This window comes from Poecilia mexicana, unplaced genomic scaffold (assembly GCF_051168715.1).
Source record: "Poecilia mexicana isolate PSO_F unplaced genomic scaffold, ASM5116871v1 scaffold_9, whole genome shotgun sequence".
NCBI classification, from domain to species: domain Eukaryota; kingdom Metazoa; phylum Chordata; class Actinopteri; order Cyprinodontiformes; family Poeciliidae; genus Poecilia; species Poecilia mexicana.
In genome coordinates, this window is record NW_028263378.1 from 5,485,634 (window position 1) to 5,604,500 (window position 118,867).

Consider the following 118,867-nt stretch of genomic DNA (forward strand, 5'->3'; position numbering starts at 1 on the left):
GAGAGCATGAAACATTCGTAGGCTTTCATTTACGCAACACAAACCTAATCGATGAGATAATGCATGTTGTGGACTGGCCTCAACAGGTTCATGCATAATTCATGGTGAAGGATGGCATGTTTACTGTTGCATTCATTTAAATTTCATTGCCTGTGATGAGTTTACGATCTAGTGTGTGAATCTTATTAGCAAGGTGTCTGGAAAGGGGCTCTCACTGTTTTACAGCTCGCTATCTTTTTCATGCAGTATTCATGATGTGCTGGTAAAAGTTTGAATTTATTGCTGTGATATTGAGCGGTGGGATCTTTTCAAATAAGCAGCATCTCAACCAGACTTTGCGTTCTGCCATTGCTGATGAAGTCCTTCCTATCAGAAAGCCTTTTGAGGCTTTGGATTAATACGCCGTCTGAAATGCCTCCTCTCAGCAGGTTCAAACTGAAGAGGAAGAGCAGGTTCAGAGTGGCTTTCAGACTCAATAACCATCATTCAGCCTGTGAGAATATTTTCTCCTAGGAAATTAGCTTAATCCAATAAACAGCTCTTATTGACTGGACAAGAACATTATTATCTAGAGAAGGACAGCCGGACCAAGACTACACTGTGGTGCTAAAGGTGTTCTAATATACCTGGATGGGCAGTGATGGGTCGGTTTAAAGTCCATCTCTGTTCCCTAATGTTACCAATTAGGATGTAATAGTTTATCAATAGTTCTCCACAACTAAATAATCAATAAGCCTAGGGTCAGATAGAGGGCAAAAGCTGTTTTGTGCATTACAAAGCGTTTAATTATTAGTTGTTGTAAGATATTATTAGATGCAGTCTAATAGTGATTGCACATCATCATGTGAAATAGTTAAGAGCTCTTCCTGATGTTTCCCTGAAGTCCAAGTTTTTAACAGAATTAATTTATTTCAATACTAAACTACTTACTCTAAAGTATTTAAATATTCATTGTAATACACAAACAGGCTGAATTCTTTTCTCATGGTGAAACAAAACATTACAAATTTTAACTTTGTGATTAAGATTATATTTTTTACCGACAAAGTGAACCAGAAAACCTGGAAAAGTTTGTATTCAGATACCTTTTGTCCAGACGTTCTGATTTTGACTTCTTTATGTAACGGTATGCACCTAAAAACCTTCAGGTATGAACTCCATATAAACTTCAACTTTTTCTCACCTTATAATTAAAAGCTTGTGGTGCACCGACTACTTGTCATGGTTGCTTTGAAAAACTATTGAAGAAAAGCAGGCCTTGATTCATTCCTCCCACATAATTAAATATCTCAAAGTAAGCTTTAATTTCTGACAAGCAGAGACTTCAAAAAAGTCATGTGTGTAGACATGGGCGTAGGAAGCGGGGGGGACGCAGGGGACATGTCCCCCCCAATATTGGAGAGAGCCACATTCGTCCCCCCCAATAATTTCACTGCAGTTGCGAAGAATTTTAAAATCTTCCACTCGCGTGCTTTTATTTTGAAGGCGCATAACAGCGCATTCAGCAGAGCGCTTCCTCCCCCTCCCCCCTCTGAACGGCTCAGAGTAAAGGCAGCAGCAAACAGAGAAGGAGGTAAACGATCTGTCAGGAATTTTGCTATGAATATCGCTCGTTTATAACATCTTGTTGTCAGTTTACTTTCATATATAGAACTAAATCTTTTTGGTTTAGCTGTTTAAATTCTGGAATAGTCACATGTCCAAAATTTTACTGCTAACTTTAACAGTTAGCTAGTCTAGTCACAATGATTTAGACTGAAACAGCAGCAAACTGAGCAACACCTGATCATACTCGACCACTTAACATGTGTTTATATTATATTATATTATATTATATTATATATTTAGGAGAACAGCAGTGCTAGAATGATGTTGAAGAAAGGTGAAGAAGCTCTGGTGAGGTCTTCATTTAGTTTATTGAAATATGTATTAACTGTTTTTAATTTTTAAATAAACTAAACTATTTTATTATGAGAGGAGCAGGTCAGGGAAGACATAGGAGAGCCAGTTGGCATTTCAGGGTGTGAAGATATAAAAATTATATTAATTATGATAGAACCAGAAAGGAGAACAGGAGGAGACTGATGTCAGGTTGATTTCTTTCAACGTTTCAATATTGTTTCATTATTTCCACACCATAAGGTTAATGGTTAGAAGACAATAAAAAAAGTGCTTGAGGAGAGGTTTAAAAATAAATTAGTGAAAATTTTTGCTACACAGTAAATAGAGTTGAGATGTATAATAATGTATACATCTGAAAATTAAGTTTAAATTCTCATTCTGTATGATAAAAACATTTTTTATATATTTAGTTCACATTCTGACACTGTACATTACTAAAGTGTCTATTGTAAATACATGAATCCATGCAGGAACATCAGGCTGCAGAGAGTCAGAGGGAGGCAGAGACAGAAACACATATCCGTAGATATTTTAGTTAAATGTTTGTGGCTGAAAATGACAGGAGAAAAAAAACATTTAGTCTTTTTGCCTCAGTGTTTTTCATGGATCTTTGGTAAGTTACTGAATGCAGGGCTGGAAAGTGAGACTGAGTTAACAGTGAGGAGCTAAGGTGTCTGTTAGACGTGAAAAGTATATTTTTTATTTATTTTGTAGATCAAACTGTTGCACTGATTGTTGTTAAAGAACATCAAAACTTGTTTTTTTAGATTTTATTTTTGTTGGTCAAACTGGTGTATTGAGTTTAAAACTGTTGTGTCTTATTTTATGAGCTGTTTTCTACTTTGGTTTTAGAAATAAGTAGAACCTGTTCAATTGCCAGTCAATTTATATCAATGCATTTTGACCAATAAGATACATCAGAATCTGGTCGGCTCTGTGCTACCAGAGCATGTAGCTTGCTAGTTGTGAGGCAAATGCTAAAGTGAGTGTTCATCCTGGAATGACAGTCATTATGCTGCATAACTTTAATCTGATTATTGGATTGTAAATAGTAACATGTTAGAATACTTGTTACTGAAATAAGGGTCAGATTAGAGTAACACATTACTGATGTGTTGATGGCATAATTGTTTGACATTTCTGCTCAAGCTATTTACTGATCTGTCAGGTTTCCGATATGCGTCCCCCCCAATGACAGACTCGTTCCTACACCCTTGTGTGTAGACATGATGACCAGCCATCAAACCAGAAAAAACATATAAATTAAACACACAATATTGTATAGTTTTAGAAATGAGAAGGTGGTTTCTGCCTTTATATGTTCCTGAAAAATCCTCATCAGTATTTAAGCTCCATGATTTTTCTGGACTCCCAACACAAAATGTTAATGTTTCTCTGAAAAGTAAAAGTATATCTAAAAATAAAAATTATATATAAATATAATAATTACTTTTTTAGGCAGTAATTTACTAATAATAGCACACTTTCAACCATTATTTTTTGTTCTTATGATGCATCTTGCTGTCTGACTGCAGAACCAAAGAGAAATCGCCTCATCAGTGAATCCATAAAGTACTAACTAAATAATTAAGAAAAGAAAAGTCCTGGGTCAAGCCAAGGGCCACTTTTGCCCCTGCTGCTGCAAAATAAAACTTTTCCTAGAGCCACAAAAAACAATTTACTAAATATGTACTGCATCAAATGTTAATGAAAGCTGACACAGTTAAGCTAAAATGTATTCCTATTTTCAGATTTTTGAACAAAATGAATCTTCATTACATGAATGAATGAGGTAACCATTTTTAATAAACATGGAAAATTAAGAAGGACGAGCAAAGCCACTTACGTTTAAGAACCTGTTGTAGATACTTACAGAAAACTACTGAAATGGCCATTTCTTATTGTGTTTAAAAAGATTCCTTTTGGTTTTGTAAGAGCCACATGTGGCGCTGGAGACGCCAGAAACCTTTCAAAGATTTGTTAATAGTGAGGAGTGGGACAAAATGTCTCCAGGTTGATGTCTCAAGTGTCTCAAAAAAGTTATTTCAATCAAAGGGCTTAAGAGCAACTATTATGGCTAAGGGTGTTCTAACCCTTTCTGAGTTAAAATACATGTTTTTCTAAAATCCTTTATTTATTGTGCTGCTTGAGTCACAGAAGACAACTCAAAATAGGTGCAGGGCTTCCTACAACACATTCATAATTTGAAATATCAATAAGGGAAAGACAAGAAGAACACTTGATTACCATAACCATAATAAACAATCAGGCAGTTGATGTTCAGGAACATTGATCCTTAATTCCCAGGACTGGATTGCTGAGAGTGGAGCGAGACAACACGCAGGTAAACAACCACTCCCTGGTTATTATGACAGAATCAATCCATGTTTTACTCCAGAGCACTGAACTGCAGCGCAGTAGTGTAGCTGTTAAAACCTGTACTCTAAAGATAACATGTCCCTCCATAAACTCTTACACGGTTTTCACATAAGAACGCGTTTCTAAAAAGATCCCTCAAGCTAATGCTGCACATATGGCGTATCGGAGAAGCTAAAATAGTGATATACAACCAGATAGCAGCTGCAGCAGTAGGATAGCTTATATTTATGGATGGTGAAATACATTTTCATACTTTATTTTTTTTCCCTACATAGATACCTTTTGTTATTTTGATGGTCAGGCTTGCAGCTCTGTGAAAGTTGTCCATGAGAGCTGGAGGCTGTGCTATGTCCCACTGACACAACGTCGTGTTTTCTTCCATTAAACATAAAGACTTATTCCATAGTAACTTTATATGAAACATTTCTGATCAGAAAATGTTATTTTTGTGAGCTACAGAAAAGTTACTCATATTCACTTTCAAAAACCTCACCAAGTTTTCCTGCATAGCTGGACTCCTCAAGAAACCATGGCTGCTTTTCAGCTGTTTTCCATGACTACACACTTAGATGGCATGTTACGGTTAGAAATGTCTGAATTGTCAACATTGCAGTTTCTTTTCTGTAATTTCAAATAATAAAATACCGCCATTAACAACCACAGTCCCTGAAGCTACATAATTATATATATATAATTATGTAGCTTCATATATGCCATCGCCTAGTGCAGAGAAAATTTGGATTTAGAAGCTCTTCTTTCTGACAAAAGAAGAGCTTTCTCACAAAAGAAAGCTCTTTTACTTCGTTAAATATGAAAAGTCCAGATTGCTTTGAAAATTTGTAGGTGGCTGTGCCCCTGAAAAATGATAAGGTATGGATTTTAATTTAAAATTTTACAAGAGAAGAAAAAAATGTAAGTTTCAAAAGCAATCAAAGAAGTTTTTAATTAAAAACACCATGTTTCAGACTGGATTATAACTGAAAATCATGCTTTGTTGTTTTGTCCTGCCAAGCTGCAGCAGACATAATTTGGAATAGAGGAGAACCACTGATATTTCATGCCATAAACACAAGGTAGGTGTCTCTGCTGCATATAAATAGCAACACTGCATGCCAGCCATCATTACACAGCAGCGTCATTAAATATTGCCTCAGTCAATCAGACCTCCAGAAAGAGCCTCTGGGAAACATTTGTAATGCCAGAGTGGTTATAAAGTCGAACCTGCAGCTGTCTGGGATCTGATGTTGGGTGCTTTTTATTTGCAGATATTAGTTATATACAGTTATAGACACAGCTAGGTGCTATTTATTTTTGTGCTTTCGAGTACAAGGTGTGTAATTGCAAAAAAAAAGTTAGTGTAAAAACAGTTTAACCTTGGCAAGTCAAGGACATAGCAATGTTTTTTGAATTTTCTTTTTTGTTTTTTTGATAATAAAAGCTTTGCAGCATTGCTGATACTTTCTGTTCAGCACCATCTTTCTCAGTTGTAGAGTCCTTTTGACAAGACACTTCACCTGCCATGCCTGCTGGTGGTGGTCAGATGGACCGGTGGTGCCAATTGTATGGTAGTCTTTCTTCTGAGTGAATATATTGTATAAAACATTTTGGAGTCCTGTGCACTAAAGAGCCCCTTGTTCTACGCTTTGCTTCGTATAGTGTCTTTACTCACGGCTATTGAGAAACAATTTCTTGTTAGAAGAATGGACTCCGATTTAAACGATTGGTTCTGATTTTACCCAATCTCTAATGTTTAGCTGTGATGTATGTAATGCACCAACTTGATAGCGAAGGAAGCTACGCTATGAAGCTTACCGTAAAGTGTGTGCATTGTAAATAACCATCCCTCACTGCCAAGAGAGAAATCCTGAGCCGAATGAGATGCTTGTTAACGAAAGACAAGAATCAAGCAGAATTTGCAAAGACATTTTGGAAAAAAAGTCTCTTGTTCACAGATTTTATCAAAAATAACTGAAGTGAAATGCATCCCGGTAAGCTACAATGCAGAAGCACAATGCTAGGTGACACGCTATTGGCTGGGGTTTGCAAAGCAGCCAGTTTAGAAGCAACATTTATTTTCCTTGGCACTCATTGGCTGCAGCCCAAAGAGTGGAGAGCAGAGTTGTCTGATAAAAATTGTGGACATTAGCTTCTGCTTTAGTGCAATTAGTGTTGATGCAATTTAAGGCATATTTGGTGTCTGTAAACTTTAGACTAAAGGAGATTAAGGACAGCAGTGATCCCAAATCACCAGAAATACTCAGAAATATTCATCAATAGTCCTGTTCCATTTTTGTGTTTCTGGTGATATTTGCATCAAATATCTGCTGGGGCTTTAAAATGTCGATCACTAAAATTTTTATTTATTAAATTAAGGAAGGAAAGATGGAGAGACCTAAGGGAGCAAAAAAGGACAGACACAGGAGAAAGGACTCAAGGAAGAAAAGAAAGATCATACACTTCTTTTTCCTCACTTATCCAGAAAGTATTGCAATAAATTCTATATACTTTTTTTATCCTGAATTAAAAAATACTTGACTACAATATTTGACTGTTGGTGGTCATTTCTGCTAATTTGCAAAAGGTTTCTGACTAAATTGACAGCACTGCTCTTTCCAATTCCACACAAACTGACAGCAAAACTCTGTTCCAGGAAAGATTTTATAAAACGTAATTCCTCCCTCAATAACATTTCCCGCTTAAAGGGATTTGGGGGAGTTTTATTTCCTCTGATTTTCTGTATGAGTTACATACAGACTCCTGTAGAGAATAAACTCTCTTTATAAAGAAAACTCGGCGTTGTTGGAGCCGCTGTACTGCAATCTCCAGAAATATCTCAGTTTGAGCACTGCGCCTCTGTTGAGAGAAATTTTGTGATTGCATTTCACTCTCCAATGAATTGGACATTTTGCTTCACTATTACTCAGACTGTGGCAAATGGAGGTGAAGACATCAGCATGCAACACCTGTAAGACCTGAGCTTGGTTTATGTATTCTGCGATGGGATGCTGCAATAATCGGACCTAATGGAAACAGATGCGGTATTCCATGGGACATGGCATCTCCAGCAAGGCATGCTGACTGCCTGGTGTTCGCCTCAAAAAGTCCTTGTGCTTCTTTTTATTTCCAAATCTCTTGTGGAAAGATTATGGCAGCGTTATTTATGACAATTATTCTTTATATTGAAATAATAAAATACGAATAAAAAGGTATCCTTACTGTAGGTACAAACAAATCCACATAGTCTTCATGGAGGTTTTTTTTGTGTGCTCTGAACATGCAAGGCTACAGACAGAAGAGACAAATTGCCTTTCTTGATAGCACAGACATTGCAGCACACAAAATTACCTCTGAAAGGCCATGGGAGAGGGAAAACAATTTCCTGACAAGTGCAAAAAAATAAAGTGAAACTCAAGAGGCAAAGACTATTACTATGCAGAGCCAGTATGTTGTCTAGGAAACTAATTGGAAGTCATTTTACACTCATCCCTAATAAAGCTAATGGAAGAAGAGGTATCATATCATACTCTGGCAAATTTCTCTCCTTATTAGCTTAAATCTCTGGCAGCAGTATATGTCTTTTGTTGCCTATTTGCAAGACTTTGCTGTCAGCAAATGTGCTTGCAAAGCTGCAGTAGGAATTCAGGACTGAGGAGAAATTCGCAACAAAGCGACAACGGCGCAATCAAAGTGATGACATCCCAGCTCTGTCACAAACCGCTAAAAGAAGAGGCAGGAACGACAAGATGGAATCCATTATCCCCTCCTCTCCACTCCAAATGAGGCATTGGCGAGCACTCAGAGCTCCCCTCAATGCCTTGTGAAGACATCTCACAATCAATGGGCTTTAATCACATCCATTTCCCCTCCTTTTTTCCCCACTTTCATAGAAAAGAAGACGAAGAAAAAAACTTCCAAGCTCGATTAGAGCTAATAACGCTGAAATGGAGCAAGATGTTCATCCGGGTGGGTGGAAGGCATTAGTGGAAGGAAAGGGTCAAAAGTTCACAGTGCCACCGCTATCTATGCTAGCATTATTAGAAGAAGATAGTGAGAAGCTGACCATTCATTTGTAGCTGTGCTCCAGGTAAGCCGGTGAATGCCGGACAGCATGCATGCACTATACAGGTCGGTTTTGAAACCTATTTAAATAAACAGTTCCTAAAGTAACTAAGGAGTGTGAAAACTGCAGTACTAACAGCTGTGGTGATGCCTTTTCATGTTAAAACCAGACCCTGCTACAGTGAGAGAAGAAAGGGGGAACATTGGGGATGACGCCATGATCGCAACAGGATTGTGCAGAAGTTCTTTTTGCACATTGATGAGCTACATTCTGTTCAGTTAGGACAACTTCACAGACACCCTGTATCTGCTGGATGTGTGATTATGTGTCACAGTGCAAACTGAACTTTGACCAGTGCATATGGCTCTCCGCTCCATGGTGCTTCACTTGTCGCAGTGCATGTCGAATGTCTAACGAATCAATCAGTTTTAGAGCACAGCACCAATTATTCTGCTTTTTAGGTGAAAGTTGTTATGCTCGATTCTAATCGAAGGGAAAATTAGAAAAAAGAAAGTTCTTAAGTTGCTGTTTAACTTTCCTACAATTGTTGCTCAACAGTTTAAGTTTACTTGGCGGCAGGTAGGTGCCTAAAAATATTCAATTGACTATATTTTAGGGTAAAAATACTTTTTATTCATTGTAATAGGGACAGATCAGAGATTTTCAAAAAAACAGCCTTGAACAAAACATGATTCAAGAAAAATCTGGTATTCTGCAACATTACAAAACAAATAAATTCTGTTTTTCTGCATAAACAAAACAATTCAAATTCAATGACGTATGTATAAGTTTTTTTTTCTAAACTTCCTTTACTTACTGAATTTTATTTCATGCTATTGAAGTAAGTTTGCGAAACTGTCAAGATTTTGTTGAGGTAAAGTGTTCTCATTAAAACAAGACAACTACAGGCTGCTGGTGTTTACAACCAACCACATTATATTATTAGTGGTCCACCAGATTTCTCATCTAGCCTTTGGCAAACAAGTTAAGCAATGTACCTGTCAAACATGTGAGCACATCAACATTTACCTGCCCACATTCATGAAGCTCAGGAGACAGAGAAGACATGTATTCTGTTCTTTAAAGGTTGCGGTGATAAAATAAAGGACCGCTTGAAGGGGACATAAATTGTTTGTATGCACCGTCCTCTATATGCTTGCCTGGCTCTCACAAGGCAAGACATAATTTGTCTTTTCAAGGTAGGAACCTCTCTTTAGGTGACGGAGCACCTTGAGGAGTCCTGTGAATGCAGAAATTGTGTGATAAACTTGTTATATACAGTTGCTTCCAGTTGATTTCTGCAAAGAATACTGTTGTTGTTGTTGTTGCTCCTATTTAATTAACGCCTTCTCAAAATTATATGCAGGATGGTGTTTCAGTATGGACAGCTAAGTGGGGATTTATGCTTGTTTGTTTTTATTATTTTCATTACTGACACAGCACCTGAACAACTAAGTATATGAGAGGGTTGCTAAGAACCGTGAGACTCCTGAAATGGCCAGATTGAAATAATGTTTATTTTCATAAAAAAGTTTCACTTTTATATTGTCAACAAAAATGTTTTCCTTGAATTTTAACAGTCATTTCTAGGTATTTTTTGTCAACTGTGTTTGCAGGGATATGCCAGGATCAGTAATTGCTCTACTGTTGGTAAGTGATGATCAGCTGAATCAGGACTCGGGGTTCTCATTGGAAGGTTTGGTTTGATAATGCGGCCATCTTTAAAACCATGTAGAGAAGGCTTTTCAGACGCCTTTTCAGCTAAAACTGATCAGCAAACAGGAGCTTAAAATGATACCATCATCATTAGCCAATTCTCTTTGAGTTAACAAAAAGCTGTGGGGAAATAAAACAGGAAAGTTAATGTGCACAATGCCAACCTCAAACATACTGAAACTTTTTTCACAACTTCACAGTTATTGTTAAAGCTCCTCCAACTGAAGTTGAAATCAGTTCTTTTAAGTTTGTTTCTTTGTTTTGTTTTGAAAAGTGGAGGATCAAACTGGAAGCAGAGCAGTTTTTGGGGCAAATCCAGCAAAAACTTCTTAAAATACTTCTTATTCTCATCAGCAGCTCCCTTGGCAGTTTCCAAAATGGATTATTTAACTCTGATGCACACTTTGTTGCACAACATCAAAAGACAAAAAACAAATACTTTATGAGCGTATGAAGAATTTATTCATTGACCTGAATTTGAAATGAGCAGAAGCTTCTTGACAACTTTATGTTTGAAATGATCACAACATTGTGATGGGATTAGATCAGCTAGAAGAAGATGGAGTTTACTTTCGAAAAGAAAAAATGGGAACAGGTCTAAAAAACAGAAGTCGTACAATGTTGGGTGTTTAAAACCAAATTAGCGTTAACCCCCAGATGGAAAATGTAGTACTGGCAGGAGATTGATCTTTCCACAGATTGTCTCATATTACACTGTCACAACATAGTTACAATTTTAACAAATATGTAAGAGAAACAATTTTTAACTGCTGCTACTTTACTCTATCAATTTAACTTCAGGATTCCAGATGAAAAAACGTAAATATATTCTAGAAAGTTCCTGCTGGAGTATGAAAATCCAGTAGCTACATTCACCAGACGACAAGGTGAAAACAATTCTGGCCACAGTTACCAAATGACTCAGTGTGGCTTCGGCTCGCCTCCGTAACCTCAGGTCAAATATCAACACTCAGATGAGGATCTCGCATTCTAAATGAATTCCTCTCCCACTGCAGACCTGCAGGAGGTTGATAAACTGGGCGAACAGGAACTTGCATGCGTACACAAATGCTCAAAGAACTCCCAAGGACCAACATGGCATCAATTTAATTCTGCCCACCGGAGGCAAATCAAAATCTGCCTGGGTCCAACTCGTTTTCCAGCAGATAATACGGGGGGAGATGCAGCTCTCCTTCCTGCAGCCGTGTATCACTGTGCTAACATGCAGTGCACCGAATGCTCAAAACAGGAGGAAAGAGATGAAAGAGGGAGTTAGCTACTGGAGCTGGAGTCGGTGGGAGACTTTGAGGAGGATTTTTCTATTGATGCCCCTGGTGACTTTTTACAGCACACAAGCAACAGCCGGCTAAGAGTAACAGCTCCTGTGAGGCTTACCAACACACCTGAAACCACAGCTGAGGCTTTGTAATGACTTCTCATCACTGAGGACCGGAGAAATCCCTTCTTTTGTTTTGCACATGGCAAGTGTCAGCTGGAGTTTTACACACTCAGGTGAACAGATAGTGTGCGAGAGAAAAATGGATTCATCACCAGAGGACCGCCTACATGCTTAACTGCTCCTCCCGTCTCCCCTGCTTACTCAGCATATTGATTCTAGCAGCATATACACCTACCTGAAGTAAACGTGTGGGTGTTATACACTCCCAGAGAGCAAGAGACGGCTCATTTAAAAGGCGTGGATTTGGACAGGAGCGTCAGTGCTGCAGTTTATTAAGTGTGACCATAATAAGACAGCAGAATTGGTCAAGTTGGACAACTCTGGGTAAACCTTATCTTACCATCGGCTCATAAGCTTTATGGTAAAGATACAGATAATTTTGCAACTGAGCCTCAGTAATAGCATTATGTAGTTTCATGGTTCCTTCATGTAACTTTTAGTATTTAACTGCTTCTGCTGTTTAAAAGCATTTTTTATTACTTTCTTCAAATTCTTAAGTTTATATCCACTAAAATTCCTGTTTAAGTTATTTTTAAAGGCCTGTATGAAAAAGTCATGGCATTATACTCCTTAATTCACAACATTTGAGAAGAATAGATGCACCTGTTGTGAAGGCCACACCTTAAAAGTGGCAGTATTATACATTTTCCAGGCATATAGTGCCGATTTATAGCACAATCAAGTAACTATGATAATTCCAGTTGTTATAAAATGTTATTTAAATCAAATATGACTCAAAAGATATTTGACTTTGTAATTTAATGCATTCTTTAAGAAACTCTTGCTCTTTCTGAAACTCTGCCTTCAGGAAATTGTCACATGGCTCCTCTATTAAACCTTTAACAACGTTTTCACCAGAATTGCACGGAGAAGCAGCTTGTATAATGAGCTCAGCAGACGCACAGTTCCACCAGGTGTTTGCTAATTGCTGGCAACTAGTCTCAAGGAGCTGAGTAAGAGAATCATTTCTTGGCACAGAAAGGTAATTGTTTCTATACTACAAAACATTTAAAGAATAACAACAATTCAATATTTAAACATCAAAATATTTTGCTCAAAAATTGGAAATAAACATTGAGTCTGAAATGAGGAAGTCATATTGTGTCTCCACTATGTCACAGCTCCTAATGCTAAATCTATTGAAACGTACTGCCTAAAATGACTAAAAACAACATCCAGGCCCCAACATACGTCACATTATTCGTACCAGTGAATTTTACTGTGCCCTTAACCAAGGGTGAGGCAGGTGATGCAATAAAGAAAGCAGACAGGCATCACATTGACTATCAGCTCATTTCATATCATCACCAAAGACTGAGCAATCACACCCTGCGGCTTCCAGACAGCGAGCCTTTTCACGTGAGCCTCGCATTTTGTGCGGTGTGGAAAATAATTGCCCTTCTTGCCAGGCGGCAGCGTCATTAAGTCAGAGGAAAAGTGAGACATGCCATCCGGTTAAAATGATAGGACACACAGGAAGGAAATGGCAGGCTGTTCAGCTGGCAAAGACCTGCGCTGAATGCCAAACATTTCAGCTGTTTACCAAGTGGAGAGATGGCTGAGAGAGGCTGTATGACTGGACAGGAGCTGTGAGCTGACTGGGTCACATTGATTATATGGAGACGCTGTCAAGTCCACGTGATGTCCAATAAAATATTCTCTCTCTACTGAGCTAGAAGGATATATTCAAATGCTTGTCCTTGACACAAAAAAATGATCTTTTCTAGATGCTATGTAATATTTGAGGACAGGAAAGGGATCATCAGACCAAAGAACCTGTTTAAAATATTCACAGCGCTTCACTTTTTCCTCATTTTGCTATTCTAATTACAAACTGTATTAAATTAACCCCTTTCCTACAAATTCTATACACAAAAATCCTAATACGACAATGAGGAAATAATGCTTTTGAGATTTTTGCAAATTAAAAACAAATATCAATTTTTCGTATAAAAAATAGAAAACCAAGAAATCTGCAATAAAGCTCAAAATTGAGCTGTTTCTACTTCTAATTCTTTAACAGTTTCAATAGTTTAAATTGAGTCCACCTGTGGTAAATTTAATTGATTGTAAAAACAGTCCTCCGTTACACAGCCAAGGTTTGTGATGAGTTTAGTTTGACATTCTGACCCCACCACATAACATGTGTGATGAATTTAATTAAGCTGTTCAATGATTATAAGACTAACTGTAGAGGATTTAGAATTACGTCTTCAGTGTTTCACCCGTCACCTCCGTACATCCAGAACAGTTTATTGATGATAAAGTGATCAACTGAACACATTCCTGAGATTAATTTATCAATTATTTTAACAAAACCAAGCTTACCTTATAATGAGGTCAGTCAACAGCTACGTTTGCACTTTGCTAAACTTTGCCAATATTCTACAAACGTCAAAAAAGGGAAACAATTAAAATCACATAGGAATAAGCGTGTTCCTGCAACATTAAAAATATGCTGCGCCATGATCCTCCAACTTCCTGTCGTCTTCTTCGTGGTTTGCGCCAGTGGCAACATCCGGATGTTGGTCATGTGATTTGTGTGACGCTGATAAAGTGTTGCAGTTTTGATAAGTCCAAAAAAACCACCTCATCCTAGTGCCAAAACGAGTTTTTTTTTTAAATGGTGTGTTTCTTAATCAAATTTATTTTCAAAATGTCAATTTACTTAGTTATATAATTGAAACACATCTCCAATCATTAAACAGTAACTAAAACTGCTTAAGGCGTGTCGTTTAGTCTTGGCACAAAATACTTCACTTCAAGAATTACACCATCATTAAATCAGAGACCCTTCTTAAAATTATTAAAAAGCTAAATTATTTTAATGAAACAAAAATAAGTGAATCACCTGAAATCCACATGCCAACACAGCTGAGTTATTCCAAACTGTTTACATACGGAGAATGTAACATGAAATGACAAAATACATTTTTACATGAGACAAAAAACAGGTTCAGTATAAGTGGCAATCCATCCATCATCTTCTCCTTATCCGGTGTTGGGTCGAGGAGGCAGCAGCCTAAACAGAGAGGCCCAGATTTCCTTCTTCTCATCCACTTGGAAATGTAACAAGTTACTTATACTGTAGGCATCTGTACAACAAGCAGTTTTTGTTTACCATTCCAACAGGGATATTCTTGAAAACGACTAGTTCAGGTGGGCGGGTCATACCTAACAAGCAATAATTCTTCACAACCTTCTCTGTTAAAATTGACACAGCAGATTCAGTTGGCAAACAGTTGCTCATTTTGGAAAATGTGTTTTACCTATTTAGTATAAAAAGCAAAGACAAAGTCAAAGTGGTTCCAAAAACATGGTACATAGTCACAAAAATACTGGAAACCAGTAAGCGCCTTAAAAGACAAAAACAAGAGCTCTGAAACTCTGCATTCATGTTTTATTAAGAAAATTGGGGTAGTGTGTATGAAAATATTAGGTACAAATAAAAGCCACATGGTAAAACTGAAAATGCACCAACAAGGGAGAGAGTGGATGATTGAGTGAGTTGGTGGTTAAACGGCAGGACAGATAAATGAACAGATGGGGTTGGGTGGGGCGGAGCCGGGGAACATTTCACGCAGCAGACCGTCGACGGATGACAAATGTTCCTCTCTGCAGCTGTCCTAGGTAGATCCTCATCTTTGTACTGTCGCTCGTCTTCCTCACCCAAATCTGGACAGCAAACACAGAAGGAGAGGAAGACCTGTCATTTATCAATGTCATGAAAGGATGTAGTGAATATCTGCACATCATGTTTAGTTCAGGCATACAACTACAAATAAGTTACATTTCCTAGTCTTAGTGTTACAGTGCTGGTTAGTGGTCAAGGTAAAGCAGGACTAAACCACGGTCCAGTTGGGTTTTATATCATATAATAAAATAAAAATAGTCTGGTCTCGATTCAAGATTCAACCTCAAGATTACAAAAACTGAAAATTGTATTAGTTCCTAAATATATCACAAAGCTAAAATAAAAATTATTTGTTAATTTTGTTGCTTCCCTAGAATTGAAGAGAAAAGATATTGGCCGGATGCTGATCATCAAATGCCACAGTTTTATCAATCATCTCTGAGAGAAACCACAACTGTAAAAGCATCTGATTTAGCTGTGTGTTGGTATGTAGAATACAGCTGTGGGTTTAAAAAAGAAGACCTCAGAAAAGGTAGTTGCCAATCCTCCCAGGAGCGGAGGATCTGGCAAATCCTTCTCAAGGTCAGAGTGCACGGTTCAGAGAAATTGCCAAAGAAGAAGAAGGTTAGCATGTTCAATGTTAACGCTTATGTTAATAATAAAGACTCAACAAGCTTGACTTAAAAAGCCAGTCCTTTTCAAGTAGGATTTGATAGCCTGACATTAATTTGCAAATAGAGAGGAGAAACCATAATAAAGTATCTTGACTGTAAGACACAGAGCGACACAGCAAGCACTGTGTTGGAGGGGTGATGATTTCAATTATAAAATACTTTAATGATCCCAATTGGAAATTAAACGTTGTTGTAACTCATTAAGTGAAGATTCTTCAAAAGAAAAGCCAAGTAGAATGGCCAGAGCAAGAGGAGAGACTGATGCTGCTAAAGGTGCTTCAACAAGCTGAGTCACGGTGAGCAAACAAAGCCTTTCCTTTATGGATTCATCTTAGTCATTTCTGGTGGGTATTTGTATTCACTTGACAGTAGCCTGAAATCATTTTCATAGTATATGAACTACATTAATTTACTATGTTACTTTATGTAAAAATCATACAAATTGATATGGGTATAATGTAGGTGATGATGAATAAAATGCATAAACTTAGGCTCATTTCTAATTTATGAACTTATTGGAAAGTACATTTTTGTAGCAAATTGTCTTCACACAAAAAAAAATACTTTTAGTAAACACATAACACAACAGTGGAACAGAGTTACTTTTTAACTACCGACACCTGCAAGTTTAAAGGATGCAACCAATTCAGCTAATCAGCCAAGAAATTAAGTAAATTACAATCCAACCACCGTCGACAACGCTTTACATCTCAGCTATAAAGGCTGCCCTAGATTTGAATTTTCCTTGTTCATTTAAAACCCATAGCTTCAGTTAGTCATAAAGAACAGAACATTTCATCAGCTGTTAAAGACAAAGGAGCTGCCAAATGACAAGATTAGAAATTTGCATTAGCATTTGACCTAAATTACAACTAAACCACTGAGTGAGCAGGGCTAATCACGTAGATCGTACTGACTGGTACGCGCTGGTACACTAAAGTCGATTAGTCATTCTTGTACTAAAAAAGGTTTTAAAGATCACAAAGCAAATGTAACTTAAAGAATTAAGTGTAGTAATAACATGAATAAATTAAACTTACCTCATTGGTCCCAACTGAGCTGATGACACAGCTAATCTTTGTGTTATCCTTTGATTCCAGGTAAATGGCTTGACTCTTATGGTACCTGTCCCAGTACAAAAAAAAAAAAAAAAACATCAATTTGACTCAGTCGTAGTCAAGGAAGGAGACAGCAAAACGTTGCAAAAGTAGCTTCATCAACCTAAACAAACCACATTTATCCTGAGAAAGCACCAAATAAATAATTGGATTAAAACATCCAAACAAAAAGTCTGGATATTTTTCCAAAAGGCTCCAAACTGTCAACGGACAAAGCGGAGCAAGAGAAACAGATTGGTGCTGAAAATATTTGATCATTAAGAGCCTACTGAAGAATAATGATGCATGCATCTCCCTGTGGCGCTTTGAGACAGCTTTCTGTCGTCGACGTCTTCTTCAGCCGCGAATAAATGAGACTTCGCCTTCAAAGGGATACAGCTCGCACCTCACAACTTGCTCCTCTCAACTTTCCGTGGCTACGGCAGCAGCTAATAGGGCAGAATTCTATTATCTTCTTCGCCTTTGAAAGGAATAGATGTTCTGACATTTCTGATTCAGACCTCCACTCTCAAACAGAAGGGTGTCAGGGCTGAGTCTGGTCAAGGATTCTTATTATCTTTGCATATAAATCAAAGGAGAGTGCAACACTGGTTGCTATGCAGACACATTACCCAAGAGGAGGTTTTCATGTTTATGTTTGATTCAAGCATTGGTATACATTCAGCAAAAACTGATGCAGTTTTCAGTAGCCTGAAAAACGTTGAAGACCAAACACGTAGCAATGGGGCCATCTAGTGGTGGCAGATGTAACACGGGAGCAACTTAAATTACATCCTAGCAAACAAAGAGTCATGCTTTCTCTGATAACAGAGATAAAATCTCACCATCTTTTATCATAGTAAAGTTTCCCTTCCTCAATGCGGGCCTCGTAACGCTGGGAGGGGTTCTCCATGGGAGCGGAGGGGACGTGCTCAGGAGACGAAGGAGACACTGGACATGGTGACACAACCAGAAACATTACAAACACGCAGAAAAATCAGTTATATAAACAGCAGGTTTGTGTATCTGGTTTTGTTGAGGGGCCTCAGTTTCTTAACTGGATGTGAAGCCAGTTAAGAAAAGCCATAACAATTTCTCTTTTTGATTGTTCCAAATTGAATAAATTTTAGTCAGGCCAACAATGAAATAGATTTAATCAAGAGTATGCTTTGCTTGACCCTTAATATGCTATTATGGGAATAAAAATCCTCATTTTGTACCAATGTCTTGCACATTTACTCCTTCCATTTCATACGTTGGAATACATAAAACCCAACCAGGTAGAAAGCCTCTCCTTCTCCCCCCAGACATTGCCAGTATTTGCTGCATAATGAAGGTTTTTCCAGTTGGGTTTACAGTTGAAACCCAAAATAAGCTATTATTGACATGGAGGGACATGATTTTAAACGTAATCCATATTAATCATTGAAATTCAAATGTGACTGAACTAAAACAATTCTGCAATTGATAATAAAAGAACATTTAAAAACTTAATTTTGTCTTTATTCAGGTTTAACTTGTTTGAATTTAAAAAAATGTTCGCATGGAAATGTGACAAGAAAGGAAAATCAGAAGAAATCTAGATGGAAAATGTTTTGCACTACAATGAATATCAAGCAGTTCCCTTAAAATAAAGCTTTTAAAAATAATATTAGCCATTGAAGATGAGTTCTGACGTACCTGGTCGTTTCGGTGACTTTAGCTGTAAAACAAAAAAGAAGTGATGAAATTATTTGAAATCAATTTTGCGAACACATAAAATTTATGTTAGAACTTCTGTGAAAACAGGACAAACCTTATTAAGTGTTCTTAGGTCTTCCATTATCTGATCATCTGTTAATAAATAATTTAGCTGAGGTTTGAAGAGTCAAGGTCGACACGTCTTGCATTTTAATACATGGACCTATATTCTTATGTAGCTAATTGTACAGAGTTGATGGGAAGGATATCTGGTGCTGGTTTCCTTCGCTTGTCAGGGATTGGGACTGGATCATTGGGCCGCCTCCTCAGCTTCCTCGTCATAATGGGTTTCACCTCCATCGAGTCTGTTAATGACAGAAAACAGGATAATAATATTATCATTATACATTTTCAACCATAACTTGTTATAAACTATGCCAGCTCTGACTGCATTCCTCTGACTTCCTTAATGCTCTTTAGAGATTTGAGTTCCTATCATAGTAATGTATTCTGGATTATATGGAACCATCTCATTTAAGTCAATATGTCATGAAAGGGGATAAAAAATGCTGAATGTGATGCTATCAGAAACTCATCCTGCTGCTGCTGTACTCTGAGGTAACCAGTGGTATTCTAACGTACAAGCTGTCAAGTTCCATAGAAATGGTCGAAGTGAAGAAAAGTGAAATACGCCTCCTGCAAAACCAAATTACAAGCTGCAATGTCAAAACCAGGAAAAGGAACATCAAAAGTCAGATTTACAGAGGTGCAGAAGAAAAAGAAAAACTGCTGTCAGTTCCTGAAAATTACTTTCTTCAAGCAGTATTAACAATGACCTAGCATCTTATTTTTTTTACAGTAAAATGATTTTAATGTACAAAAAAGATCACTTCTTGTTTCAATTACTTGAAAATCCTAACACATTAGTTTAAAAACAATCAGTTCTTCTAGCTATCTTTTCATTTAGCGCAGAAGATTAAAGTTTTAATGCAAGAAAAATGCTGACATTGAAAAGTATTTGAGAAAACTAAACAAAACAGAAATCTGGATTTTCCATGTTTGTTACTTTTGCCTGACAACTGGATATTATAGTCCAAACTCACTCAAAATATGCATTTTATTTACCAGTATTTCAATCCTTAATTAGCAAACGTATTCATGTTTCCTTACCACCTGTTAGCTCCATTGTTAACTTCTCATTCTCAATCATCTTTTTCTTTTCCTCCAGCTCTGCGATTAGGTTTTCTTTCAGTTCAACTTTTTTATCATCAAACTCCTTCACCGCTGCCTTCTTTTCTTTTATGTAGTTCCTCTCCACCTGTTCTGTCTGCAGAAATTAAGCAGACAGTAACCACGCCTGCCTTTTAACTGAAGGGAAAAATAAAAATACTGAACCTTTTTTTTTTCATCAAATCTACTTACCTCAAGGTGAAGAAACAACTCTATAAAGAAAAAAAGAAAAAAAAGATCACAATTTCAATCTACAGTATGTGATCAAGCTCAAAGCTCTATGGATCGACATAGTTAGTTTTCTTGTTGTGTTGTGAAATATTAATCACGTTTCCATCAAAGAAAATATTGAATATTTTGGATCAAAAGCAATTCATGAACTAAAAACTACTGAGAACCAAAATGAATTTCTGTTGCTGTAGGATGCCGATTGCATCAACCTGCCGCCTCTGATGGAGTAGATCAGCTGATCTTGATTCTTCTGGGATAGGTCACACATTTTTAATATTTTATATTGCATATTTACTGTCATATGAAAAGTTCTCCACATGTGAACTACTACTGACAATAATAATTTCCTGATGAACTATATTCTCCAGGCAGGACATATAATGTTCTTGTCTAACAGCAAGATCATAAAAATGCTAAATCACATCTGAGCTAGTATGCATTTTACATGACCAATTAATAAACTTAGATTGCTGTGACTGGAAAACATTTTTCACACCTTTTAAGAGAAAAACTCATCCTACATTACTTCAACATGATCTGGTTCATCTCCTGGTGGACATTCAGATAAAACACCCACTAAAGTACAGATTACTCCAAAACATAACCCGCTCTGAATATGGATGCATCAACATCAAAACGTGTCGTGTTCTTGCCTGCATTTCTTAGTCTCTCTTTGTACTGCTGGTCCAACTTCTTCATCCTTTTCTGATATTCCTGCAGAGTACCTGCAAGGACAAAAAATAAAAAATAAATCAGAACTCTGTCTTTCTGTGTTATCCCTCATCTTACTAGCTGTTTTAATTCATTCTGTGGAAGACTGAACCTTGGACTTTTGTAGCTTTGAAAGAATAAACTCTACATTTCAAAAAGCGACAAAAACAGCACAACACATTCAACAATAGTTTCAGTCTGAACTCAAAGGACTCTGTGGGAGCAGCTGGTGTGGCTACACAACTGCAAACAGCACAGTCAGCAGCTCAGACACAGTGAGCATTCATAAACAAAAGGCAGACTAGATTATTATTTCTCATATTTAGCTGTTTGTTTCTTTTTCAGTTTTTGACCAAGAAGGCGTACTTATTTGAAGCTTTCTTTTGGTCGACATTGTGTCTAGGTTATTGTAATTATCATGTAACTAAATGTAGATAAAATGCACTCGTTTTCTGACATTCACTGAAAATAAAAACTTTATTTGCTACTACCTTCCTGCAGCTGCTGCAGCTGTCTTTTTAATGAGGCCAGCTTATCCTGGTACATTCTGCAAAGAAATGAACGACACAGATCATAATCAGAAACCTTTAATCTAAATTTATAGCAAGAAAGGATCATTCTCTTACTGTTCCTTGATTTCCACATAGTCCTCCTCATCATGTTTGGCAAGATCTGTCTCACTTGCATCTTCTGTGTCTGGAAGCAAGAATGACAGGAACTGAATTAAAATACTGAACTCTAAATTAAACTAACACACATATTTCAGGAGTTTTGTCAGCATGTTCGCAATGATTATCTCAGGCAGATTAAAGAACGTGCGTGACTCTAGTGAGGTAATGGTGAACATCCTTTCTTAGGATGCCCTCGGATGTGTTTGAATGGGAGATCACGTCCACATTTGTGAAACAACACGAGAAAAAGTTCGGCTAATGTAAATGTGGATAAAACCAGAAGTGCATTTCAGTGAGATTAATCAACCGACATTATCAATAACATTCCATGTCATTTCAAACTTTTAGCATTTGCCGCATCGGATGATTATCAGCTCATTTTAGTGGTGGTGCTGTCAGTCCACCGGTAACTTAAAAAAAAAAAAAGACGCTAACGCTTTTCACCGATGCTAAACGTCGTGTCAAACTCAGAAGCAAAGTTTACAGACAAGAGGCGAACTGAATCGGTTAGTTTTTATCTCAAAAGACAGAGAGAAAAGAAAGAAAAAAGGCCAAGTTAAGCTGACACAGCAAGTTTCATTTTCAGTTAGCATTTGTGTGCTAGCTGAAGTTAGCTCCGTCTGCTGTTAGAAGAGTAACCCGGCTGTAGCTCACAAGGACATCAGAAACACACCAGAAGGAGCAAAACTACATAAAATAAACCAAGCTGTTCGTCTGGAAGTCAGCGTCAGAAGACTAGCGAACCTTGTAGTGTTGTCATCGCCTCGTTTTGTTTCTTGCCTTGCTTTAATAGAGATTCACCGCAATCCGTCTGGTCTGAGTGAGGAGTGTGAAAAGGGCACAGCAGTGGACACAGCAGGCAGGGCCAACCTGTCAGCGCTCACAGCTAACGTCACCGAGCTCAGTGGCTGCCTAATTATCAGTGCTTATCATGAGCAAAAACTACTGGAGAGGGGACAAATAAATGATCACTAATATGGCAATGAATGAAAAAAGTTATCCCGTAATATTCCCCATCTTGAATACTGCTTCTTATTACATATATTGATAAATAAGTTTCATACGGGGTGATACAGTAGTTACAACGCATTAACAAATGGTACGTTAGAATACCCTAAAGTTATTTTTTATTTTCCTATGAATACATTAAAATTACGCTAATCGTTCAGCACAAAATCGGAAAGTATTTTTTTCATTAATATGCTCTGAATGCTGTACAATAGCTTTATCCTATTGATTAAACGCAACAAAACTAGCAACTCCCAACATTTTCAGTTCATAAACCAACAGCATCTAATTCCACCTACACACCTGTTTAACTCAAAATCAGCTACACTAGTAGCTGATTTTGAGTTAAACAAAAATCAGGACACATGCCTCTATAAAAACGTTGAAGTACATTTTCTCTCATTTGTCCTCTTATGTACTACAGCTCTTTAGGGAGGAAAAAAACAACACAATCCATCAGAATCAGCAACTCGAGACCTCAAAATCAGTCGGGGGGAAAAAAAAAGCTTGCATATCTAATAAATACCTATTATGAATTAAACACTAACCTAACTGAGATTGACTAGCTGAGGTTAATCTCTCAGTGATCACCAGATCAAACACTGAAGGACACGTTTTTTCTCATCTTTATTAAAATGCAACAAGACTGAAAAGTCAAGTTTCTGATCCGTAAGCATTCATCATATTTTCTGATCAGTATTTATTGGATTTAAGTCTTTACTATACGGAAATTTCACATTATTCTAACGAAAATAAATACATATTTTTCCTGATATTTTATGTTTAAATATTTTCAGTCCAATCTCTTAACAGTGAAATAAATTCCCGCTAAACCTGTCTTTACTATAAATAACCTTAATAAACTTACACACTATCTAAATGCTCACCGTCTAAATTGCCTGAATGGGTTTTCCGTTCTCACTGTCGAGTATAAAACATGCGGCTGAAGGAAAATTGTCTAAAACATGAAAACCACCCACTTTTTTGTTGCAAATAATCATCTGGGTGGAGTCTATAGTTTGAAAGGGCACGTTAGCGAGTTACTGTACAAACAAATCGTTGTTGATATTACTAGCTATGGGAAGTAAAGGCAAAATTTACCCTAAACCAAATCACACATTGCAATTTAAAACACCTATTAGCAAAAGTAGTATTTTGAAACGCCTGGTTTGAGATGCGTATTGCTACATTTCTGCAAGAACCGCTCATTTCCGTTTCTTTTCCAAAGATTAGACGGAGCCCGACAGTTAATGTGTTGCTGAGGATTCCTTTAAACGTTACCTTCTTCTGAGTCTCTTCCCCTGAAACTTCGGTCATCATCGTCATCCACGCTATCGAGTTCCTCTTCGTCGTTGTAATAATCCACCATAGGAGAAATCAAAGTGGAAGCCATTTATCCGTGTGGATGTAAACAAACATGAAATAAACAATCGATTTGTGTTTTGCAGGCTTCTTGAAACTGCGCCTACAACTGACAGGACCTCTGTATACCAAGCTGTCCACGTATATGCCTGTACACAATTTATGTAAAAAAAATAAAATAATATAGGGTTACGCTGACTGTATTGAATAATTTAATTTAAGATAAGACAAACTGTGTTTCATAACAACGTACGCTTGACAAAAATAATATATTTATTAATTGTTTCAAGAGCGCTGGAATCTATGTAAACGACCAGAATGCCGATTAGAAGATGGGAACTCCGTTTCATTTTTGAGATCCAAATAGTTTGGCTCAGCTACCAACAGGAACTAACTGTGTCGGTTCTCAAATGATTCATTATCTCATATTGCTACTAGTTTTGATTATGAAGGTCATGTTTCTGTATTTAATTGTACAAGGGACACATCACAACTGTTACCATGTGTGGCACATCTTTACAGAATTTACCTACATTTGTTAACGAAAAATAATGCTTTCAGGTGAAAAACTGGGTCACATCGTTCATTCAAAGAACTGGCAAACTCACATGGCTCGGTTACTATCAGCACATTTTTAATAAACTTAATTTGGCTTGATCAAGTTTGGTGTGATTAAAAAAAAGACACATCACCAGCTTCAAACTTCAGATTGAGCCTGGATGTTATTTTGACTCTCCTTATTTTAAGCTGTTATAGTTAATAGTAATTTTTTTAAATACAGTTCTTTTTCTTCCTTTTTTAAATTGCAACCTTTAAAATACAAATATGCAGAAAACGTAATGGTTTTGTTAATCTGAATACAGGTTTTTAAAATTTTAATACAAATTAAGTGGCCTTTTTTTACTCTTACTTGAGTTATTTCATGGATAACTATATTTACTTGAAGTTCCTCGTTATGACAAAAAAAACTTAACTTACAACAGCAGATGGCAGCATTGCATCGAGTATATTTTATTTCTTTCCTGGACTTGCAACAGAATCGGGTATGACTCAGGTCATACATCTTTAATGATTTGCAAAGAAAATAAGGTGCAAGCTTTCTGATCATTTATTTTTATGGGAGGGATAGCTTTGTTTTCGTTAAAGCAACTTTACTCTGACGCTAAATATGTGCATTTGATCTTGTTAAACGAGCACAGACCATCTCAATAATGTATGAATATATTAGAAAAAAAAAACTTAAGAAAGAAACCCAAAGCCTGTAACGCGCACATCCTCCAGCGGTCCCCTCAGCAGGCAACTTTATTTCCGCCTGCCTGTCAAAGTAACTGTCAAACACGAGCGAGGGGTTGTTCTGCTCTCCCGCGGCTCCGTCATTCAGGAAGTCTAGACCAACTGACAGCACTTCGCGAAGTCGCACCGACATCTTCAAAGTCGGACTAAACACTTTCTGAAGTACGCATTATCTTTTTCTTTTCTTTTTTAACCTGGACGACTTTCACAAAAGGTGAGCGGCTTTCCCCCCTTTGATGTTGCCACCGTTTGTCAGTTAACAGCTTGCGCTAAAGCCTCGCGCTCTCAAACTGAACTGACACTTCCTCTCGTGTCTGCGGCTAAGCTACTGTAGCTAAATGTCAGAGGGTAAAAAAAAAAAAAGTGGGTTCTATTGAGTACATTGAAGTTGGAGATGGTCACCGTCGTTTTGGTTTTGCTTCGGCTTGTTGTCTGAACGCCAGTCCACTCAGAGGTGGTGAGTAGGTAACACACAGACACCAGCATCGCTGGGTTTAAAGTGCGTAGGTTTGTCTTTTTAATGGTCATAACGAAGTGTTCATTCTCGCTTCTCTGCACCTGCTCATAAATATATTTATGTTTATATAAGGAAAAAAGCTACGCCGAAATGTGCATGTTTTACACCTGGAACTGACGAGGGAATACGCTTTGGTGTTTGGTTTGCTCCTTTTGGAGGGGGTGAGTACGCTGAGCCAACGGGTGACAGGTTGTAGTGGAAGTGTAAAGCTGAGGGGGGGTTGTAAGACGACAATGCGACTGGATGTTGTGGGAACTTGTCCTGTGTGTAATTTTAGCACTGTCATGCAGTGCATTTCGGTGTGTAACATCAGAAATGACTGTGGTACCTTCCATTGTAGCCTGCCTTGTTGTGAGTGAGATTTTACTATCAGTGCGTAGTCACAATGGATATTGAGACAGCAACGTCCGCCACAACATGACCCCGAACCTCATTTTGGTTCATATGTCTGCGCTCGTTTATCAGTGTTTATCATAGTATTTTTATGCACTTAATTTTAGGTCAATGTTTCATTCGTTGTCTGCGACAATAATAATAAAAAAAAACGCACGTCATTTATTTCGTACTTGAAATAATTTTCTCATGTCGTCACTTGCAGACAGACTTATGCTTGCTTAAATTTACAGCTTTGACAAAACGTTAGGCATGCTCGACGCTGTGGAAATGGCAGATGTAGATGGCAAGCTGAGCACTAAAACCCAATCTGACCCAACATGATGTCATCTCTTGTGTGAGTGAGCGGGAGGCAGCAGGAGCCGCGTTACAGAGCTAAACTGTGTCATTTGTAAAGATTTATTTTAAGAAGCCTGCCCACGGAGTTAAAGACAGGAATCAACAGAAAGAGCTGTAATCCTTCACTATGACATTGAAACTGCATGTCATTCAGATTGATTTACGGTATTTTTAGACATTTTGTTTCCACTTTGTAGCTTAACAGGATTGCAGTAGTTGAAAACAAATGTAAACTCAATTTACTTCCTTTGCATAATAGGCTGGTGCACGGTTGGCTGGAAAGGATGCTGCTCTACCTAAACACATACAGGAAATTGTATGTTTTTTTTTCTTCTTCCTCTTGAGGTTTATGATTTTCCTAGTAGGTTTCAAAGCACAGTTATGTGGGTCCTTTCATATCTCCTAGTTACCTTTTAACCATGCCCTCATAGTCGGAACAGAAAGTGACACACTTCCTTGTGATATGCAGGGCAATTCATTGTTTATGATCCTAACTTGACCGTGTAATTTGCAAATAAATGTTGCTCTGTCTTATTCTGATTTTTGTCAGTGTACTGGGGTACATATTATATAGTGTAGAACAGCAAATATAGAGATTCTGTGCCTGATTTTTCTATCACCGATTTAGTAAGGGTATTGATTCAGATTTTGAATGATAAATGTCAATCTTTTATTTTACTTCGTTGCAAAATTGTGTGTGTCTTCTCAGAATAGGTATAGTAGAACAAAAAGATGATTTCTATTAAAATGTCCAAACATAAAAAAAAATATTTCTGCATACCTGAGTATCTACAAATACTGTTTTGTACATTATCCTACAAGATTATGTAAAACAAAGTTTTATATTCTTATCCATTTTAATGTTAATTTCATGTGTTGCCTCTACACATGAACCTTTGTGTTGTGATCAGTCATTTTTTTATATTACGACCAGAGGCAACATCACGCTGTTTGTGTGAGAGAGCAAGATTTACACAGTAACAGAATTTTACTACTTTAAGACAAAGACTTGATTATTGAGTTGATATTTCAAAGCATCTTTGCCCCCAGATATTAGCGAAGTTAGTGTTACTAAAAGCAACTGCTATGTGTATTTCCTGTAGAAAAGTTTAAACTTTCATGAGATTTCTTAATCCAGACAGAATTTGCTTAACAGGGGAAGCCAGAGCAACGTTGTTGTCATATGTTCACCTTTCTGTTATCTGATGATCTACTGTAGCTGTCTGAATGAACAGCCAACATGCCTTTATTGAAAATATTCTTCCTTTCTAAAAGATTTTTAACATCTTTTGTCCACACATCTGCACTGCATTTTAACATACCTTTGCTAGCTAGCTAGCTTTATGCATCCATCATGGATTAGTGTAAATTTATTTCTTGTTAGCTGAACAAAGTTTGTACATTTCTGTGGAGATATGGACCTTAAATTGTATTCATAGTGGTCTTAAAAAGGTCTTGTAACATCTTAAATTTGAGTTGATTTCTCAGTATTTTAGTCACCAGATTTAGGGTTAAATAGTCTTTTAATTTCATTAGCATTTTCTTGCCACATGATTTTCCCTATCTGCCAAAAGTATGAATAATTTTGGGCTTCCATATATAATTCCACAAACTCCATGATCTTGTTTAAACCAAGCCACCAAATTATTTGTACTTGCAGTCATGTTGTTATTGTGTCCCAGGATATTAAGTAGCAACCGGAATGCTTTTGCTTTGATGAGCTGTGATGAGAACACAGTTACTAAGCAATATGGTGTTATTGCTACTTTGTTACTGTTTGATGCCAAGTTTTAAAAAAAACCTTGTTTGCATCTATCACTTCCTAATAACAGGAAGCTACAACAAGAACAGACTCTTTTATAACACACTTTGAAGACAGAAATTTGTCCTGAAGTAGGTGGCTCAGTTGATGTGAAGGAAGGAGTGAGGCATCATGGGAGGTTCAAATTGAGCCACCTCGGAGCTATCAATGGAGGGTGCCAGAGAGCCCCTTTTGTGAATAGGGTCAAAGCTGGGGTGTCCCAGGCAGCACCCCCACTACTACCCTCATTGTTAGCATCTTATGCACAGCCTCTGTGTTTCAGGTGTTGCTTATCTAAGCTCATGTTGTGAGACGGTTGACTGTCGAGTTTGAGTTGCCTTTGCAGCGATATCACAGTATCTTTTAATAAAAAAAAAAATGTAATGTTTCCCTACTGGCTAATACAAAATTAAGCAAGCCTAAAAACAAAATTGCTCATGTAAGGTTACTGCAGCCTGTGGCATTGACATTATTACTTTGCATAGACAGACACCACAAATGGATGAGTAACAAGATAAAAAGCATGTTTTTTGTGCAATGGTGGTATTCAGTAAAAACAATTTCAGCTCTTGAAGTCTAGAGGTTTTTATAATAATTTTCTTAAAGCTTAGGGACACTGCAAAGCTTCATGTAACTTAAGCAAAAAAGGATGTGGAAAGATGGGATATCATTAGATTACTTAAAATTGTTCATCCTATGCTATTTTGAGACAAGTCAGATCTAGTTTGGATCTGGGATGGATGGAAACCAATAGGATTTGATCATTATTGTCCTTGGTCACCAGGGTAAATACTATTAGCAGAATAAGCTGATGAAATGTTTTTCTCTGTTGTAAGCATTTAAAACGTAGAGGAACATACTGAAAATCAAAGCTTGTAGAGTTATGTGTGAACCATGGGTTTAATAGTATACAAACAGATGGCATGTCAAATCTGAATTCTTGGTCAAAATTTCACTGCTTCAGAAGATATATTCAAATTGATTTTTTTTTTTTTAATTTTAGAAATTCGTTGTTAACTGCAATTATTAGCAATCTTTGGTGTTTTATTTTTTATTGGTCAAAGTGGGAAATTATGGAAGTTTTTAAATATTACAATAACTTTAAAGGAAATATTTTCTTTCTTTTTTTCTACCTAATAACATCCTTCCTAACACATCTGATACAAATTTTAATTAACTTTCTAAATATAAACAATAGGAAAGCATCATGCCACTGCAATGTTTTTCACCTGAACTGAAAACAATGTACAGTGGGGAGAACAAGTATTTGATACACTGTTGATTTTTCAGGTTTTCCCACTTGCAAAGCTTGTAGATGACTGTAATTTTTATCATAGGTACTCTTCAACTGTGAGTGATGGAATCTAAAACAAAAATCCAGAAAAATACAATGTATGATTTTTAAATAATTAATTTCCATTTTATTGTGTGAAATAAGTATTTGATACACCAGAAAAATGAAACTTAATATTTGGTACAGAAACCTTTGTTTGCAATTACAGAGATCAGACGTTTCCTGTAGTTCTTGACCAGGTTTGCACACACTGCAGCAGGGATTTTGGCCCACTCCTCCATACAGATCTCCTCCAGAGCCTTCAGGTTTCGGGGCTGTCGCTGGGCCACATGGACTTTATGCTCCCTCCAAAGATTTTCTATTGGATTCAGGTCTGGAGACTGGCTAGACCACTCCAGGACCTTAAGATGTTTCCTACGGAGCCACTCTTTAGTTGCCCTGGCTGTGTGTTTTGGGTCGTTATCATGCTGGAAGACCCGGCCATGACCCATCTTCAGTGCTCTTACTGAGGGAAGGTGGTTGTTGGCCAAAATCTCACGATACATGGCCCCATCCATCCTTCCCACAATATGGTGCAGTCGTCCTGTCCCCTTTGCAGAAAAGCATCCCCAAAGAATGATGTTTCCACCGCCATGCTTCACGGTTGGGATGGTGTTCTTGGGGTTGTACTCATCATTCTTCTTCCTCCAAACATGACGAGTGGAGTTTAAACCAAAAAGTTCTATTTTTGTCTCATCAGACCACATGACCTTCTCCCATTCCTCCTCTGGATCATTCAGATGGTCATTTGCAAACATCAGACGGGCTTTGACATGCGTTGGCTTGAGGAAGGGCACCTTGCGTGCACTGCAGGATTTTAATCCTTGACGGCGTAGAGTGTTACTGATTGTTTTCTTTGAGACTGTGGTCCCAGCTCTATTCAGGTCATTGACCAGGTCCTGCCGTGTAGTTCTGGGCTCATTCCTCACCTTCCTCAAGATCAATGATGCTCCACGAGGTGAGATCTTGCATGGCGCCCCAGACCGAGGGAGATTTTCCGTTATTTTGTATTTCTTCCATTTTCTAATAATTCCACCAACTGTTGTTGCCTTCTCACCAAGCTGCTTGCCTATTGTCCTGTAGCCCATCCCAGCCTTGTGCAGGTCTACAATTTTATCCCTAATGTCCTTACACAGCTCTCTGGTCTTGGGCATTGTGGAGATGCTGGAGTCTGATTGATTGAGTGTGTGGACAGGTGTCTTTTATACAGGTAACGAGTTCAAACAGGTACAGTTAGTACAGGTAATGAGTGGAGAACAGGAGGGCTTCTTAAAGAAGAACTAACATGTCTGTGAGAGCCAAAATTCTTACTGGTTGATAGATGATCAAATACTTATTTCACACAATAAAATGGAAATTAATTATTTAAAAATCATACATTGTATTTTTCTGGATTTTTGTTTTAGATTCCATCACTCACAGTTGAAGAGTACCTATGATAAAAATTACAGTCATCTACAAGCTTTGCAAGTGGGAAAAACTGAAAAATCAGCAGTGTATCAAATACTTGTTTTCCCCACTGTACTTGTTTCTTTCCACATTTCTAGGGGCTAAAAACAATTTGTTCCATTTTTCAAAGTTAGTATTAGTAGTGTTGGTTATCTATGCTATAGGACCAGAGCCTATCAATATTAAAGTGATGCTTCCAGGCTTAATGTTCTGCAGTGATATGATAACATAGGCATGCTGCCTTAGATGACAAGGAAAATGTTGCTCTCCCTACCCCCAATTTCTCTTGCACTTGCAGATGTGCTCATGCGTACTGCTTTTAATGATGATTTCAAAAGACAGCAAAACTCTGCACTGCTACAAGATGTTGGTCTTGTGAAGTCAGCAGGAGGAGAACCAGCGTATATATTTGGTAACTGGATTAATCAACAGCTATAATGGCACCTTTTGTTGTAATAGGAATTTTAAGAGCAATATTAAGCCATCCTAAAGATGGCTGTAATTGATTTGATTGATCATCTCGTAGTTTTAAGGTCTTTTATTCATTCTACAATCAATTCATTCATTGTTTCATGTCTGCAAATGCTCTTGAGTTTAAAGGAGCAGTATTATGTAAAATTTACTTTTGAGCTTTACATCTTGTTATAATGTTATTCTTTCATCAAAAATAAACCTGGAGTGTTGCCTTGATTCTTTCATGTATGTTTGAGAAGTCCTTTAATGTCCTGTGGCAACCATTCAGTTGTGCAAAACACCTGGATGGGACAGAGCATCGCCTTCGAAGACGAAGCTCCTTTTCGGAACTGCAGTTTTCAGGTTTCCGAGCTTCAGCACTACAGACCACCTCTTTCCCGTGTTTCCTCACTCAGCTCCTTCAGACTAGCCAGCAGAAGTTAGCCAATTCCTGGTTGAACTGTGCATCACCTCAGCACATCAACTGAGCTCAGCTGAGCTTCTCGGTGCAACGCTGGTAAAAACATTAAAGGGTTAATAGAGGAGAGATGTGATGACTTCTTGAGGGTGGAGTTGCAAAAAGAGCAAGAGTTTCTTAAAGAGACAGAGGCCCAGTTTCACAGGATTACATCACAAAGTCAAATCTCTTAAGTTATATTTTATATATATATATATAGCATTTTTATAACAACTGTAGGTAAAATATTTGATTGTGCTATAAAATGGCACCACATACCTGGAAAACACATAACACTGCTGCTTTAATGAATAATTAGAGACAATTTCTTCTGCTTGGTATTCCTAGATTTAATGGAGACAGTGCATTCGCACCACTGAATGTAATCCCACTCATCGGAAAAATGTAGAATGGGTCCAGTCATGACTCCAGCAGCTGATGACCTGAGTCACAGTCTTGGTTCTCTACATGTTGTCTCAGAGGGAAAGAAACTGTGTTGCAGCATAAGCACACTGATCAAATACCTTTAAAGTGACCGTTCCACCTCTGCTGTTCACTCAACACCTTGTAATGATGACAAACCGTCTTGGTCTGAGCAGTTGCTTTAGATCTTTGGTCACCTGGAAGATCAAGCTGTCATCCTTTGAAGTTTATTCTAATGAAAATGTTGTGCACATGAAAAGGAATTCATTGCAGTTTATTTCATGAAAACCCATTTGGGGGCACATGATCACCTGTAGGGACCCTCTGTTTTTTTTGTTTGTTTTTTTACAAGCGCTCCTCTGGCACATCTGGCTTTAACACACAATTTATTGTCATTTTATACCATATAAAATAAGAAATATCGCCCTGGTAAACACACCTCTCGAGCACTACATATTCTGTTTTCCATTGTTTTTTCTTTCTTCAGAATTTGTTATAAAAGAGGCATTTTGGAAAGTTGGTTGCAGTGGGTGTGGAAAGTTGGGATGAGTGACTTCATTACAGCCCTCTATTACAAGAATGTCTCGAATCCTCTGGGCCAAGTTGCAGCTGTGGCCATGAGTTGCCCCCCCGCGCCTCTTTCCTCTCCAATGTTGTCTCTTTTGAAACCTCATCATGTTTGGATGCATTTGCCTCCTCTCCAGCGCTGTTGTGAAATCTCTAAGCCTTTATCTTTTCCTTCATGACTAGGCTAGCTCAACATGCTGAGGAATTATGAGCAGCTATTCCCATCAGCCAAACGTACATCACCATTGGCGACTGTTGATTTGTGTTATATCTGCCCTCCACCACTCCTCCGGATCTAGGGCTTATTTTAGCTCGGCAGAGAGAAGGAAAAGGCTCAGACGCGAGTATTTTTGGAAATACTTGGTAATAGGGCTCTTTTAAAAAAAACATTCAAAGTGTCATGTCATAGCCCTACAATTTGTTTGTTCTGCTGACTTTCCATTGCATCCTTCAGGGATTCCAGTGTGCAACACTAGCTTAGCAGAGCTGGGCATGTCAGCAAGGCTTAGGATGCATGCTTATGATGGACACGTCTGCTGATGTGAGTGGGGATGAGGTAATGTGCTGTACCACACTGCTCTAATTTGGGAGCAACCTTTGACTAACACACATGCTTCTTTGTCTCATAGCTATAAAAAAGTCAGTTTTACTCTGCAACCTTGAAGGTACAAAGTAAAAAAAAAGATTGTTCATTGGCCAACTGAATTTTCAGGTTTGTTGAGGCCGTTATTTTTTTCAGTGGGAGCATTATCCAATGACTGTTGATCATTTACAAATGATTCTGGGTTTTGAGGATGATTCTTTTGTTTGTTTGTTTTTGGCGCTATCGGCCAACTCTGTAGCAAAGGCTTGAAAACTCCTCGTCTGTCAGGCTACCACAGTGTGCGCCAAACCCACCCCCATCCCCCCAGTCCCAAGAGAATGTAGGCCTCAGCCCAAGCTCTGTGCGGCTCTAATGCTGTAACTGGACAGCCTTCATTGGGTCAAGTGGAGATTTGCTTCGGAATCTAGGGGAGATTTTGTAATGCTCTCACCAACCACCAGTGTGTCAGGATAAATACAAGTTTGAATAATTGGGGAAAAAATGATTCTGTCTTTGGCACAAGATCACAGATTTTAAACAAAATGCAACAACATGAAGGCAAGAAGTTGAATGTCAGGAACATGTCTGGTCTTAGTTCTGTTCTTTGCTGGAAATCAGAGATTTGTGGCCAATTCCTGATCTATCTTTTTTTTTTTTTTAAGTTTTGTCCTTCCTATACAGATATTAATCCATTTGTAAGTTTTCTTGTCATAAAGCTTCAGTAATCATTCAGTACATTGGAAGCAAATGCAGATAGTGCAAAAAGTGAGGGAGCACACATTGTATTCGAGAATTTAAAGTGAAGAGAATTTGGAGTTCAGTTTGTAAACTAAATGTAACATTTTATATTAAATTTATTAGGGAAGTTAGCATTATTAAAATTGACATTTTGTCCCTGTAGAACACAGGTGTCAAACTCCAGTCCTCGAGGGCCGGTGTCCTGCAACTTTTAGATGTGCCTCTGCTGCACCACACCTGAATAGAATAATTAGGTCATTAGCAGGACTCTGGTGAACTTACCTACACAAGGAGGAGGTAATTAAGCCATTTTATTCCAGTGTTTTGTACCTGTGGTACATCTAAAAACTGCAGGACACCGGCCCTCGAGGACTGGAGTTTGACACCCCTGCTGTAGAACATAGTCGTTTTGGCCCATTTTCCGCCAGTTTCCGAGTAGTGCCACTATATTTTATTTTTTGCATTATGCTTATGCATAGTGTTGTATTAAAGTAATTCACACCTCATGACAAGCTCCTGATCAGTACTGTGATGGACTGGCGACCTGTCCAGGGTGTACCCCATCTCTCGCCTGAAACGTTAGCTAGACATAGGCTAGAGATAGGCACCAGCATCCCAAGGGTGTAAGAAAATGGATGGATGGAGAACAGCAAGTAACGCAAAGGAAGCGTGTTTGTTTTTGTTGAGCATTTTTGGTGAGTGTCTCCTCACTTTCATTTTTTCTTCTTCTCTGTAAATCACTGAACTTTGCGATGTAGTCGTAAAGATAGAGCTGGAGCTGAATGCAACTGAAAATATCGTGCAGTGTTTGCCAAGCTTTATTTGACCTTTGAGATTTCCAGAAGACTGCCAACATTTCCAAATTCAGCATGTTCCATGATGGGCAAAGGTCGAAAGCACAAAATCAATAAAATAGAGAAACTGTGGTGAGATCTCACATCTCTCTGCTTTCTCTGATTTCATTTGTAATCACCTTAATGGCTCTGAAAATATCAAACCTTGAGATTTTTTTTCTTGCAGACCACAGAGTGTTGTTACCCTGATCTGGTAGCACTACGGTTTGTTTAATTTACTCATGAGGAGAGAGAAGAGTAAAATTTTGCAACAAAGAATGTACATTTTCTCCTGTGTGTTTTATTTATTGGCAACAGAGAATATACAATAGGAGATTGGCTTAAGGGAAATAAACTGTAGAACAATCCAGAGTGAGGACTTTTACCACTCCACTTAGAAGTGCATTGTAGAACAGTTTTGCATGGCTTTCCCATCCTAAAAAGCCTGAAGTTAAACTAAGCAATTGTCCAATTAAACTATGACTTGGAGGAAGCTCTGCCAGTCAAATCATCCAACCCCACTGCACTGTGTCCCTCACTCTTTCTTGTGTCCTCTCTCACCAACAAACATAAAAGTGTTCATCATACGGAAACACACATGTGCCAGAAGGCCTCAAACCTTAGAATAATTGCAGTTCTGCCAACATCCCAAAAGGCTTATAATGAAGTAGTGAAATTATCAAGCCATCAAAGTATCAAAGAGACCAATGCATGCAGACACCATCACTGTGTTTATAGACAATGACCTTCCTGCCCCATATCCAGCTATTGTTTCCTGGTAGGACTCTGGGCCTCCGTCAGATAGGCCGTAGAGTCTCCTGCAAATGCTTAGCAGAGCAAAAGAACATGATTCAGTTGGTGATGCTGCTATTTTAAAACTTTAGATGCTTATTCAGAATATAATCATAAAACAGCTAATAATTGTATGGTATATGGCTGACTCTTTGTCAGTGTCAAAAATGAAATTACATAACATTTCTCAACCCAGATTCTGTGTGGGTAACATCCAGAAGCATGCAGCTGCAGCTCCTGTATAGTCAAGCATCGCAATATATTATTTCTAAGTGCTTCTTATTCATACTCAAGATAATATTGGCATTTAAAACTTGTTAACTTGACTCTAAAAGCCCAAAGACTAAATTTTCATGATAGTTGGCTTTTTCATATCGAACATAATGACCTTTTTTATCCACATCTCTAAAACCAAATGCAACGTTCAAGCAAACATTTGGAACGAGAGCAGCACAGGTGCAAAAATAATGACCAGGAATAAAACATGACATTGCAATACTTTGTTGGACTTAGTTAAGCTTTGGTTTGTTGCTAAAATGTTTCTCTCAGATTTCATAGTTTTAAACAAAGACCCAGTTACTGTGCATAACATAACATTTGCCAAGTAGCAGTTGTAGGTTTCAAATTCTCCAGCCTTTGTGTAGTAATTGATCAATAACATGACTAATTTAATTAGTAGCAATACAATTAGAAGATCTAAAACAACTTGATTGCTTATATATATATAAAAAAATTCCCCTCTCACCCTCCGTGGGTGGTCTCTCTCATCCTCTGAGCTCGGGTCCTCTACCAGAGGCCTGGGAGCTTGAGGGTTCTGCGCAGTATCTTGGCTGTGCCTAGAACTGCACATTTCTGGACTGAGATGTCTGATGTTGTTCCTGGGATCTGTTTGAGCCACTGCTCCAGTTTGGGGGTGACTGCCCCGAGGGCCCCGATGACCACAGGCACCACTGTGGTCTTCACCTTCCAGGCCTTCTCCAGTTCCTCTCTGAGGCCCTGGTATTTCTCCAGTTTCTCATGCTCCTTTTTCCTGATGTTGTGGTCACTTGGTATTGCTACATCCACCACAACGGCTTTCCTCTGTTCTTTATCCACCACCACAATGTCCGGTTGGTTCGACATTACCATCTTGTCTGTCTGGATCTGGAAGTCCCACAGGATCTTAGCTCGGTCATTCTCCACCACCTTTGGGGGTGTCCCCCATTTTGACCTCGGGGCTTCCAGTCCATATTCTGCACAGATGTTCCTGTACACTATGCCCGCCACTTGGTTATGTCGTTCCATGTACGCTTTCCCTGCCAGCATCTTGCACCCTGCTGTTATGTGCTGGACTGTCTCAGAGGCCTCCTTGCACAACCTACACCTTGGGTCTTGTCTGGTGTGGTAGATCTGAGCTTCTATTGCTCTGGTGTTTAGGGCCTGTTCCTGGGCGGCCAGGATGAGGGCCTCCGTGCTGTCCTTGAGTCCAGCTTTCTCCAGCCATTGGTAGGATTTCCTGATATCAGCCACTTCAGTTATTTGTCGGTGGTACATCCCATGTAGGGGCTTGTCTTCCCATGATGGTTCCTCCAGCACCTCGTCCTCTGTTCCCCATTGCCTGAGACATTCGCTGAGCACATCGTCCGTTGAGGCTTTGTCCTTGATGTATTTATGGATCTTAGATGTTTCATCCTGGACAGTGGCTCTCACACTCACTAGTCCTCTGCCTCCTTCCTTACGGCTCGTGTACAGATTTGGGGTGGAACCCTCCATGCATGGTTAGTAGCTTCCGAGTCTTAACATCCGTGGCCTTCATCTCTTCCATTGGCCAGCTAATTATTCCGGCAGGGTATCTGATTACTGGTAAGGCATAGCTGTTTATTGCACGGATCTTGTTCTTGCCATTGAGCTGGCTTCTCAGGACTTGCCTTATTCGTTGGAGGTATTTGGCTGTGGCTCCTTTCCTTGTGACCTCATCGAGGTTGCCATTTGCTTGTGGTATTCCCAGGTACTTGTAGCTGGGAATACCAGCTACAAGTACCTTGTACTTGTACAAGGTACTTGTTGTACTTGTTGTACTTGTACTTGTACTACAAGTACCTTGTACTTGTAGTTCGTTCATTACTGGGGCTGCATACCCAGTCTCGGGGTGGGGAGTAGTTAACTCCCCCCTGACCTTACCTTTGGGCTCCTCCCTTATGCCGTAGCATTTGTGTTGTACCTCGTCAATCTCAAGTTGTGATAGCAGTTGCCGTTTGCGGATGTTGGAGCACTGAGCTACTAGTTGTTTGGCAGTCATTGTAGACTGTGGGTGTCGAAGTAACCATTCCACCCTCAGTCTTTGCATGTAACCCCTCTGACTAGGGTTACTTGAGTAGTAGCATTCCAACAGATCCATGTTTTCGTCTCTCGCCCATTTCCGTCTTGTTCCAGTAGCCCATTTTTCATCAAGGTGCTCTGGTTCCCCAGCACCTGACGCAGACCTTGTTTGGCCGGGCGACGTCTGAGCCGGCATGTCATGCTTATCAGTGTCTCTCATTGTATGAGGTAGGCTATATAGCTCCAAGGGTCTTGCCTAGGGACCCACACTGCATAGCTCAATTGCACTGTTGTAACTTGCCCCAACCTGGATTCGAACCCCGGTCTCCCAGGTGGTAGACTGGTGTCTTACCCACTGAGCTATACAGTCAGCTATAAGGACCGCTTTCCTTATGTTTACCTTTTTAGCCAGACCTGGTATGTATGGCAGGATTTCTTGAAAGTTTTGTTTCCCATTTTGATTTGAGTAATTCTCAGCTCAGCTCACCAATCTGCAATTCTTCTTAATTGACACCTCACTGATCTAATGCAGTCATACATTTTTGGACATGACTCATTCCAGGGAAAAATTAAACAGCATCTCTCAAACTTTGTGAGAAAGTGTCCACCACAGGGGGTATTTTATATATATTTCTTTTAGGGTTTTTTTCTTTAGAGAATTAAACAGATTTGATGAATCCTTGAGATCTAAAAGAAGAAGAGGGTGGCTAAGTTCTAACACTAAATGAATTCCCAAGCTAATGGCTGGCTGACTACATAAAACTGAAATCCTGAAGCTAACAACCCATGGGCCCTCTGCTACACTGTGTAAACCCTAATGATGATGGTATACATAATTTATATCTATATAAAAAAAAGACTAAGTGACAAAACACACGGGAAATGACTCAGTGGACCAGATGTGCATTTCTTTTTTGGGGGTTTCCTCTCTTACATTTCCCCTCTCTGTGTCTTTTATCTTTCAGTTTGTATGATCATTCTGTCTTCAGTTGACAAAGAAAGAAAATGTGAAGATAGGATACTGCTTAGCATGCTTTGGCTTCTCTCATTGTGCTGTATCTTTTGAAGTCAAGCAGGTAAATAAATGATCAGCAGCTGCATTACTTCATTTACTTTGAAGCAACCAGCCACAATCAAAGATCAGATTTAAATGGTTTCGTTCATTGTAGCATACTGTGCATACTTTGTGAAACTTTCCGTAGACCTATTTTGTTTTTTTATTTTTATGGTCAAATTACACTAAAGGTGCATTCAGACACCTTCACTCATGCTTAATTTGGGTACATTTGCTAACAGTATTAAAAATATAACAGCATAACATTTTATTTTGTAATATTCTACTCTGCAATTGCACTTTTGCTTTGTTCCCAAACTCAACGAGTAATCACATAAAATGATCTCAGTCAGGTCTACAACATCAGGAAATTATTATAATTGGGATATTAATGTTGAATATTGTGATGACAATTGAGCTAAATTTTCCTCACTCCTCTGCAAGCTGTTCCCTGAGTTGAGAGGCTAAGCTCATGTTCATTCTTTTAGCTTCATGCAGAGTGGTTCTAAAATTTTTCTGACTTCATCAAACCTTGGTTAGCATGCAAAGATAAAGGTCAGAGAAAAAGCAATGACCTTCTTTCTAAATCAGTTGCATCAGATCATGGAATGTTAAAAAGCCTTGATCATCCACCATGTGAGAGAAAGATGGACACGTGTAAGGCTTAGTAGTTACTCAACTCTGCCATTTATGGCAGTGAAGCGCCCGTCTGTACTACCTAATGGTTGCTCAACTTCTCCATTAAATTTGTGTCTTTTAAATATTTTATTGTGAATAAAACTCTGCAAGAAGCAGTAGCGTGTTATAGTCTGTAATCATTTTCCTTCTTCCCTGCTGTCATTATGTAGCCATGAAGTAGGCCTCTGTTAATCTTTCTGCTGCTTTGAATTGAAAAACCCTGTTGGGCTTTAGAGAACTACACTCAGCTCTCTGGTGCCCAAATGTTGAAAAGCACACACAAGCTTGGAGTTAAAACTACATCAGCTGGTTGGTGCTTCCACACAGGTTAAAGGTTCTGCTGTTAGATGTTGTACACATTGCTTAAAACATATTAAAACTAAACTGTACTATAAATTTTAAATGTCCCTAGAGGAAAAAATAAAGCCATTGTGGACAAATGGGGTTAAATATCAATCAGGATTGCTATCTGAGGTCCTGACCTTTGGGGGTCACATTGTTAAGTTTGACTTCTTCTGGAGCTAAACTGGTATGAAAGCAAAATACAGGCCCTTCGATTAGTGTTGGTGTCACCATCAGTGTGTGTAACATGACTGAGCTCAGCTGGAACTGAGGTCATATTGATTGGGCAACAACCCCGGGCTGTCTTATGATACTATCAATTCTCCATTGTATCAATTATAATTGTGGCTGAAAATATTCCAAAGGTAAAGACAGCTCTCAGGATTGGGGTACAAACACTGGGAGAGTATACCAGATCATATGATGATGATAATTCGGGAATAACACAAAAGTCTCTGAAAAGATGAACATGTCACTTTCCGGTGTCCAGAAATTTCACATGAAACATAAAGCAGACTTGTTCAGGTCCACAATCCTCTTCCTGGTATCTTGCCAATTTTATTTGATGTTTCCGTGATGTCGCCCAACAATCCAGTCTGTTTGGGGTGTTGGATAAGAAAAACAGAAATTACAGGTCATCCACAGATGGGTTTCCAGTTGTATCAAATGATATGGATTGCCCTAGAAGAGGCTTTCAAAGTCATCACTACCCAAATTGTCCAATTTGTTTAAATTTTTTGGTGTAAAGTTGGTCAGTGTAAATCTGAGTTGAAACCAGGTCAAAAAGTCTTTCTCCCTTTTTCTACTAAGAAGTCATTGTGACTGGAAAAATACTTCTCTATGCCATTTGAAATGTATTCAACTGTAAAATTCTCACTCTGTTTCTTGTGTATTAGTTCCCCCAATGTAACTTATCTTGTAGGTTTTCATTATTACTATCAAAATATGTATTTTTTAAAATGCATTTTGACATGCAGTCAGAAGTCAACCAAACAAAACTGTTTTAATCACAATAGGAAGACGAGTCCCACAGTATCTTTAGGGTCTTGGGTTGTCACAAGTCTTCTGTGGTCGGTAACTAACGTGAGTCTGTTGGAGCGCTCTCTGCCAGTCTCTTCACATTACTTGATGGGTCTTTCTAACACAATTTGCATCATAACCAACATGTGCATGTTGGAGTTTGTTCAATGAGTCAGCTTAGAGGAGGTGGCACTGATGGAGTCGTGATTTCAAAATAATGAATTGGGACGCTGCATGTGATACATGAGTTTCAGAACAAAATGGCCAAAATGATTACCCATGAGAGAAGATGTTACATAAACCTCAAACTCCCACATTTTCATGTTTTACAGCATTTACAGACTGTGATGGAAATAAAGATTACAATTTGAAATGTTCTCAGCTAGAAATAGTATTTTATAATACTATTTCTTAAACATTTAAGGTTTAAGACTTCAGCCAGCTATAAAGCGAAAGTGAACTGCAGGGAGGAAGTCACATGTGATTTTCCAAGCAGTTCTTTGGTCTGTTTGTGTAACCACAGCGGTACTTCAGTCTCTCGCTCTCTGCCATCTTTTTTGCTGCTACTGCGTCTGTCCCTTGCATGAAAGGCAATGTGGTGGATAGCTCACTGCCTTCCTGCTGCTCATAATAGCCAGTGTGTTGTGATACTGCCCCTAACAAGCAGTTGTTGCAACTAATGTTATCCAGCCCATTCAGTCCATTTCTAAAAGTCCAGGGGGAAAGTGAACCAAACCAAGTGAAGGTGACATTTTTTGGCAGTCCCCTGCACAGTAAACAGTCCTTGGTACTATTCTGATTTGAAAAGCAATAAGATTAGGCCACTTTATACATCAGAAACTCAAACTTGAAGTATTTGATTCCAGATCAAAGTTCAGTAAGCTAACTGGGCCTTAAGTGCTTTGGGTTGTTTGTCAGGTATGCCAGATGGGGTTTTTTATGATGATGTGTACTGTTTCTTTTAATCTTTAATCTTCATTATAAGTTATTCTTTACTCAGAGCTGCTTTGTTTTTTGAAATGCTGGGTAAATATAAGCACACAACCTAATCACGACAGTTTTGCAGGAAAATTGTTTAACTTGTAGGTTAAAAGCTTTTACAACCTCTGGTGTTCATGCAAATAAATATACTGACTTAGTGGAAGGCAGATGTTACTTAAAAAAGATTAAAAACTACATTGTAAAAGCAGCCAATGTAGAACAAAAACATCTTCAAGAGCAGTTCATATTTCTAAACATGTTATACATTTTGCATAATTGAGTGAATGTTGGGATGCAGTCTGTTGCCAAAAACACTTTGAAACTTGGTTATTAATTATTCCACATTGTAATTAACATTAAACTCAAACAATAGCGAATGTATACTAACAGTTGGTGTAAAACGAAAAAAAAAAATCATCTCTTCCTCACCTCAAAGAATTAGTATTTTTATCTCTTGGTTTAATTGTATTGAACGTGAATAGGACACAATGGTAGCTATTCGCGGTCATAGTGGTAGCCATGAAAAGCCTCCACTTCATCCCGTACTTTCTCTGATGTGTAAAATTCTAAGAGGAACTACTGAATAATGTAAGAGCCTCTTGCTCTGCCACACCGTGTGCTTTATTTGTCTAGCTTGTGTTATGGGTTGGAGGTATCTGGGAAGAATAGAAATTGATTATGCGTGTTTGACGAAAACACTGCAGGACTTGGTAAAAGCAAAACAGCACACCACGCATACTATTGACCTGGTTGGATGGGGAAATAAGTCTCAGAGACACAAACCCTGATTGTTGCCAAAGAGGATAAATGGCTTTAATAGAGAAAACTCCAGGCTTTATTCCAGAGGGATAGGCATTGGACGTACATAACGACTCATCTGGATTCAAGGGATTTCTCCGTGGGGGGGAACTTTCAACCCAAATAAAGAGTCAGCTTTGTTTAGCACAAAGTATGTAGTTAGTAATCTGAATGTGTGAATATGTCTGCATCTTCCCACCCCTTTTCAGGCTTATAGGGTGTCTCCGATGAGTACATACAGAAGTCATTTTTTGTTGTTCACGCTCATTATGAATGATTTGGGAAATAATTCACTGAACATTAGCATTCATCTAACTGTGTTGTGGTATTGTTGTTTTTGTGCAACTTAACGATGTACACCAAACCAAAAATGTTTTATTTAAGAGTTAAATTTGCAAGCTTTTTTTCTTAAAAGTTCACATAGTGACAGACCTGACCCCTTAAATGGTCTTTCCTTTCATAACTTCTGGATATTTGCAAACACACCGTCCAAAGCTAGCTTAATACTGCTGTAGTCTGAGATCCTTTATATGGACACATGTGAAAGTAAGACGGTGGTATAAAAATCCTTCTCACGTGCAAAGGCTTTTCTGTGCAGAGAGTATGCTTATTCTGTTATGTTATATAACACCTCACAAGTCTGTATCATTGCAAATAGCTTTTTTTACATTAAGGGGATTAGGATTGATATTCAACTTGGCTGTAAGAGGGAAAAAATGGGTCTCCGCTCAGTCACAAGTCAGGAAGATGAAGCTCAGCAGTATGGAGAGCTTATCTACTTTAATGGACATGTCTGCAGCAGAGAAGGCTGCAGCACCATCCATGTTTTCCTGCTTGTTCATATTGGTAGCACTACAGTATGAAACATTTTCGGTAACACTTTATTTGAAGGGGGGTGAATAAGACTGACATGACACTGTCATTAACATGACATAACACCTGTCATGAACATGAATAAGCCTTCATGAATATTTATGACTGTTGTCATAAAGTGTCATTTGGTAAATTATGACACTTTTAATACAAAGTTGACATTATTCAAAATGTCTTTGTTATGACAACTTGACATTAACCAGGAAATCATTACTGATATAAATTTGTTATAAAAGTATTACTGATTGCACTTTAAAAATTAGGTAACTTTGTTATTAAAGGTAAAGTTTAAACAGTAATGATTTCCTGGTTAATGTCAAGTTGTCATAACAAAGACATTTTGAATAATGTCAACTTTGTATTAAAAGTGTCATAAGTTACCGAATGACACTTTATGACAACAGTCATGAATATTCATGAAGGCTTATTCATGTTCATGACAGGTGTTATGTCATGTTAATGACAGTGTCATGTCAGTCTTATTCACCCCCCTTCAAATAAATTACTACATTTTCCAACCTTGTTAGAATAATAGAAATTGAGAACAGTTTGGAAAAAACGTTCAGCAATCCTTTAAGTTTTTGCTGCAACTGAAGACAGGCAAACTTTGGCTTATTAGCATAAATCATCATAGAAAATCCATCATATCTAAGCTTTACTTTCTGTTGTTTTGAAGGACATGCCATGTATTCAGATGAAAACAGAGTCTGTAGGAATGAAGCATTTCTGCAATCAGAATGACTTCACTTTATTTAAAGGCTGCCCCACTAATTATGAATTTAATGTGTTCTTTTTTGTTGTGGACAAATATGTTTGTCAGATTGCTATATAGTGGGACAAATGGGACAACATTTTGCTTCTTAAATGAGAAGATTTTTTGTATTTAATAACTTAATGTCTTTACTTTGAAGTTAAACCACACTAGGAATTAAAGATGTATTTCTGGATGGCCCACCTAGTACTTTACTTTTCACCATTCAGTCCACCAGTGACCACAGTTATCTTATATATGTCTTTAATCTAAACAGTAAACCTTTTATGTATGTGTTTTGTTTGCATATTTGAATGCATGGAAGAATCGCATACGTTTTATCAGAGTTCATAAACCTGTGAGATTAGACTAGACCCCAGAGTGTAAAAATCCTGTTTGATGTAAACTGCAGCTCACTCTGTGTAAATGAGTCACTGCTATAAAAATCCACACCATGCCGCCCTGGTAGGATAATCAGGACATAATGTTTCACTTCATTGTATCAGAAAATATCTTTTTTTTTTTACATCCAGGGGGAATTTATATATTGTAAACAGATTATTCTGCTTTTGTTTTATATTAAGCAATATTTAACTTTGATGTGCAAGTCCACCTGCCTCAAGTATGAGTCATCAGGGTCCCATGTCGGTCATCAAAGGATCTGCTGGGAGTTAAACATTTGGATACGGAGTCTGAAGTACCGAATAAAATCAGACACCTCACTTCTCAAATTCTAATTAAAATAGATAAAACAATTTGGAGCACCATTGTTTTTTAACGTTTGTCATTTTCACTGTCATTAAACGATTCCCAAGGTTTCTTTCCAAGCAGCCATGAACACTGCGTGCATCATGTGGAGCCATGTTTTAAAAAACTTTAATAAGAGAACAAGATGAATCTGGAACCAGAAGAGCTCTAAACTTGGCTGGAGTCTGTTTTCTATCCAACATCAGCTCATTTTCCTCATCCTAAAAGCTGTAAGATATTTTGCCCTTGAACACAAATACAATTCAGGGCAATAATTATTATTTAAAATCTAAAAAACTAATAGTCATCCAGATTAAAATTAAATAACGTTCCCTTTTTCTTTTCAGTAGATTTTGCTTGGCTGTTTTTAAGTAGTCTGGACTGCAATCAAATTGTGATTATCATCATTAATTTTGGAACTGTAAAGTAAGAAACCTATAACTTTTTGAAGCTGAATTAAAAAAAAAAACATTTCTCAATGGATAGTCCACATATTTCCATAACTGACTGGTCATAAATGCCAAGTGGGGAGGAGCGTGTGAGGGGGAGGAGAAGTGCAGCCTCAACTTTCCCAGAGGCTCATGCAAGCGTCAGTTTGTGTTATAAATCATTCAGAGACTCTCAGAAGGGGCACAATACATTTTTATCCCTGCTCTCTCATCCCTCCATCCTATCGCCCTGTTTTATTATTGAATACAGTTCCTTTGAGCACACAGTCTGCCACACGGCTCCGTCAGAATCAACGAGCGGGCAAGAGGTTGGAGGTTTAACTAAGAGCTCAAAAGAAAAGGGTGACAATTTAGGCAAAAAGGAGGAGAAAAAACATCTAATTTATTCAGAGTTCAAAGAAAAGTCACAGGGTCATTACAGAGCTGAATAATGAATACGCTTCAAGACTGTAGGGCTACTTGTAGGGAGTTTGTTTCTGTTTTTAGGCCAGTCTGTGTTGCGGAAAGGTCAGCTCGTGTTCGCTGGTAACACTGAATGCTTCGCCACCTGCTTGTCGGGACAAAAACGGCGCAGTAGCTGACAGCGCTCTTCTGTCAGGACAACTCGCTCAGATTTGATACGTCTGTGTGGGTGAAGGAGAAATACTGTTTGTGCTTGCTGGTGGGTGAACAACCGAAAGGTTGTGTTTGTCCAGATTGTTGTGATCTGTCATTGAACATTAATAGGAGGTTCATGAAGAACTTGTTCAGCAGCACACAGAGGTCAAATCCCCTCCATCCCTCCGCTGTGTAAAATGGTTTTAGGTGGAAGCTCTGATCTTCATGATCCACAGCATAAACAGGTAGAAAAAAACCCCAGATAAAATATAACACCTGAAGTTTTATTATAAAAGCTGATAGAGTAACTGGCAGATACTGAAGGGATAATAACCACTGACAAATACCAAGGAGATTTTTAATGCCAGTTGAGTCATTTCACAGTATGCTCATCCTGTAGTTATATGGAAGCTCTGCATGTGTTTGCACAAGGCGAGTATCACTTTTATCACTCTTATCTCTTGTTTTATTAGCCATTCAACATAAGGAACGTTTTACACAAAAAGCTAAAATGCAGCTCTGATAAGAGTGAATAGAAAGCAAACATCATTTTGGTGTGTGGCGTATTTGCCGAACATTTCCATGAGCTCATAGAATCTCTTGGCAGTCTCACTGGATGAACTATAGAGCAAGGCTGCCACTAAAAACCCTTTTTTCCCCTATCAACTGTTTTTTTTATTAATTAGTCTAAGAAATAAGTCACAAGTAATGTTAGTTATATTTATCATTTACTTCACTCAGCAAAAAAGTGACTCCTCCAATAAAAACTTAACACAGTGTTGTTTAAGTTAAAGACTCAGAATATTCAGTATGTTGTGAACACCAAAAGAAAATATATGGTATATAATTTAACTGGAGAAATATAGTGTCCCAAGGAAATGTTTCTGTAAAGAAACTGTTTGCAAAATCCTAAAAGATTTTTACATAAAATCACCAACATTTCTAATGTCGATACATACTTATGAGAAAAAAGTTATTATGCGTAACTCTCTACAGGTGTCTTGGATCTTGTGCCAATTTGTTTTCCTGGTTAATGTTGGTTTGACAAATATTTAAAGTCCACATTCAACATTTTCTTTCCTGTACGTAATAAAGAGCCATCTAACAAGCTCCTTTCTTCCTTCCCTTCTTCCCCATTAAACCTCAGGAACAGTGTTATTCCAGTCATGAGGGAAGCTGACAAAACTGCAGTTCTGGGTTTATTCTGAGGAGAGTGGAAAGAAGAGGGAGACTGAGGATAGGCTAACACATCCTGTCACACGTTTCTTACCGGTAAGTCGTCGTCACACATCTCATTCTCTGTTGCTTTTGCTCTCATTTTCTTTGTTATACTCATCCTGTCACTTACTTTTCACCACTGTAAGCAAACATTTTACCAACCAAGGTTTTTGTACCGGTGCATGCTCACACAGAAATGCTCTTCTTTGCACAGTTACATAAACAAACAGGACAGCTATGAGCCACCCTTATACTGGGTCCTGGTTTGCCTTGTGTTGAAAGCTCAATGCAAACACACAACAGGGTTAATCTTTTCTTCTGGCTTTTGCAGCACACTTTCTTAATTGTGTCCCAAATTTCTATTTTGCAAAACCACATCACTCATTTCTATTTGTCAGATAAATGTAGTCTATTTAGTTTATTGAGTATAATAGTTGTGTGATCTTAAAAGACTTTTGGTGATATTTTAAAGTCAGAATTCGATACTTTGTTTTTCTTTAGGTGTAGTTTTGCTAAATAAACTCCATATTGTATCAAGTGATGAAAGCCTGAGGTTGATCTGTTGTTTTTGAGATCTTTTTGATTAGAGCAATAACATAAATCTGTCTTTGCTGCACACAGAACCTTCAGCGATCGTTATAATTTGACCAAAAGTCAAGTGTGCATGTGTTTGCGTGTGTGTGCAAGGCTGTTGGCAACCCTTCCTGCTCTGCTGAATCACATGCTGGTTGGTAAATAAAGATTAGAGAGATAGACTGTAGTTTGACGAGTAACTTGACTCTGCAGGCATAAAAGTTTGTTTTCAGGTGTATTGTTTTTTCTTAGCAGATGGCCTGCTAGTTCAAAGTCAGATAGTAGAGTTGAATAATTATCCTCTGAAAATGTTGGTGATATAACAAAGGCATTGCAATCAGGGCTGTATATGAACCAAAACATGCATCGCTTTTTAAATGGATGTATATCTGACTCATCATACAGCTGCAGTCAAACTGCAGTGAAACTCTCTTGTTCCTGCTGATGCTCCTTGTGTCAAACTTTAAGTTAGTGCTGTGCTAACACTAGCATGTCTCCTTTTTGGTTCAATATGATTTTATTAAACTTACAACATATCACATTTGATGTGAGGAAAAAAGTCCTTGCTGTTATCCTAATTTGGGAGGGTATAACCAAAGATAAATCATTAAAATACCAGCAGAAATGTTTATAAAGCTGGACAACAATTTTTAAGAAGTGCTTCGATGCCCTAGTGCTAATTAAAACTATTCTACTGATTTATATTTCCACATTTTATGGGTATACATAGTTTTCTGTCTACATTTTTTTAGGTACTATCTAAAACTCAGATTTTAAAATTTTTTAAATTCTTTTTACACCAATGAAACTCCTTTTGTACACACTGAAACTGTAACAATGATTGTGATTTTGATTATATTGTGCACCATGAGAAAGAAAGATAACCGAGTTTCTGCCACCGCAGTAGAGCAATGACATTTGAATAAAATGACTGTGCCATTCCACACGTTCAGATAGTTTGTATTTGTGTTAATTCTCAGAATAAACCAACTTCACAATTCATACTGAAACAGCTGTTTCACATGTACTGCGTTTAAATTTCCTCCTCGTTAGCAAGCTGGTATTGTGCTTAAAATAAACTTTTTTTATTATTCATACAGTAACGAGGCTGACCCACTTATTGTAACGCAGAAGGCACACATATTCATACACAAGCATACGTCTCACACACACACACACGCACACACGCGCGCACACACACACACACACACACACACACACATGCAGTGTGCTCTGAGGACTTTGATTTCTTCTGAGATGAGAGGCTCTGTCTGCTCACAGTATGTTTTATCTGTATTTATGATACAGAATTATTAAAGTGCACATTATTATTATTATTATTATTATTATTATTATTATTATTATCCAACCACTCACTGAGAAACGCACAGAGAAAACTTAAAGTCCTAAGCCTGCTCTTTAGAATGCCATGGTAGGAGTTAAGGGAGCTGGATTATTACGTAATTCTTATGCTTTCACTTTGACACACATAAGTCTCATAAACTTCATCAGCACAGTTCTTTTCCCCCACCATTACTGATTAGGTCTGGCAATTTGAATCCCAGTAAGAATTCCCACAGTCTGTCTAATTCCTGTTTGTGTCTAAAGCTGGGAGGGGGTTGGCCTAAGCTGATAAACCCCCTGGCCATCAAACCCACACACACACACACACACACACACCCACGCATGCAGACGCACATATGTACGCTTGTGTGTTCTCTCTACACATCTCAGCTGTATCTGTGCTAATGTATTTCTTTCCACTCTGTACATTGAAATGTGTTAATATTAATGTTCATGCTTCTATGTGATCACACACACTCACTGTCAAACAGAACCTCAGAAGGAGGAATGGATTAAATGAATGATGAAGGAAGAAAAACATTTTCTTTATCTTTCTTTTTCTTGTTTAAGAAAAAGGAAGATTAAAGGGGAAATCTTAGCAAAGAGACATGAAAGAACTGATGAAGCCCTGAGACCAGCGGGATAAGATGGAGTTTTAAAGAAGCCTTTTACGCATCCAAGTTATCAATGTATTCAAATGCACACATTGTCATCAGATAGTTTCCTCCTTTTTGTTTCGCTATGTGATTGTGTTACTAATTATGAACTTGTTTGTGCTTTACTTGCAATGAAAGGCATTTTAAAACAAAAATAAAAGCTTCTGGTTATTAGTTAAATTCTAAATTTGGCAGCAATAGATCAAAGTTTACAAAATTCAATATGGAATTTTTTGCAATAAAAAAGTTTTTTTTATCTTTTAACTTACTATTTACTCTTAATCAAATCCTTCATTTATTCATTCATTGTATTGTAGTTCTTTCTGAAAACTACAAAACCCTTGATGTAGGGCAGTACGCAGCCCTGTTGAGAGGAATTTAAAGCTTTTTTATTTCTGTGGGAAATAAAATGTTATTGTTGGTTATTTTCAATCAACAGCTTCATCATAAAAAAAGTTTATGTTAAAAAAGTTTTGATTTCATCAGTTGACCTAAACCCATTAATAACTTTTGTGAAACTTACTTTATACTATATTTGAAGCAATGTAGCCGAATGCTGTAAATGTAAAGGATTTGCATGCCAGGGCTAAACACAGAAACTTCAGTGGAAAAGATGATGAACTAAAATTAAAGGTAAATTCAAACTGTCATGAAGATAACTCACCGTACTACTTTGAATAATTTAAATAAACCTAAATTTTTATTCATAATTGTCTTAAAGGTCTTGCATTTAAATCATTTTACTTATACAGAGAAATATTTTCTCTGCATAATTAGCAAAGATAAAACAATATAATGTCTAAATAATCAGGCTTATTAATCCGTGCCCACAATAAACCTGGTCTTTTAATTACAATCTGGCATATTAATTAGTATAGCACAAGAGGCTTAGAAAGGAGGAAGTATCTGTATATTTGTTCATGTTTATGCATTTCTTATGTGAGCATATTGACCCACATTTAACACATGGATGCTTTCATGTACATGCATACATGTATAATTACTGGGATGAGGCTGAAGTTAATCTTTGGCCCTTTTATTTTGTGTGTGCATCTAACGTAACGGTCGAAAATGATTTTTTTCAGTTTGAGAGGAGCATCAAGTTCATGAATTATTTTTGAGTTGCATCATAAAAAATACAGTTTTGGATGTGTGTTTGATATATGCAAAATATCAGGCCATTTTGGCATAAATTCTCTAATCTCCTCTTTACAGATTAAAGTTTATATACTGCATCGTCTGTAATGGATCATTGCAGAGACTGCAGTAATCATGCACAGACAAACCAAATGAAGATGAGTAATGTGGACTTAACTTTTATTGATGTTTTTTGTTTTTCTTTTTTTGTTAAAGTATTTATTCCACAAATCCACAGTTTCTGGCTACACATCTGTCACTACACTCTAGAGCAGGGGTGTCCAAATTGCGCCCGGGCACAAATTTTGTGAGGCCCCTGAGAGCAATTTAAGAACGGTGGATGACGCAGACGGAGTCTGTTTATTTTTAGTTTTCTGGCACAGTTATTGCCAACAAGTTAAAATCTTGTTACACTGGAAAGTGTTAGGTACAACACAAAGCTTTCATCTTTTAATAACCACACTTTTTACATTCTCTTTAACTTATAGTGGAAATGACTACATTTGTTGTAACCAAAACTATTTTTGATTAATGTATTAAGTTTTTATAAAACTTGATTTTAAGCAATCTAAAAAGATTGACTCAAGTCTTGTTCTCATTGCTGAGAATAAGCTAAAATTCTTTATATTTATTTCAGTCAAGCCCAAAATATTTTTTTCTTCTTTTTATTTATGGCAGACGTACAAAACCCCACACATCCCTAAGTATCCCTAAGTATTTCATTCTTAGTTTGATGTTGGGCAGCTTAAAAAATCGTCATATAATTGTTTAATTTTAAATTTTCATTATTTTTATTTTTTTTTCCAAATTCCTTTGCTTTGACTAGATTATTTTGACCCATGTGACAAAAAGACACCACTGCTATAGAGTCACCAACATAATAAACTGTTAGAAAATGTTACTTCCCCTTTGACACTGAATAAAACAATAAAATAGAGTCCCCACAACACTATCATTTTTAGGGGGTTGCCATTGTCATAGCACGATTTTGATCATGGGAAATCTTTATCCTGACAATAGAGATAATACAATAATGCCTATCCCCACTGATATTTTGTGGGCAGCTGGTACAGTTGTGTAGTAGTACACATGTAGTAAATAAATCACACAGCACAGATTTAATCTGCCTAAGCTATTTGCCTAATCAGCTCTTTTAGAACAATACTCTTCATAGATTCAGACACGTGCACACACAAAGCGGCATTCTTTACTGGACTGGTAAGAGCTTTACCCTGTGTTACAACCTGTTGTTGCCAAGTTGCATCACTTATCAGAGGAAAGGAGAGGAGGACAGTAGAATGGAGCATTAGCAGGTGGGATGACGCGTCTAATGATCACATAATTTGATGAAGCTGCTTCTGTGTTGTGTCTGTCTTTAGCAAACTTTGCTTTTTTTTTTCTTTCATTTTATTGTTTCCTCACATTTTGACATTCTGTGTCAAGAAATCTGAACAAAAACTTAACACAAATAATAATTTCACAAATAGTGAAATTACTATTTGTGTGTATTCATGTGTTCAGTTGTGCAGTGGGTGTGTGTTTCATGAGGAGAGAGTTGAAATTGATGTTGAGCCAGTTACTATCTGGAGAACTCAAAAAGGAGAGATGGGAGGAAGAGGGGCTGATGCAACCAGAAGACAGACAAATACAGAGTAACACAAACGGACACACTGCTTCGTTCCTCAGGTCAGCAAATAGACAATACATTTGTACACATTGTGAAATAAATACCATTCAGAAAAAGATGCAAGCATTAGAAATAAAAGTGTGGTTCTTTTTTGCTTGAAAGTATGTCCACGTTTGTGGTTTTCGCATTTCTTCAGTCCCTGTTTTACCAGCTTTAAGCAGCTTTTTTTCTCTCTCTTTTTGGATTTTTTAAAAATAATTCACTGAGGACACAGCACAGCTCTTTTGGGTGATTTACAACTTTCTTGTCTGCTACATAAGATTTCTTAAGTCCCTCAATCACACAAACCTTTAAAAATGCTTGATAGGCCTTTTTAAAAAAATTTTTAATCAAGTATCTTGATTGTATAAAGTTTTTTTTATTATTTACCAAACTTTCACCCTAGGCTTAGTCTGATGCTAGTGAGACAAAAATAAAATCTATATTTGTCTTTAATGTTGGTAACATGTAAACTTGCCAATAGGATTTTCACATCATCTAAATGGGAAGGATGAAATGGAATCTGTTTTCATAAGGTTCGCAGCATCTTGTGTATGATTAAAAAAGAAGAATCATCCCAGTATGATTTTTTTAATGATACAGTATTTTAAAAAAGTTCCAATTGTAAATATTGAAACTAAATGATGGTATCATTCTTTGATATCTTTACAACTTTACTATTTTACTCTAATTTGTCACTTAAGAGGTCCTGGCACCAGCAGGACCTCTGACCACCACCCAAGGTCAATTAAATTAATTGTGATTAATGAATCGTCTGATGACCTGAATTCTCAGATTGTATACTTGATTATATACCAGCCCTGATCAGTATGCTAAAGAATGTTTACATGTCAGATCTATCATTTTGAAATAACAAAAGCCTGTTTAACTGTTTAACTGTGTAACTCCATCTGCTCTCTTTCACAAACACACACACACACAAATTTAATACCAGCAACTGACATTACATTTTTTGAGAACTCTTGTTTAGTGATGTTAAGCAAATTAATGACATTAAATTGAAGCTTCTTTAATATTAAGTAGGGCATTAATGTTACCCATAACCTGTCTTGTAAAGGAATGAAAGAGATGTGCTGTAATTCTTTTAGATGTGTTTTATTTGTAAAGGTTCCATAACTGAATGATTCCAAAAAAGTTTTATTCATTTCTTTTTTGTCATTTTCATTGACATAAAGAGACGGCTCTCTAACTTTGGGCTGTGTTTGAGAAGATCATTGTTTTATTTTACCATGGGTATTTAATTCAACAGCAAGTTGAACATTTTTTGTTTATTATAGAAATGAGCTAAGATTAGTATCAGCAGGTCGAGCTGCACAAAAACGGCGATAGGAAATTGGCCACAAAATCAGATTAAAAGAAACTTTTTCCCAATCAGAACCTCAGGACGGTCATCTTTGTGCATCTGGTGCCACTGAGGCAGACTGCACCAAACCTTGCCTTTAAGACTGATATTTCTGGGGTGAGTGTGATGGCTTTTATCCCTTTAAGGCCAGAGGATTAGTATGATGCTGATGCTTAGTGTCTTGGTCTGTGTGTCTTGTCAGCTTCCTCTGTGTGGGGCCATCCTTTGGAGCCAGATTTGCTTGCTGCATCTGGCTGATGTGCAGAGAGATTTCATGGTAGACAGAAAAAGAACGAGAGAGACTGAAATCAGAGAGATGCCGTGCGACGGCGCACATGTGTGTGTTGCATGTGCAGTGGAGCTAACTGGAGCAGTTTGTCCAGGACCATACACGCTTGACGGCCTGGCTGCAGCCTTGTAAAACGCAACACTCTGTGTTGCTGTAAGCGAATGCATGCACATGTACAACTGTTACACACTGTGCATGTGCGGAAGTGATGAATCCATGACTCAACTTCAGCTGTCAAGCTTGTGCGCGTTTGTGTGTATGTCTGCGCAGCACGACATGACTGTCTCTTTTTTTTTTTTTTAAATCACCTACCAACTGCCTGGACTCACTTATAAAAACACTTAATAATGTACAGACACATACAGACATATTTTTAAAGAAACCAAGACATCTGTTGAGTTTAACATTGAGTTTCCCCCCAAAACTTGCATGGAATAATGAAAACCTGAAAAGTTGATGAGGTTGTTTTGAACTGTGTTCCCAGGTCTAGCTGGCCAATGCCGGGCCCGTCGTGGATATCTGGTGGCGGTAGCGGTATGCGATAGCGGTCACCGGCGCCTAGCCCATGTCCAGCCCATGATGCCGTCATCCACACGGAAAGGAGTGACGAAGGATCCCGAGCTGGCTGACCTCTTCTTCAAAGATGACCCGGAGGAGGTCTTCTGTGACCTACATGAAATCGGGCATGGCAGCTTCGGAGCCGTCTACTTTGTGAGTGCTGTCCTAAAAGTTTATCATTGAAAACAAGGAGTTCAGCATTTGTTTAAGTTCTTAACTGATCAATGTTGCTTCTTAATGTTATTTCTGATTTAATCCCTATTTTCCATCTATAAAACCTTGAGAGTTTTGTAGCTTAAAGTTTTGGCAATAATGCAGTTTAAAAATTATTGGCTGCTGATATAACTTTTTAAAGCTTAGTGTAATATACAGCTGGGTTTAAACTCTTTACAACATGACGGAGCATTAATTCACAGATATACCATTAAAAAACCTAGTTGTTTTACACAACCATTTTTTATTGTTAATATATGGATTTAATTAATCTGTAATGACGCTTCAGTTGTAAAATCATCCCCTCTCAGCACATTCTATGCTGCCTTTAATTTTAATCTTCACTAATTACTCATCAGGCCTTTGATTTTAAAGCTGCATGGAGGCGAGATGAGAGAATGTTGCATCTCCGCTCTTTCTTGTCCTCTTTTTCTCCACCCCATCCCACACTTCAACCTCAGATGTAGAGCTGGGGCGATCAGCCCCCCTGCATGGTAAACAGCTGCCCTCTTTACATGGAATAAGTGAAGTCGATGAAGGGGCTGCATTTTCTCTACTGCTATGGCTTTGCCATCTTGTTTTTCCACCGTCAGTCGCAAACATGTACAAATAACCACAATACATCAAATGTTAGACAAATAATGTCCAGTGCTGTGTTCACTTTAACTTTCTTCTAGCTTAAAAAAAGTTGGTAATCACAATTATCACAGATCAGTAAACAATAGTAAAAAGCAACAAAAGCAGTTAGTAATGGGAAACAAATACTAAGCAAAATTACATTCTTACAGCTCTCCAGATTGACTTTAAATAAAACATTGATTTTCTATATATTTTTTTAAATTATTATTTTATTTCTAAGTGTGTGACTCTTGTTACAAATCCTGATAACCTTCTTTCAAAAGAAAGGGTATGTCTGTAATTTATAGACAGAAATGTGCAGTTATTTGCAGCCACTCATTAACCTTAATAGAGATAATTATAATGAGCATATCTGTATTTTAGACAGATCAGAACTTCTCTCATTAATATTTTAGCATCTGCATAGTCATAGGACAAAGAGATTTTAATATGAAAATCAAAGTCAGTCTCTAAAATAAATCTCCTGTGGAAATAATGTCCTTGCTGAAAATCCACTGCTGAATAAAATGCAGGCCATCTGCAAACATGGGAGCCGTGTGGCAGCTGCAAAACCTGAAGCACTAATAATGTGCTGGGATTACTGTAGGTTAGTGACAGTGGAGAAGCACAAGTTCCTGTATGTATGTGCATTTTCTCTGTTTTTAGGAAAATTCATCCACTATAACGGATGTCTATATTTTCTGTGCATAGAATCAAAGATAAACTCTTTTATTGAGGAAAACGGTTTTATATCCAGACCACTTGGGTGTACAGTGAGGAGATTAAATAGTTATTAATGACTAACTCAACCCCACATCTTCTCCCTACATGCTGGGATAACAGCCTTTATGAAAACATTAAGTTTCATTTCAGTTTCACATCATTTTACACACACACACACACACACACACGCACACACACACACACATGTTTGTGTTGCTATCTTTGTGGGGACTTTCCATTGACTTCCATTCATTTCTACAGCCTAAACCTCACCTTTACCCTTTTCCTAACCCTAACCATCACATACCTAACCCTAACCAAAACTCAATTCATATCTTAGCCCTAACTCTGACCCCTGACCCAAAAACGTTGTGGGGAGCAATTGGTCCCCACAACGTAGTATATGTCAGGAAAATCGTCCCCACAAGGTATTACAAACACACACACACACACACACACACACACACACACACACACACACACACACACACACACACACTCTCGCACAAATAGACTTAAGTTCCTTCCTGGAAGACCTGTATCATGCCTGTATCACTTACAGCGTAAGTGATACAGGCACATCATAAACATAAACTGACGGTCAATCGTAGGGATGACATTTAAAAAACCCCATAAAAACAGCTGTATCTGTTTTCCGCTGTCATTTGAATCAGAAGAAAATACTGATTTATTTGTTAGTGAGCTGAAGCTGAGCTGGGGATTCAGACTCTCCCTTGGGCCAGATGCTTCCAAGGTTAACACCACAGGGTTAAGGTGGTCATGTTGATCTGGGCTGACAGCTCACACACTTTACAGTAGCTACAGAGAAACCATGTGGCATGCACCTGCAGGTTTCCCCTATTTACAAAGTAGGATGCTGTTGTCAGGTGGAAATTTGTTTACTTTCAAATGAGATGCTCTGCTGATTCATTTTGTGGGAGAAAATTGATATTGTGTATGCTGTGTGATCCTTTTTATGGAGGAAATTTATCTGGTCATCCTATGTAACTCCACACAGCAAATCACAAAGTTAATGTTCAGGGAATACTCTAATCTTAATCTAATGCTTATGTATATCCAGCTGTCTACAGTTGATGTTTCCATTAATATGATTGATTTAAAATTTCACCTGTGTTCTTCAGTCTTTAAAAAAAATCTTACATTTCTTATTCTCAATATTAGACTTCAAAATCTCTTGAATATAACCAAATTATTCATACTAGCTTAGATTTAGCTGCCTTTTTTCTATTTTTTCTGCTATTGCTTCCTCCTTTGCATCATAAAATGACTCCTTCACGTCATTATATGCTATAATATGTTTATTGTAAGCTTTTACAATTAAAATATTGTTATATTATCCATAACAAGCTCATAAGAAGCAGTAAATTTGACAAAACAGGGATTTTAATAGTTGGCTAAAACCTATCATAAGTAACAATGTTTTTTGTTTTCCATTTATTTTCCTTTGCAATTTTTCAAAAATAATTTACTTAGTATTCAATGGTTTCATGGTCATGAAATGGCATGACAAGGTAATGGTTGGATATGAACTGGTCAAGGACTTACTTGACCACACCCGACAGAAATCACTTTACTTCCTAAAACAGCATGTTGCAACTTTGCGTTGTTCTTCCTGGTTTTCTCCCTTCCCAAGTCGTTGGCAAAACTTCTTATGACCAAGGCGTCCGAAAAAAGAAATCCCAGAATTCAATTCCACTTAGATTATTTATTTGGTGTTAGTTTATAGCATCACAAGCCACTCTCCAAAACAAACACATTACATACCCAGATGTATATTATCAACCAGACCAATCATATGTATAGATTCAAATTGAGTTACGTACATTCCAGTCATACTTAGTCTATAAAGCTGGATGTTACAAAATTATGTATCTTAGGAAGCCTCACTGATTGTATTAAGTTATTGATCCACTATGGCCAGCATGTGGCCATAGTGGAAAGGAAAAAATCCCTGTTTATCAGGAAATAACAGACTTAGTGTGAGCATCAATCTGCTGGGGCTTTGAGAAAATACAGCAGATCCACAAAACCACAACAAAACTAGTCCAGCAACGCTATGTTCAGTTAGTGGCATCATCTAGGAAGAAAGAGATTTGCTAAAAAGAATAGATATAACTATTTACAGCTGTAGCCATGGCTTTTTCCATGGCAAACTCTAGGGTCTTCACAGAAAGTTAAGTAGTTCAACACAAATGCAAAGACTAGCAAAAAAAAAAAATCAAGAGGTCCTCTGATATCTTGCTGCCTACCCCTTTGTTTTCTCTCAAATCTGTAATCTTCCCGTTTTTTCTTTCAGGCCCGTAACTCCTACTCCAATGAAGTGGTGGCCATCAAAAAGATGTCCTATAATGGAAAACAGACCACTGAAGTAAGAAAATATTCACAAAGTCAAAACATGTAACTTTCGAATGCTCTGCTGCAGTTTAGTGGTTTTATTCTTCCAACATGTTGCAGAAACCTGAAGTTTGAAGAGGAAATTTTATGACAAATATGAGCTAACCTTTCTTTGCGACTTAGAGTTTGGAGTTGCATAAGATTCCCAATCTGCAATCTGTTTGAACATAGCACGATAAATTGTCTGCTACAAAATACCTCCTGCTTCAGTTAGTTACTTTGAAAGAACTAAATAAAGTGAAAGTGTTTATTCTCCAAAGTTTAGGATGAGCTGTTGTCTGCTTTTTCTTTCCATGTTCTGTTTAGGAACCTGTATTTACAGCCTGTGATGACGGCCTGCACTGTAGTTGAACTCAAGCCCTTATTCAGTGGTTTTGGAAACGTTCTTATTTTCTAAATGTATGACAATGATGGGATTGTTTCAGGGCTGTTGCCTGATGTTTTCAGAAGCTTTTCAAACCCAGCCCAAGCTTTATTCTGTATTTTTTGTTTGTCCTGGTGCAACACAATCAATTTATAGGAAATGTACCTTATTGTTTGTGTGAATTAACTTTTTTTTTTTTTTTTTTTGCAGAAGTGGCAGGACATCATTAAAGAAGTTAAGTTTTTGGGACAGCTGCGACACCCAAACACCATTGAGTACAAAGGCTGCTACTTGAAAGACAACACTGCCTGGGTTTGTGGGCCCTTCTTCAAGCACTCCTTTGTTGTGTCTCTGTTGTTTTTGACTTTATTTATCCAGACGTCCTTCAGATTACTCTTTATCTGCATGTAGTGTTAATAATACACATGTTCAGCCTATGATAGGTTTGCAACACCAGTTTAAACAAATTTGACCAGATGCTCTGTATCCTAGGTGGCAAAACCATGTGAGCTGTTTGTTTATTTTTCTGTTTCAGCTGGTGATGGAGTATTGCCTGGGCTCCGCATCAGATTTATTAGAGGGTGAGCATATGAAGCTGCATACCTTTTCATGCAGTGTCTCCTTATTGAAGTGGGTGATTGTGGCTTTGAATGGATCTTCTGCTGATCCAGAAGGCGACATTGATATTTCAGAACTAAAATGAAAGCTGGTGCGGTGGAGTAAACAATGCTGTTGTCTGTTCAGCTGAATTTCAAATACAAGCTTGATGTGTGTAAAAAAGCACTCTTGTTGTGCAATGTTTCTGCTTAGTCTTTATAAATTAATGAAGGGTTGACTGTTTGTCCCACTATGAGAGAAAAACATTTGGGTTTGTTTTCCATGCACTAAATACATCTACATCCCAAAAGAGTTTTCTTTAAAAAAAATGTATGTTTGTTACTGTGATTCTGAGATTAACTCTCATTATTATAGATTTAAACATAAACTATACTTATGATAACAAGCTGATGAATGTTTTTTAGTCAGGCTATCTGCTCTTGTAGTCAGCCTGCTTTTAGTTTCCTAACAGACACTGATCATAGTGTGCTGACTATAGTAACACTGCTCATTTCCACTAACCGCTATGGTTCGTTTCCACATGATGACAGTATGTGTTTTTTGCAACTGCCTTTTTTCCAAACACTTGAATTTGTCATGTAAAAGACTGAAAGATTTATGAGCATGCAGAGCACAGTAATAGGAAGAGCAGCACTGTGTTACTATAAGGTTCATGCAACCAGTAAAACCTCTGGTCACCAAGATTTTAGGCCCTAAACATGGGGTAAATTTAAGGTTTAGTGGATTTGAAGACATAACTTTTAAGAAACTTTGGCTTACCTTCATGCTGGTAACTGTCCCAAGCCTGGGTTCAAGAACAGAGGGTTCAAACAGGAGGATTTTGTTGTTTTTTTGTGCTTTTGATCTTTGTTCCCTTGCAAATCAAACCATCTCCAAACAAGTAAAGATTTGGTCTCCCTTAGAGTAGTCTTTAGCCATCATGAAACTTCTCAATCAAAATTAAATGAATTTTTTACATTGGCACCTAATCTTGCTGTTTTTACTAACCACCCATAAGGAACATTTTCTCTGTGTGACGTCATTAGATTTGTTTAACTTTAATTTCTGTATTTTCTCTGAAGTTCATAAGAAACCACTGCAAGAGATGGAAATTGCTGCCATTACCCACGGTGCCTTGCTAGGACTGGCTTACCTACATTCCCATAATATGATTCACAGGTGAGTCAGTTAACTTGCTTGCTTAAAACATTTTCCATTAGGAATCTTCAGTGAATAAGTCCAATAATGTAAGGTTAGTAATGACACTCCTATTTTTCCACACAAGCTGAAGGTTTGTTATCAAGCTGTAAAACACTCATGTCTGCAATCATTCTCAAAAAAAGTACAGGGATAATTAAAGTAAATCTTTTCTTTTACTAGTCAGATGATATCAGACTGAGATGAATATTGTATCTGTAAGTGAGCATGTCAGGAACAAGTGCAATAAGGATGTTTATCTTTACTGACTCACCTTTGTGGAAATATAAAGCTGTCACCCCAGCTAAACAAAATACAACTGTATCACTTTATAATGTGAAAACTTTTTCCATGTTTGTACAAATATGGGTTCTTGTTATTCTCTGTACTTACAATAAATAAGTATTACATTATACCAGATATCTTTTCGTGTTCTCTAAAGAAAATCTATTTTTTATGAACAGGTTAATTCATGGTGCAATCTTCAAAGATATTGTCAGATAACTTTCATATATATATATATATATTTTTTTTTTTTTTCCCCCTGAAAGGTATCAATAAATTTGTACCTGGAACTGGTTTGTTTTGTTTGTTTGTTTGCTCTTTTTGATTAACCCACATAATGTCACCTTTTCTCTCTTCCCTCATGCCATGTCCTCACCCAGAGATGTGAAAGCTGGTAATATCCTGCTGACTGAGCTGGGTCAAGTCAAACTGGCTGACTTTGGCTCTGCCTCCATTGCCTCACCTGCCAACTCCTTTGTTGGAACACCTTACTGGTCAGTATACAGGGTAAAAAACCCAACAAAATGTAATTTTCTAAGAAGTCAAATAAACTTTACGAGCATACGTTTTCCTGGAAAAGCTCTTTTAACCACGGACACAAATACAACATTTGAAAGAGAAAAACGCAACATAGACAATATAACATGATTCTATTTAAAAAGGACTTTAATTTTATAAGACTAACAATAACTTTTTTGGTTGTTTTCCAATGAAGATAATGGATACAATCTTTCTCTTTTTTCATTTTAATTTCTTATGAGTTGGAATGTCGCAATTACATTTCAAAAAATAGTTTTTAATATTAAAAACAGATTTAAAATTTAATATACAATTCCAGGTGCTGAAACTGCTTAGTAAATATATCTATGTATATATTTTTGTCATGATCATGAAAAATTGTCTGACATTCTTGTCGCCATGGATCCAGCTTGTAAAGAAACAAATCCGTAAATTGAGGCCACATTATCGGTTTTTGTCATTTTTAATCTCTAGATGGGATTTCAAGTTATTAATCACAGAATCTTTTTTACATGTAATAATAACTGTAAACTAAAATATGTTAATCTATTCCCCACATTAAAATGAAAAAAGAAAATCACACATTGTTCATATTTGATTGTAAGTGAAATCAGCTTTGAAACAGCTGGACAAGTTGTCTTATGCACAAAAACTGTGACACACTCGTTTATAGGAACACACTCCAAAAACCGAGCTGCTATCACAGCACACCAGAGTCTTAAAAAGCTTTGAGAAGCTTAGCAGATTATAACATTTTCATGGATTTTTCTCCCCCTCGTACTTAATAGAGTATCTGTGTGTATCTGTGGGGGTGTTTGCATGTGCCTATCTCTGTCCACAGGATGGCCCCAGAAGTGATTTTAGCCATGGATGAGGGTCAATATGAAGGTAAAGTGGACATCTGGTCGCTGGGGATCACCTGCATTGAACTGGGTAAGCAAATACCTTCCAAGTGGTTTAAATAAAAGCTTTGACTAGATTATTATAAATTATTATGCAAAACAATTAGTGGGAATCTGCATTTGTTTTTCAGTCTTTGTGATCCTGATAGGTTCTTTTTAAAACTTTGACACAAGAATAAAACCACGTGTCTTTCACTCTCCCATCTGTTCCTGTTTTAGCGGAGCGTAAACCTCCCTTGTTCAACATGAATGCCATGAGTGCCTTATATCACATCGCACAGAACGACTCTCCCACGCTGCAGTCAAATGAGTGGTGAGTTTTAGTAATTCCCTCATATTCCAACACAAACATATTTTCTGTTTGGACTGGGTTTGCTGTGTCTATCACATGGCATGTGGTCAGATGGTGAACTGAGCAGTTCTCATGTAAAATGACAAAAAAGGGAAGGCTTATCATCTAGATTTTTGTCTATGAAGGAAAAAAACAATATTTTCAAATGTCTCTATTCCACCACCAATTATCTCATTTTACCAGCTGAAACGGAAACATAAAGCAAAAGTGAAAAACAGTTTTTGCACTTCACAGTCAAACTAAAACTCCCCTGTGGCTTTAGAGCCCTGTGACAACCCTTGTGCAAAGTCACTCTCCGAGTTATTTTGAATGCAAGGAGGAGGTCCTGACCAATAAAATTCAGTTTATTTACATCCTGACCACGGGGCTATAATAAAAGGCAACATCATTACAAAGCAGGCTGGATTATTCAAAGATATTCCTGTGGTTTAAATGAACTTCTTTTCTCTTGTCTGGTTTAAATACAGTGTGCATCCAGGCACACATTAGTTGCTGTTTTACTGAGTAAAATGGCTCCCTTCATGCATTTTGCTGGAGCTTTGAACCTCACAGCTCCTGACTGTGAATGTTAATAGATTCTCTTGGGACAATCCTTCCAGACATCAATAGTTTTATTTATTTATTTCTTGGAGATTTAATTTAGACCAACAGTTTTTAAACAGCCTCTTGCTATCTCTGTGCAATACCATCTCTTCTAGCACAGGGAGAAAAAGCTCTGTGTTTTTTTAGCTATAGCCTGCAGTGCTACCAGATGCTATCATACTGTTTGACATTTTTATGCCTGATTCATCTTGTAAATGAAGAAACCTTGTGTGTTCATGCTGTACATTGTTCCTTGTCACTAAGAATACTTTTAGTGTACCATAATATAAGTGATTGAATGATGTTAAAATGTGTGCCTTAATGAAGAAATTAAGAGATGTTAATTTGTACTTGGGGGACAAATGCAAATAAAAACAAGACGTAACATATTTTATGAAGGCCTCAGAGGCTTTTTAGAGAACATTAACGAACATGAAGCATTGTGAAAACCAAGGACCACAGCAGATAGCTCAGGGATGAAGCATTTGATAGCATCTGTCAGTTAAAATCTGAGATTTGGATAACAGAAAAACTTTAAACCTACCCAAGTGTCACGCTGGGTAAAGTCATCATTAAATGTTAAATGGACTGCTTCTATATAGTTCTTTTCAAAGCTGATCACTCAAAATGCTTTACATTAAGCCCACATTCTGTCATTAGGTGACACTGGCACAATGGAAAGAGTAGGCATCTTACAATCCTGAACTTGTGGGCTTAATTTCAGCTTCCTTCTGTCACATGTCAGTGTGCCCCTGGGTGAGGCTCATAATGTGTCTGTGTTAGTGAGTGCAAATGACTGAATGTGGCTCTGGTGTGGTAAAGTATTTTGAGTGGCTGGTATGCCTGGAAAAGTAGTATATAAATTCACTCCATTTACCCAGTTGCAGTCAGACGTACTCACATTTGGCTATTAGTCATTTACTTAATATATCTGGCTTTTATTGAAAAGTTTTAGAAGAATAACATTTTATACATAAAGCCGTCAAAAGATGTTTGTGGTTTGATGACAAACCTCAAACAAATTTGTGTGTCTTACAAATACGCACACATTTCTGCACCAATATCAGTTGGAAACTTTGAGTTGAATGCCTTGCCCAAGGGCTCATAGACATGTTAAAGAAGGGGAAGCCCCCCGAGCCAACCTGAACCCGGCTTGAGATTCAGGCTGGGTCGAGCCAGAATTGTTTGCCTGCCTTACATACAGAGAAAACCAAAAGAGAATTCACAACATATTTTCATGTTATCTACTCATTATAGTCTAAATAGAGGAATAGATAGTTTTACCTGTGGAGGAAGAAAGCATGTAGGGTGCTGAAGCTAATCAGACTGTACCAAACACAGTTGCACTTCATGTGCACACGACTCCGCCCTGCTAGTCGCATGCTAATCTAGGTCTAATTGAGAATCTGTTTTAAGACTATAAATTTGCTGTTAAGACACTCGCACTTAGTTTGAGCTGGATGAGTAAACATTTTAGAGACATACCTGTACAGACTTGAAGGTGTTGCTGCAGTAAAATGTGGTTCTGCTCGTTACTGACCCAAGATAGAAGAATCCAAATGAGTAAATCGCGTAGAGGTTTGTGGAAGAAACATGGCACAAAGTTCAAGGGAGTCTGAATAAACACTGCATAAACAGCTTAATGGACATTTTAGCAACACATAAATATCTATTCATGTTTTCTGCAAATACTATGCAATTTGGGCAACTGCAAGTAATCTTTGTTTTGAAGATTAAGTTTAACTAAATACCTTTACTTTTCATTCAATTTTGATTCAAAAAGAGTTTTCTTTCCTGAACTCGCCGTTCACACCTGTTGTAAAATTAGTTTTGGTTTCCAGCGCCGTGCTGAAGTGACTGATTGTGTGGGACTGCACATGGTTTGTGGTATTTTTGGAGGAGCTCCAGCTGCCCAGGGCATTAGCAACATCCAGCCAGATAAAACCAGTAGAGACATTAGCTCAATAGTGTTCTGTACCAAAACACAAGGCCACACTGTGTGCACACATTGGCACATCACACGTGTACTTGTGGACCTGTGTTGGCCTCAGATGGGAAAAGCGCTACAAGTTTAGGTAAAGGGAGGCGAGGCGGTTGGAAAGTGCTGTGCTTGCGCATGTTCTGACCCGTCTGTGACCCTGGATTTGCATATTAATTTCATTAAAATCCCCACAGCCATCGGGGGCTACTTTATCTCAACACCCCATTACCATGATGTTTTATTCTGTAATGCGCTTTAAAGCATATTTTTAGATCAGAGTTCCACATCTCCAGTGGCCTGTATTTTCATTGCTCTACATATTTATATAATATATATATGGCTCATGTATTTCTTCTTGTCCAAGTGAATAACATATTTGTTTATTGTCATTGCTATTTTTGTTTAATATTCCCTGTTTTTAATGTTTGATGTGAGGAGAATTATTGACCTATGTCCCTGCCTTGCAGGTCGGATGCTTTCCGGAACTTTGTTGACTTCTGCCTACTGAAAATTCCTCAGGACAGACCCTCGTCAGGGGAGCTGCTACGAGTGAGTGGGCTTCCTCTCTTACTCTGCCAACTGTGACCTCACTTCCTGCCTTAGTAGGTCCCTGAGCCCCGAGGATGAGTCATTCCCATCCACCCACGGCTCCCCAATACGCAAGCACACACACACACAATGTCTTCAAGTGCAGGAATAGGGCATCCTGCTGAGAGTTGCTTGTTATTTCTTTGCGTCTTTTTCCTTTTTTGTCAGCTTTGCTTCCTCTTTTATGCCTTGCAGTCATGTCTTTCAGAGGAGGTTTATGTCTTTGCTGTCTATACATTCCTTTGACATGACTGCATACTATTTCAAGCATATGCGTGTGTATAGAGGACCATTATAACCATTTTCACCAACAAAGGGAGACCATTTGTGGAAAATCCTCAGTGTTTTCTGAATTGGAATGTGTTCTACTAGTTAGGTTTAGATGTATGGTGTGAATTAAGTTTTGGTTAGTACTAGTAATGGTTAAGATTGGGGAAAATGTCTAGACATTAGACAGGCACTAAAATGAGTGAAAGTCAATACAAAATCCCCAGTTAGATAGAAGTATAAATATGGTTGCTTGTTTTGCATTTTTTTGTAAAGAAACTCAAAATGGCATTTGCGGTGAATAGGCGGTATATAAATAAATTGAACTGAACTCATCAGTATGCGTAAGAAAAAAACTACTTATATACATGTGTATGTGTTTATAGACTTAACATTTAAAGGACTAAAGTATGACTAATATAATAAGTTCAGATGTTAAGCACCTTGTTGCAGCTTAAAGATTGTGCACCATATCATTGATTTCTAGATTGCTGCATAATAATTTTTCATTCAAAAGTTTGAAATTGTATCCAAAACAAAGCATGTTGTAATTTTCTTAGCTGGTTTAATTGTTTTAATGTGGAGCATTATGTACTAAGAAAAAGAGTGTAGAAAGAGACCTAAACTGTCCATGAAAGGAAATATTTAATAAAGCTTACAGTTTATCTGCAGGTTATTCTATTTATTTGGTGTAAGCAGAGTGAGCCTATCTTTGGGTAAATCATGAAGGTTGGTTGAGATTTTGTGTTGCAGAGTTTATCTTGTTTGTGCGACCAACAGGTAATCCTATTGGGCTGCTAAGAGCTTTATGTTCTTGATGATCATGCTCAGCCGCACAGAGCCGTACCCAGACTTACGACACCTCCATCGCTTCAGGTGGTGAAGGAATGGTGTGAGGTTATGTAGCAGTCACATCAGGAGCTGTGAACTGTTGTCAAAACCTTAAGCCCTATTAGACACTACTTTACTCTTCCTTATATCCCTAACTAAATCCTAATTGCAAATCAGAACATTAAGGAATTGTCTTATAGATTTTGTTCCAGCTTGGTTTAGTGTGAAAATCATGCAGGAGTGAGGTATTATTTAGTTATTAATAACATATTTCGTCTTCTCAGACATTAATGTGCAAGCTGTTCTTCTAACAGTACACTCATGCGTTGGCATATTCTCCTCCAAGCTCTTTAAAAGGAAAAATCAGGTCAGAAGTCTCATGCCTCTTAGGTCTACATGTTCTGGCTTCAGATTAATTGCATTCTCTCCCTATGTTCCTTATTACAAGTGATATTAATTATATAAATTAGGAAATATTACTCACTAGTTCTCTGTTAGAAGGAAATACAATATTGTAGGTTGTATTTCCAATCCTTATGGATTTCAAATAAATCCATAAAAACTGAGATGTCGTCTTTACATACGTTTTATGTATGTATATTTCTGTACATACCTGATGTAGCTTAGCATAGCAATCCTGTCGTTATCAAAGAGAGAGGGAAAAAAATACAAAGTCCAAAGTAAAACATTTTAACATTTTGTGTTGATGAAAAATGCATTAACTGGTAAGCTGTACAGCTATTACCATTAGCACTGGGTTAAGACTTGCATTTTGGCACTAAAGGTTCATCCACATTACTAAAAAATAATTTCTTTTAAACTGAAATGATTACTGGTCAGCCTGTACGATACATCAAAAAGCTAAAGAGTCGGGATGCTTTTATCTTCATAAATATGTGATGCTCAACATGGTAAATCTTTAAGGATGGCACTTTACAGCAAGCCCCTTTATATTTGGAGAAGGAGCTGTAGGAGGGCTGTCACTTTTTCTCACATGAACTCTTTGGTGATAATCGTTCCGAGTCTTAACTGTTTTGTGGGGAAGGGTCGGCCAACCACCCACATTGTGATACACTGTAGGTCCATCAAAAAACGGGACAATCACGCATCGCTATTTCCAGAGTGTGATGTCACTCCCTTGTGTCCTGGCTAACCCATTACACCAGCATCTGTCACATGGAGAGGAGGGCGTGCAGAAGGAGAGGGAGGGCTACAAATAGATCTAAAATTGTACTTTTTTTGGTAGCGTATATATACAATTCATCCATTAAAGCGTTCAATATTTCATGAATGACAGTGACTCAATCTGTGAATCTGTGAATGTGTGGTGTGGTGGGAGGTTGTGTTGGAGGTAGAAATCCTTTCCCTTTTTTATTCTTGTTTTTTGGTTACTGTAATGTGAAGTGCTAAAAATAGTGCAACAGAAAAATTAAACCTCAAATCCTCTTTGTCATTCATCCACCTACTATTGCCAATCAATCACAGAAGATGCACGTAATAATATACATGCAAAACATCCCAGCCTGCAGCACATTACACCTCGATTAGTTTTTACATAAACAGCTTGTGAATGTGACATCAAATTTGTGAGAACTACATTTTAAAAAAATTGAAACATTGAAGAAAATACATTTTTATTGACTAAAGATATTTTGAGAACTTGTGTATTTATTTACTAGCGTGCACAACTGTTGTAAGAAATATCACACCATTTTTAAACAAAATTCAAAACTATCTACCTCATAATGTTTCAGAATTATTTACCTCTTGGACTGTAATTTCTTCAAAAACAAACAAAAAACCCCAACTATAATCAAAAGCTTTCTAAGCTTGATATTCAACTTCTGTTTTACTTGACATAATTTACCAGTTGTCATTAACTTGTCTGCAAGGCAAAATTATTTTAGAATTTAGTTGAAATAAAAAAGGCTTAAGAGTGTTTATGAAAATCAATGTTTAGGGAAATATTGTTAGGATTTCATATAATGAGGTTAGTGGGGAATGTGGGGTGCTGAGACTCCCAGGATAAGCAACGTACAGGCGCCCTCTAGTGATAGAAACACTTGTCCTTCTCATTGAACTAGAGAACAAAGTGATTCAAGTTATAATCTTACTTCCACTTTGACATGCTCTTCCAAAGCTGTAGAACTTGTTTTTTTGTTTGTTTGTTTTTTTTAAAGAGTTTATCTACACGTTTTAAGGTTATGCTGCTGTATGTAACTGATCTTACAGTATACACAGGTAGACAGTAATACATTAGAAATATAACATTTATCCTGAAACATTTGAAAAGCTTCACATAACTGTTTCAGATTATTGCTTATAAGTAATAAAAAATATATTTCTCACTAAATATTTTCCAATAATTTGATTCATAGTTTTTTAGTTGACCTACAAATCAACTAAATGTAGAAATGGACAGGCGAGTTTGTTGGTTATTCAGACATTTAAAGAAAGAAGATCTAAAGATCAAAGTTGATGTCCGGTTCAAGTAATTCACCAACTAACTCCTGCTCTCCCACGCGCAGCATGAGTTTGTGCGCCGGGAACGCTCGCCGCGCATTCTCATTGACCTCATCCAGAGGACCAAGGATGCAGTGCGGGAGCTGGACAACTTGCAGTACCGTAAGATGAAGAAGATTCTCTATCAGGAGAAACACAACGGGCCCCTGGGGGAAAGCCAAGAAGAGGAGGAGGTGAGGAGAACTGGATCAAATTTGAGGAAATGATGCAGTGTGACTGAGATACAATCAGAGTAAAGAATATTTATACATAAATAACTTTGCTTTTAGTCACAAAACATTTTGTGTGTGTCTGTATTTTGTCTGAGTTACATGGATCATTCAGATGAGTTTGTAATCTCTTAAATTAACAAATCTCTCTGTGGAAACTACACAAAGAAAAGCTCAGAAGTGGATGATAAAGAGATCAATAACAATTAGGTAGTTGGGTTTCATAACTTGCATAGAACAGTTGCAAGCTAAAATATTTTTACTTTTTACATTCCTTTTGATTCCTCCAATCTATTGATTGTGCTGATCGAGGCATTCAGAAAATATCTTAGTCTATATTTTAAACGAGAATCAAATGGAATTGGAACACTTTTTTTTACTTCAGAGGTATTTTGGGACTTTTCCTGTTATTGCAAAGCAACAACAGAAGTTTATTATCTTTGTCTATGATTTGCATACTTCACAGACTTCTAATCTGAATAAGAAAATAGGAAAATAAACCTGCGAAACTTAATTTATTTCACATACAAAGTAGTTAAATGGGTTGATATTAACGTGGTTTAGCGATGTCACTCATCAACGTCTGTTTGTGCATGCGTGTGTTTCTGAACATTTGTGGCCCCAGCAGGACAGCGAGGCACCAAGCTGCAAGATGAACAGTCTGGGCAGCAACCACTCCATCCCCAGCACCTCAATCAGCACCGGTAGCCAGAGCAGCAGCGTCAACAGCATCCAGGAGGTGCTGGACGACGGCTGCTCCGACATGACCATGATGCACCCCCAGGACTACAGCAGCACGTTGGAGTCCTCTGCACACACCAAAAAGGTAAAGGTCAAGGCTGACGAGAGGATGTCTGTGAGTGTTTGGGACTAGAAAAGAAAAATTCTCAAAATCGCTGAAGACATGATGGTAGTGTGTCACCATAAAGACGCAGAACATTGAATTGACCGCAAGTAGTTTGTTTCTCATAATATAGTGCAATAAAGAACACATTTATCAGTGTTTGAAATGAAAAATGTTAGTAATGAAATTACTTCCTTTCTGAGATGACAACTTTGCACTTTTTTATTAAAGAGGAAATGATTCTCTACATCCTCTAGTTTCTCACATCTTTTCACAAGTATGCATAATCCCCTCCCCCCGAAACCATGGCAACCATCGACACACAGTCACTGTTTACGATTTCTTCAACTTCATCGCTGACATCATTAACACTCAGAGAACAAAGCCTGTGCATTCCAGTAAGCTGCACATCCACTGCTTTAACCCCCATTCAGCAGTCTTTTTGCACGCTGCCAGAGTTCACACAGGTCAACACAATGTCAGCCATTCTTAATGAATACACACCGTTTCTTAAAAAGCGCCAAGCAGAGGGCCGTCACTCCTGTCACTCTCCTCCTTCAGTTTCTCTTTTGTGGTGAGACGATACATGAATAAGGTTGTCACTTAACGGGCAGACAGCCAGCGTGTTGTTGTAAGTTCAGGGAGCTGAGCGGAGAAGACTTGAAAGTGACACACATTGTTTTTCAGATGTTGATGGAGTTCGCTCCTCACACGACTCGGTTCCACGGTCCCCAGGCCCTGTGAAACCGAGTTTAAAAAGCGGGGGTGTTAATATTTCACCGTGTTTCATAAGCTTAGGCAAAGATTCCTTTTGAAATGTGGAAGTTGTTTGATTGAAATCAGCAGGGATTTAATCTGTTTACATCACACATTTGAATTTATCCAACTGCATACTTTTTACTTTAAAATATAAATCTATTACCATGCGTAATCAAGGTGATTTTTACCTTTTACTTTGGTTTTATTTGTTCCAAATACTTTTTTTAGGGATATAACTCTTGGAGGATTCACATGATATCTATAGTGGAACTCTTAATGTTGTTTGATAGATTATTATATTGACAATTAATAAACATTTTCATAACTGCTATATGCAAAACAATAGAAAACTCTTAAAGAGCACAGAAGTTACAAACAGGTACGTAAAATTTAGTTTGTATAGCACCTTTTACAAGTAAAATCACAACTATGTTTCATAAAACGCATAAGAAATGCATATCAAACATAGCATCAAAGTGAAGAAAAATCCTTTCTGTACAAATAGGTTTTCAGCTGCGGTTTTAAATTAAGCAAAGGAATCGACACAGTGTAAAATCAACGGGAGAGATTTCCGCAATTGGGGCTTGAAACAACCAATTTGAAATGTTTATTCTTATTTAGATTTATACATAAAAATGATTGATAACAACAAAATGCAAGAAACATGAAAATCTTAACTGTTGTCATTAAATATTGCAGTTTCCAGCTGTGGATGTAGAGACTATGTGTTTTCAGTGGAGGTTCTCCTTACTGTCTACACCTAGACAAAAAAAGGAAGAAAATGTTGCAGGATACTGCAATAGCACTGTTTTTGAGTTCTGGGTGCAGTACACGTTGATGAAAGCAATTTGTCTCATTTTTTTGTGCTTTTTCACAGGACCATCAGTATAACTGGGATGATGGGATCCACAGAGATCACCGGCCGGAGCCAAGGCATGCCTCCTCTGACAGAAGCAGCCAGGCCTCCAACTATAAAAACAGAGCTGGCTTTGCCACCATTAAGTCTGCTTCACTTGTAAGAAGAAATCAAAATCTTTCCACTTTTAGATGTTTTCTATCTTTTCTTTTCTGAGATTCCACAAAAGTTTTCTGTTTGCCTCAGGGTTTAAGAATCAATCATTTCTAGAGGGTTCACCTTGAAAGCTGGGTTACTTTGAAAACAAAAACATAAATGGGACTTTTTTTTTTCTGCCACAAGACAAAATTTCAGAGTGTTGCGCGTATGCTGCAGCTGCATAGCAAGGCACAGAGGGGCATTCTTTTGTTTGTCTCTGTTAAGACCTGTCTGTGGATGTGCGGGGCGAACAGCTGTCTGGGCGTGACTTCTCCACACATGCTTGAACGATCTTATGTTTAAGCAGTGGATCGGGTCATAACTCCGTTTTCAGCCATCGGTTTTTCTTTGAGTGCTTTTTTTCTTCCACATGTTTAGCTTCTTTCTTTATCTGCTCCGTTTGTTTTTTTCGCTTGTACAACACCTCAAATTATCACCTCCCTCCCCACTTTTCTCATTTCTTGCCCTCTTTCATTTGTTAATGCATCATTCTCAGATGTGACTCAATATTCTGTTATAAAGGTGTGTGAGGAGGGGGGAGTGCTCTCTTTCTTTCCTTCTATGTCCCTCTTTCATTCTCTCTCTCCTTCACCCTCCCTGTCTGTTGTCATGGAAACCAGCTCTAGTAACTAGATAGTAATAGTTGTGTGAAAATGTGTGACATCGTGTGCGCTCCCCCATCCCTGACCCACCGGTTTTAATTCTGCTGTCCGGTCTTAAATCAGACATCTGATGGAAAAATAAGGCAGCGTGTGTTCGCTGTCCTCAGATTGTCCTTGACCAAAGTCCACAAGCCAACAACAGACCTGGGCCAAGCACTGATTGTTTTGTTTGCCAAGCACTGTTATCTTTGCATTTCACCTTTGTTTGTACTTGACATCATTACTTTTGGGATCGATAGGAATTCACCTACATGAAAAGTTTGGGAACTGAGACCAAAGTAACTGCAATAAAAGGAAAAGATTTTTCCTAAAACGGAGACATTGAACTGATACGGTTTAAAGGAAGACCTTTTGTGTTGACATTTAATAATCGATTATTCAGACGATTAATTGGTTAAAAAAATGTCACATTCTACACATTTTCCATTTAACCACCTACGCTTTTTTATACAATAGAAACGCATAGATGCGAATATGTGTATATATATATATATATATATATATATATATATATATATATAATTTTTTTTTTTTTTTTTTTTTTTTAAATAAGAAAGTAAACATTTTCTTGGCTACATTTAGTAAAGCAGAACTGAGTGAAGCTAAAACAATGCCACAGGAGGAAATTTGGCTAAAACACATTTACAGACAAAGGTATTATTGTCTTAAATGAAAAAAATATATATATATTGTATAGTTTTGGCATAATTACTGCTCTGAATATACAGCAAATGCCCTTTTTGTCTGTATTGTCCGGTTAACGATTAATCAGTTACTAAATTAGATAAATATTATTTCAGTAATCAGTTACTCATAATTAATCCAATTAATTGTTTCAGCCTTAGTTGACGTGCTATGTCTGTAGTGTCAGAAAGACAAAGACATGTTTATGCAAGATTGAACAAAAAAGTCTGCATTTGTATAATTTTGAAAAAAAACAAAAAAAAAAAACACAAACTATCCAAATCTGCTAAAGCAGTTAAAATATTTTGGCCCATTCAGCAGTGAGGTGGATTAAAGTTTTGGTGTTTACGCCTCCGGTGTGTCGCTCTGTGTGATTGAAGCAGTCTGTTTTGAAATGAGGCTGCATCCCGTAAAGCTCAGCACTGTTGTAGCGCTACAGCGCCGGTGATGCCCGCCGGCGCTGAAAGAAATGACATCATCCTTTTTCTGCCGAGCACAGACGTCCTCGGATTGGCCTCAACTCGCCGAGACTGGGAGCAGGTAGACAAAGAGAAGCAGCGAGAGTCTAATCAGGGGTCCATATGGTAGGAAACAGATTGCCAAAAAGGAACTAGATGTGTGAAAACATAAAAAATGTGATGATATACATTTTAAAAAATGTAAGTGCAGATTAGCATTTTTTTAAATCCATTTGTCAAAAGTGACAGATGTTTGATAAATGAAAGGGCGAGTAAAATGAAAATGCATCATGTCCATAGCAACTGAACACAGGGAAGATGCAGATGGGAGATTGTCATCGAGGTGAGGAGGGGAGATAAGCAGGTGAGACAGAAGAGCATCACTGATTGAATTATAAGCAAATGAGGACAGAGAAACAAACACCAATCTGTTATTTTGATACTAAATGTAGAGTTTGGTATCAGGAAAAATGAAAGAAAGAAAATAACAAGAAGAAGAAGAAGAAACTGCAAAAAGATCATTGCAAAGTGAAGAGTGGCAAAAGTGCAAACAGAGAAGGAGGATAAGAGTTTGATTGTAGATTTAGTGAGGGAACAGATTGAAGATGATTTAAGAAACGGCATTGTTGTAAAATATTTCACTCCTCACCTTCAGATGCAGGTTGTAGCCTGACAGCCTGGCTGCCTCTGGCTGATTACAGTAAAATGTAACATCAATCATTCCTGCTGGGTCCTCATGCCAACTGTTTAAACCTGGAACTTGAAGCAATAGACTGAAAATGAATCTTTACTACAGCAATCTTGTAGTATCCAGTGCCTTATAAAATAATTCCTTTTCACATTTTGTCATGTTCCAGTAACAAAAATATATGTATTCTAAGTTGTGTAAAACTGAAAAAATGAATCTGAAAAGTGTGCCATGCATTTGTAGCTCCCCTCCAGCCCTGAATAAACTAATAGCTTTCAGATGTTCCTCATGTAGTAAATACTTTGAGTCCATTGGTGAGTGGAAATCCTGGAGGAACACCTGTTAAACATTGCAAGACACTAAAGCCTGGGGAACGGGAAAGTAACCATAAACATACAGCTACAATGGATGCAATAGTTTCATGTTAGAATGGCCTACCCAAAGTCCAGATGTGAAACCCAATTAAGAATCTATGACAGAATTTAAACACTGCTGTTCAGAAAAAAGAAGAAGAAAGGGAGAAATATTCAGTCTCTAAATGTGCAGAGCTGGCAGAGAAAACCCAAAACCCTCACAGTTTTGGTCGCTGGTTCTGAAATTTTTTCAGTGAGGAGTTTGAACTCACGAGTTACAGAATACACATGTATGTCATAATTTTTAGATTTCTGTTTGTTAGAAATCTAAAATGTTATATTTACAACCAAATAATTTTTCTTTCCACTTTAGAAAGAAACTTTTTAAGGTGTAAAGGCAAGACTACATAGTTAAAGTAGTAATTAAAAGACTTGTTTGTTTCAAATGTACTGTGTCAGATGATGCAAATACACAAACTACAAGCTTTTTACATCAGTGATTTCTGCAGGAAAACTGGACGCTAAGCTGTGGTCTGTGGAGGCCTTTTGCTTCCTCTGTTCAACAAGATGACTTCACCATATGTCACTATGCATCTGAAGTAACCTTTGGATATTTTCCTGCCAGTTTATCCACAAAGAGTATCTGTGTTGTAGCAAATTTGACTCCCAGTAAACACAAAGCTCAAACTTAATTTCTGCTCCAAATGAAAATGTTTAGAGAAGGCTTATAGCTGTACAACCTTTGTCCTTTAAACTGGTCAGTCAGTTAGCATTCTGCTTTGCAGAATCAGCAAAGTGTAGCTCTTGGATTCCCACTGATCACTCCCGCCCGCTGGCCCCGAACCCCGAGTATGATCTTCTTTCTAGACCCACAGCCTTGTGTGAAAGAGGCCACCACATGCCGTGACTTGGCCCTTTGTGGCATTGAAGCAAGTGACCAGGATTTGGGTGGCTCTATTACAGTAGGGGTATTGATTCAACACAGATTAAGGAGGCGAGCTCAGAGTCCACCTTTCCCCCAATCCTTCCCTCTTGTTTTCTCACCATGTTTGTGCTCATTATACCACTAAGGTATATATTTTTTTCTTTTTACAGTTTTGTTCTTTTCTTCTTTTCCAGTTTTAGTTACTCTGTTTGCTTTTTTCTTGACAACGTCCCTCCCTCATCACTCAGCCTGCTCTCTTCTGAACCCCCCTCCTCTAACTTCTCTCACTCTTTCTAAATGAGGTATTCATGTGACCCACCTGCTGTCCGCCGCTTAGCGTTAGCCGTACTAAAAAGCCGCTCTGTCCTCTTGTTGGCCCACGGAGTCGGTCTGCCTCATTCACAGTTCACACGTCTGCTTTGGCTACTGCATGCCCAGGGCACGAACCAAAGAAGGGGAGGGGGCTTCATCGTCCTGTAAAGGTTGGGAAAGGACCAAGGGGGGAGTTTGGGGGGGGGTCTCCGGGTAGCATCGGAGCTCAGGCAAGGTTGTGTCGGGCATAGGATGCCGCACAAGTTTCCTGGATGCTGGTGCACTTGGCTAAAATTGCCATCATGTTTGGCCGGAAGAGTTCAGGTGGAAGTTATGAGAAGATGCGGAGCGAATACTACCTAGATACGGCGAACCCTTTCTGTCCTCAGGTTTGTGGGTCAGGTACAGGTTTTGGTTTGAAAATCAAGGATGTTTATGGTTGTATGTGAAAAACAGTGGACGGTAGATTTGGTAGCAGCTGCTTAGGACATTTGGACACTTTTGAGGTTGTGCAGTGAATGCCCTGCAAAAACACAAAATCTTACCAAGTATTTTTGTTTAGTTTCTTGAACTACGACAACACTAACATACAAGTAACATTCCTGCAAGATAAAAGAGCTCGTTTTAAGTGAATAATTCTAGAAAATTAATTTTAAAAAAGTACTAGTTTCACTGGCAGATTATTTCACTTAAAACAAGACATTTTTTTCCATAAGTGAAACATTCTTCCGGTGGAACTAGTACTTTTTCATCAACATTAATGAATCATTGACTTAAAACAAGCTGCTATGTCTTGCAAAAAAGGTACTTATAAGCAAGTTTTGTCATATTTTAAGCGTAATATTTTATTACGCTTAAAATAAGATCAGAATCTAGACAAAAATACTTTGTAAGATTTTGTTTATGCATTAGTTGTGTGAAAAAGCAGTTTTGGAGCTCTACTGGTGAATTTGTCTCTGTTTTGTTAATTTACCTAAACACAAATGGCAGTAGCTAAAATCTTTAGTTTTCATCAAATATTCTTGCCAATATGAGTCTTATTACTTTTATAGCTTTATCCTGTTTTGTTTATGTGGAATAAACTACAGATGTCAGATCTTACCGAGTATTTGATTAGTTTCTAGTGCAAATATTTTAGTACACTATAAATAAGACAAAACAAACTTTAGTATTAGTTCCACTAGTACTGGTTACACTGGCAATTTTTTAAATTTATGACATGGGAAAATGCTGTGTTATAAATTAAATAATGTACCGGTGAACGTAGTACTTTTTTTCTCAATATTAAGGGATTATTTACCTAAAACAAGCACCTATATCTTGCTGAAAAGGGACTTGGAATTTTAGTTTGTCTTATGCCAAGTGTACTGATATTATTGCATTGGAAATACTTGGTAAGATGTGTGTTTTTTTGTTTTTTTTTAGAGTCCCCCCCAAATGTATCACAGTTCAGATTCACCAACATCTTTACCTACAGGTGACCAAACAGATCCACGAGCATGAGCAGGAGAGTGAACTGCGGGAGCAGATGTCAGGCTACAAGCGAATGCGACGGCAGCACCAGAAGCAGCTGATCGCCCTGGAGAACAAGCTGAAGGCCGAGATGGACGAGCACCGGCTCAAGCTGCAGAAAGAGGTGGAGACGCAGGCCAACAATGCCTACATCGAGCTGGAGAAGCTGGCCAAACGCCACGCAGTGCAAACTGAGAAGGAGGTGGGCAGGAATACACTAATTCACACACTTATCGCACTCCCAGTTATGCTTATTTATTTGTTTCAGGGCAAAGGTGACCAACAGAGACATATTTTTTAAATTTTAATTATTGTTCCAAAGCTACTGAAAGAAACTATTGGTACTTTGTACCAACATTTCATCTTTTAGAGGAAAATTGTAAGAACTCATCTCACTACTGCCTCCTATTGACACATACAATGAAGTGCAGGAGCAAAACTGGGTCACAATATTTTACTCCCTGAAAAACAAGCTGCATATCTTTATGATTAGCACACAGCATGTCCAACCAGCAAAGAGATAGTATAATCTGTTGATATAAACAGGCATGGAAGCCTCACGAACTACCCCCTCGTCGTTTATCACAAGAAGCAGCATGCCTGTGCTTTTTTAAATTGTGTTTTTATCCAAATATTGACAACATTAGACAAGAAGTCCAACTTTAGGATATTTGTTTACAGTTTTTACCTTTTTGTTTATTATTATTTATAGAAGCATATTGATTATTTTTCATTGTATTTCCAAATTCATACAGAATCATTTCATTTTTTTTCTTGATGTTGATTTAAAATTCAGATATTTGAGTAAAATATCAGAATTTTATGTCAAATTTTATTTTTTGACATAACATACAATGTTACGTCAAAATTGATTTGTCTTTCCTTGTGTGCAAGGATCTACATCTACAACCTACTGACTTAAGACAGACATTTAAACGCCTAATTTTCCTTCCAGACGAAGACGGCAGTCGCAGATGAGAAGAAGTTCCAGCAGCAGATCGTGGCGCAGCAGAAGAAGGAGCTGACCACTTTTCTGGATAATCAGAAGAAGCAGTACAAGCTCTGCAAGGAGAAGATTAAGGAGGTTTGCTCTGCTTGTTCTCCTCCGTTGTACGCCTCTCTCCGCTGTGACACACCGTCCTATTTACTGTTTACTGTTGAGTCAACCCTCCTACACGCAAACATGAACATTCAAAACCTCTGAAGTGGAAGTTTTGTTGAGTCACTCGGCCTACTTGCTATGTTCCTACACATTTATATGCACACAAACTGGAAGAAGTACAAATCCATATTTACGCCAGAGAATTCTTAACCCTCCAAAACCCCGAAATGAAGTCCAGAAAGTGTTCCTATGGGCTGGGAGTGTGACGCGTTGTGTTTTCAGTTAGGAGATAAGTGACCAAAATTAGGTCAGCACTGTTAAAGGAAAGCATCGCTGGCAGGAGAAGATATTTTCAACAAACTGAGGGCTACAACAGAATTAGACACTCCAGAGAGAGGGGATCAGGCTTCAGTGTTAAGTGCATTAGTGTGAGTTGTAGATTACCTCAAAGCCCAAAAAATAAGGAAAATGAAGTGTTTTCTGCCGAAATAAGAAGTTAGCTGGAGCTTGCAATAAGCAGTCCACTAACGAATATTAATATGAACTCAAAGCATTCTTTTGTAAAGCCCAGTTCCATTAGACTACATTTGCTTTTCACATATCCTTTTAAGCTCCAAATTAGAAAGCAGATTTGCAGCAGTCAACAGTCGCCGCTCTGTTTCTCCTCTTTTTCACAGGAGATGAATGAGGACCACAGTACACCCAAGAAGGAGAAGCAGGAGCGTCTGTCCAAGCACAAAGAGAACATGCAACATTCCCAGGCCGAAGAGGAGGCCCATCTTCTGACATCGCAGCGGGTTTTCTATGAAAGGAACTGCCGCGCCTTCAAGCGCAAAGTCATGATTAAAAGGCACGACGTGGAGCAGGAACAGATCCGTGAGGTGTGGAAGCGATACTTCCTAGATATCTGCAAATCTGTTAAAACATTCATCACATATGACCTCATTATTAGTTGTGTTGTTGTTTTCTAAAGTGGTTGGTGAAGGTTTAACGTAAAACAGTGTGTTTCTACTGAAAACACTCATTGTTTAATAAGTAGATTATTACTGAGCAAAGCTTGCCAACTATGTCATAATCTAGAAAGCTGACCGGCACTTAAAATCCGGAGATGAGTTTTAGCAGCCAAAAGCTCCCTGTGGGAAAATACACAGACTCACAAAGAGTTTAAATTGAAATAAGGACCAGATGTAACTGTCAGAGGTCAATTTTTGGATTTTAAAGTTCCAGGTCTCTGACTCACATATATTTCATAGTGTCTGTTTCTCTGCCTTTCTCTGAACCATCCACCATCCCACATAATTTTTTGCCTTTGAGGTCATTTCTTACTGTATTGTCATTTTGCTTTTATATATGGCTGCAACTAAATGTTAGAAAATAATTAAACAGGAGTTAAACAAGAAGAAGACTCAAAAGGAGATGGAGCACGCCATGCTGATCCGCCACGATGAGTCCACCCAGGAGCTGGAGCAGCGGCAGCTGAAGACGCTGCAGAAGCTGCGGATGGACCTGATCCGCCTGCAGCACCAGACGGAGCTGGAGAACCAGATTGAGTACAACAACAGACGGGAGCGAGAGCTCCACCGCAAACATGTGTTGGAGCTCCGGCAGCAGCCCAAGAACCTCAAAGTGAGTCATCACAGGGGAAAACGTGTTTGCAGTCATCAGTGTGCTGGATATTGTCTGGTGGAGAACGGGTATTTAAGGGAACTGGGTTTCACCTCCAAGATGGCGCAAGCTAGAAGCAACATCCCCTTTTCCTCTCCTTCATTTCTGGATAGGCAGTGATGCAACTTAAATGTAATGAATTAAGATGGGCAAATGGTGCAAGAACACTTTAGAAGTTTGTTATATTTTCGTTTGATTTAGAGAGCAACAGTGTTTCTCGCAGTTCAGTGTGTAATGGATAAACCTAAAGACAGGATTCACACACTTTTCTCACATTAAAATTCAAACACTTTTCAAGCATTTTCAAGGTAAGTTTTCAAACTTTTCCAGCACCACACCGGAGATTAAAAACAAAATCTAAAAAACAGTTTCAATTCACTATTATATAATGTAATTTATTACTGTCAGTAATAATGTCTTGTGATAGTATTTTACATTCTACATCAAGGACAAGGTTAAACAAAAATATAGCAGAATGTTATGTTTTGAAATATCTCTCTCACACACCCTGTACACCTGACTAGTCTGAGAACAAAACACCAATTTAACAAAAAAGGTTAAGTCTGATTCAACTTCAGACAGAGAAAAAATGTCAGTGTTTCAAGCTGTATGAAAATATCTGGTTTCAATAACATTTTGCAAACGGCCTTGAATCAAACGTTAGGTTGCACTTTATCACTAAACTGTGCAATTTGAATTTCAAGTACTTCATACCATACTCAAGTACTTTTCAAACTTTGAAAACACCTATTTAAAATTCAAGCATTTTCAAGGATTCCAAGCGCCCGTACCGACCCTGATAGACTATCATTCTACTTTCATAGTGTTTGTTTCTCTGCCTGACTCTGAACCGTCCACCAGGTGTTGGAGCTTCAGATCAAGAAGCAGTTCCAGGACACATGTAAGGTCCAGACCAAGCAGTACAAGGCCCTGCGCCACCACCAGATGGAGGTTACGCCCAAGGCGGAGCACAAGACGGTGCTCAAGGCCCTGAAGGATGAGCAGACTCGCAAGCTGGCCATCCTGGCTGAGCAGTACGAGCAGAGCATCAACGAGATGATGGCCTCGCAGGCGGTAAGGCTAAAGATTTCTAAAAGCTCTTGGTTCTTTAAGCGATGGAGGAAATATTTGGTTGGCACCTTATTTATGTTCTCCCCTCTCTGCCCGTAATATGTCCTTACTTTCCCTGTCACCCCTCTTTCATCCCTCTCTCGCTTGGTTTCTTCACCCCGTTTCTCCGCCTCTTTCTGTCCCTTTGTCCCTCTCTTTCCTTGCGGTCCACGGTCGGCCCTGTCAGCTGCGTCTGGACGAAGCCCAGGAAGCCGAGTGCCAGGCCCTGAGGCAGCAGCTGCAGCAGGAGATGGAGCTGCTCAATGCCTACCAGAGCAAGATCAAGATGCAGACCGAAGCGCAGCACGAGCGCGAGCAGCAGAAGCTTGAGCAGAAGGTGTCGCTGCGCCGGGCGCACTTGGAACAAAAGGTGTGCTACAGGAAGTACTTTAATCACTTAAAGCCTCTTTACTTGAGACAAGATTTTAACATTCAACGTATTTATTTGTGGTCACATTAAATTAAGCAAATGAAATTTGCAAGATGAAAATACTTACTGCTTACTTATTATACAAGACTAAACACAAGATCTCAAAGGAAAAACACTATTTGACTGGATTTATAAAACAGATGCTGCTGAAACTGCAGCTGCACCTCCCATTTCTCGATGTCCATTGGGTTTTGAGAGCCATGATTTGCCGAGTGGAGACTATTTGTTGTGATTGCACAAACTTGTTTTGTGGTGTGTATGTGCAGAGGTGTGCTTTATTTTGTAGAAGGCCTTGTGTGTAAACTTAACTTCTGTAGTTAAGAAGTTATGTTTACATGTAAATTAATAGTTTAATTATCGAGTAAGTCAGCCAATTTTAATTGGTAATGGTTGTCGGAAAGACAAATGAGGCTTAAAATAATATAATACAAGGAGAAAACCTGTTAGTGGCTGCATTCACATGCATGCCACACTTTTAAATTTCTCATCCATTTTGAAAACTATATCGCTTTTGTTTCACAATTACGCACTATGTTTGGTGTTGTAATAAATGTGGGGGGAAAAAAAAAGCTAAAGGGAATGAAAACTTTTGCAAGGCCGTTGTTTAATTCACAGCTGTGAACATCCGGATTCACATCGGCAGCCGGTGTGAACCTGAAAATGTGACCCAGAAAGATATTCGCATGTTTGCAGAGACTCTCACACAGACAGCTTTCCTTCACCGCAGGTGGCGATGACAGTGGCATGACTTCCTGCTGGGTGCAGACAACCATTCTCTCCTACTATCCTAGCTGCTGTTCAGAATCTCAAATCAACCCCATTGTGTCATTTTATCACTTTTTTTTTAATTGCAACTTTTTCAAAATGTTTAATTCAGATACCTAAATTCACGCCAGACGATTTTTACTGCGTTTGTCACCTTATTTTATAGAAACTCCAGCTGCTCCAGTACAGCTGTAGGCTGTTGTATGTTTATTCTGATTTGACGTTTTTATCAGTATTTGTCCCATAAAGCGGTTATGAGATCCTCCCAGGTACATGGGTCATCTTTAATGTGACTGTCATGTAAATCAGTGACATGAGATAAAGCGGCAGCAGAGTACTCGTCCTTTCAAACTGACCTACGTCATCGCAGCAGTCTCGTAGACAGCACTCCGACAACAAAGGAAGGGACCTTTGAAATGCCGCCCTCATCCAGTTCTGTTGGGTCCAACATGGGCTGCGCCGCCTGCAGTTGCTTGTTGCCATCTGCTGGTGACAGCCAGATCTGCAAACCGGTACGAAGATGATGTCATGATTTTTGAAGCACCATTGTGCTCCGGTTCGGTTCACGGTCAGAGTCTGGAGTTCTCTGTGCATGCTCAGTAGTTCGTCAGATTGCCGTATTGCACCAGGCAGTGTGTTTGTCTGCACCTGTGGATGGATGTGTGTGTCAAGCAGATGTGTGTACTCCACTACGGCATTTCTACAACTTTAGAGCAAGGTCTGACCGTCATCATCTTTCCTGGTGAATACTATTCAGTAGATATAACACCACAGTGATTACACAACACTGTGGTGTAATCAACACAATGTTTCTACAATAAATACATCATATTTTAATCATCTTTTTATTTATGTTTTGGATCAGCATTGGCTCTGCATTTTAGGACTGCAGTGAGCACTGCAGTAAGTAGGGAAACCGGCAAAAGCAAAAAGCGGCAATAAAAATGTTACGATGTTAAATAAAGACCCGCAGTGCGCTGCAAAAGTATTCATACCCCCAAACTTATTCACAATCACAAAATTCAGTGCACTTTATTGGGATCTAATGTCAAAAACCAACACACAAAGTTCATTACTGAAAAGTGGAAAGGATGCATTCTGAAAACTGTGGCCTGCATTTGTAATCAGCCCCTTTTAATGCGATACCCCAAATAAAATGAGATCAGTTCAAAATGTGTCAGATTGGCCCAGTCAAATCCTATTGAGAATTCGTGGCAAGATTTCAGTACTGCAAAGCCACAACATCTTCCCAAGGATTTTTGTATAGTTTCTGGTGGAAATATTTTAATTCACTTCAGTTAAGACAAAATAACTTAAAAATAACTTTTCAGTAAGATATATAAGCTTATTTTAACTCAGTAATTCTTAAAAGTACTAGTTCCACGGGTAGATTTTTCTTTTTAGCTAGAAGCAGGAATGACTTAGAAGTGAAAAATATCTGCTAGTACTTTATCTATGCTGAAGAATTATTGACCTAAAACAAACTTAAGTCTTGCTGAAAAGTTACTTTTTAAGTTAATTTTGTCTTTTTTCAAGCGTACTAAGATATTTGCAGTAGAAATTAAGCAAAAAATACTTGGTAAGATTTTTGTTTTTGCTTTGAAGGTCAGATCTTTTCCGTCTAGTCCGAATGAGTTTGAGTAAAACGTTTAGGATCTAAATATGTAAAGCTGGCAGACACCCCAGTTGTAACTGCAACTGAGCACAAATGCACGCCACACCTTTCAGATTTTAAAAGGCACGTACCATATATGTTTTACTTCTCAATTATACTCTACGTTTTGGTGTTCTGTCATACAGATTATAAAAATCCTGGAAACTGTTTTAGCTTTTTAGCGAAGAAACCCCCAAACAACTAAAAACGACAGTCTGAATTTGATTTCTTCCTCTTCCAGATCGAAGAGGAGCTGGGTTCCCTTCAGAAGGAGCGAACTGACCGCATTAAGTACCTGCTGGATCGCCAGGAGCGGGAGATCGACAGCTTCGACATGGAGAGCACGCGGCAGGGCTTTGGCAACCTGGGCACCTTAGACTTTCCCAAGGACGACTACAGATGAGGAGTCGGGGGTGAAAGGTTGCTGTCGTGTGCCGCCCTCGACGTCCTTCTGCCTCAGATCAACCGTCCTCTCCTTTTGCCTGACCTGGCCTGACAGTGCAGGGTTTTTTCTGCTGCTGACATCCTCATCAAAAACACACAGACGTATGGGGAAAAAAAAAAAAGCTCTAGATTACGTGAGCCAGTGTGTGTTTCATGGCCGGTCAAACGGAGTCGGCGGCAGGTTTTAGACGCCCAAATCCCACCGAAACTTCCTCCCCCTCCTTGCCTCTTGTGGTGTCACAAGATGACAGAAAAAGATAGATAAATTCTCGTAGTTGTCATGTTTTTGTAATGATAATGATAACATAGTCAGTGTTTCTTGTTCTTTGTGCAATGATGACACTTTTGGTGTGACCTAAAAGTGGAAGTCAAGAGGAGGAGGGAGAGAAAAATGAGGGTAGTTCAATGAGCGAAATCGCTCCAAATAAACATGCATTTATGCAAAAGTGATTTTCTTCTCTAAAGCTGTGCAAAAAAAAGGTAAAAAAAAAAAAAAATCTCTTAAATCGATCAATGAAACGACTAATCCTTCCGCAGCGCGTCGTCTTCGCTGCTTCTTTGAACACTTTTTGGTAATAATTCATCAGGACATTTTTAGGACAAATTTTGGGTAATTTGATCCTCAAGATGATTATCATGGTGTACAAACAGGTGCACAGATCACACATGTTATTCCTTCAGGTGAATTTGATTGCTGAAGGTAGGCTGGATCATGGTACTCGCCGTGTGTGTCCTAGTGCACTGGCAGCCAATGAGAAATAGAGAAATACATGTGACCTGTATACTCCCAGCTAGTACAAAGGGCTTCAATGGGAGGGCAGGGCTGTCTTGTATCTTGTGTATAGATGGATTTATGGAGAGCTTTTACTTATTTTCATATTGTATTTTAACTGTCACACAAATCCAAAAAGAATTTTTTAAAAACGCTTTCTGTTTTTTTCTGCCCCATCTTTTACAGATAGTATTTGAAGTCCTGTCATATATTAATGGAAGTTTCTTTAATTTCTTTGTTTTTCCTTTTCGCTTTACACAACTCTCGAGCTGTGTATTTTCTTGTAAACCAGACCAGTATGATGCTTTAATGCATGCACTTTATTTTTTTTTCAGGTCTAAAGAAAGCATGAATCTGTCAGAGCTTTTAATTATATTTGTAAATAAAGTGCTCATCACACAAAGTAAAGAAGTGTAAATGTTATTCCTCTAAACGATGGAACCAGTTTCAAATGGCCATGGCAATAAATTTTAGACAAAATATTAAAATGTATTTCTTTAGATAGAAAAACTGTAAAGAAAAGCTTTTTTAAAATTCTTCAAATTAAAACGCGCATCAGTTTGAAGGTGTAAAAATTATTATTCACACTTCACACTTTATTATTCAGTCTTTGAATTGGTTAGATTTATTTTTACTATTTTGTCCTGGAATTACATCAATAAACTTTTTGTATAATTTACAAATTATATAATACATTTAAGTTGGATAAATTTGCTAAATATTTTTCTATTCTCGAATTTTCTGTTGTTCCAGAACCATGATTCTCAGACTGATACTTGGGGATTTTACCTCCTATTTTTACGATGCAATTACAAAGAACCTCCTAACCTCCAGCAATCAGAGGATCTGTTGAATCTGGTTGATCTTTGTCTAATCAGAAACATCTCAATGTGTGCAGAGAAAAAGATTCTAAAAGTTCCCAGAACAACCTGAAGCAGACAGTGGGAAACTTATTGTTCCAGATAAGTGTGAAAATATGTGATATTTTCTAATACCTTGCCCTTAGCAATCCTCAAAATTTAATTTTTTTAATAAAGTCAAATGCAAGCTTAGCAATGCACATCAAATAAGTATAACTTTGCTCAAGTAAAACAGAAACTACTAAAAACAGAAGTGCATTGGAGAATTTTTCCCAGAAATGTGAAGTTCAGCACATGAAAGCGAACCTCTACAGTAAGAACTATTATCTAGAAATTTCATCAAACCCAGCGGATTCTTACTTTAGTTGCAAGTCAAATGTATTGCACTTTGGTAAATCATGTGCTTAGTGAGCAGGCTAAGGACAATTTGAAGACACAACTAATGGTTTTGTCTTATGTTGATATGTAGTTTATTGCTGCAGCCATAAAACAATTTTCATGGCTGCAGCAACCACAATTTAACACTCAACATCCAAACACCTATTTCTAAAACATTTGAGAAACAGTTATAGAGGATAACTGTCTGCATTTCTAGAGGTTTTGAAATTGGCTTAATGTCAAGAAAAAATGGAAAATGCTGAGTCAATGGTTTATTGGAGGTTAGAACAGGTGACTTCATTTTGAGAAGGAGTCATTCTTGTAACAGCGATTTAAAAAAAAAAAAAAAAAACATGTTACAGTGGCACAAAACTGTGCTTTCTCTCTTAAATGAATAGAGCATTTCCAGTGGAGGAACACCATGGGATTTTTCTGCTACTAAACACACTTGCTTGCAGTCTTTGCTTGCTTATTTTCCAGCCAGCTGCTCGTAAAGTTTAGGCACATAACTGTCCCACTCTGCCTGGTAGCAGGTACCCGCCACAGGGGCTCCCAGCTCGTACTTCTTTCTAAAGGTTTGCAGCTTGAATTTGCCGCGGCCGTCTCCAGAACGATTGGTGAGGACGGCCTCGGAGCAGGACAGGCTCCCCGGCTGCTCATACACCAGCCACACATACCTGTGCAGACCTGAGGGAAAACATTACAGCAGCTTTTAAAACGTTACATATGGAGGAAAGAGTCTGGCTAATGATTCCGTTGGTGCTGGAAACTGGAGTCAAGACAACACAAGAAGATTGTTGAGGGATTTTCTTACATTTAATTGTAATACTGAAAAGACTTTAAACATATTTTCTAAACACTTTTTAACTAACTGTGGTAATTAGTGAAGCAGCAATCACTTTTGTGCCACAATTTGTCATTTCTCATCTACTTTCTTACCTGTGCCCTTGGGAGGACCAGAGCCCACATAGTCAGACATGACACAGCCAGAGGACACATCATTCCCCTTCATGTTGACCACCAGAAAGTGGTGCCACTCTCTGTAACAAAAAAAAAGTTAATTCAAAGAATTTTGTTAATTCTTGACTTCACGCTGGTAGACAACTGTAAGACTCACTGAGTCAAAGAAAAAGGATAAAAACTTGGTCCAAAATCCTTTCAATCTCACCTAAATTTGGGGTCTTTCCTGCTGGGAGCGTCTGGATCGGTCAGAGCCAAAGTGTACAGTTTATTGGCATCACATCCTTCCCACTCAATAGAGGTGGGTCGATTCTGCACCTGTATGTAATGGAAATTACACTAAAATTAGAGTTCCCATAACTTAATTTTTATTTACTTGCACAGAATAAGAATCTATAATTTAATTTCTCACTAATTTTTGCTGAAAAACTGCCATCTTTCACAACTTCTACTTGTGTTTGCTGATTGGCCCAGTAGAAATTCTACCGGAGGAATATAAGTGAATGGGAGAAAGCCGAGATGCGGAGAAGGCAATGGCCAACTTTTTACCTGTTTCTTTTTCTATTTTGTTTCGCTTTTAGAGTGAGCCATTAAAAAAGCTTTTCAAAACAAAGTTACTGTGACATCCATTGGGGGGCGCTATCGAACCTTTTTCATCTTCACACATGCGAAATGTATTATGTAACCCAATATATTGCGACCAAACAAATTCACACATGGATGCAAAAATGTCTTATAATGTTTAAAGAAAAACTATTTGTAGGAACTGGCCTCAGACTGTGTTTTATAACCCAGCTCCACTCCCTGTTAGCTTAACATCATTTAGCTCACTAACCTGCGTTGGAGTGAGAACTTTGCCGAGCTCGTCGATCTCCAGAGAGCCATATTTAACAGTCAAAGGCTTCGCAGGCTTTTCCTCCACCTCCTGCAGGGCGAGAGACCCGGACCACTTGCTCAGATCCACGGGCATTGTCCCGGTTTTATTCTGTTTTCAGACCGCGCTGACTGGACCGCTGCTGCAGGGGCGCAGAAACTACCAGGAGTGCTGCATTCACGGACCACCAGAAATCCAGATTAAGTTGATATGTTGATGTTCTTTTAATTGTAATAAATGTTTTGAATTACAAATGAATATGTTATTATTTAGTTCCCACAAAATTTATAAGATAACTGTTTAAAAATGTAATAAATTTCATAATCAAGTCTGTGAGAGTTAATAAATGGCAATACAGTTATTTATCCCTACTTTCTTCATCGCCATCGATGGTGTAAGAAAAGATTAATGCTGATTTTTTTTTGTCAGTCACAGATGTAAAATAAACGATTAGAATATCTTATGACAGTCGGAGGAAGAGAAATTGTATTTTCCTTGCAAAGACAAAGCATTTGAACTACAAACAAGCAAAAGACCACCAGAGGGCGCAGTTGTGTCATTTACCACAGGGAATTTGATTCGTTAAAATGAACGTCAATCAGATCGCCTGTCCTGACTTTGTCCCTCCTTCAAACCGCATGCTCCATTGACACACTTTCTGTTTTCGGAATGAGAGCCCTCGGTTTGAGTCTGTGGTCTGACAAAGACACAACCGTTCCACTGGCCCCGAAACGTATTTTTGTAAATGGAGCACATTATTTAGTTTAAGAAAAATGCAGGAAACGTATTAACAGCTGGATGAAAGTAGAATCTAACCACATATTACAATACAAACGTTTTCTAAAATCATCTTACCTTCTGTATCTTGCTTTTTCTTGTGTATGTGTGTTGTCTTTGATTATTTTAATGATGATTCAGAATAAAGAGCAGCCTATGGGTTTAATTTGGATGCTTTGGTTTTGATATGAGTGCAGTGGCTTTTTTCAACAAGGCACTTTGTATTGTCTTGTTGCTGAAAATGTGCTATATAAATGAAATTACCTTTACCTTCCCAGAAATGCATAAGCTTACGGGGCCATCAGGAGGCAAAATGCAATATAAAACAGGACACCTGTTTTGGGTTGTACACTGAGCTACACTTATGGAAACTTTAGTGCGACCAGTCATGCATGCTTTAGGGTTGCGAGAGGAAATGTCTCTGTGTGCACAAGAAGAAGGGATGGGAAACCCACTTCCTCTGAAACAACAATGCAAGCAACTTTTAAAACGTGCATAAGCATTTGATAATCCCTTATTCAAATTCCTAAATGTTTGTAGATTGATCAGATGTCAACTGGGTTATTCAGAACAGAACAATGATTTGTTAAGATGCAGCTTGAAATCAGTGAAGCTCTTCTATTTGTGAAAAATTCAATTTATTTATTTGCAATAAGCTATCTTTGATGGACACAAGACTGAAAACCACAATAATTGTCCAATATGAAAATCTTTCTGCAAAATTTCTATCCAAAATATCTTATGTACCATATCAATGTTTTGATGTATTTGTGTTTCTTACAAGAAATAATTACACTTTTTTTTCATTTTATTTTCTGATCCATTCATTGCCATAATTGATCTTGCAAAGTTAGCAAATGGTTAATATTACGCAGTCAGAAACTTAATACAAACAAATTAAAATTTGGAAATCATTTTAACTGAGATTTGAGATTAATTTTATCTTCAGTAAACATCCATCAACATCATAAGTTTAGTTCATAGCATAAGTTAAGTTCATAAGTTAAGTTGCTAAAAAAATTAGCAACTTCTTTTTAGGTGCTATTAAAAGAAGTTGTATTAATATTTTATTATCAATACGATATTGATTGTGTTAATAATAACAATAACAGGCTTGGAGAGACTTTAGGTAGGCTGTCAATTAAGCATACATATATATATATATATATATATATATATATATATATATATATATATATATATATATATGCAGCAGCTGAAGGCGGAGCTGGTTCTCTTCAAAGGCCTCATGAGCAATGTGAGCGGAGTGAACGCAGTCACAACATGACCATCACTTTCATTGTAGCGCCAATCAACGCTTTCTCATTTGACAGACTGCGGCTTCTCCTAAAGAAAATGTGCAAATTTATTATTCATATATATATATATATATATATATATATATATATATATATATATATATATATATATATATATATATATATATATATATATATATATATATATATATATATATATATATATAGGAAACTTACAGATAAAGTTAATTATTTTAAAGAATAAATTACCTTTTCTGTCAGATAAAATATGTTCGAGAAAAATAACAGAATCCAATTCAGCTTGTCAAAGATGATAATTATGCACCATTGGTATCATTAGTAAAAAAAAAAAAAAAAAAAAAAGATGCTTCTGTCTCTTTAAGCAGGTGAGTCCTAGGTGCGGTTCATTCCTCCCAACGTTTCCGGACCTGCACGCTCTAGTAAACAAAGCACGTCCACCAAATCTCCCGTGGAGACACCAGAGGCAGCTCATCATGTCAGATCGGTGACCTTTGCTGGTACTGCGGTCCATTTACTCTTGTTTATAATGACCTTACGGTAAGCGCGCAGAGGTAGACTAGTCAGACAGATTCGGACTAGAAGTCTTATTTTTCTTAGGGCTATTTCTGAAGGCGATGTAGAAAAGGTAACATGAACATTGTCGCATCTCTAGCGCTTCTGCAACTGTTTCTGTCTGCGGCAGGTGAGTTGTGGCGACATAGTTCTAACAGGTGAGTTGAAATTAGCTCTCAGGGTTTAACTCCTTTCTTCTCTCTCGTCTTAAAGCGACAGTTTCGGGAAACTTCTCCACCGAAACCGTCCAGTCAGCCGCTCCGGGCGACGTCGTTTTACTTCAGTGTTACACCGGAGGGAATCTAACACCTGTCTGGACAACATGGATGAAAGACAGTCATGTTATCGCCTCAGATGGTGAGCTACATGTGGACTCTTCTGCCAAAGACCCGCGGCTCACCTTGGAGCTTAACGGGAGTCTGAGCATCAGTAAAGTGACTTCTGAGGATACGGGGAGCTTCCTGTGCAGCTCCAGACTACCAGACAACAGAACCATCAACGCACATGTCCTGCTTCAAGTAACCAGTAAGTGGTGGGGGGCATGAAGTCCAGTATGGCTCCAGTCCAGTGGGATTCTTCTGGGCGTTGGTTGCCTGCATTCGCAGAAGCAGCTTTTCAACCAAACTGGTTCTTCCACATATTCGCCTGTCTGTTCACATGACAGCAAGGGAGCTGCATGACTTGATAAAACAGTTGGTCCTTTTTTTACTTTTAACTTTCAGTTTGGAATCTGGTTGGACACTCTCCTATCTGGCTTCTGTAAATCAAAGCCCCAAATCCTAGTAGTTATGTACTGGTTATTGGTATCTGCCATGGTTTTTAAAAATTAAAAATGTCAAAAACTGCTAAAACACTGCTCTAAAGCATGCTGGGTGCATCAATCCACTTCTTTCACTTTTGATATCGATACCGATATTTAAGGTTCAGTATCGGCCGATACTGAAAAGCTGATTGGGTTTTTTAAATATTTTGAGGTAGTAGATTATTATTATTTTTTGTTTGTTTGCACAAATCTTGCACAGTATGTGCAAGATTTTCCCCAATCCAAACCACAGCTGCAGGAAGTAGATGCTAAGACAAAATGCATAGTGAAAATACATTTTCTGAATGACTATGTGTGTCCTTTTTGTTGCCGTCAACATGATCTTACAAAATTCTTGCTACATGTTTGACTACTCTTTGTCACAGGGTTGGAGGAGTTCATTTGAAATTAGCTGAATCGTTTTTGGGGGGGCCGAACTTTTAAGCGCATTGCATGTCATTTCACCAGTTTCTGGGATTTGGGCTGGCCTTTCTGGAAGAAGAAAAAAAACTTTGACGTTTGTGATAATTGTCCTTCTGGAGTATTTGGTTGTGTCCAGGTGTCTGTAATCAACAGACCCAGACCAAGAGACTATCGGCCCGTCTGTGTGGGAAGTTATGGAGTTCAGTTAAATTTAAAAATATTGATATTTTTTCTTCTTGATCAATGGCTTCTCTCAGCTGGTATTGAAACAGTTTCCAGACTAAAACAGTTTGTCTCTCCTTTCAGACATTGGCAAAGTGGTGACATATTCAAGTAACCTAAACTTGCTTGCAATTCTTCTTAGGGCTTCCCCTTATTCTTCTTGTTGGCTAATCGAATGAAAACTATCAAGCAAATTTTATTTTGGCAAAGAAAAACTACCAGCTGCCTAGTCTATTATTGCCTATAAAAAGTTAATAGATCAAAACATAACATGAGTGAATATAATCATCTTTTTGTAAGAATGAAGTTGTTCACATTTGTAAAATGCTTTTATTTCAGGTGGACCGTACAACGTAACTACAGTGATTTACCCAGCAGTCGTGCTGCCCAACAGGACACTGGTCACTGAGGAGGGAAAGTCCGTCTCTTTTAAATGCTCGACAAGGCCCTCCCCATCTCAGCAGCTGAACCTGACCTTCAGTGGAGCTTCGAACAATAACACAAGCCTGACTTTCACGCCACTTCCAATCCTGGAATACACTATAGAGAACATCCAGCCCAGCAACCAGGGAGTTTATACCTGCAGTGCCGTCAACACCGTCTCCAACCGCATGGTCAATAACAGCACTGAGCTGCTGGTGTACTGTAAGTTGCTAGAGTAAAGAATTACGCTGTGATTCTGTGATTTATTTATTTATTTGTTTTTCATATATAAGAGTTCAACTAAACTCAACAATAATCAAAGTTAAGGTTCAGAAAACACTAGACCTAAGGAGAGGTGAGTAGAGTACCCAAAAAATAGAGTAAAAAAAGAAGAGTAGCACTTCTTCAGCATATTTTTACTCAAGTAAAAGGGAGATGTAGCCATCCGAGAAACTATTTGGTAAAACAGCTGCTCAAATACTGAGTATCTGACTCATTGAAATTTAAAAATTAGACCATCAAGTTGACCAAAATCTAAAGTTATATGGAAATTATGGTATTTTAAAGTTCAAAATGAAAATAAATTATATAAATAACTTCATTTCAAAATAAAATCAGGCGAAAGAAACATTTTCCAAATCGGTTTCGATGTACAACTTAAAAAACATTAACCAGAACTGCAGGTGTGTTTCTGCACCTGGTGAATTTTTGGTTTAAACATGTTTGTTGTTTATTCAGTGAAGTTACTCACAGTGAGTAGAGTATCCAGAAATCGTACTGATGTAAGAGTAGTGACTCTTCATGATAAAATTACTCAGTACAGAGTAGTAACAATACTCCTAAAAATTATTTCTTTCTGAACTAATAGAAGCTCCATCTATCAGTGAGTTAACCACTGTGTGGCTAAATGTCATTCTCTTTTTGTAAACTGTCAAACTTGATATTAATCATAGATTAAGGTTTCTGGAACAAATTGCACATTGTTTTGTTATTTGCCGACACAAAACTGGTTCATCCCTTGACAAAATGGATGGTGAAAATACATTTAGTGAAATGGCATCTTGTCTGAATTACTAATAAATCAGAACTCTGTGGCTTTATCAATAAAAAAGCAAATGTCCAAAGAAAAACAGAACATACTTCAGAAATACTGCTTATGTTTACTTTAAAAAGTATGTAATTTCACCCATCTTCCTGGAACTGGTGTTTTTTTTTAGTTTTTTTTTGGAGGTATCAGATGTGATGAAATGTAACCACGTCCAGATGGTGTGAAGGTTAGCAAAGTCACAGTTTTAGTTAAAATGTAGCAGGTTTAATAAAAGTTCTTCCTGCATATGCCTCCATTCAGAAAAGAAGAATAATGGTTTAGTAATTAAATCATAGAATAAATAATTTCTTGAACTAATCCTGCTTTTCTCCTTGTCTGTGTTTGGGTTAGATATTCCGAGCAGACGCCCCGACTGTATGTCCATGAAAGCGCAGAACTCCTCCAGCGTCCAGCTGAACTGCTCCTGGTTCGGGGCGTATCCGACCCCGCAGCTTCGGTGGGGCAAAGACGGAGACTTCCAGGTGACAGACAGCCTCGTCGTGTCGCTGAACAGCTCGACGCTGAAAGACAGGCAGACGCTGACCTGCACGGCCCGACATGAGCTGCTCAAAAACGGAAAAGAGAGATCTTGTTCCGTTACGCTCAGTAAGTACCCCTTAAAGAAATGAGTCATTTTAACCGTGTCTTTTCAGTTATCAATAAACAGCAAGTGATACAAGTGATCAGTATTCTGAATAACTGCAAGGTTCAGTTTATATTTGGAAAATATGGTGAATTTAGGCTTTAGTTGAATTATTTAAACTCATGGTTTAAACAATAAATGTTGCAGCGACTGGAAGAAAGGTTTGTGTGGTGGCGTGTTAAAGTTATTGTTGATAGAAAATAATAAAGGAAGAGTAGGTTTAAGTGTAAATACCTCAGAAATTTTGAGATGAATCTCAGAATTTTCTGGAAAAATCATGTAAATGTCTGAGTTTGAAAAGTAAAAAAATAAAATGCGACTTTTGCAAATTTTCTGTTTGAAAAGTTGAAAATGTTCAACTTTTGAAACTCAACTTTCTGCGATTATTCTCAAATTTTCAGATTTTTTTTCTAGCAAACTTTCAATGTTTTGAGATTAGAAATGTTCTTGTTTTTTCTAGAAAATTTCCTTGGTTTTTGACTGAAGTTCTATCTACAACGTCCCTTCTACGCTGTCGTAGGTGCAGGACAAGGCACGCTTAACAGCAGCACTCTGTGTTTAGTGTAGATTTCTGAGTATTCACTCTATAGGTGTGGCTGTCATTCCTGCTTTAATGTGTAACAAGAGCAATAAGACCAGAGCTGTGGTTTCTCAGCAATGTTTCCTGTCTCAGTTCCCTCAGTGCATCGCTAGAGTTCCTTCACATTCTGGAAAAGTCCAATAATTCTTAATTAATGGACTGGTTTTCACATTGATTTGTATTAAACAGCATGTTTTTTTTTTATTATTTGTGACACATATAAGATCAGAAAACTACTCAGAGATGTTCGTTTGTCCATAAATTTCCAGAATGTTACAAAAACCCCAAGAAAATCAAAGCCGGGATGTTTAAGTTCTGTTTTAATTGTTGCTATATTATCATGCTGCCTTCTGCTGATAAGCTTTATGGATTCGCTGATTTCATTCCCCAGCAGGACGTGGCACCTGCCCACACTGACAAAGGTCCTAAGACAGGGCAATATGTCTTAAATATAAAATCTCAGATTTTTTAAAAAACAAATCTGATTTACTATTTGAATCATTTTTTCCTTAACAAATTACAAATGGCAGAAAAAAAGCTACTGGATTCAATGTCATAAAAATAAATCTGTAAAACACGTGTCAGACATGATGGTAGTTCTTAGACGGGCTACCATCACTCTGACCAGTAGAAACCCAAGTGGTGGGGAAAAAACCTAAAATCGATTTATAGTCCATCCCTCAAAGTTACCAAAATCTGGTGTGTGTTTGGCCAGAAAACTCAATCTGCCTAAAATCACCATTGGAAACACACTTCATGTCCTCCGTTAAATATGCTGGAGGATCTGTGAAGCTTTTGGTTTGTTTCTGTTCTTAAAACTCTTTAAATTATGTAACAAAGTGAACGGCAATACTGTGACAAAGTAAGTCACATTATCTGACAGTCCAAGAAGTTAATGATTATCCAATAATAGTTTTAGTGCAGAAGACACCAACTCCTCAGGTCTTCCAGATCTTAGTTCCTGATTTAAATGAACGGCCTACTACAAGGCCGCTGGAGAACATGGTGACACACTGATGGACCATTTAATTTTGGTGTGTTGAAACAGGGATGCAGCACAACCACAGACCTTGGTTTAGCATCAGTGATAGCATTTTATGAGGACAAAGGTCACATCTAATGAACAGACTTCTATTAGAATAAATCCTGTTACAGAATCCTGAGGTTTCATTGGAGCTACTTTCATCTGCTGTGTAGATCTCATGTTTCTGCTGTCTGTGGTGCAAAACCAAACCTCCTAAAATCCCTTCAAACAGCCGGATTAGCTCACTTGTCACGCCCACGCTTGGACTTCTAGCACAGAAATGTTCAGCAGAAAGTGTGTGTAGTGTGAGTAATGCATAGTTTGCATGGTGATCTAATGCGGTCTCTCCTGCCCAGGTGATAGGTCATCATTCATGGAGCGATGTTTTGTTTTGTTGTGTAAAAACCTGCAGGAAGCAGATTTTTATCAAAACTTGTTAGTTTGGAAATATTCAGATATTCTGAAATCTTCAGAGTAGTAGAATAATCTTGTGTTAACATTTCATCTTCTTTTTTGTAACCTTTGACTTTGACATGTGGGATTTAGAGTTTTGCTTAAAGTATAAACACACCCAGCGATGAAGCTGGGTTATTCCTGAGTCATGCAGTGACATAAACATCCTTATCACATGAGGAGAGTTCTGCAAACACAGAAGGGGTGAAACTAAAGTGTGTAAAAGTGTCCAGGCTGCTGTAATCCTATCAGTTTTCATTGACTGATGTGCAAACCCAGACTTGAGCTGAGTCTTTGTCAAACAAATAATCCAAAAGCTGTTTGTAGGACATCTAATCTGAAGGATTTCTCAATCTAAGATTACACTATTTATGAAATGCTTAATGAATTACAGCTCTCTCTCTCTGGTTCTGTAAAAATAATGTTTGATTGAGGCATAATATTTTAGTCAAACTGTTTACAGGTCAGGTGACATGTATAATGTTTGTGAGAAGATGAGCTGCATTTTCTTTACAGACGTGCACAAATCTTTTATCTATATTCTCAAGGGAGGAAATTCAGTTTTATTATTGGGGGACAATAAACAGATTTCTTAAAAGCTAATTGTTTGAGAGGAGTCGGCAAAGTTACAGTGAAATGTAACGTAAAATGTGCAGCTGGAACCTTATCAGCACTGCATAGAGTTTACTGAATAAATTATAATTATTGTGGTTGAAATGGCATAACTAAAATGTATTTAATAGTCAGATTATTACGATAATGTCCTTTATTAGTCTCATATCGCCTTTATGAAGGGTTTGTCATGTGTTCAAGCTGCAGGACCAAAAATGACTAGTATGTGGCAATGCACATGAAACGTGTTGTTTTCCTCTTTAAACAAACTTTTGAGACACATAGAAGTGAGACTAAAATGTAAATGTTTAGATATGAGTTTGGTTCAGTGTCACTCATCTAATCTCTGCTGCACTTTTGCAAAAATTTAAGTCTCTAAATAAAAGCAATTTTTAATGAGTAACCCCACTTAATAAAATTTTAGAAAATCTACCTCATCCTAGCACAAAATCAATCTAGTTTTTTTATTATTATTATTTTAAAAAAGTTAATTTATTTTCATAGTTTCGGTTTTAACAATTCTGTGGTTGCTGGAAACGCAGCTGTAGACGGAAACCCTTATTTCTCATATAGTTTTGGTGTTGGAAGAAACCTTTAGAGACGATTTTGTTTTGTTTCTTTACTTCCAGGCCTCCCCTACCCAGCGGGCGAACCCATGGTCTCAGTTCTGGAGGGAACCAACGTGACTCTCTCCTGCCGTGAGTTCACCGCAGTACCGGCTGCCAACACCGTGTGGAGGAAAGGCCAAAGTCAGGAGCCCATCGTTCCCGGATCCAAGTACGTCCTGTCCGTGGAAGGCCCTGACCTCAAGCTGACTATAGTCAACATCAGCATGTACGACGAAGTGTACTATTTCTGCCGCAGCGAGAACGCGCTCGGTGTCCGCGAGCTGGAAGTCTTCCTCACTGTGAAAGGTGAGTTTATTATAAAAGCATATGTGAAGTTATGTGAAGGGCGTGGCTGGAGTGAACGGCGAGTTGGAGAGATGTAATCTAGAAGCCAGTCGGTGCAGGTGTGGACTCCATGTCTGGAATGCCGACAGACCTGCCGCTCCGCCGTTTAACTGCCCTAAAATCCTGCCATTGTTTTTTATTTTCTCAGCATCGTCGTCGGCGTACACTGGAGCGGTGATCGGTGTGTTCATCGCTGCCCTGATCACGGGCTGCGCTTTCATCGTGGCTAAAATACTTTACTCCAGGAGACACACAATCTGCCTGGGTAACTGTTGTTTCTCGTAATACACAGTGTTTGCTCATTTTAAACCTTAGATAATGGACCAGTGTTGGTGTTTGAGACATTGGTGTTTACTAACCTCTTTTTCTATCCTTCTTCTTTCAGGAGGAGGTTTCATGTGAGTATCTTAATTTGGATGAATATAATTTTTTTAATCATAAAAATGTCTCTGCAGCTATCCGTACTAATGCTGCCTGTGGTTGGTTGCATTTTACAGTTCTCAGGATGACGGGGCACATTAAAGTGCAATATTACCTCAGTATAAACTATTAATTATTAACATTCTTGATCGCTTTTGTTTCATGACTAAAAGTCAAATGCTTTCACCACGAAAAACCCAAGTCTGCAACTTCCAAAACAAACTCAAAAGAAGAAACTTTCTGAAATACTGTCATCCCAGATGTCATAAATATTGATTAATTAGATTGTCAGTAAACAAAACACAAAATGAAAGTGGGTGTAAAATAACTGTCTAACTGGATTATTAATTATCAAATGAGAAAAATTAAAAGTTAATTTATAATGACATTATTTCAGTTAGATAATATTCAACACCATCAGCTTAGGCATTTTAAATCAATACTTTGTTGTCTCAGGAATTTGTCTTGTACAATCGGTTCATAGTACAGGAAATACCGCCATGTTTAAACTGAAGGTTGGCAATTTCAAATTCCTGGTTAAAAGTTCACTTATGCATGTCTTAAAAATGATAAGTAAAATTCATGAATTCATTACTTTTCTGCTTCCTAAAAATCAAAAGTAAGCAAAGTGAATTGTTTTCTAAAGAACTGGAGGAGAAGCTTGATGAATGACTGAAGCCCACAGCTGAAGTCGCTTTCAGTGGCAGCGAAGCACGGAGGTGGGAGTGTTATGATATGGGGTTGCAAGAGTGTGGACACAGATTAGCAAGATTAGCAATCTCAGGTTCTGAAGAAGAAAAAAACCCAGCAAGACGATTCAAAATCAACTACAGGAACTTTTCTAAATGGAAAAAAGTGAAAAAAAAAAAACCCGACCAAGTTTTAATTTGAAAGACAAAGCTACACAGAACAAGAATGTATTTTGTTTTTTAAATAGAGAACAAAATGTAGATGCATTATTAATAGTTTACTTTGACATTTAAATTCTACTACTAATAATTAAATTACCATTTGTTTTTATGTTTTTTATTTTATTTTAGGGGTACTAGCGAAAGCTTACAATTATTTCATTAAGCAACAAATTCACAAATTAGTTAATTTATTTTGTGTATTTTTTATCTGTAGTTTTTAAAGCTTCTGTTCTGTTTTAATTTTCATATGTTCTTGCAGTATTTAACTCTTCTGCTTTTTATCTGGCAACAACAATACATTGAGATTCAAAGGGTTTTTTTATGAATGAAAGTTTATAGATGATGAAAAGGTTTTGAAAAATAAAAACATCCTGTTACCCAACATTTCTATCTCCCAGCAGTCTGCAGAGCGCTGAGGTGTGTGCTCTCTGATGGGAGTGGTTCTTATCGCCACCAGCTGCCATGATGTGCGCTTGAACCGTCGCCAAACGCTTCTGAGAACAAAGATCGCTTCCCCAGAAAGCCGATAACCAATCACACTTCTAGAAATGTCTGGACGTTTTTGTTAACTGGCATGAATTTATGTTGACATTTCTAATATATTTGTTTCACTTAATTTAAGTCCTTCATATTTGCTCAGTGTCTCAGCCGCAAATATTTCCACATGACTTTCTTTATTCTTTACACTGATGGTAATGAGTTTACCTCTCATACACCAGAATCTGGCTTAATAAATCATCTTTAGAAAATGTAAAATATGAATAATTTACAGCTAAAATAAAACAGGAGTCACTTTTAATTTGTTTTCATTTCTCTTCAATTTCAAACCAAAAGAAACATAGAAATGATATGCTGACAAACAGAAAATGTGTAAGAAAGACTCAAAATATCCATCCTTAGAGTATTAAAATCTTCCTGTAGCTGTTCTGTTAATTTACTGTTTTTATTTCACATTTAGTCTTACGTGTTCCAGCAGAGTTTGGGAACATTTGAAGCCTTGTTTGTTTACATCTAAACCTGTTTGCGGCTGTTTTGTGCTTCATGGCTTTTGCTCAGGAATTCCAGCATTTCTTGGTAGGTTGCCACCGACCGCAGTTAGTTGTTTGCCTCTCAAAGGCATCCTTGTGCTCAGGGATCCACTCCAACAACAAAGCTTCTTTCATCCGGACAGTTTATTTTCAAAGTTGTGCTGCAATCAAGAATCAGTAAATCTTCACTTCCTTTGGAATTTCAAAACAGACTCATGATGGGTGTTAAAAAAAAAGATCTCATGTCCTGAGTTGAGGTTCACTTTTCCTTTTTGCAGGCAAGCAGAGGACAGAGGAGATGTGGTGGACCTGGTGGAATCAGATGATGAGCAGATCTTTCAAGACGCCGTCCCCCGACTGCCTCCTTTAACCAACGGCCACCACACGACGCTCGTCCAGATACATCGGATCCCTTCCAGTAAGATGTTTATAAGCTTTTTTTTTTTTAGGGAATTTTTAATTATATTCACCAATTTGAGTCCAGAACAATTCCTTATCTACGCTTTATTATCAGCGTGCTTCATAAATCCTAAAACAACACAGTGCTTAAGCTGCGTTTTGCTTCAGGAGTTTGATAAAGTGTTATGTCATAGCTTTCTTTTGGCATTAAATTGCTTCTTTTTCAAAATCTCTATTTCTAAAGCTTAATAAATCTGGTCTTTCTACGCTACACTCAGCAACACTAAATACAGATTCTGCAAAGGACTTTGTTACACCTTTTATTCTGATTTTAAAAAAGTAAAACAATATATAAATGCCAGTGGTTTCGTGTCACTTTATTAAATGCATTGAAACAAACGGCAATATGGTTTTAGTATGTACAGCTGTAGTTATAGTAAACGTCAAAAAAATGTACTTTTTTCTGTGAATGTTACCTTTTGGAAATAGATAAGCTAACTAGCATATATTCAAAGATTGTTACACTTTGCTTGTGGCTTGACAGGAAATAAATCACTTTGACAAAACCACAGGTCCATCTTACAGCTCTTATATAAATGTGTTTCAAATGCCAAATATCTGAATTTCTGAATTAGATTGCCGTTTATTAATAATAAAAAAAGAGAAAATAGTCACTCCATTGGCTTAAAACACAAGTCTTTATTTGGCAAATAAAAGAAATGAAGTTTCCTCTACTTCCAAATCAACTTATTTAGTTCTCAGAAATTCAGATTTTTCTCTTTTGAATGGTGAAATAAGGTTAAATAGGAACCTGTTTTAAGCCCTCAGGTGTTTAGGAATATAACACCTCCCTCTCTGTCCAGGTGACGATCACGAGGTCATCGTTGAAACGCATCCAGAGCCGCCTGAACAGAAAGACGAGCCGTTTGAAGAGAAAACAGAAGAATCCAGAGAAGAGGTGGAGGAACTTGTATCATTTTAGGGACAAGATGCTTGAAAATTAATGCGTCATTTCTAATGACATCTGAATTAGACTCCAAAATGGGTTTTTTTTTTTTAGCGGTGTTGTACATTTTTGTATGTTTATTTTAAACTTTTTTTTTTGTTTGTACAGAATTTTGAATGAGTGACATTAAAGCATGAAATACGTGTGAGGAAACCACCTTTTTTTGTTTGTTTTTCACATTCATCACACGCTGTACAAACACTGCCTATCCCAGTTCATAACGCAGATCTTAAAATACCGAAACTTAAAATATGTCACCATCAGTTCAGACTCACTCACTTCCAAAACATGATCAGAATCAAAGCATTTTGATGTTGGGAGACTCTGGGTCAGGCATCCTGTTTTGCTTGGTGGAAAATTTGAATCGGGTTATATAAAAAGCTTAAATAGATTTTAAAGTAAACGGACAAAATTTGACAATAAAATCTAACCATATAAAAAAAATAAATCAGACAAAATAAATCAAACATTCTCTGAAGCACTAAAATTGGTTCTTATGCTTTAAATTAAATAAACATTGAACACACATCCGTGAATAATTTCTAATTTATTGCCTTAGCTCATTATATACGTTTACCAAGTCCCTCAGTTTGCACATTAAATTTTTAATATGGGATCTTTTTAGTAGGTCAAAGCAAGTTAAAAGCAGTTAAATAATGTACTACACTGTCAAAAGCAGTTCCAGCATAAAAACTAGAGCGGCTTAGATGTGAATAATTCATGGTATGTATGCATGTTAGGAGTTGGATGCCAACCAATTTTTTTTTTTTTTTTTTGCTGAATATGCTTACATGACTACAAGAAAATAACTGATGTTAAAACCTGCCACCTAAGACATGGATAGTGGTCATAAAGTGCTGAAACTGTTTACTTAAAGTCAGATATATATATAAAAAATAAATAAATGGGACTTTATTTCCCTTTTCTTCTTAAAAACTTGACTAGAATGTTCTAAATCCTTTTTAACTAAATTTATGCCATAAATAAAAATCTGACTATTAAAGTCACTTTATTAATAAAACATTGACATATGCATTTGTCAGGCATTGATTGAATTGATTGCAGCTGGTTTGTGTCAGAATTTCTGTTGGCCTTTATCACACAACGCTTCAAGATTAGACTCCACTAGACATAAGCGATAGGTCACATTGCCAAAAGGATATTTTTTATTTTATTTATGTACTGTATAAACAATCACAGTCCCGATTTTATTACAAATTACTTAAATGAAACATCCTTCGGAGCCTTTAGAACCATCTTTTTTTTTTTTTTTTATACATATTTTCATACGTCTGTGCAGTTAGCTAACTGCTTAAATTGTACTTTAAAATGTAACAACACATGCAGCGAGTGCAGTCTCGCTCTGTAGAACCTCGTTTATCAAGCCAAAGGACAAAGAAGAGAAGGAAACTGATGCTTTTGCACAACAGCTCTGACCTGCAATAGTGGAATGAATCTGTAATACAACTAATATCAAAACCTCTTTGCTTTGGACAATTATCTATTTAATCCTTCACATAATTTATGCATTTATGTCTTTTGATGTCTTTGATATTTTTGATGTTTTTAATGTTTTTATCTTTACTTTTTATCTATTTATTAATTTCTTTTAAATGGCGTTTTAACTAAAACTCTGAGGTGTGAGAATCCTTGTTAAATGGCGTTTTAACTAAAACTCTGAGGTGTGAGAATCCTTGTTAAATGGCGTTTTGACAAAAAAATCTGTAAATTCTGTCCTGTCAGGCGACGGGGCCTGGATAATATCCATGTTAAACAGACAGCAGAGTCCGGCGACGACAGGCGTTTAAATTCTGTAACAAAAGTATGTTTTTATCTTTTTATCTCTTTCTCTTTCTTACTGTTTATTCAATGTCACATGCTGTTCTTATTTTTTATTTTATTTTTCTTTAATTAAGAAATGCCCAGCTGCTGAAATGTGCTATACAAATAAAATTTGATTGATTGATTGATTTACTGTTTGCCATATGGTATCATTTTCAAATGACACCATACAGAGATACTTGAAGTTGATCCAAACGGTCAGCGATCCTTCCACACCGACGGTACTAAAGTCATTTTGTTGGCTCTTAGCTCTACATAGAATCCATTTGAATTCCTCCAACTTCTCCGTCAAGCTCTTAACGCTCACATAAATGTCTGAGTTGCTCAGATCAGGTATCTCAGTTAAACCTAGAATTAAATCAAAGGCTGCTGAGCTTTCCTTTTGACTTTGTCTGCCGTCATGGAGTCAACACATTGTTTTTGAATTCAAAATCAGACCTTCAGCACAACCACCAAGAGAGTTAAATCTTTTCTTTTCTTGTATTGAGTCTGTTAAATTATCCAGTTAAGCTCATCAAGAGCGTTTAACAAAAATAATATGACTCAGATTAATCTTAGTCATGTTCGTGTCTGAATACTGTTATTAAATCATCGTATCAGGGAGTCAGATCTGGATTCCTTCACCTTCACTCAGTACAAGGAAGGAAAACATCTGTGAAAAGACTAATGCAACATATCAAGACATCAGGCAGAATATGGGCACACATCAACATCACTGTTCACAACGTCGCCCTCTGTTTGCTGATTGGTCCGGTTTAACAGACGAAGCATTTTAGAAAAGCAATACAGATTAAAGCAAGTGCCAAACTAATTTAAGATGATAAATATTTATAAAACCCATTAACAAATTGCAAAGATATAAAGAAATAGCTAACTCTACATCCAATGAGAACTTATTAATGATTAATATCAATATTATTATGAGCACCTTTTCATATTGATGTAATTTGACAGAATATAGATAAAGACTGCTTTGATTTGGTTGATAAAATAATATTGGAGCTCTCTGCTGTTTACCCTGAAGGTCCTATTTATGTGGCACTTGTCTAGAGGACAGCATGTGGCGGCCAGATTTGGCCTCTGGGCCTTGAGTTTCACATGTGCCATTTAACGACACCTCTCTAAAGTTCTGAATATAAAGAACTAAAAGGATATTTCATTATTCTGAATTTGTAACTGATATTAAGGGAAAATGTTTAGTCTGACTCCTGGTTTAGTCTTTATATGGTTGTTTTTGCCTTGTTTTTTTCTGGTGTATTCAAGCTTCTTTTTTTTTAACTCGCATTGTGTGAAGTGCATGAAGTTCACATGCAATAAAACGTGTCAACTGCAACCACTTATCCACATTAAACAATAACGGGTGGGGGGAAAAAAACGAAAACGTTTGTTTTTGTATCCTCCTGGGAGGTGTGGTCAAGGCTTGCATTGGGTTACGTAACAATAGAAAACGTGACTACGTTGGGCGACGTTCACAGCCAACAGCACTAAGTGACTCAGGCGTCCGGAAATCAGCTGATCATTTCTTTTCTGACTGGTACATTTTTCACATAGTGAACGTCTGACTTCAGAGAGGAAGGAGCTTCATCTCTTCGTGAGTTGTTAAACTCTCTGGTTTGGTTTTGATGGAAAGGAGCGCTCAAGCCACACGGACAGACCCGCAAGTCTGAAGAATGTGAAGTAGGGAAACGATGTGCTCTACGGAAAGCAACACGGAGCCGCAGCCGACATGTAAGTGCTTATTTGTGAATGATCTCTGAGCGAAGCTCCGTTACCAGGCAGCGCTCCCTGGAGACGAATACTCCAGCAGGAGGAAAGAGAGGAAAAAAAAGGAAAGGAAGGGGTGGAGGAATTGGTCCAAACGACCTGCTGCCCCCCGCTGCGAGATATGAGTCTGTCAAATAGCGATTATGTTCCGATTTTCCATCTTCCTCCAGCGTCGGACCCAGCTCTCCTCCTGGAGCTGAAGACCAGGCGGCCTCCGTCGCTGCTGGACCAGGCGGGATGCGAGACGTGGAGCGTCGACTTCTCCCCGGACGGAACCTGGTTCGCCTGGTCGATGGGACACGGCATCGTGTGGGTGGTCGCCTGGCCGCTGGACTCCGAGTAGGTTCACCTGCACGTCTGTAATCCCCGCAGGACGCATTCACGTTCCCGTAGGACATTCTGACACCTTTGGCTGATGTCAGCTGCAGCCGTATCGTTTAACGCGCTGGTGACTCCCAGGTTTTAAATGTTTGAACTGAATGTCATTTGTGCTTGGAAATGATGCAGAAATGCTCATTGGTTACGCTGTAACCAAAAGGCGCAATTTAATTATAAAATCAGCCAAATATTTAAAATATGTCCTGAGTGGCATTTAAAAAAATTATCTGCTTACAGACTATATAATGTTATATTACAGTAGCCTGAAAAATACTTTACTATTGTATGAATTTGATTATGCTTGGCGTGTGGGCCATTTGTAGCCTTGGAATAGCTTTATATGGTCCCCAACTGCAGATTAATAATGGTATAAAAGTGAGTCTCCAGCAAATGGAGTTGTTGCAGGTGAACTTTTTAAAGTTAAATTGTTGTTTATTAAGAACAACAAACAGTATTTTTATTTTCATTAGCCGTGTTCTTTACTCTGATTTTAATATTGAAGTTGAGCTCAGCAGACTTGGGCTGGACTTGTTAAACTTGGTGAAAGACGGCAAAGATTTCAGGAGAAAGTTCTCATTTTTGTTGCTAAGATTAAACGAACAAAATAGAAAACATTCGTCCAAAAAAAATAAAAATAAAGCCTGCACACCCTTCTTTTATTAAGAAAAACATCTGGGACCATTTTCAGAACCTACAATAAATTCCTTTCTACTTTGTTTCATGAACATTAACGCACGTTTCAATCACACAAATTAAAGATCTGCAATAAAATTACTTAGCATTTTTAATTGGAAAAATATGGCCATTGAGTGCTTTCAACTTGGTGAAATTCCCCCACAGTGCAAAAAGTTTGGATGCCAATGACCTGATTGAAAAATATATTAGATGTATTAGTGTTTAGTTTTATATTTTAAGTATTTCATTTTATTTTCCAATCAGTCTCCAGTAAATACCTGTTTTCAGACTATTGATTGACCCACACCTCAATCAATTCCTATTTCTAGTCATGGGTAGTAATAAATATTTCTCTTCAACCAACGTTCAGATAAAAATTTCAATCATATAAAACTCTTCAGATCTGTTTCACATGCCTTGGTGTAGTTTCCTTAAAAAAACAAAACAAAAAAAAACTTTTTGCACCTAAATGTGACCATTTTTCACCCCAATTTTGGCAGATTTTGTTGTATTTTTCCCCAGTATGTGCTCATTCCTGGTTGAGTTGGTTAAAAATATTGTACATCAGACCTAATATGATCAATATTTGAGTATTGCATCTTGAAGAGTCGGTTCGCAAACAAACCGAATGACTGAAACAGTGCTGGTATAAAAGCATCAAAGTGGGCGTTATTAGCTGAAAAACAACAGAAGCAGAATATCACACTTTCCCAGTACACAGCTAACAGAAGCAACTAAAACAGCCTCGCTTCATCACCGGCTCGAGCGGCACACCGCCTACATTTGGTATTCGTGTACTTGATTGCACTCTCGCCCACAGAGAGGGGCAGGATGGAGAGACGGACAGAGCGGATAAGAGCTTCAGCTGTGGTCACCCGGTGTGGGGGCTCGCCTTCGGACCCAGACCTCCCAGGTCGGCGGCGGCTCATCCGACCAAACCGTCCAAAGGACCGAAAGGGAAGAGCACTCTGCTCCTGGCCACCGGCCTGGAAAACGGGGTGATCAAGGTGTGGAACGTGCTAACAGGTTGGTGACGTTTCTGTTTCCTGTGCTGCATTGAGCTTAAAAATAAATCTAGGTCACTTTTTAATTTTGTTCTCTTCTTTTCTAGGGAATGCTGTCTTTGATCTCCACGGCCACGAGGGCGTCGTCAGGAATCTGGTTTTTCCACAGAACGGATCGCTCAAGCTCATCTCATCCTCCCGGGACAAAACTTTGAGGATTTGGAACCTGGCTCACAAAGGTACACAATTTGATTTTTTTAAACAGAATACTAGGTCTGTTTTTTTTTTTTTTTGGTATTTTGGAAAAGGAAGCTGCAGCTTTTCCTTGCTTTTACTGACATAAAGCTCCAAATACTTTGGCACTGACTGCTGCCTTCTGTCATTATTTCTCTTTTGTTTTATCTGTACAAACTGAACCAAACCTGTTCTAATTTAGAGCCTCATCATGTTCCCTTAAGGGACTCGTGTTCCCTTTCTCTTCAGTGTACAGTTCCACATCTACGACTCTGACTGTTCGCTCTCCAGGAGCTCACTTACTTTCTTCCTCTTCCCGTTTCAGGTAAAAAGGTGCAGGTGCTTTCTGGCCACAAAGACTGGATCAGCTGCTGCAGCGTCTCACCTGACTGCAGCATGATCGCTTCCGTTGGCAGGTTTGACAGAGTGAGTCGTTTCTTCCCTCACATTTGTCGCGATGTGTTCAGATCAATACCAATATTTGCATATGGAAACTCTCAAAGGAGACTATTTATGTATTTCTGCATGCCTTCAAGGCATGCAGTTCCAGAACTGTCTGGAACACAGGATGCGTTACTTTGAGGAAACACACAGGCATTTGAAACCAGATGTTTAGAGACGCTGTATATATAAATACATGACCTGTCATTCTCACTCTTTGATATTAAATCAGTCTAAACTTTTTCAGTTTCAGGTCATTTCGCATTACAACAATTTGACCACCTGGCTATTGCTTGTATTGAAGCAATGTCTGTTTCTGCTTCCCCTATGTTGCGACGCATTTCCTGAAGTGCACCAGTCCCTCCTGCAGCAAAATACTCCAACACGATGCTGCTGGCCCTGTACTGTGCAGTCTGGATGGGATTCTCTTCAATCATAAAAATGGTCACTGTGGTTTAAAACTTCCCTTTCAGACAACAGAATATGTCTCCAAAAGTTAAACTCGTTATCCCGTTGTTGAAAATGTGAAGTCTCATTACATTTACACTTCACTATATTAATAAACCAGAAGTCCCCTGAACTCTCTGGCATTTGGAAATTGTGTCAGATGACAAAATTGTGGAAGTCCATAAATTTCTTTATATCTCGTTGGTTTTTTTTGGTTTCGTCCACATGCGTGGACACAGAGACTGCTTGACCTGTTGCTCTTGAGCCGGCAGTGTTCTGATTATCTGCTCCTGTGTTGTTGGAGGACTGACGGGGAGTTGTGAACTTCGGCGTCTTTGTTCTGTTCACAAGGCGCAGCAGGGTAGAGCAAACATGACACATTCTCAGCTGTTGCTTAAGTAATCCCAGATTTTTAACTCTCTCCAGATTCAGCACACCCACTGATGAACCCAGACTGTGACTGAGTATCAAGTTACATGATTTGGCTACATTGCAATTTATACAGCGATCCCCACTGCTAGGAAAACAGTAAGACTGAGAGATGTCTTAACTCTTCCTGATCTTGCTTTGACCAGATGGTGTGCCTGTGGAGTCTGCGCTCATACACGTTTATCAGGAACCTAAGAGGAGGGACCAATAAGAAGCTATGCCTCCTGTCCTCCTGCAGCTTCTCTCCAGACGGAGCGGTTCTCGCCACCGCCGCCTTCAGCGGCTCCAGCTGGTGGATCGACCTTTGGGATCCCTACACGGCCGAGAAACTGGCCACTCTTGCGTAAGTTTCTATCTTTTTCCTGGGGTCTTGTTGTATTTTGGTGTGTTTAGGGTCTGACTTCTGTTTTTTGTGTGCAGAGATTACTTTGAAGATTATGGGCAAAACCAAATATCGGCAATCCAGTTCTCCCCAGATGGTTTGCATTTGGCAATCGTGACTGATGACAGGCAAGTCTTTGTCAGTTTAATTTGAACGCATGATGATGGATGGTATAATGAACCGGACAAAAGATTTCAGACCGATGCGTTGTGTTTTCGCAGAGCGCTGAGAATCTGGGAACCTGGAGAGAAACACATGACAATGCAGACAAAGAGAGACCAAGACTCCAGCGGACTCTGCTGCAACTACCATCCACAAGGGGGCGTTATTGCTACAGGGTAAAACCCAAAATAAAACTAAACAGATGTTCGTGCTGATTGCAGAGTAGAAATGGCATCTATGTAGCTTAGCTGCATGATCTATTGGCTTTAAACCTTTTTTTTATTAAGTTCTAGCTGAACTTAAAAAAAAAAAACAGACTAATTTGTAGAGGTAAATATTTTCTCACTGCACTTTAACTGCAATTTTGAAGAATCTCCTTCTCCTCTGTCAGGACCAGAAACGGCCATGTGAGGTTCTGGAGGACGCCCCGGACGGTTCCCAGTTTGTGCCACCTTTGCCGCTCCATAATGCGCCACTCTGTGTCAACGTTCCAGATCGAGGCGCTGCCGCTCCCCAAACGCATCCTGGAGTACCTCACCTACAGAAACATCCCTGAACGCCTCAAGACCTGCTGCTCGTCTGACGAGGAGGACTGGGAGAGCTAAACAGGACTAATAAATCTGACAACTTAGTAACTTTATACACTAACAAACTTGCCTTTTTGTTTACCCATAGGAGAGAAGTTTGAGATTAATGAAAAGAATCTAGCGATGTAATCTACTTTAGATGCACTAAGGGACTTCATTTATTGCACTACCACTTTAATAAGACGCATAAACTAAATGTTCACATATGACTTGAGTATTACGATTTTATATTGCTAATTTATTGTGTAAATAGGAACTGTAAATATGTTTCTAATTCCAGTGGTATCAAAGAGCAGGTGTGTTTCTGCTTAATTTGCACATGTTAATTGTTAATATGAAGTAACCCCAAACTGGACTAAAGAATAAAGTTTTATTAAACAGATGAAAGAAAAAGACATTTACATTTATCCAAGAATTGTTTTCTGAAACAGTGATGGGTGGATTATTTGATAATATTGACCAGCATTTCATCATGGTGCACATTACAGACTCTCTTCTCAGTTTGTTACTCTGAACAAGAAAAGTCAATAAATTGCAGGTTTGTGGTTTAAAGTTGGATACAAAATATCTGCTTGGGAAGCAGCTATGTTGTCGACTTGCCAGTTTTATTTATTATAGCTGTGATTGGCTCAGTTTTCCTCTAGATTAACTCTTAAGAGGCTTCACTGACCACCAGGTTTCTGACGGCCTGGAAGGCTGCAACCATGGAGCTCAGCTGGATCTTTTCATTGGTTCCTGCCACCAGCCGGTATCTGAAAAAGACGTCAAATTACAGGGTGCAAAAGTAGTATTAATCAATACATATTTATGCAAGTGTTATTAGATGATGTAATCATACTCACTCTATGTCGGCTAGCTTGATAAGCAGGCCCATCCGTATGGCCGGAGGAAAGTCCACTTGAATAAATAAAACAAAACCCACCTTAGAAAACTTTTCTTTGAGTAAGCATGCCAAAGGACGTCATGAAAACCATAATTAATGGTTTAAATTAGGGCTGCAACAAACAATTATTGATTTAATCATTAAAAAAATGTAACCCATTTTTATGCATTATCAGAAAAACATTAAAAGACACAAATAACTAAACTCGTTTTAAAATAAAAAATAAACATATTGTTGCCTAAAATAAAATAACATTGCATTTCTCTGGCAAACAGTTGATCATTTGTAGCTAAAGATGCATCTGCAGCTAAAACAAAACAGTAATTTTGCATCATTTCAACGAGGTTAAAGCTGAAACTCCTGTTTGTGGAACATATTTACACATTAAGGATTTTTTATATCTTAAGGGCAAAATGAACATCTTTTGTAGAGTTTGGTTTAATTACTGCTCTGATTATGTTTTAGTAAACAGCCTTTAACTGAGTCCATATACTCAATTTAACAATCGATTACTAAATTATTTGACAATTATTTCAATAATCAATCTGATTAATTGTCCAGCCCTCGTTCAGAAGCCTCACAATGATAAAATAATGTCAACTTATGACGCCCTTCAGCCACATTACATAGCTTATCATGTCTGTGAATGTTATTCATTTCTGGCTTTTAATTATGGATTACAGACACTCAACTTCCAGAGTGGACAGATTATACAAAATTCAGCTGTAATAGCTTTTAATAACAAGAATCTGGTGAATCTAATCCAAACTGGATAAATACATCCATACACCCCTACTAATATTTGGTAAAGTGTCCCATACAAAGTAACGTTTTATAGCTATAAACATAGTTCTGGACACATTCTATGGATCTATGGGTGGGTTTGATAAAAGTAGTTGGTTTCTAGAGCTAGCAGGCAATCATACTTTGTAGGATTGACGTTATTAACGGGCAAATCAAGCTTCAAGCTTCAAAGGAGCCACCAGACCACTTCAACCAATTGTTTCAAAAATGGGTTCATTTCTCAAAGCTTTAGCTACAGCGACCTCTGCTGGCAAAACATACCTGCACTCCAGTGGCAGATCAGGCAGACTGGGCTGAGACCTTTGATAAAATGAGCATTTTCCCCCAAAAAATGTAGAAGATTTTTTTGATGCACAATGTGCAAACAGTACAAAAAACTACTTTAAGCCAAATTTTTGGCTAAACTGTAAGCATCCAGACAAGACTACATGTCTAGAAGCTGTAACCTGAGCATCAGAACAGGGAAACAAGCTGTTTTTAACTGACTTTAATGTCTTGGTTGCTGGTGTCAGTTGGTATTTCAGAAACTGTGATTCTACTGTGATTTATACAAACAAAAAAGTATATTTTCTTTAAATCTCAAGTCTCATTTCGCAGCCTTATCCATTTTGAACCATGTTTTTTTTTATCGTGTTTTTGGAACACCCAAGTTGTATCTAAAATGTCTGAGAATACATGTGAAGAAAACAGTTTTCTTGTACTCTAAAGTGGTATTTTAAACCGTTTTGTAAAAACTGTTTTATTGTCCAAAGGACATTGAACAAATTGATAAATAGATCCCGATTAGATCGTAGAATTTATTTTTGCTTAGGGAGCAATAGGAAACATACGGATCCAGACAACTTACCTCTGTGGACGAGCAGATGCACCTCAGATAGAATATCATGCAGAGCCAAACCCTTCAAAGTCTTCAGCTCAAGAACCTCTTTAAAAAGTGTTAAAGAACTGGTAAAGCAGAAATCTTCCAAAACCTAATGGTAGTGAATAAATCTAAAATTATAGATTCTAACTGGCCTATGTATATAACTTTTTGCAAAGTAATCCTTTACTTGAAGCTACTGAATTATCTGCATAATAATAGGAAAGGATACGTTTATAAGCTGAAGTGAAGTCTTTGTTGAGGCACCAGTCGAGGATATTGGCTATGTCAGAGCGGAGAGGATGGCCGGTGCAGGTGTAGACCGTGTGCTCTGTGACCTTCTCGTACGCCATGCTGGTGCTCTGAAACCACAGAGAGGCAGAGCGCAGTCAGCTCAGGTTGCTCTCCACCCGATACAATCCACAGTCCAGTTCAAAGCCGCCTGACAGCAGCAGTTATCGGCTTCAAGTCGTACCTGCAGGATGTTGAGTGATCTTCTCATATCGCCTTTCGACAGAGTGACTATGGCGTTCATTCCATCTGGAGTGATGTCAATGCTGATGAACAAAACATGAAAATTAGGTTGGAACAAGTAGTGGTTAATTGGGCAACTGAATTGTCGCCTTGCAATGTGATTGCTGCATGTCTGTGTTTCTGCTCTGCCCTGATGTGCCGTATTATAAGTAGTCTGTTGTCTTTTTAGTGTTCAATACACATGCACAATATGTACAGAAAAAAAAATAAAATCATCCTATTCATTTGCACATTCATTGGACTGGAGAAACGCTATTATTATTTCTGATAACTGCAGTTGAACCTATCGCAAAATGTAATTAATCAATGATAAATAATTATAAAGTAGAAGGAGCTTCATTAACAGTTGTTCTTGGTCAGTGTTCTTACATCTTTTGAGCAGTTAGGTTCTCATAAATGTCGAAGCTATTAATGAAACAGCGAAATCAAGAAGTTTCCTTACTTTTCCTTCTCAATAACGTGCTCCAGTCGAGGCTTCATCTGGTCCGGAGACAGCGGGCCGAAGCGGAACCTGGTGCAGCGAGACTGCAGGGCTGGGATGATCTTGGACAGGTAGTTGCAGATCAGGCAGAATCGAGTGTTTTCTGTGAACTTCTCAATAACTAAGACAGACAGAGAGAGCAATAAGAAAAGGGGAAGCGAATATCAACATAACCAATAAAAGAAGAACATGTAAAAACCTGAGAGAAAAATGTTACCTTTAACATCCCAACATTTTCAGTCATATAATGTCAGCCTTTTTTCAGAAATTGCACTTGATTAAAGAGTAACTAAAGCTTTCTCAACAACATGACACATTTTGACAAGCAGATCTGTCAAAATCAGACACAAGTTGCGCAAAATTTCTTTAACATCTGACATCAAAATATAATACAACTGCAAAGTTCTGGAGTAAACAAATGTTTCCAAAATAAAACATTTTCAACTTTAACCCAAATTAGTGCTTAAAATCTGTTCAATGTGCCACTTTTGAGAAGCGACACCAGGTTAGCAGAGCAGATACATTTATTCACAAGCAGCCAAATTATGTGTGTGTTCAGTGAGCCGTGTAAGTTCACAGTAGGCGATGCCTGGGAGAACAGATGGCTCACCTCGTCGCAAGGCATTCTGGGCATCCTGGGTCATGGCATCGGCCTCATCCAGTATCACCAACTTGAAGCCCTTTCTGGAAGATAAGAGGGATGCATAAACGGGAAGCAGCTTGCAATTCCACATGCAGTCATTCAGGAAATGAACCAAATCAGAGCTTTTGCTTTTTGAAGTAGGGCGTGTTGCTTACTTGAAAATAGTCCTGGTGCTGGCAAAACTCAGAATAGGACCTCGGACTACGTCAATCCCTCTGTCGTCTGATGCATTTAGCTGCAAAATATAATGAGTCCAATTAGAACATAAACCTAAAGAGAAACAAGGTCTCACTGCAATAAAAGAAACCTTCAAACTGCAATAAAATAAAATCTAGTAATAAGGATTTTAACGGCACCTCCAACACCATGGAGTTAAACTCTTTGTCCTTGTACAGCTGCCTTGCACAGGCGAGGATGGTGGAGGTCTTTCCTGTTCCAGGAGGGCCGTAGAACAACAGGTGGGGAAGCTTGTCCTCGCTGATGAACTTCTGGACTAAAGACAAGGAAGGAGCAAACAACACAAACAAGGTTATCAGTTTAATACAGACAGTTATTCATTGGTTTTGACTGTCGTGGAGCGCTAATACTCACTGGTGCTCAGAATGTCTTTGTGTGAAATTAAATCATCCAGTGTCTGAGGTCTGTATTTTTCAACCCTGGAATGGAAAACGGATACAAGACTGCCATTAGTATTTATTAATTATAAGCTTCTATGACAACTTTAATATGGAAATGTTTGGAAAACTTGAGGTATCGATTGCAACAATAAACTAGAAAGCTGTAAAAGTAAGCTGAGGCAAATTGTCTATTTATGCCAAACACAGAACTGTGAAAATAACTATCTCCCTGAAAAAACATCTCATTTAACTAACAGACCTTTTTTAAGTTTAGATTTTAGTTTTTTAAGTTGCCCATCTAGAAAGTAGGTGTGGGCTTTTATTGTATAATTTATCGTTTATCATGATAAATTTCACAAGAGATACAAATCAGACTTCTTTATGTGATTGGTGTCCTAACGAAGGGGATTACACAAATGTGAATATTTGTCCAGAGCAGTGTTTGTGGGGCTGTGATTGAAAATTTATTATCTCTTTCTTTATAAATAAAAAAAAAAAAATATATATATATATATATATATATATATATATATATGTATATATATATATATATATATATATATATATATATATATATATATATATATATATATGTATATATATATATATATATATATATATATATAATAACACCTATTAAAATAATAACTAGATATATTCCAAAAGGCCTGGTAAAAACTGTCAGGTAGTAAATAATCACCATGCATTTCTCAGATGCAGAGATCCAACGCATTTTTCTATTTCAAAATTTTAAACTTTTGCAGATTCACTTTTCCACATCCCTCGGAGCTATTTTGCTCATTTTTATAGTATACACCCGAAGTTCACTTTGAATATATGGTAAATAATTACCAGACGTAATCAGACATTGAAGGTATATAAATTCAATTCCATATTTCTGCAGGCTGAGTGGAAACATTGCAGACCTGCTGACGTTTGTTCCTTTTCCTCAAGTTCGAAGCAAAACTTCTGTACAATGTGTCAACCTGTACCTAAAACCCAGGTAATGCTTCATGCGCTTCCTTCCATATATGTACGTATAAATATTTATACCCGCTTTCTAGTAGAATATTTCTTTTAACATCCGGCTTTTATTCTAATATCTAAAAAAACAACAATCTTTGAACAGTGAAGACATAACATAATCTGATGAAGTAAGGAGTTACCGTAAAAACACACTGTTGATGTCAGCTAGCTAACGCTAATAAACGTAGCCGTATCTGCCAATAAACATAGACTTTAAGCTCACCATGGTAGGTTTCTGGTCTGTAACTGCCCTTTGCTTGTGGACGCCATGTATTTTGGTAACAGTTAAGGAGAAAACTAGATCAAATGTGTCCTCTTTCGGAGTTTTTTGGATACGTTTTACTTTGACGATGGCTATGTTTGCCGCGCTCAGCAAAGAAACTGGCGTCTAAACGTCATGCCGTACAACCAATCGGGTGACGCATTTTGGTCTCAAATGGGCGGGACAACAGTTGCACGTTGCACGCTGTAATAAAATGTAAGGGAGAATTGATATTCACGCAAAAGTAATAAATAAATACAGAAACGGCAAATTTACAACATATGAAAAACAATGTTGAACAGTTATTAAAGTAGAACTCAAAAATTAAAATAAATGTTCAGGTGATTATAGAAGTTTAAAGAAAGAAAGCTGAGTTTTAATGACTCATGAGCTTGTTGGTAGAAGTGATGGTTATAGTCTCACAAAGGATGTGTGGTAAATGCTTCTCTGTGCTCTCAGGATGCAATGGTATATCAATGAAGTGATTATTTATTTATCTATCATTATTGCTATTCTATTCCACTATGTTATTAAATTTGCTTATTATATTTTAAATACTGAAGTAAATTATTTCCCAGTTGTTTTATTTATTAATATTTATTTAGCAGAAACAAATTATTCTACAAATAATTTGTAGAATAAATAAATAAATAAATAAATAAATAAATAAATAAATAAATAAATAAATAAATAAATAAATAAATAAAAGCAAAAACAAACCTCTTTATAAAGTATTTTTTCGGGCATCCTAAACGTATTTTTGATCCAAAGTTTAGAAAATAGCCCAGTTTTACGTCCAGTCCTGCAGACTGAGGTCTTCTGCTGCACTTTCTCTCGCGAGAGCGGCCCCTCACGGCTGTGCCTGGGCGCTGCGATGCTGTTGCTGTGGGTTTGATTGACAGGAAACATGTCGGTGTGGTGGGAACGAACCGGGATGCAGCTGCTGCCAAGGGAGACAGGGAGTACCTGCATCCAGTCCACACACCAGAACCTTTAAACCAACAACAAGGCTTTTCCTCCCGATCCGTCTGCTTATGATGCGCTGAGCAGCATCAGCTTTCTTCTTCTTTTTTCTTTTTTTTCTTCTTCTCTCTAACAACCATTTGAAAGGAAGGGGGCACCCGATGGATGCTGCGTCCAGCCGTGTAGTCCCGCTCGGTGTCTGTACATCGTGCTTGATCTAAGCATC

General features: G+C 37.9%; 6 protein-coding genes and 1 long non-coding RNA gene across 12 annotated transcripts; 4 read left to right on the forward strand and 3 right to left on the reverse strand.

Moving 5' to 3' along the window:
- Positions 1-14,902: 14,902 nt before the first annotated feature.
- On the reverse strand, positions 14,903-23,952 carry suds3 (SDS3 homolog, SIN3A corepressor complex component). 2 transcript variants are annotated; one of them, XM_014989785.2, is made up of 12 exons: positions 23,734-23,952; positions 21,400-21,469; positions 21,265-21,320; positions 20,716-20,787; positions 20,024-20,043; positions 19,772-19,928; positions 18,871-18,966; positions 18,717-18,778; positions 18,602-18,623; positions 17,767-17,872; positions 16,865-16,949; positions 14,903-15,191 (listed from the first exon to the last, which is right to left on the reverse strand). In XM_014989785.2, the coding sequence occupies exons 1-12, from the start codon at positions 23,843-23,845 to the stop codon at positions 15,093-15,095; spliced, it is 957 nt and encodes a 318-aa protein (XP_014845271.1). In that variant the 5' UTR covers positions 23,846-23,952; the 3' UTR covers positions 14,903-15,092. The 2 variants fall into 2 exon arrangements, with proteins under 2 accessions (XP_014845271.1, XP_014845272.1); XM_014989786.2 differs by lacking the exon at positions 23,734-23,952 and adding an exon at positions 22,189-22,340.
- A 1,160-nt stretch (positions 23,953-25,112) lies between these two features.
- On the forward strand, positions 25,113-86,947 carry taok3a (TAO kinase 3a). Of its 4 annotated transcripts, none has more exons than XM_014989787.2 (21): positions 25,113-25,321; positions 47,521-47,645; positions 55,104-55,330; positions 59,049-59,120; positions 59,721-59,822; positions 60,046-60,091; positions 61,190-61,286; positions 61,970-62,083; positions 62,950-63,041; positions 63,230-63,323; positions 66,393-66,474; positions 70,140-70,307; positions 70,969-71,169; positions 72,824-72,961; positions 78,560-78,796; positions 79,550-79,678; positions 80,374-80,577; positions 81,083-81,322; positions 82,223-82,435; positions 82,659-82,841; positions 85,562-86,947. In XM_014989787.2, exons 3-21 carry the CDS (start codon positions 55,196-55,198, stop codon positions 85,721-85,723), a joined length of 2,709 nt encoding a protein of 902 aa, XP_014845273.2. In that variant the 5' UTR covers positions 25,113-25,321; positions 47,521-47,645; positions 55,104-55,195; the 3' UTR covers positions 85,724-86,947. The 4 variants fall into 4 exon arrangements, with proteins under 4 accessions (XP_014845273.2, XP_014845279.2, XP_014845280.2 ...); XM_014989793.2 differs by having other exon boundaries at positions 25,113-25,269; XM_014989794.2 differs by having other exon boundaries at positions 25,114-25,321; positions 70,972-71,169.
- Positions 86,948-88,033: 1,086 nt separating this feature from the next.
- Positions 88,034-89,788, reverse strand: pebp1 (phosphatidylethanolamine binding protein 1). Its single transcript, XM_014989795.2, has 4 exons — positions 89,570-89,788; positions 88,943-89,052; positions 88,714-88,814; positions 88,034-88,461 (listed from the first exon to the last, which is right to left on the reverse strand). The coding sequence occupies exons 1-4, from the start codon at positions 89,702-89,704 to the stop codon at positions 88,244-88,246; spliced, it is 564 nt and encodes a 187-aa protein (XP_014845281.1). The 5' UTR covers positions 89,705-89,788; the 3' UTR covers positions 88,034-88,243.
- Positions 89,789-92,087: 2,299 nt separating this feature from the next.
- vsig10 (V-set and immunoglobulin domain containing 10) lies at positions 92,088-103,377 on the forward strand. The gene is made up of 9 exons (XM_014989796.2): positions 92,088-92,368; positions 92,452-92,763; positions 94,025-94,330; positions 95,547-95,801; positions 99,137-99,421; positions 99,609-99,725; positions 99,846-99,858; positions 102,098-102,237; positions 103,082-103,377. Exons 1-9 carry the CDS (start codon positions 92,317-92,319, stop codon positions 103,198-103,200), a joined length of 1,599 nt encoding a protein of 532 aa, XP_014845282.2. The 5' UTR covers positions 92,088-92,316; the 3' UTR covers positions 103,201-103,377.
- LOC148157622 (uncharacterized) lies at positions 99,865-101,590 on the forward strand. The gene is made up of 2 exons (XR_015764236.1): positions 99,865-100,276; positions 100,307-101,590. It is a non-coding gene; the product is annotated as an uncharacterized LOC148157622 (long non-coding RNA).
- A 3,190-nt stretch (positions 103,378-106,567) lies between the features above and the next one.
- Positions 106,568-111,962, forward strand: wsb2 (WD repeat and SOCS box containing 2). 2 transcript variants are annotated; one of them, XM_014989805.2, is made up of 9 exons: positions 106,568-106,794; positions 107,001-107,169; positions 108,704-108,909; positions 108,995-109,126; positions 109,447-109,547; positions 110,585-110,781; positions 110,859-110,948; positions 111,042-111,158; positions 111,374-111,962. In XM_014989805.2, the coding sequence occupies exons 1-9, from the start codon at positions 106,755-106,757 to the stop codon at positions 111,585-111,587; spliced, it is 1,266 nt and encodes a 421-aa protein (XP_014845291.1). In that variant the 5' UTR covers positions 106,568-106,754; the 3' UTR covers positions 111,588-111,962. The 2 variants fall into 2 exon arrangements, with proteins under 2 accessions (XP_014845291.1, XP_014845290.1); XM_014989804.2 differs by lacking the exon at positions 106,568-106,794 and having other exon boundaries at positions 106,937-107,169.
- Positions 111,926-117,812, reverse strand: rfc5 (replication factor C (activator 1) 5). The gene is made up of 11 exons (XM_014989806.2): positions 117,640-117,812; positions 116,365-116,429; positions 116,130-116,266; positions 115,929-116,008; positions 115,741-115,814; positions 115,092-115,251; positions 114,591-114,672; positions 114,348-114,477; positions 114,104-114,181; positions 112,412-112,466; positions 111,926-112,321 (listed from the first exon to the last, which is right to left on the reverse strand). Exons 1-11 carry the CDS (start codon positions 117,684-117,686, stop codon positions 112,222-112,224), a joined length of 1,008 nt encoding a protein of 335 aa, XP_014845292.2. The 5' UTR covers positions 117,687-117,812; the 3' UTR covers positions 111,926-112,221.
- Positions 117,813-118,867: the final 1,055 nt, after the last annotated feature.

Coding starts and splice junctions, on each gene's coding strand:
- suds3 (XM_014989785.2), bottom strand. CDS start 23,845: ATGGCTTCCACTTTGATTTCTCCTATGGTGGATTATTACAACGACGAA. Junction 16,950..17,766: donor CTTTACTATGATAAAAGATG/GTGAGATTTTAT, acceptor GTACTGGGACAG/GTACCATAAGAGTCAAGCCA. Junction 15,192..16,864: donor GCTCAGTTGGGACCAATGAG/GTAAGTTTAATT, acceptor TTTGCTGTCCAG/ATTTGGGTGAGGAAGACGAG.
- taok3a (XM_014989787.2), top strand. CDS start 55,196: ATGATGCCGTCATCCACACGGAAAGGAGTGACGAAGGATCCCGAGCTG. Junction 55,331..59,048: donor GCTTCGGAGCCGTCTACTTT/GTGAGTGCTGTC, acceptor TTTTTCTTTCAG/GCCCGTAACTCCTACTCCAA. Junction 82,436..82,658: donor AGATGATGGCCTCGCAGGCG/GTAAGGCTAAAG, acceptor CGGCCCTGTCAG/CTGCGTCTGGACGAAGCCCA.
- pebp1 (XM_014989795.2), bottom strand. CDS start 89,704: ATGCCCGTGGATCTGAGCAAGTGGTCCGGGTCTCTCGCCCTGCAGGAG. Junction 88,815..88,942: donor AGGAAAGACCCCAAATTTAG/GTGAGATTGAAA, acceptor TTTTTGTTACAG/AGAGTGGCACCACTTTCTGG. Junction 88,462..88,713: donor TGGTCCTCCCAAGGGCACAG/GTAAGAAAGTAG, acceptor GTTTTCCCTCAG/GTCTGCACAGGTATGTGTGG.
- vsig10 (XM_014989796.2), top strand. CDS start 92,317: ATGAACATTGTCGCATCTCTAGCGCTTCTGCAACTGTTTCTGTCTGCG. Junction 92,764..94,024: donor TGTCCTGCTTCAAGTAACCA/GTAAGTGGTGGG, acceptor CTTTTATTTCAG/GTGGACCGTACAACGTAACT. Junction 102,238..103,081: donor GATACATCGGATCCCTTCCA/GTAAGATGTTTA, acceptor CTCTCTGTCCAG/GTGACGATCACGAGGTCATC.
- wsb2 (XM_014989804.2), top strand. CDS start 106,952: ATGAGTCTGTCAAATAGCGATTATGTTCCGATTTTCCATCTTCCTCCA. Junction 109,548..110,584: donor CCGTTGGCAGGTTTGACAGA/GTGAGTCGTTTC, acceptor TGCTTTGACCAG/ATGGTGTGCCTGTGGAGTCT. Junction 110,782..110,858: donor GAGAAACTGGCCACTCTTGC/GTAAGTTTCTAT, acceptor TTTTGTGTGCAG/AGATTACTTTGAAGATTATG.
- rfc5 (XM_014989806.2), bottom strand. CDS start 117,686: ATGGCGTCCACAAGCAAAGGGCAGTTACAGACCAGAAACCTACCATG. Junction 114,478..114,590: donor GATCACTCAACATCCTGCAG/GTACGACTTGAA, acceptor CTGTGGTTTCAG/AGCACCAGCATGGCGTACGA. Junction 114,182..114,347: donor CTTCACTTCAGCTTATAAAC/GTATCCTTTCCT, acceptor CACTTTTTAAAG/AGGTTCTTGAGCTGAAGACT.